Source organism: Pyxicephalus adspersus, chromosome 5 (assembly GCF_032062135.1).
Source record: "Pyxicephalus adspersus chromosome 5, UCB_Pads_2.0, whole genome shotgun sequence".
Classification (NCBI taxonomy): domain Eukaryota; kingdom Metazoa; phylum Chordata; class Amphibia; order Anura; family Pyxicephalidae; genus Pyxicephalus; species Pyxicephalus adspersus.
The window spans coordinates 36,052,244-36,164,465 of NC_092862.1; the positions used below are offsets into that span (position 1 = coordinate 36,052,244).

The 112,222-nt window shown below is 37.8% G+C and overlaps 1 protein-coding gene across 1 annotated transcript; it reads right to left on the minus strand.

The window, feature by feature from the left end:
• Positions 1–26,185: 26,185 nt before the first annotated feature.
• Positions 26,186–76,964, minus strand: RAB2A (RAB2A, member RAS oncogene family). Its single transcript, XM_072411147.1, has 8 exons — positions 76,812–76,964; positions 68,822–68,893; positions 63,883–63,950; positions 57,737–57,819; positions 57,189–57,281; positions 54,683–54,794; positions 37,646–37,714; positions 26,186–32,390 (listed from the first exon to the last, which is right to left on the minus strand). The coding sequence occupies exons 1-8, from the start codon at positions 76,855–76,857 to the stop codon at positions 32,298–32,300; spliced, it is 636 nt and encodes a 211-aa protein (XP_072267248.1). The 5' UTR covers positions 76,858–76,964; the 3' UTR covers positions 26,186–32,297.
• Positions 76,965–112,222: the final 35,258 nt, after the last annotated feature.

Genomic DNA, 112,222 nt, shown 5'->3' on the forward strand with positions numbered 1-112,222 from the left:
TACAGAAGTCTTTTTCCAATTTTCCAGATTCTACATCATAATTTGTGAGAATTTCACGATCACAAAGACATTCTCTCTTTATCTGTGCATGCACATCTTCCCGGGGGAAGCAATGAAAAATAGTAGGGAGCACCAAATGCACCAATATTAATGCCAGTCACCAAGCCTTTTAACCGTTGGGGAAGCCACCAAAGTTCCGTATTTAATATGGTTTTTCACTTGTTTTTTTGCGGTACAAGCAGAATTCTCCTGTCTCGTGCAGAATTATGAGGAAAATCAGCATTTGCTTGACAAGGAATGACCCAGAAGTAAAAAGCATAATCATTGCTCAATGTCAAAATTTTCCTGTGGAAAAAGGAAAAGTGAGCGTGGTGGAAACAGTGTTTTGGGGATGAAGCTTCTCACTTGTTTAGTAAGTACAGGTTAAGTTGTCAGTTACTGTATGAAATCCTCACTGTAAGCTAATCACAAACAAAGCAAAAAAAAAAAAAAACTTTATGGAGCCTAGACATTCATTAACTTCTGGAGCAAGCTGTGCTTTGATATGCAAAAATAACTGCAGAGTTTGTCTTGGTCATTAAATAGTTAAAAAAGGCTGCAGAAAGAGCTCAGTCCCCTAAAATCACCCACAACCTCACTGTGTTTAGCAAAAGATTTCTTCTGCAAGTCATGCAAACCGCCCTCCCCCTGTCAAGCCTCTGTCCTGCACAGAAACAAGCAGGGAAGCCCCGTTCGTATCTAGGAGTCGTCCGTATGTTGGATGTCCTTAACCCGGGAACTACCTATATACCAATAGCAGCAATACCAAAGATGATAAAACCATACAGTAGAGGGCAGAGAACATTGCATGCTGAAAAGCATATTGTACATACATACTGTATATGGCCGATTATTGGGTAGCTTGACTTTTGAATATTTATTTCAGGAACAAAATAAATTAATCTTTGAAGGTTTTTAATAGGAAACCTAAATTGACACATTATCAAACTCAGGGATCAGGCACATTACAGTTTTCTGCTGTGAAATTACTCTACCACAGTCACTGCCTCTGCCACTTCACTGAGAAAGTAAAGAGTGTTACAATTGCTGACCTCCCCACCTATAAATGCTAATTACCAGGATTCAATGTTGATTTAATGGCTCAGAACCTTCTGAGTCAATACCTAAACAAGTATACAGATTAGGAGATCTGACTTCAAATTTACTGATTTGCATTCTTCAAGTCAGTGTTAACAAACATAGAATACAATTGTAGGCTGCAAAAAGGAAGGATGGTGACAATTTATCTGGACCACCTAGTTGTCTAAGCAAATATAACCAATGAAGTCCTGGATTAATAGATACACACCATACCTGCAGCCCAGTTCTCAGAATTTCTACATAGAAGGTGAGATTGTGATAGAGCAGCACACAGAATTATTTCCATCCATAAGAAACAGGTTCATTTTAATTTTTCAGATCTGGGTTAGCAAATATTGTGTGATACTTCCCCTACCTCTTGGAGTGTAAGCTCTTCTGGGCCGGGTCCTTTCCTCCTGTGTCACGGTCTGTATCTATCTGTCATTTGCAACTCCAACACTTAACAATAAACAGCTTGGGCAGCACGATGGCTCAGGGGTTAGCACTCTAGACCTTTGCAGTGCTGGGTCTTAGGTTCAAATCCCAGCCAGGACACTATCTGCATGGAGTTTGCAGGTTCTCCTCGTGTCTGCGTGGGTTTCCTCCCAAAAATGTGCAGTTAAGGTAATTATCTTCCCCCTAAATTGACCTTAGACTGCATTAATGACATATGACTATAGTAGGGACATTAGATTGTGAGCTCCTTTGAGGGACAGTTAGTGACATGACTATGGACTTTGTACAGCACTCTGTAATATGATGGTACTCTATAAATACTGTATAATATAATCCACTGCATTTACCAGGACCGTCCCATATAACTGCCCTTCTTACTCCCTACCTTTGTCATGCAGCCTGCCACAAGAGTCAGTATATAACTATGTATGAACAAAATACATACGTGTAGCAAACATAAATACTGTTTGTCTCTGTGTGCACTGCTATTTGCTGCCAATGCAGCCTATAATTAAAGAGTATGGACAAAAATATGCAGTACATTTATGCAATACATATAAAATTCACTATGTGCTATCCTTATTAAGACCCACACAAGTACAGAAAATTTGTTAATATGCCAGAAATACACTCATCACAAATTTCCTGTGTGCCCTAATCTCCACAATATAGGGCTGAATAATTGAATGCCTGGAGATAGTAGAAGGAGAAGTAAAGGAGATAATAGGGCTTCTTAAAGTGGAAGTTCCACTTTGCATGTTTGTGATAAGCAGGTGGTTTTTGCAGACGGCCCCTGCATTGGAACAGGGATAGGCGAGTAGCACAGGTTTAGTTCTGCATTAGGATAATGCAGGACATAGAACAATTCTAAGTTTTTGACTTGATCAACAGGTATATCTGGGCTTCGGGGACTAAAGCTTTGTACGTACAAAAGATTATTGACTTCTGAGATAAAACAAATCTAGCATGTATACAGTAATCCTTCAACATCATTCATCAATAGGGATGAGCGATTTTTTAAAACTCCATCTCGTGGCGAATTCAGCCGTTCTCACTTACTGAAATTGTAAGCAAGAATGGCTGGTGTAAATTCGCCGATCGAGCTCAAGAGCTCGAAAACCTCTAGTGCTCTCTGATTGGCTGAGGAAAGCTTTCTCAAAACTCAAAAGAGGTTTTGAATGGGGATACTTGTCCCCATTTAACCTCTAATGCCGGGGTTCGCAAACAGGATTCCCAGGGCTGTAAGAATGATTGCAGCTCTGAGAATCCACTGCGATCAAATAATTAACCTCTAGTGCCCCTGGGATCACAAACAAGAGGATTTCCATTGAATCCTGTGAAACCTCCTGTTATAATTTCCTCGATCCTCTGATGGTTTCGCAAAATGGGTTCACCGAAATTTTGCGGAACCATTGGAAGTTTGAGGAAATTTTCGCGAGAATGCCATAGGCATTCTTTTTCATCCCTATTTATCAATCCACCAAGGCAAATCCATAAGCGAGGAGAACCACTGTACTTTCTATTAGATGAAGGTTGCTTTTCCTTTAACTCCCTTCTCCATTACTGCAAATGATCATGAAAGATCATTTCCAGCAACAGAAATCTGACCTCTGACATCTGTACTGAAATTTAAGGTACATATACATGCTAGATAATTGTTGACTTCCAAAATTATTGTGATAGTCTCAAGTGAAAATCCAGTGTGCGTACATCGGATTAGCAATCCCTCGACCACTGGAGAATAATTTCTGTAATCTGCTATTGAGGAGGGTGCAGTGGGGTGCCTCCTGCCTGTCCTGGCCCCCTCCTTTGACCATAGAACTAAACAGCACAGTGTGTACAGTGCTCATTCATTCTAGTGTTGTTGAAAATTAACCTAAGCATGTGTGGATATTACAAGACATTATAAATGATCTGTTAAATCACAAATATCTGACATTTGAAGTAAACATTCCCTGGCAGATTCTCTACTTTGGTATTGCTTTCTGTATGGTGTTACCCCAAAGACAAAATAAAACAATTTGTACTTACACATTTCAAAATTTCAAATTAATAATTAAGATTTCCTATCATTTTTCTATCCTTGTTCATACACATCAGAAGTGGAAAAATGGATCAATCACTATTTGTAATCCTATTTAATACATGTGCTGATTAATAATGAAAATAAAATATATTGATGGATTATACTGAAACCAGCAGACCAACAACAGTGCAGCTGTAACAAGGGAAGCTTATGCAAGCTGTCTTTATTATTCTGTAAAATCAAACATTTCCATGGCATTCAGACTCCTGTGACTCTGTCTGTGGTTAAGTCTACTTTGTCATTGTTAGACATCTTCTAAATATATTTCCAACTTTCCGTGCTGTACAAAAATGATTATCCTTGTAATGGTACTATTCCTAAGCACTTGGCAAGTTTGCAAAAGAGATATGAAATTAGCAGAAGCCAAAGCTATGTCCAGACTTCTAAATTGGGATTTCGGGTGTGTTCACATGGAGTAGACATCTAAATATAATAATTCATGGGCAGGATTTGTGGTCTAGTCTAGGCTGAGGTCCAGGGACAGATCAGCTGTCTAGTAAGCTCTTTGCTATTACATTCAGTGGGATTTCTCTTGAAGTGTCTTTTTATATCTTTACAAATATATACTCTAATTGCTGTGACTTTTAAACTATGAACACTATTTTTAAAGGCTAAATTAAGTTAATACTGTTCTTTTCTAAATTATGTTGATAAATCTTATACGTTTTTTCATTTGAAAGGCTGTATTTTTGCATGTTGCATTTGATTCAATACATTGATTTAAAGTCGGACCTTGCAGCTACAGTGTACTGTAACGCACAGTATTGGTAAATCCACAGGTAAGTCATACCTACATGGACTGAAATACCTTGTAGCTTCCTGGTATTAAGTTGTGATGAGCATGACAAGGTGTAGGCCATCATAGATACAGGGATTGACATTGCCTATCAATTTTAATGGGGGAACCACTGTACCTGCAAATTAGGCTTTCCATGCAACAAACCTTTTAATGACAGGCATATATTTTGGCTGTTCAGCTGTCCTGGGTGAGTTCTGGTGTGTTTAGGAGGAGTTGGGAAACTAGGACTTCAGTTACCTTCAGACCATTTGGTGCATGACTGGGTCACCAAACCCACAGCATTTATCGCACAACCTCTAAAGGCTAAGTACACATGTCAGATGAGACATAGTTGTGCTCCTCTCAAATAAGAATCTGGCATTTGTACAGCGCTCGCCTGCTCGTTCATGGATCGATCAGGGCAGATCACAAACAAACGACAAACATACAAGTCAAGGAAATTTCCCTTTGCTTTCTGGAATGGCATTCCAACAAGATGAGAAGAATTTTCTTAGGTAGTGTTTTCTCAATGGTGTTGAATTCTTTAAACTGTATTTCTATAAATATCTGCATCCAGAACACTCTGGTTTTGGGTAAGCTGGTTGATTGATAGTGTAGATGTTAAGGACAGGAACTAGGGCACTCTCCTGTGCTAAACCTTTATGCTGGATGCACTGCTTGCCTTACTTTCTTTGTAGATCAAAATAGAAACATCTGCTTTCTAGTAGTGTTCGTGTCAGCTGCACAAGCTCTTATTCCTTTGTAGCTTATCAACATATTTTTTGTGGCTAGCAGTGTCATATGATGCTGTGAGGTCCATGAAGACTACTCCTGCTGCCAAGCATTTTTGTATGGTGAAGCTGAGAAGTTTGCCAATTCAGGACTCTTCTGGGTGGAAGCCAGCCTGTTCATCAGCTGAAGACGATATAGAGATGACACAATCACACATCCTAGAGATGACAAAGAAGCAAGATTACCCTAAAGTTCTTCTGTTGTTTTTTTGCCAAGCTTTAACAGTGAGACAACGTTTGCCTGTTCCCATACCTTTGCAACATAATATGTTTATTGACTATTGTTGAAGACTCTTGGTATCCAGAAGTTGACCTTTGGGCCAAAGTTGGACATCTGATCACTACAAATACATCTGGTAATCACTATATGCTTTTGTTATCTTGCCTGGAGCTTTGCTATTAATAGGGAATTGTCTTAGAACCCGATTAGTAGGGACTTTGTATTGCTTCTCTGTCTTTCTTGGGTCACTGAAGAGTTTGCGTACTGCTGCCCAGGCCTTCATGCTGTTGTGTATCATATTGTTTCAACATACCTATCATAGTTTTCCAATGTAGGCTCCATATTTTTAATCTCCATTTTCCAATTCATCTGCATATCTCTACCAATCTGCTTTCTTGAAGTTCAATTAATATCAGAAAGGAATCACTTTTGGTTCGACCGTGGCACAGGTCCTAACTCAGTGTTGACTGTGTGGTACAATAAAAGGACCGATTTATGTCATAGCACAAATATCAAAAATTACTTACTGGTAAAATAGGTTGGCAGTTTGTGTTGAGAATAAATTGCCGGACAAATCCTTCAGCCCACTGATCCACTAGTTTTCTGTTATCATGTGCCTTCATATAACTCCTTTGTATATGGTTGTTATTGAAATCTCAAACAACAGTTTTGACATTGATCTATATGAAATTAGCTGTTGAATGAGAAGCAACTGAAGCAAGTAAATGATAACTGGTTCAGTGGTTTATAAATAGAGTTAACGGAGCTATTACTTCAGAAAGTCATCTGATGACTTCATCTACCCCACACTGGATCTTCTCTGTATTAAAAAAAAAAAAACAGTGAAAGGTTAATTTTGTGTGTCAGCACTCCCTCGTGTTAGTTCTGTGAAACTTTTGTAAAAGAAGCAAATAAAATAGTAATATGTAGGAGAGTAGAAGAGTAGGGGCTACATTTTTTCCAAAACCATTAAAAAAAAGGCCGATAGGCTTAGTATCCAGGAGTGACAAGCCTAATTACCGGACTTTAAATTTTGGTACAGGGGACTCCAGTCAAAAAATGGTAAAGTCAGGTTGATTCTTTAACTTTGTAGCTTGATCACCTATTTCCAATTGTAATGTTTTGCTGTATTTTACACATCACTGTATTGTGTTACCTTCCTCAGTGCATCCATTAGGTAGCATTATCACCTTCATATCCTGCTTCACTTTAAGGCAATAAGAGTGGAAACATATATATATAGGTATTTCCGAGTTCACATGGTATGTCCTCATTCAGGTCATATCATTTCTTTCGTCCTTATGCAAAAGGTAACCTGCTTTGGGTGTGGCAATCATTATTAATATTAACTAGTATTTACAGTATATAGCGCTGACATATTATTTATCACTGTACAGAGTCCATGGTTATGTCACTAGCTGTCCTTTAAAAGGGCTCACAATCTAATGTCCCTACCTCAGTCATATGTCATTAACACAGTCTATGGACATTTTTTTGGGGAGGCCAACTAACCTAACTGCATGTTTTAGGAATGTGGGGGAAAACCAGAGTATCCGGAGGAAACCTACACAAACACGGGAAGAACATGCAAACTCCATGCAGATAGTTTCCTGGCCGAAATTTTGAATCTGGACCTAGCCCTGCAAAGGCCAAAGTGCCAACTTCTGAGCCACCATGCTGCCCAAGCCATCATGTACCCATATTTTCTGCACACATCTGCACCCCCAGATATTGGGTGCAGTTAAACTGACAGCAGTTACATGTATGCAAACATCTACCGTAATTAGAGTGGCGTTCTTAGAAGAAAATCATCACCAGTTTTCTTCTAGTGCTGTTGCATCTTGCTCATTCCTGCAGGATATTGGAGACCGTGAGCATTCACGTCGGTAGTGATGCTAGGCATGCCATCACTAATAGATTTAAATACAGTGATTCCAGGAGGAAATGCTAACATCTAAAACTCTAATGTCCCCAGAAGAGCTATCAGGGGACAGCAGAAGGAAATATAATTAGTTTGGTTGTATTAAAGGAGTTAAAGAATAAAGAGTGTGAAATGCTTGTTATATAAGGGTTGATCATTCACTGGAAATGAAATGTAGTAAGTGACCCGGTATGCTTGTTGGGATTGATTCAATTAACTAAGCCTATTTGCTTCAGCCAGCTTCACAATACAGTACACATGTAATTACTAGAAAATTCCCTTTCCTATGAAGCAAGGAAAACTATCAGTAAATGATTGCAGAGAATTTCCAACAAATCAGAACCTTTCTGCTAGAAAAAGAACACCTCCAACACTTTCAAGAATTCATCACTCCTAAAGATGTAACCCCCACACAGTTTGGTAAATTGGAATATCAGGTCAAAGTATTTATCTAAAAATTTTATATTTCTTTTAATCAGTTTAGATATTTATCCATCTGTCTGATCTGAATGTGTTCACATTGGACTGTGGCGTTATATAGAAGCTTTTCATCCTCCATAGAACAGCAAAGGGTTAATAATGCAATATATAATGCATGCAACAGCCTTCACAGCAAGCCACAAGGTGTTCCACTTAATCATGTCATCTCCTGTGTACGTGCTTCTCTATGTTCCTTCTTTCCATTTTACTGACATCTCATGTGATGTATTTATTTGTGGTCAAATTATGCAGCACCTCTCTGGCTGCCAACAAATTGCTGGAATGAAGAGTGTCAGGAAAGCTGCATGTATTAGAGATGACTCTGCCCCAGGCAGATTTGTATTGATAGCTCTACACAGGGACCTATTGATCATGGTGCGCAAAGTCATGAAAAGCCCAAATACGCTGCAATTTACTGAATTTTTACATTGAGAAACTTTGGCGTAATTTATCAAGCTGACTTGTAGAATTGTATTGTGGTTTGGGGGCCTCTATGGACTATAGTGTGAGACCATTTTAATGCAAAAAAACCCACTGATTTCCCAGAATAAAATCATACCTGCACAGAATTTGTATTTCAGTTTGGCCTTATCATAATCCCTTTCTGGGCAGGGCATAAAAGAGAATTAAACATGAGAATGCAGTGGGTAACTGTTTACAGATGATGTCAAAACTCATAATTTTGTTAGATAGTACCATCTTCATTGTTAGTATGCTAGACTCTTGTATTCCCAATAACTGTCTTCAACTTGCTTTGATAGAAACGACGCCCGAAAACCAAAGCAGTACTCAACTTTTCATCTGAGCCAATGTTATCCCCCACATTATATACTGCTTGGCTGTAGCTTCTTTTCTGGCCTTAAGTCTAATTTGAAAATATAAATGGTAAAATGAATCTGTATTATACCCAAGTCCCTGCAATATTGTTAGCTTGGCCTCACTTACCTTCCCCTGGCAGTCCATATGCTGAGACTAAACAAAAGATGGGCAGGTATTCTGACTGTATGTATGGTGCAGATATGGTTGTGCATATGTTTATATGTAATGTAGTGCTAAACATGCCAATGCTTTTTTTAATTCCTCTGAAGCAGGAGCTTTTTTACTTGAATGTATAACAGGTTATGGTCTACTGCCATCGAACACTGCCAATGCGGCACTTATTACTTATACTTATTAATGCTGGAGCGCTTTTACTTCTACTAACCACTAGCACAGACAGATTTATGACTTTCATTGACAACTAATTTTGAAGCATTTTACAGTGCTATGCACATAAGGGCATTTTTTTTACTCTAATGGTCTACAATCTTTTGCCCAAATCACCTAAAATCAGCAGTGATCCGGATGCTTGGTGATTGGCATAGTACTGTAAGCTGATAACATTCACACATAATAGAAACAAAAAAGAACCATAGATTACCTTTAATGCAGAACTTATCTTTTCAATCATAATAAACAACTGGTTTCACCACAATAATTTCTAGTTATATTGGGATGTGGTATTCTTTAGAAGTTTGAATTATGTACGGGAGGGTCTTAAGAAAGCATTAAGCATAAACAATGTAGAACACCTGTGTTGTAACAAAACCTTAAATGTGAACTCTATGCAGATACAAATTAATAATGCAAGCCTATAATTAATAATACATTTAAAATTATATTATGCATCACATTCAAGAAGAGTAAGTACCTGAATTTTACCTGGTATCAGTGGTGGACATAGCCAACAGTGGGCCCCTGTACAGGACTGACTAGGTGCCCCCCTCCAAATCTCACTTGGAGCCTCTGTGGGGCACTCTTTTGGTTGAGGAGGGCCTGGGGTCTTCGTACAGTGGCACACTTTGCTCCTTCCTATGTCCACCCCTGCCATCATACTCTTGCAGTTTCTGGATAGTAGAGCTGGAGTAGGAGAAAGAAGGACAAGAAGCCAGCAATCAGTTCACTGCCTGACAAGAGAAAAGCAAGAAGTAAAAGCAGGGTGATAGAGAGATAAGTGCAATTGTTCTGCCTTTACATTTACCATCCGGTCACAGGCTGGGTGGGCCTAGAATGGCCTCTATTCAGAGGAAGTGGGTTCAGACTGAGTACATCAAGCAGAAATACTGTGGGGCATCACTGGTCTTAAGTAGAATTTTGCAGCAAAAGCTGGTTTTTGGTATTTTATCTTTTAATATGCTGTTCATTTTGTACTTTTATTAATGGACATGGTTCAGCTATAACTGCTACCTCTGTTAGAATTACCTATCTCCAGGTTCATCCCAAATACCATTCCTAAAGCACTGTGGACAGTGACAGGTAGGTTCAGCATGTGACCGTGCCCATAAAAGAATCCTTCAGTTGCCAACGTACATAGGAGGGAGCCTCATAAGTACGTGTCAGTTCTGTAGGCGCATTGGGTTTATTGTAACATTTAGGCTTCTTTTAAGACTGTTATTAAATTCAAGTTCCAATTACTTCCCATCAGGTCTTTCTAAAATAATTTATAGTATTAGGTAAAAATATGTGATTTCAAATCATTTAAATATTGTAACAAAAGGAAGTTAAGGTAATTCATGTGCAATGACTAGACTACATTGGGCTTTTACACAAGTTATAATTATATGAAACAAACAAACATGCAAGTAAAACAGTGTAATAAATAAGGCAAGCAGTGTAAGTGAAACAATAACACCTCTGAACAGAAACAGGTAAAAAGTGACTAACGTGTCTCACTAATTAAATTAACGCATACAGAGACAAACCAAGGCCATCTAATTAAAAGAGTTATACTCAGATGGAATCATATGCACATACATAATTTGTCTTTTTTAATCAGTAAATCCATGTTATATTCATTTTTAAAACGCACACAAGCAAATCCAGCTGTTTGACCCAGACCTTCTCTTACCCCTTCCCTTAACATTTGGGTTCTTAGTGGTGATCTCCAAACAGATCACCGATTCTTTGTTCCCCATTTTGTAAATTGTGATTGCTATATTTATAAAAAGGAAACCAGATTCGGAACTATGACAATTAATGGTTTATTATGGCAAATGTCCTACATTTGCCATAAGAAGCTCTATCCACTTCAGTGGAGAACCCTTGTACAGAAGTGGCACACTTGGCCCATTCACTTTTATTGCATCCACATAAACTACCATGCTGATCACAACTTTATAAATGTGTCAGTAGCAGTAAAAATAATGGCATTTTATGGTGTTCAACAGGCCACATATTTATAAATCTAAAATTCTAATTAATGAACAAGTTGAACAAACTCCTAACCTGTCAGACTGTAGTTGGGCTCTTGAGGTATTGATCAGACTGGTTTAAAATGTGTGCCCGATTACTGTTCTACTCCTCAAGATGCCCCTGCTCCACTCCCATAAAAGTATTGCCACCACTGTGTGAGCCACCAGAACAAAGTAGCCATTTATATAAAATGTCTCACACTTGAAAGCAGTGCATTTATGGTTCATACTACCAATAAAACCACAACAGCTTCCCAATACTATGATAGGTCAGTCATTAGGAGGGCACAATCAAAAAGTTCTCTGTATCTAAAGAAACTTCCTCCAAACCCAACCAACACTTTCTTTCACTGCATTAAAAAAAATGTAATTCTCTATAAGTATTAAAATGTAAAAAAAAACACTCAAGGGTATTATTAAATTAAAATTTACATAAGGAGTTTTCAGCCCCCACTCCATACCCCCTAACCTACTCTAAGATAAAAGCTCACCACACAGGTGTCCACTTTCCTCTTAGCTCCAACTTGTGCAGTAAGTGCCTTTAAACTCTGTACAAATGTCAGATGGCTGTTGCCCAAGACAAACAGGCAAGCTTGCCTTGAAAATCTTGCATCAGTTTTCAATCCAGCCTGGTGGATTGATAAACAACCAATTGGAAATGACTGCTGTCCTTTCCTATATGGAGGAGAACACAGCGGGGTGCCGCTGAATAAGCCATACCAGTCCCTCTGGAGAAAACCCAGTTTGAGTCTATGGGAAGAGGATGTAAAGACCATAGAAGGCCGTTAAAATCGGAGGCGGATGAGTGAGTACTTGAATAGGTAGGTTTAGCGTAATGTAAGTAAGGGGGTAGGAAGTGGGAACTGCGACTTTTTACCAAAACCTTTACTGCTCTACTCCCATTAACCTATACACTTATGTGAACTGAGATGCTGTGATTTCATGTGCAATTTACACTTCCTTTCTTACCATTCTCCATAGGGAGGTGGAAGGGAAAAATTAGTGCCTACATGCACACATTTTCTAACATATTGACAAAAATCAGCGGAATGTAATAAATTCCAGTTCACTTGTAGGTCAGTGGCCTAAGGAGTGTTATATTTATATCCCAAGCCGGTGACTGCCCTGGAAATCATCTGAACAGAGACAGCAGGTAAAGAGTCATGATGGAAAAAAACTGAAACAAAAATTGGGCAGGTCAGGAGTCAAACAGGAAGAGGCACAGGAGCTGGCAATATGATCCAGAGGTCAATCTAGTTGTTGTACCAGCAGCACGCTCTTGCTAGTCTGGAAGTATTTATAGACGTGTTTGACCTTTACAGGACTAATAATCATGAGTAATTGGATGTGTGCAGACAATGTGTAGTCAGAGCTCTCTGTAATGCTGGGATGTAACCGGCTCTTACACATAATCGGCCTTGTGTAACCAGGCCCACATCCACGGAGCTTGTTGTGTACTCATCAGCGACGACATATGTCTGCAGATAACTATTACATCAGCACTGTCATTCACTAATTACTGATCCCAAGATTTTATTGTTTCTTTGACCCAAAAACAGAAAAACTAGGTTGCAGTTTGCCTTTCGGCTGTTGGAATAGAAAACTCACACTGAGACTATTTCCGTCATTGGTCCGCAAAACGAAAAATATGCATTGCAAAGAAAGCATATAAAGCTTTCTAGGATTGTAAAACAAAAAAAGTTACAGCTTTATTTAAAGAATTTGGATGGGAACAAAAATATTTCAATGGAAGAGCCAGCTTGACCCATAATAATAATAATATAACAACCCAGATCCTAAAAGTTGGAGGCCCATAAAATGCAAAATGCTGACCTTTCAAAGTGTGATTTTCTATTTGTGTGTGTGTAGGTTGGGGAAGGAGGTCCAGGGAAACTCCTCCGTTGCACTGTACATATTGCAAGGATTATAATAAACATAACTTCACACTCTTGATGTTTGTCTTACCATTTAGCGATAGTGTGGGAGGGTCCACTGTTATTATTCTCACCACTCGGCCATCTCTGTATTTTATTATTCTATAACCAGTACCTGTTTTTGTTTTTTAGATGATATTGTATTAAATAGATGTAGCTATTGCTTAGAAATATTTATAAATATGCTTTCTGTAAACTGGTATTAGTCAGTTTGCAAAAGCTATCATTCATATTTGGAAAAACACAGTGAATTTTTGAGTTGTAGTGGAAGGGTTGAAAGGGCTCATTGTTAACCTAGCAGCTGAATTAATAGTAATTCACAGGCTAACTGCTTTGTAGTAATATGATAGCCGGGAACACAGATATCCATTCATTCAGCCTTAGTGATTTTAAGCTTCTGGAATATAGCCAAATATGGTATGAATTTTGTAAACAGCAATACATATTACATCATGTGTATAAAGTATATCCAAAGCCAATTTTTTCTTTGGATAGTGAGACGATGGAACCCCTATTAAGATTTTAGTGCTATCACTGATTAAGGGCAGGTTCGGGCCTACCTTGGGATTGAGTGATCCTGCGCAACTCCTGGGAGCTAGCACCTGGCCAGCCACTGGGTCACGCACACCACAGCACTGGTTCTTAAAAAAACAGCGTCTGCACATTTGACTGTGGTACCATTCACTGCCACCCTGGCACCCCTATTCATTTTTATGGGGCTCACCTAAGGCAGTGGTTTACTGGCATGAGGAAGCAGCATATACACCACAACCTCATGGGCAACTTAAACATAGCTTTGCTCTTTTTCTTTGTTATGGTGAACATTGTCCCTTGGACAGAAAATAGTAGGTAATCCAAAATTTAACATTTTGCCCAATCGTCTTGGGCACAAATTATCTGATGTGAGTATGTACCTTTTTTTTAGAGGTAAATTAATGCAATGTTTTTAGTTTCATAGCTCTTTAAGTACCATGACTGTATTGCTAGTTAGTGTATCCATGAAAGATGCATCTGAGCATCAGTTCAGGGGTTATTAGTGCAAGACTTGCCTTCGGCTATGGGGCCCCCTTATATAAATAAACTTATGCTGAACTTTATTTGAATCTCTAAGTTTTGTAACTATCCATCATAAGATAATGAATGTAAAAGCCTAGTCCAGCCTTACCTATTTTAGACCCACTTTTGGAGTATCTTTAGCATTTATGGCCCAGTCCCAACTATAAGATGTGGGAACATGTATGGACTGCCTAATGCAGCACAATGTCCAAAAATAGGACTTTTAATGCATTGATTGACCTTCCAGAACAATGTACAGAAGAAGGTACATCGGGATGATATTCAGAATGATGGGCTCTGTATCACACCAATATATGGGATACATACTGCCTTCCCCTGGGGTAAGGTGCAATTCATAAATGGGAATGGGCCCTCAATCTTCCCTTCTTACACACTCTGCATTCCACAAATCTTGGAAACCCCATTTTTGGGCTGATGGATGAGAGGTGCCATCAGGCTCTTGATATCCTCCTGATCTGTGTTGTTCACGATCTGCCCCTTCCATCCATTTGCAGCCTGCAATGTCAGTCTCAGTGTCATGTCTGGCTTATATGCATGCTAATTTATATTCTTAAATTCTAGTAGTTTAAAAAAATACAGCATTTTTTGATTAGAATGGGTAATTCTAGTAGTTTAAATAAATACAGCATTTTTTGATTAGAATAGGGAAAGGGTGCTAAGGGTGCACAGAGAGCATGATTGTACACAGCTTGAAGTATTCCAATACTGGGAGTACTTCAGTTATTTGTCTCTGGGTTGTGTTATTACTTGGCATCAATAGGCAATAAAACCCACAAAATTTGTATCAGTAGTTCTGGCATAGTTGGATTGTAACCCCCAACAGACCAATAGTTTATATCAGAACAATAAATATATTAAATGCATAAGGTTTAGGCAGAAATAATATTAGTGTCTTATTGTTATCTTGTTCTTATTGTATTCTTATTGTAATTACATGAAAAAGAATATGTTATTTATTTTAAGAGAGAAAAGGGGCAAAAAGAAGAGAAAACTTGAAGACTTACGGCTCTGTATTCCAAGTCGGTGAACAACATTCAATATCTGCTCAGTATACATTTTTTTAGATTCACCTTATATGCTGTGGATTTTAAGAAAACCTTCATATCACTATCCTGGAAAGGGAGAATAGTGCCTTGTGGAGTAATTCCAGACATTAGGAGTATTTTGTCTCTGCTACATTACAGCACTTTATCATTGTCTCCCTGCAGGAAGTTCTGGCTCAGTTCCCAACAGCCTATCAACTGCTGCTCGTTCTGTGTGTCTTTGTATCACCACCAATACAAGGTATTGTATGGATATCATCCTTATGTTTATGGTTGGAATATGTTATATTAGATGGGATAATGTGCTGCAAAATATACAGGAAGTAAAAATCACTATGTTGTATTTGACTAGAGAATCATGGGACCAGAAGTTGATGGTTTTTAATCACCATTAGATATTGGCTTATTTTTTTTCTAACTGCCTCTTTGAATACTTTGATCAGTTTCAGTGTCTACCTTCACTAGAATCATGCAGTGTGTAATACAGTGTGGACAATGGCATGCCTTAACCCCAGCTAGCTTTGGCTGCAAGTGTTTAGCTTACCCTAGCACTTACCCAGAATTAACTTGACATTACCATCTTTACACAAATCTCCAGGTCTCCTTTAAACACTGCAGGGCTGCCTAGAAAACATATTGCTATTTTGAGTGATGCTCATTGGATTATTTTTAGCACTTCCTGCTCTTCTTCCACAATATTTAACATATTTGTGTAAAGGACAGTATTTATTTATTAATAGTCTATAACTGCATCCTGCACATTTTGGCAAGTTTGATGGTTACATTTTAATTCCCACATAATGTTTATAATTATGTTTAATAATATAATATTTATATTGATGTTAGTATGGAATTAAGCAACATACCATATATTTAATTTACTTTGAAAGTGTAACATTGAATCATTATCAAATAATCAACACAACACTATCAAACTAGTGACTATAATCTAATAACACCAATATTATACATAAAAGCCAGGCTAATAAGGATGGACCGGTAAACATGTGCAAAGGAAACTAGAGCTCCGCCTGCTGGATGCAAATGAAAACATATTTTTAAATTAGGCTTCATATTTGCTTGAATCTTGGTTTGCCTATTGTATGCACTTTATCTATATGCAGTAGACCAATATGAAACTTTGCCTCTGTGTATGATTATGTAAATGTTTCGTTTCTTCTTTAAAAAGAGATTTTAAAACAAGAATGCATATATTGAGCCTACATCTCCAGTCGAGCTGCATTGGGCTCATAGCCTTGTCAGGAACTGTCTCTCAGAGGAGCTCACAATCTAATGTTCCTATCATAGTCAAATGTCATTTTCACAGTCTAAGACCAATTCAAGGGAAAGCCTATTAACCTACAAGCTTGTTTTTGGGACGTGTGAGGAAACCAATGCAAACATGAAAACATACAAATTAGTGTGTCCTGGTCCTGAGCCATGGTGCCACCTCCAGTATATTTAATGTTAATTGTTTCTGGTCTTTAGAGGACTCTATTACTACTCCAGGATCAGTCTATGCCTGCACAGTTCACTTTGCTTGCTTTCATAAAGCTGTGTGTGGTCAGTTGTTTGGACAGTGACGATAGATGAAAAAATATGGAGCTTAAACACTGCTATAATTATTATTATACGATCTGTGTGCTTGCATTACTATTCCAGTCTTGATCTGCTTTTATCCCCCCCCCCCAATAAACCTACACTATGTGCCAAACTTCTACTATTTGTTGTGACAAGGGGTAATTTTTAATTGGTAACAGGAAGAGAAGGTCATATCGGGTTGCTTATGCATTATTAGTATCATTAGTATCATTAGTATATTAGTAAGTCATTATTAGTACCAGAAATGAGTGTTAGAGTTTACAATATACAATACCGAGTTTACAAGTGAGTGGTAGAAAATACCTATTAAAAGGTGTATTTACCTTGTAATAGACTTGTGTGGGTATGAAATCTTGTGATGACACCTAGGGGTATGACTATTTTCAGACAATGAAAAAAAATACATTAAAATGCACAAAAACCATATCCAAAAACATGCAAGTATATTTTTGGAATGTAAGACTGACTGCTTTAATATTATATATCCCCTGGAGTTGCTGGACTAAGGTCAGGCCACAAATACATTAAACCTTTCATGACATGCAGATAAAACAGATTATTTGTCAATTCAAATGCAAGGGATTATAAAAGTGTATTTTGCTGTTAGTCAAATTTTAGGTCAGCTGATATAACTTTTTTCATATAAAAACTAGTGTTATTTTAGCATGCCCCTGTTACTACAAGAATAATTAGGCCACTTTGTATCCAAGCCTTAATTATAGCACTCATATGTTTTTAGGAAGTGGGTCCTAGCGCAATAAACTGTGTACTGTAGTTATTTATTGCTGGGACAAAATATGTGTGTCCCACACAAATTAGAATTGTTTTTTATCTGGGAGCCAAGTACAATCTCCAAGTGAATATATATGTAATTTTATATTCAAGGTCAACAAAAAGTTTTGGCAGAATACATTTTTATTCCAAGGCTTTACAATAGGCAATGAGCTGCTTGTGGTGGAGAAATTACTTTACAATCAGTATAGAAATGATTTCTTTACAGTGAAAGTTGACAAGCTGTGAAAATGTCTTCCTGCATGAAGGAAAAGATAAATCTGGATCTGACTGACTGCCCTCGTGGGTTTCCAATGAGTTGAAATGGGTTACTGTTGATCAGGGGATTTTATTCTGCCTTCCTCTGGACGAAAACTGCTAAAAGTCTTTGGATGGTGAACTTGATGAATCTGTTTAGCTTTGTGATGAATATATTTAGCTTCTTTTTTTCTATTCTTAATGAATTGCTTTTCAAATCAGTAAAACTTTTAACTTGAAAAACTTTTATTTTCTTGTGTAATTTGTAGGTTTTGTAATTTTGTTTTTGTAGTTTAGTTGTAGTTTTTGTAGTTTGTTTTTCTTACATTGAACCAAAAGTCTTTGGATGGATGTTTTGCGTAAGAAACTGTACTTTTGCTGGCATTGAAAAACCTTCAATGTAAATTAGAAATGGTATACTGTTTATGCAGGTGTTTTAAAAGTAATATATACATATACTGTACATGTGATACCCTATACAATTTTTTAGGATGTTCATGGACCGTTGTCATGTACCACAAGTAACTATGCAAAATTTAATGAAAGGCAGATTAGAGAGGCTATAGCATCTACACCTAAATAAAACATAAAATATCAGACTTGTATCTTTTTTAATGTATAATGGTTTCATATACATTTTTTCTTTATCTATTATGGTCAGCATTGTATGATTCTCAGCTAGGGTCAAAAAAAGCCTTGTGACTAATCTGCTACTAGATGGCTTAAGCTGCGTACACACAGCAAATTTTTCTCGCCCGATAATCGGTATCGGCCAATTATCGGGCGAAAATCTGCCGTGTGTACAGTCGGTCGTCGTCCATCGTCCGACGACCGTCCTGGCGGATCCATGGACGATGGACGACGACCGATCCTAATGAAAAGGAAGGGGAGAGCGCGCAGCAGGGTGCCGCTCCGTCGCTCTCCCCCTCCCCTCTCCATAGAGCATGAACGGTGCTGTATGTACAGCATCGTTCATGCATCCTGCAGTCTTTTCTCGTTGGAAAGGATCGTGAAAGATCCTTTCCAACGAGAAAAATTGCAGGTGTGTATGCAGCTTAAGTTGGATGTTTCAAACAAAAGGGCACTTTAGATAACCAATAATGCTCCTTGGATTCCTTGAGATATATATATATATATATATATATATATATATATATATAACAGATATCAGATAATTAAAACAGATATAAAGCAATAGTTTAGGAACCTATGAACATAAAAACAAAATACAATTGACCCAAAATCATTATAGCCTACCTTTAAAGGGAAAGGAACAAATGTTTCCTCCCTAACCTTTAGTAGATTGAGGGGCAGCAGGCCCTTCTGTATTGCTGTACCTGCCACGCAATGTTTTTCTAAGCTCTTTTACCTTTTGTGAACCCAGTGGGCCAATCAGCAGGAGGTATCTGCAGCCAGGGAGAGAAGTGCTGGTTAATGTGGAGAGATTACACTTTCTGCCCTTGGTGCCAAATGACAACTGGGTACCGCAGCTTCCTACTCGCTCTGATGGATAAATATGACATTCTTCTGCATCAATCTTCTAGTGCAGGCATGAAGGAAAGTATTATGCCTGCTGTTAGAGATGGGGATACAATGAATACATTCAGACAAAGAATATTTTAGAATATATTTATGCAGAGGAATTCTCTCCCAGGTGTGGCAGCAATAGGTAGAAAAATGTGATTTATTCCGTTGCTAAAAGCCGATAACACTAATGCTTGCATTTTTACATCTCACTCTTCCCAAAGCCCTGTCAGGGAGTATTTGTGCCATCACTCAGCCTATTTGTGTTGTGCTCTGCAAAGCTGCATGCTGCCACAAACTGTCATAAACACAATTTAGACTAAATTACCATTGAATAATTTTACCTTTGCAATGGAAATTGGGCATGAAGTCTGGAATTCCACAGGCACCTCTTGGTTTGATTACAGCTGTTATCACACTGACAGCCGGGTTCCAGTCAGCAGAAAACAGATGTATAGGGTTTCCATGCCTCCTACAGTTAAGTTTCCATGAGAATGATGCGGTTCACACCTCACTTCTCAATCACTGCTGTGTTCATGCCACTTAACATAGTGCTTGTAAAATGAACAGAATACAGTTTCACGCGAGGTCTGTGACAATATGTTCCACTGGCTAGACCGAACAGTACAATTAAAGAGGAGCCCCCCATCAATCAAGAAACAGGTTATTTGGAACCATTCTAATAGTTACTGCACACAATGTTTTTTACACCATGCTGGTATTACCGATGAGGAATAAAAAGGTTAGGTGCACTGATAGCACATATGATCTGCTGCTGTGTCAAAGGTCAGTCAAGTGGTCAAAGTAAGTGGGACCATAGCAAATCCACTGCTTTGTAAACATGAAATTACTGGCTTTCCTCCATGTGATTCACATTGAAAGGAGTTACAGTGGTTAAAAATGTTACGCAGCGTCTTAGGTCAGTCATAGGGAACTCTTTCCAGAATTTTGAAAGCATTTTGGACAACAATTGATGTGTTTGGATATCCTCTACTTTTCCATTTCCTGTGCACAGCAAACACAAACCGTTCCTGTATTATTTTTAATGTGTATGCAGGAAACACCAATACAGCAGTTGCAACATGGTTATTGCTCCTGGCAGTTAAATGTGAGTGAATGGGGCACATTCATAGGAACATAGCCCAAGGGTAAGTACATTATGAGTGCAGTTAGTCTGCATTGAGCATATGATAAAAAAATCATATGTAGAGTTTACCTTCTGTAAAAACCGCACATCAAAACAACAGTGTAGGAAGCTGAAGTCACATTCACTGATCCTATAAAGTGATAGCTTGGTTCTTCTATCTCACAGGCCTAACTATTAGTCGGTGAGGTAGGCCATCTTTAGAGTGAGCTATGGGGAGGCTTGAGAGGCAGAAATAGGTAGAAGGGGGATGGGAACTAATACTTCAGCTGACTATATATCTCAATTTACTGATCACTGATGACTTGCAGAGATAAACTAAATATAGTCTGAAAGTGAACAATGTAGAACGTCATTGCATTCAAAACTCAGTGGTGGCACAATCACAAATACTGGTTTCTTATAAGCAATCATATAAATATTTCCATTGTTTCCATTGTACTTCTCAATCAGTAGTGCTTCACCCACTGCTTTATTAATAATATCCAGTATTTATACATAATTGACATATTACACAGAGCTTTACAAAGTCCACAGTCGTTAGCTGTCCCTCAAAGGGGCTCACAATCTAATGTCCCTACCATAGTCATATGTCATTACACAGTCTATGGTCAATTTCTGGGGAAGCCAATTAACCTCACTGCATGTTTTTGGGATGTGGGAGGAAACCCACACAGACACGGGGAGAACCTGCAAACTGTCCTGGCTAAGATTCGGACCTGGGACCTGCAAAGGCCAGAGTGCTAACCTCTGAGCTACCGGCTTCTTTTTTACTAGGTCCCCATTCTTTGCTACAATTCTGTTTTCTTTTTAGACCCTCATCATTAGCTCTTGGTTTCTTCCCTTTGTGTCTTGCTATGTTGTGCCCCTCAACCCCATCATCAGCTCCCAATGCATGTGTTCTCCTTTCCACCATCTTCTCCCTCTGTGTCCTCTGTCTCTTTTCCCACTGTTGGCTCCCACAGTGTTCCCCTTAACACTCTCAGGTATTACTGTGTCTTCTGACCTCTTTTTCACCTTCAACTTCCACTGCATTATCTCTCCCTCTTTCCACCACAGACTCCCACAATGTTCTTTGTATCCCTTCTTATTGATTCCCACTGTGCCCTCTGCTCCCATTTTTATCATTGGCTCCTACAGAGTCCTCTGTTCTTCGTATTATAATCTACTGCTGCTGTGTTCTCTGTCCCCCTCGTTGAACCATTGGTCCCAACTGTGTTTTAGAGCTTCCCCATCCTTTCCACTAGCATTATCTTCAGCTGCATTCTCTGTCCACCAATCCATCAGTATCTTCTACTGTAACATCTGCCACCCCTGTTCCACCCACCATTAGTTGCTGCCCTTGTCCTCTTTCCTTTACCACATCATACTACTCCATTGTACTATAAACACTGCGCTGTACATTTATTATTCCTTATTGCTCCTACATGCCCTATTGTCCCTCACTTTGCATTCATCATGCTAATCCCTGTGCCAGTCCAAATTGGCACACTTTTGCTATTTTTTTACAGCAAAAACAATAAAATGACTATAATTTCTTTTTAATGATGAACTAAATGGATGGTTTTGCAACTAGCACAAAGAGAACGAGCTGCATGTGTATTTGTTTAGGTCAGAAATGACCAGCTGTCAACAGAACTGAGCAGCATTGACATTCTCTGTGCCACATTAGCTCCTTAATTTAAAGATTTGTTTCCATGATAGATGATCCCATATAAGACAGCTTCTAAGAACGGCATCGACTGACAGCACAATACGCACTAAAAGAGCCGTCCTAATTAGACTCTAAATGACAATTTTTTTTTTATACGTGCCATTAGCGTGACTGTTGACTTTAAGATAAATAGCCATTTTCCCTATTAATATTAAAGAGGAACAGCAGTGCGCCATCCTGGCATGAAAGATCCACTGATTACAGATCGTTACATTTAATAATTAGCTCCTAGGACATCCGATATTTATAATCTGTTAGTTCTAGTGATTAACTCAAGCATGCTAGGCTGGTATTTAATTTTATCTGAGTGGTCTCTATTATGGCATACCTTGTTTCCATTAAATAGCACAACTGATTTGTTTCTTTTTGGCTAATTTTAGGAGTGTGGATTATTTAATAAATGTTCATTTTAGATTTAACCAGCTGGCAAATCTTTTACTTGAAAAAAATAATGTGATAATTTAAGTGGACAATACACAAACAAAAAATATGTACCTGCAAAAAAGCAAGGGATTACCTGGATTGCTGTTGGTACTCCTGACCCCCATAGCATCACTGGATACACCCTGGTAAACTTCAATTCAGAAGGACAATATGGGACAGCCATAGTTGCTCCTTTTATATGCAAGGCATTGGACCTGATTTATTAAAACTCTCTGGACCAGAGAAGAAACTATCATGGGTTACCCTGGGTAATCCAGCAACCTGGAATGGATCTGGTCCAGGACTGAAAACATGCCAACTAATATCATGATTTTAAGAAATCTTTTCCAGGTTTGATGAATCACAAAGATCATCTCATGATAGTTTATCTTCTCTATTCTTGGAGATAAATCAGGCCTTTTGTGTGTGGCATAGTGATTGAGCCCTGCTTTGCACTCATTCTAATGTAGGTCTAGCAGATAAGGTTCTACCAATTTTAAACAATAGAATGTCATTTATAATGCATTTACCTCCAATGAGAAACTAGGGTCATCAAAAATCAGTTATGGCAAATTATTTTTTTGAGGTTTGTTCTGGCTTAGCCTTTGTTGTGTTTTTCTGCCCGTTAAATGAAGTATGGGGTGAAGATAACGTAAAGTGGATGAAATAAGTAGCATTAGCTGGGGCATTACAAAAGAATTACATAGCGGTGATGGCTAGGTAACAAGTAGATGATGGAGTCTCTTCAGCAAAATGTTATTTGTATACATGCCATACATGAATATTCTTCATGTACAGATTACTGAGAACAGTCCTAATGGATGAGATTTAATTTTTCCCCCAAATTGTTTGTTTTATTGGCAACCTAATCAGTACAGTGTAATACAGTACCGGTATAGGACAGCGGTATACAGAACATATGAAGACGGAAATGTCCTTATATAAACAGTAAAGTATAATGTATAAGCAGACATTTACATATAGAATATAAATAGAATGGGATATAAAAACAAAGAGATGGCAAAAGCTTTGGGGGTAAGAGCTGATTTATTTTTGTTTCAATCAGCATCAAACAAGCAGCCTTTCTAAACCTTTTTTGTAACCCTGAGGAGCCCAAAAAATTTTTTCAGGTGTCAGGGAATCCCTGCTATAATCAGTCAGTGGGGAATATGCTATTTGCATTGGTTGCCGGTGGGAAGATAGTCTCCCATACATTAATCAAAATACCACCTTTGCTGGCTTCTACAAAGATCATTGGTTTCCTACAGTTGGTACTGTCAAGTGGTGTTGGCCCTGGAACTATGCTCAAGAATTGGGATTAGTAGGGCTGTACTGTTAGTGGAGGGGCTATATAAAGAACCATGAAGCAGAGGCATCCTGGTTATAATAGTTATTACCCTTCAGATTTTCAATATGTAGCTAAATAGTCTTTTGTGACAGATCCTAGATTACTGAAATTTTAAACTGGGTAAGAAGCAGTTTGAGGTTCTATCTGAACACAAGCAATGTGGGAATGTGTGTACCTACTTTTAATGACAATCACTACAGCTGTAAAACAGAAAGTTGCTTTCAAACCCTGCCATCCTAAAACTTTTTAAATAAAGAACCAATTTAACTATCAGACTGTTGGCGTGCTGTGGCCAGTAGCAGTGGATGACATCAGCGGGAGTACACACATTCCCACTGATAGGCCTGGTACCCCATCGTTGATATAATAGTGTTCATGGTTGGTATCAATAGGGGTTTGTCATCATTTCTCATCATTAGTGTCAATTATATTTACACACCTCTCCAGCATTGGTGTTCAGGGCTTACATTCCTACAATTTATTTCCTATGCTGCTTCTGTACTGGCCAAGTGATGTCATGGCCAGATCATCACTTTGCCCCAGTGTCTAAAATCTATTCCTAAGTGCTGGAGCTCTTTGCATTCTATTGCCACACACCCACTGCCACTTGCATTCAACATCTCCCTGCTATATATATAGTGGGAAGACCCTGTATGTGCTGCTGTACAGCAAGCAGCGAGCCCAGGATGGAGGATTGATGACCGTCCCCGATCCTATGTGATATTCCATTCATATAAAGGCTTCACCAAACACTTGAAACAGAAGGTTTGTGTATGGTTTTCCTGAATGCCCAAGTGAATTGTTTAAAGTGTGAATTTACAAAACTGAACAATGGCAGGGAGAGAATGGTGGATCCCAATTTCACAGGAAAAGTCAAGATTTGCATATAAATGTAACTGCCTATATCACTGGATCTGTTAATTGTTTTAACATACAGTTTTCAAAGCAAGTAACCTCTATTCCTGCATTTCATCAATAGCTTTTACAGCAACAGACTGTGTTGTAAAACCCCAAGGATTACAATGTACACAGTGAACCACAATGCAAATGCATACTCCATAATGTATGTATACATTAATGTATATATATTTACATATAGCAAGTTAAAAAAAGATGTGTGAATTATAGTTACATGCATATAGCTTCAGTGCAAACATTTTTGGCTCTTACCGCAGATCCATAGACCTCACCAATCACATGACTGCCTTTTAACTAAACTCGCCACCATTGTCTTCTTTGACCCAGGCCGCAATTGGGAATGAATGCTATCTGACAGCAGATTTTATTAAAAATAATCTCCCTTGATGTCCAACGTTCTTCAGTCTTGGTGGTGCCTCCTGGAGTCTTTGCATTGTATCTAGCAAGAGGAGAGGTGTAGAGGTCCTAGGAAGGCAACATTGTTCATACATACAGTGCAATAAGTAAGTGTTGTTATCCCAGATTAGGAGGTAGGTAAGACCAAGTAAAAATTGAATAAAAAATGCTGGAGATAAAAAAACAAACAAATACAGTCACCACATACGAGAATTGGTAAGTAGCAATATATTAAACCTTTGTTCTTGGCTACACATTAAAGATGTAAACCATTAAAAATACAGATTACATACATAAAAGGGAGACATTAACCACAAAAGGATCTGGATTTCAGTCTATCAAGTCCTGGGAGTTACACAGCTCTGCAAGTTCTCTCACACTGAGCTCGGCTGTACACCAAATCCCATTCAGGTACTTACACTGCTTACCAAACTTTCTCGACCTTTCTAACATGGAGGGACCTTAAAAGTATCGTTCTGGTCTTAAGAAACCCCATCTATAATCACTATATCCACAGCTTACAGTATGTTGGCCTGGCAGTCAGTGGAAAGAATGCCTCATATTGCTGGCCAGTGAGAAGTGTATCGCCAATACAGATATCCAAAAACACAATTTGTGTCACTTAATTTGATCTGAGAAGCACAAACTGCTCATTGTTTAAGGAATCCCCAGCATGTTCTGGTGCAACCCTGATTGAGAAACACTGCTGCTTACATATACAAATATAAATGTGTTATTGATTATAGAGCTGCGCTCATTTATGTTTTTTCCATCAGGGGTTCAGCGATATATTACACACAATGCATATCGGTACCAATTTGAAACATTTAATAATATTTATTATACCTTATTAGTAGCTAGCTACTAAAACCCATGTGCACAAAACCACCAAAACTGATCCAGTCTTGATGCAAATATAATTTGGAACAAAATGTCACAGCTGCTAGAGATATAGTTTACAATATTAAGAAAAAGTAATTTTATTTAGTTTTTGTTTTACATTTATGACATCATTCTGACACAATGCAAAGTCCACCTGAACAAAGATTTAGATGAAAAACTCATTGTGCTGAACACAAACAAAAATAAAATAGATATAGTTTTCTATATGAAAAGCTTGCAGCAATCATGCTTGAACAGATGAATAGCAATGACTTGTTTGAAGTGACTTAACCTGTCCTCAAACTGGCATAGGTATCCCAAACCATTGGAACGGAAAAGGGGAACCAGAAGGAGTATGTTAAACCAACATACTGTACATTAAAGAAGGGCTGGGATGAACATGCCAACAGAAAGGTCCAATGGAAAATGTCGGAGACTAAAACAATGCTCTTGATGAGCTCTAGCTAGCATAGGATGAATGGTAATTCCCAACAACTTTAGCTTGGTGTATATACCAAGGCACGTCATAGCATATATACAAAACATTAAAGATAAATACAGCATTGTTTAGAATTTAGCTTTTTTTCTTTTTTTTTTATTTGGTAAAGAAGAGACTCTTTTAAATAGTTATTTAAAAAGGGACACATATTTACTCATGAAGGTGTCTCTATTGGTAAGGAACAAGCCAGCATAATGGCTGAAACCACCATTTTTGTACCTTCTGCCACCACCGATAAAAAGAAGTTTAACTGTCAGCTCATATTGTGTCAGAAACCACAGGACCAAGACAGACCAAGTTCAGGGCTATACAGGACTTAGTTCTGACACTACACAGGTTTAGATGTGACATGTCAATTGTTGGGCAGAATGATGGCCCCAACCACAAAATAGTTGCGTGTACCCTTTGGATCTAATGGAAATACAATTTGTCCACCAATTAATGTTTTACATTTATTGTAAACATTTAGGCAATGGTTTGATTATGAGTACTCCACAGATTACAGAAAAGAAAAACATTTCATGAGAAAGTTACATTTCACTGGAAAGAGCCAAGCGGACACTAGGTAGCAGATCTAAAAGGATTGCAAAGTAGGGTAAACTTTTTTTAATTAAAAAATCCTGGTAAGTTAATTAAAGGTTGCTAAACGGATTCAATAAAACAGATTTAAAATGGCAAAAAGCTTTGCAAATGTTTTGTAAAAGCTTGCTGGCCACCTTATACACTATTATTATGAAAAAGTAAATGTGGAAGGCCTTAATGTACATGATTTCACTTCTTACCTATCTTAGGTAACATTTGTATGTTTTCAGTTCCAACAAAACATGCGTTACATTGAGATCAATGTTAAAGGGAAAGATTTTCTAAACGCATGTTCAAGGCTGTTGTAATCCAGCTCCTGGAATCTATAAAATGTGAACCTTCATGCATAGTAATTTGCAAGCCTTAGATGCCTGATAAGGGCAGTTTTATATGTAAGTTAGGGACCCAAGGAGATTGGTAAGAAGGGAAGTGGCCCATTCTGTTCACACTGTACCAGCATTAAACCGCTTTCTATAGAAATACATCTGGTTCCCAATAGCTCACCACTACCTGGGTGGTAGGATGAAATTATTTCCATAGTAGTTAAACCAAGACAATGTGTAGATATAAGAATGGTAAACTATAGGTGAAAGTGCAATCTGGAGTTTTAGTTACAATAAACCTGCATTCTATATGATACGAGATATGAGTCGGAAAGCCTTTTATGGCAAGAACTGGGAACTGGCACCATATAGATCCCATACACGAGCAGGGATCAAAGCAAGTGCAAATGAATATATGATTTCTTACAAATAATGATGGTTTACAATGAAAATGTATGTTGTATGTAGGGGCAACATTTTTTCGAAAAAACTTACAGCACTCCTGAGTCAGCAAAAGCATTACAAATAAAGAACATACTAAATTTTTTGCTACATTTGTTATCTCTGGCCTGGTCCTTCATGTTTGTTAAAGTAAACCTCCTGGCTGTATGGCTTCAATACTTTGTAGTTACAGACCTAGAACAGGGATCCAACAAAATCAAGGTCAGACTTCCTTCTGCCACCGACTCAAAATACTAAAACATGACAAAGTATCAGCGTAAAAGCCAGGCAACTGGCCATCAATGTCAAGTCTATATATTTTATTCCTAAAGTATATTCTTTCACACAGAAATGAATCAGAAATACAAGATAACTTGTCACAAATATATAGTTTATATAAGTATATGGTTAAAAAAAAAACTAAACAATAAAGCCACAGAGCCTTGCAATTACTAGTAATATCTGAACACCTCTCCTGCTCTTCCCCTCAGAACAACCAATAAAGAATGCTGCCAGTATTTTAGAGGCTGGCGCTTCAGTCTTATTTTCATTCAGTTTTATTACATTTTCACTTTAAAGTTCACCTGTAGCCAACTTTTCTTCATTGCTGTAGTGTATTCATTGCAGAAATGCTTATAGTAATGGAGAAGGCAAAATATGTTCTGCTAAATACACTTCAATACCCACAGTAATAGGAGCTCCAAACACTACTGGAATGCGCACACACCTTGTGAAGAACATTCACATAGGTCATTTCTAATAAGGCAAATTACAATCTGGTAACCCATATAAAAAAAAAACGATTTTGTTTTTATCCTTACAAATACCTGAACTCTTTCCTCTTGCTATCAAGTAGTGGGCTTTGCACATCATCAGTCCTCTGAAATTTTTTTAAGAGCTTGAGTTAATGCTTGACTATTTAGGGGCTTGTGTCAATGGCATCAGTCGGACACTAGAGATCATTCAGAATATATTGACAGTTGAATATGACCTGCTGCCGTTGCGATCTGCATTCCTGATTCGGTATTGGAAAATAATTCCTACTTCAAGTGAACAAAAAGCCTGTAAACATATTGTCATTCAGGCTAAATCTAGCCCTAAACGCTGGAAAGCAACAATGGCACATGACCCACGTGTCGTGTTGCCTATGATGGGAACACATTTAGAAATAGGGATAAATATAACCACATAACCTGACAGACACAAAGGAATCTGTGAAGAAAAATGGAGTTTGTTAATAACAATGTTCCTGGTCTGATTGCTTTAGTAGTCCCGATGCTATATTATTTGATTGTTTTGTACTCATGGCATTTTTCTGTAACTTCCAGTAGCTCTGCATTTTACAGAAAAAGGCTATAACAACATATACAAAGCAAATATTATGAATAGTGGTAATTTCAAAATGAGAAACTTGACCAGCCTAAGTTTTTCTATTGTAAAATTCTGGTACCTGGGACAGATACCACCCTTACATATTCTTACACATCGGGCACCAGGCTTTAGCTGAAGTTTGGGCTGTTTTCTTAATTTCTGATGAGCGTGGCTAAGTGTTGCTCTGGTTCAGCGTGAAACAGAATGAGCTGTTACAATTTGGTGAGGAATCAAACTAACAAATATCCTTTGAAAGCAGTTTAGTTAGGTCTGATCTTTAAATTATTGCCCCAAATTTTTAACCCAATTCTAAATGGTGACAACAACTTAAAGGACTGCTTAAATCACTAAAGTGGAACTAAACCCTTGGTACTCACCTGTTTGTATTCTCTTCTGTGCTCTCAGGTCATTGTGCACAGAAAACCTGATGTATGAACTTGCCACAATACTCCAAAAAGGACAGGTCAGTGTGAAACAATTAGGGCATTACACAAAGGTTATTTTTCTGCAGACAACTGTTTTCTGTGCCACAACTTATAATAAACACACATGTTTACATACGGTGTGTTTATCTCTATGGATCTCTGTATGTATGGTATCTTGTATAATGTAATATCACCCGATGCAGTACAAGGTAAAAACAGGCTTTATGAACACTCTAATGTGTCGACTGAGAGTCCAGGCACCAGGGACACATGAAATTACCTGTGTGCAAAGGGCCTAAGGAGCACTCCATGTAATCAGGGGCACCGGGGGAGAAGCAGGCAGGTGACTGCTGTTCCTGCAAAACATGTTCTAGTTGTAAAAGTGACTAACAGTTAACGTCCACAGTTTCTATATGATGCATTTGCAAAACCACAAAGTCCTTTTCAGGCCTGTAACAAAAATCAGTTTAATATCCCAACAAAATTCTAAAAGTTTACACTGTGAACAAAAGCCACTAAACGGTCACAATATGATGTGCAAAACTGAAAACAGTGCAATAAAAGCAACATAAGTCTGTATTAAAATGAAAACCAATGTTCTCACTAGGTCAGTTCATATCAAGATAAAAGCAGGACCAGAGCAGGTTTATGGTTATCGCCTCCAGTATTTAGTTCTAACATGAAACCGTCTTTTCTCCATCCAATGTTCCATACATATTGTAGCATCATATACACACTGTACATGAGTAAATATGGTACATTAACACTGATTATACACAATTTCCTATCTACCAATATTTGAAAATACAGTTTCTATTTCATTTTTTACCACTGCTCCTTTCAGTTATAGTCTATGCAAAACGAATACTCTGTGTGGGGTGAGCTATAAACCCCAATGAGCTGCTTCTGGTGTGTTCTGCATTCTCCAATGCAATAAAGGAGGAAATCTGTTACAGCTCAGCCTCACGACTCCCATGGCTTCCACAAACAACTAGTTTTGGGTGAAGCTCTGCTAGATATTCCTTTTCCAAATTAACCTCAATGCCAGACAATGAATCTTTGTCATACTATAGCTATAAGAAATTTATTTATGGCCCCGCACATATGTAATTCACTGCTGGCAGCTGAAACATTGCACATATCTACAAGGTGAAAAATCTGAAATGGGCCATCTTTTAAATCAAAGATTAACAATTACAATGATATATACATACACACACATAAATGTATATACATATATACACTCTGATAAGTAAACTTGTCAATGTGTACGGTAGTATATTGGAAAACCTTTGTCTTCATCGGGTTTATCTACACAGGGGCAGTCAGATTATATCAATGCTGTGCTTCTAGTAGAATAATACTGGCACAGGAACTGTGCCTTACTATCCTCCTCCATCAATGGCAGTTTATCAAATTACTCAGACTGATCAAAAACAGTATGTCTATGTGTTATCCCAGCAGACATTCACCGACTGCTGTATCTGACCAGGAGAGAGAATTTCACATCTGTAGTTTTATCATGAAAACATGACATGACAAGCATGTGGAAAGGAAATGACTTCAAATGTGCAATGTTTTATGGTGATATACTTATCTCCCCAAAAGGCAATGGCAAACAAGCTAAATACATTATATTATTTCATTTTTCTTTACAATGTAAGGCCCAAGTCACACAAACCAGTGACCATTTACCTTATTTCATGGCACCATCGCTCCCTTGCTGGATAACCCAGTGAGATCTTTTTTCTGCATTGTTCTCCCCTGCTAGTGAGTACAGTACTGTGGAATCCTGGGCTAGCGAAGGAGCGATGCCCAATAGATGAAGTGGTTTCTGAACCTCAGAGGTTCTGACATTGCTAATCTTACATCAGCCTCATAATTCCTCTAGTATAGATAACTGCAATCTAAAATGGAGGAACTGCAAACCTTTGTGTGGTCAAATGAAGGCTAAATGAGAATGCTGAGCTCTGCAGATTGCTCTCACTTGTAAATAAATTAGCAATTCAGTGGTCAAGCAGCTGAGCTTATGTCATCTGCCAATACCACCTGATCTAAGATGAGGATATTCACTGTGATCTGTTCCAGCCTGTGTTTTACAAAACATTTTCATCTAAATTCACTTCAAATTACCCATAGCACATCAATCTCCTTCATGTTTCCAGTTATTGGTAGACAGAAAATAGGTATAATCAATGGTTTTATTGTTTCATTGTATGTCTCTTTGCACAGGTCACCACAGATCCGTGAATCCTACCTACACAAACCATTTAAAATACTATGAAAACGTCTTAGTGTCAATTCATTTTTTTTTCATCTTTTTTTTTTTTACTTAGAGGGGAACAAGACAACATTTAACAACCACAATTAAACCTTTAAATCAAAAGCAAATGATACAGTATGAATACAATTTCAAAAATCTTTTTTTTTTTTTTTTTTTTAAAGTGAACATTGAAACTGGAGGAGGAGAGAAGGTAAAAGTACAATAGCCTATGGACAAGGAAACAGCCACTTCCGGCTCTTCACATGGAATGATGAGGCTCAACAGCACCCGCCTCCAGCTTGTTGTCCTCCCATATGAGATCCAGGTGATCCAGGCGTTGAATGTTGTGGTCCGATTTTAATGCCGTTTGCCTAAAACAAGAGATAGCAGTGAGAAAGTCTGTACTATGATGACAATTTTTTAACATAAACGGATAATTATTCATTAACACCAGAAACTAAATAGTTGGTCTGATTGCCAGGGAAAAAACTCATACCTTGCACATTGGGCAACTTGTATTCAGCTACAGTGAAATATTAAGGAAAACCTGTTACACAGTCCTGTGCCCTTTTATGCTTCCTCTTTTATTCTTATCCTAATACCCAGGATGCTTGCAATACAATACCAATTCCGCCAGTGAATGGTAATTATGACCTAGTTGGTTATCCTACTTCTGTATATGATTTTCTGTTATTATAAAGAATGCATCTTTAGTAAGCGGTGATAGTAACAGTTTCATTGCATGCAGCAAGATGCCATGCACCATGACTATCGGCAACACATATTTACTGTTCTATTCAGCCAAAGAGTGCATGCCCAGTACCTCCTCTGGGTGTAAAGAAACATACTCTTTCTCATGTAATGCATTGATTTTTGGTGACTGGCCCAGTGGGTTGGGGTTACACAGGTCTAAGCCTTAAGGAATCTTTGACTGAAGTGACCTGGGGCTTTCACAGAACTTCATGCTTCATTCCCAGAGGATGAATGTAACAGAAAAGAAAAAAAGTGTGTATGTGCTGCTGGGAAGAGGGGCATTAAGCTTGTTGTTCTGTTTTAACTAGTTGTCTTATGCATCAAAGCGTAAGGCAAACAAAGTTGCAACAACCAGGCAGATGCATGGATTTAATTTCTCTATTGGAAATCATCTGAAATGTATTTGGTGTCCTGGCCTCAACCTACCCCCTTTCCCACTTATATACATGTGTAGGGTCATTTGGAGATTTAGTGACCCTGCAGTGTGCTCACAGAACTTGATTCACATGTCCCTGCTTTCTATGTGTGTAACAAAGACGACTTGTGTATTACAGCACACAACATTTTGTGACTTCTCTACTCTTCTTTACACTGTAAATAAATAGGGAATTAGTGTAAAATGTACACTAGGGTTACTGGAGCTACAGGGTGGAGTCTATACTAAAATATTTATCTTTCTCTCAAAACAGAACGATTATTATACAGCTGGCCGCACTGCCTCGGACAATCCGTGTCCTGTAGTACCCAGATTGCTCCTTTCAATTTTCTGCACTGGGAGAATTTGAGTCTGGATACTGAAATTACCAGGAACATTTCAGTTGCCTGGGACTTTCATAACATAAGCCTAACATTGTATGGTGTATGATAAAACCTAGTCTTCAAGCAATTCACGGTGCAGGAGTACACAATACAGAATTGTTTATTTTATTATATACAGGCTTTTGTGCTCTTTGCCATTTCTTTCCCTCTCAGGCTTTGGATGTGTGCCAGTAAAAATAAACAAGGGCATTGTTTAAGAATTAATTAACCAATATACTACACTGGATAAAAAGCGCCTTCATACTCATGTCAAGCTACGGCAGAAGCAAATGCCTGAAAACCACCCTCCCAAATGGTGATATCAAACTCTGTGGAATGTAAACCAATAGAAAAACTTCCCCTCTCCAGCCTGCATTTTCCATGTTGAATCAGCTGTGGAGATGCATACAAGTGTTCAGTGTCATCAATAATTTCTATGATCCCCAAAGACATGGCAGCTCGCCAGCAACCCACACACAGAGCAGCTCCTTTCATTCATCAAGATCACACTTCTATCTTAACATTGGCTCCCTCAAGTGGGTTTCACCTAAGAACACAGCACTTTAGGAGGGAGGAGGGAAGTAATACAGTAGCTTTCAGAAATTAAGCTCTTAAGGAAACTTTGCGTCACACTAAATCTCAGATTTATAGTGCTTGGCAGTTGTTCTGCAACTGTAGTAGCCTTGGGGTTTCTGGCAAAGAGTCGCTATCGACAGCAGCTGATGTGGTTTCTGGGCTTTCTGCAACTCTGTTTTAATAAAAAGCATGCCCTATGGCTCATTGGTTTTGCCCCCTCTTGGCTGGTAGCAAGTTGTTGAGGACTCTAAGAGCCAGACTTGGCGCGAGGCCAGTAAAGTAGCACAGACGGCTGGCTCTTACAGCAGATTGCAATCAGAGCTCCATAAAGGCACAGTGAAGCAGTCAGGTGCTGTATTAAGCTGCACAAGAACAAGGAACTTCTACAACAAATGAACCACGACCTGCCCAACTTTCCTACAGCTTTTTATATTCGCGTTACTGGCTTAGAATAATACATGATCTCCCCTCCCCCGTGTGTCATATCCCCTCTCACTCAGAAAGACAAAGAGCATGAGATAATAGCTGAAAGACAGGGAGGGAGAGCTATGAGGAGTACAAAGACTGGAGGGGTGTGGTGGTGACGGCGCAGGATGCTGAGGGAGAGTGGACAAGTGGAGCAACACAAGGCCTCAGGGATTACCAGGCCTCATCTAAAGAGGGCATTGAGGTGCACATAGACAAAGGAGTGAATTGCCTGGAGTAGTACAAATACAAAACAGCACCCTTACACACTGACAAAATCTACGACATGACTGTTTACAGAAAAGAAGAGCTGAACAGCTGTGAAGGAGAAATAAGAAAGAGGCTATGAGAAAACAAGAATGCAAAAACAAAACAAAAAAACTAACATTAAAACAATGCACATACAAGAAAAAAAAAGGGTACACTAAAAATTAAAGATTGATATCAACTCAGAGTGGAACCAAATGGAAACACCTGAAAGAGAAAGAAAACCATGCCCAAAAGACACACAAGAAAGCAGCACACACCCAAAGACAAGGGGAAGGAAGGACGCCACCAGGTAAGTAATGACACGTTACAGACACAGGAAACTATTCAGAATCTATGACAACTAAAACTAGTATTTAGGTTAAGTTATACTTCACAGAGCTAACTCATGGGCATCCGATTATTTTTCAGACACCCCACTCTGATGTATGTTGCTCTGAGCTTTGTCCAGCCACCACTGCATATGTTGTATGATCCTGGACTTTTCTGTTACAATAAGGACCATATATAGTACTTCAAGGTGGGGGAAATTTCACCACCAGAATCTCCTAAGGTGAAAAGCCAACACTAACAGTGTCCAAATGTATCAAAGCGGAGACAATAGTCTTCTGGCCGACACTGCAAACAGGACTCCGAAGAGCCAGAACTCTGTGTAACCTTGCTTGTGTCTGTGAAACACTGGCGTCATAGAAAAATAAGATATTGGAGTGTCCAACATTTTCAAGAAAGACTGAAGTTTAAAAACTATTTCCTGGTCTCAATACAAGTGGAGCAGTACAACAACTGAAAGTCTAATGTGACAAATTTCAAAGACCGATGGCAATAATTCTAAAATTAAAGGTACCTCAGTTGATCAGAACAAGCAATATAATAATAATTTGGTTACTTTGAGCGGCTGAAAGGGATAAAAGGTATATAATAAAATATATTAGCACAGACGCTGAAATCAGACCAAGCAGACAATTCGGGGGAAGAAAATAGGTACGGACTTACAAAGAAACTTCCAAGGTCTAACTAGGAACAGTGATTTCTAGGGGGAAATGTATTTGGACAGACTGCAAACTGTTAATGATCCAAAACCAGCAGTCAGCCTTGTTTCAAATAACAGAAAACAAAAGGGAACAAGTCCTGTGGCAGTCAGAGCTGAGCCAGGTGGCGACCCCTGCAGTATCTGAGCTTTAGGAACAGCTAGTGCTTGAAATTTTAGTCCTCCATTTACACACAGGCCACATGTAGTGTAAGCAGCTGCAGGGCTGCTGGAACTTTCCCACAATGCTCTGCCAAAGTCTGCAACCCCGTGACCCATACAAACTTCTGAAACACGGGAACAAGGTGCCTCCACTGCACCCCCTTCTGGCCCTACTATAAACAGCTAAAATATAATAAGTAACTAATCTGTAAATGTGGGAAATGAAAGGCTACATGATCATTCACCATAGTGCGCACAAATGTACCACAATGGCTTATGTTTTCATCCATTCCTTTATACCACACATGAATATCCCATTTCTTGTCTAGGTATGAAGAAAATACAATAAAGGATTTTCTTTTTTTTTTTTTTAATCAAGATTCTTAATACATTATAAAAGACTTGCACAAATGGGACAAAAACATTTGTGTATAACTACTATTGCGCAGGAGACACTTTGGAATATAAGAACTCTGTTCTTAGCACTAGGAAGTTATTTGATGGGTACGACGACCCCCATGGCACTACACAAACCTAATTCTCCTCTTACTCTAACTGTGAATAAACGGAACCCCTCACAATATTTTAGGGCCATTTTTGAAGGTGTACATTCTGGGGCTGTCATCCTTATCTTGACTTCTCTACTCGGTTACTCGCGAACTGTATATAATGTCAAAACCCTTGATTTGCAAGGAGTTGTGCTGGGTCATTGTTTCTCAAAGTAGTCAAGCACGAATAAAGACATAAATAGCAGAACCTGCATATTCTGTTCAGACATGTTGCCTTGAAGATGGAGAATAGTGTGAGTTTAACAACAGTTGCCTAGATGTGTTAGTCTTCTCTATAGTGACTCATAGTTACAGTCATAGGTTGAAAAAAAGATATAAAAGTCCATCAAGTTCAACTACTTGGGAAATAAACATACCCCAGATAAAAATCTTATAGACATAGTTGATGCAGAAGAAGGCAAAAACTCTTCGAGAAGAGAGCTGCCATCTTTCAGATTTAATGTATGTAACATTACGTACAGAGCATGTTCATAAAAATACTAGCAAAGGCCAGCAACTTTCCAGCATTCACTAGAACTGTTCTGGCCAATTATTTAATATTAGTGATACTGGAAATGCTAAATAAATAAAAAAGGAATTTATAATCCTGAAAATTAATGGATTCAGAGATCTGATTCTGACTCTGGACTGTAATGGAACATTCAAAAATGCTGTATAAGAGGTTAGATAGATTAGGACTACGACCAGGTCATTGTATCTATGTGTAAGGACGGAAAGGAACTGAATGACCTCAGGACATTTCACTAGAGGTATATGATAAACTTCCTAGAATTATTTCTATTCCAAGTTTCAAAGAAAACAATTTAAACTTCTTCATTTAACATACAGTACATTGCTAACGCTTTCTAGGTATGGCCTTCACATGTCGGGTAAAGGTTAGCTTCTCACAATGTTGGATCAATCTCTCATGTGCAGCAACTGTCTGATAAACTTAAAGAGATCATCTAATTTCTTGTATTAAAATATTATAATATCCATTCAACATCTGGTTCAAAATAAATAAAATTACCTCATTGTTTATGTCGAAGACTCCTTCCTGGATTTTTTCATAAATTTCTTTTGCTGTGTTAATAAATGCCTAAAAAGAAAGCAGAGAGTAAATATGTTGTAACCAATAAAAGGGTCAAAAACATATACTGACTTAAGATTGGTGAGTAAAAGTGTTCTCTGCAAAACATGCTTTGCTTAATATCAACTCCTGTCTCAAAAATCCATTTAAACTAATTTTCTCACCACACTCTAGACCCAGTTTGGTGTCAAATTGGTCCTAGAGTGTGATAAATAATACTGTGGAATATAGAAATGATAAGTATAAGAGGTCATACACAAATTGTGGTTAAAAAAACAAAAACAGAATTAGGGTTTGATGACCTATATTTTGGCACAATGCAAATCTATATACAGGAAATGGAATGCATTAACCACATTTATTTTTGGCTTGGGCCTTTAGCCACTGGGCAGATCAAATCAATGCATTTACAATGGTCATCATAAGATGCCAAAGAACCTTCTGGTGGCCAGTCATGCATGGCACAATATGAGTGCAGAAAGATTGATCATGTGATGAATCAGATTCACAATCAGCAAGATGTGGTGGTGAACCAACTTGGGGGATGGTGAAAACAGCAATTGGCCAGAAATATCTATCCATGCCAAGTGTTTTTCTGTCAATACAGATTCTACCAGGGTACATAAAGACTCCTAGGAGCACACGTATTTGTTTAATGTGATCTGTTGTCAGTATAACATTAAGTAACAATAAGAATGTTTGGTCTCACTTTGGTACACGCTTGCTTTATGACAAAGTCATCTTGAATACAAATGTGTGGGAGACATGCACAAATGAGTCTATAGACAGCTTTCACCTCTATAGTAAAGTCAAGCTGTCTACACATGTGTATTCATGATTCTGAATATGCCGAACACAAAACCTAATAAATCTAAACAATTAACAGGATGCTTGACTTCAGATTTTATTATATTTGAAGCTTTGTATTAAGATACACAAGTCCTAACAGAAAGCAGGTGGTGTGAACCCTACCTCTCGGAGGACCTGTGGTCTGTTTGACATTTAGCCCTTCAGTATCAGGCCTTAGATACAACACACATCAAAATGATTGCAACTATGCAGGTATAAGAGGGATAAATGCAACATAATCGGTGAATAACGTTTCTGGGTTAACCTGAACAAAAGAGGTTTTCGCCTACTACGGTAGGTATAATAGAAGATTTAACCCCCACCCAAAAAAAAAAACATTGGGGGGGTGGGCGGGTGATGTCACAAGGAGAAGAAATGAATAGCAGCTGGATTTACACTTAGGCATCACACATCCTTTACGCCATGGCACGTACATGCTGCACTCCAGGCTACACAGTTAAAACATGGGAGCATGTGCCCAAGGAGCTTGTATATCTCTCCACTCACTCTTCAGACATACACAATATTACCATACAGCCCATCCAATACAGTACCTGAATTTATTCTCCTATACAAAATAACTGTATTTAATGCAATACATTGGCTTTGTATGTGAAAAAGCAGTACATTGTTTTCCTGAACATTTATTTTACAATATAATGTAATAGTTTGGGTAGAATATTTTTTTTTAAATTTTTTAACATAATATAATAATTTTTATTTTTACATGATTTTGTGTTTCAAACGTTAATATACTCATACTATTATACCGTAAAATAAATTTTCATGAAAAAAAATGTACCGCTTTTAAACATAAATCCAGACAGAAATGTACCACTAGGGAGGTTAAAGGGGATTATACAAATTTATTTCAGGTGCTTATAAAAACATTTGTTTAGTGTTACCTTAACAGAAAACAATGTCTTAAGCTTTATAATAACCAAAGCTATGTTTAACAATTTTACTGCAGAAATCTTGAAAATGGACATGGTAACTGAAAAACAAAAAGTCTAAATAATTCTGATTGTCAACACATACAGAAAGCACACATATGTCTACCATGAAAATCATTTAACAAGCTCTAAAGTAGAAAATATTCCATGCAGAATAAGAGCAGCATATGTTCCACTCTGCTTAACGTCTGTAAACCAGAGGCAGCATATGCAGTAAGCAATCAATTGTTCTTTACAACTGTGGTGCTTTTTAGCACACCAAGGACACAAAAAGGTTCTCGCAGGGAAAGCGTTAAATTGGGTTTGGAAGCATTGATTATCCAGTCCGGAAATGATAACTGAATTGTCAGGGCAGGTGGCTATATTAACCAATGGTGAAATTACAGAGCAGCTATGAAGTCACTGCAGTAACAGATAGCAGGAACACATTTACGAGCTGCCTGCTGCCGAACTAGAGCCATTAAATATTAATGGTGACCTTACTAACATTGGGCAGCAGACACTAGAGATGTTACGCTTCAACAGAGTGCACTAGAGGAAGATGACACTTGCAATGGTTTATGTTCCAGAGTAGGCAGCACCACTTAGTGGCAATATTTGCAGGGGAATAGATGTGTAGCTGAGCACTGTCCTCCCATTTTAGCTTAGGGAACAACACACAAATGTAATTACGTATTTACAAATTTTATATTCTAGGAAGCAAAATCTGAAAATGACTTTCATAAGCCTTCAAACCCAACTCTTTATACTACTAAAATTCTAACAGCTAACGTGTCACAAAAGTACAGATCTCAACTATGTAAAATGTACATTTTAGGTCCCATAAAAATTAGGGGTTTATCTAATATGTTCCAAAAGGGCTAAGCTGTTACTGAGAAGAAGTGCTGACATGTTTATTTTCCTTCAGCTCCAGAGATGATCTAAAACAATGTGATCCACTTTGCTCTAGCTGTAGAAAATGAAACAAGAGCCACAAACGCCTTGTTCCATAAAACCGTTCCTAGTTCCCATAGATTGTGAGCTCTTCGGGGCAGGATGCTCCCCTCCTCCTGTGTCACAGTCAGTATCTGTCTGTCATTTGCAACCTCTATTTAATGTACAGCGATGTGTAATATGTTGGCGCTATATAAATTCTGTGTAATAATAATGTTACATTTTACTCCTGTGAGGCTCCTTCTCCCCTGGTTTTAATACTCAGATTTGCACTCCACTCCCTTCTATCCCTCTTGACATCCACTATCTGCTTACCTGCCTCTCCCCTTGTATCTCTTCTTTCTGGCCATGGTCTGCTCTTGAGAATCCTCTCTATTACCTTCTCCAGCTTCCATCCCTATGTCCCTTTAGGTCTATGATTCAGTCTTGTCCACTTTCCTTGCTGCTCATCTGCTCTGCTGACATTCTGTCATATGTTTTCTATGACAAAGGCCCCCTTTCCGCATCTCATATGTCAGCAGTCATCCTTTATCAGAGCTTATCACAGATACATGATCTGCTCTACAGAATATAAGCCTGCTGTCCTTCAATTTTTGGATATTTTTCCTGTACATTTATTACACCTGACCCCTCTGTAGTGTCCAAGAGGAGATGCTGATGTGTGATATATCTGCCCCTTTACTCCATCAGCTCTTGTCCCCAATCAGTGTGTTACTCTCACCCCATCATCAGTGACCTACGTCTTGCTAGCTACACATGAAGGGTCTGTATTCATATTCTAGGAATGGAAATTTATTGTAAAAGTGCACACACACACACACACACACACACACACAATCTAACTTCAAGAACTGAACATATGTTCAAAAGCAACTGGTCAAACGGGCAGTGCTCAGGTATTTTCCATGTAGCTGTAAAATGCGCAGCATATACATTTGTTTTTCATTCCATCTTTTACAGCACAGAAAAATAAAAAAATAATCAAATGGAAAATGTTTATAAGTAGGAACATTCTAACAACATCAACAAACACCAATGTAAGCAGTTAGGAAAGAATATTCTGCTCAGCTAGGAAAAGATCACAATGTAAGAAAATGAAAAGGAAAAAAAAACATTGCTGGTACAAATATGGAAGTTTAAAAGTAGGGATAAAGAAGAACATGATTGATCTGTCCTAATTAGTTATAACCTAATCATATTTTTGCACCCCCACCCACTTATTCATTAAAAGGCACAGAGTCTAAAATCAAATGTTATAAACAAGAGCAAGTCAGAATAATCAAGACTTGGGGAATCCTAAATCAATGATATATTCTAAACCGGTAACAATGCATAAAGTTGTAAATTGTAATTTTTTTCCAACATAAAAATGGTAACACTTTCAGGAAGTGTGAATTAATTAAAAAAAAAAGGAGTAAATTCCTTCCTATTTCTAATTCTGGTCAGATAAGGGAGATGTAAATGATCTCGGACTGATAGTACACAAATGCTGACAGACAATATGCAGCCAGGCCAATCAATCAATCTATATACACCAAGACAGATGCTTTTCAGATTCTGAGAATTAGATGTCTTGCGGTTTGGTCTCTCATCTCTGAAGTTTAAGATGCCTCTTCAGCATAATCCTTAGCAAGCAGTCTAAAATTTGTAGTTATCACCAGCATTTCCATATACACCTGACTGGTCCAGTGCGAGCTGCACAGCATCCAGACACAATGGGCCTGATTTATTAAAGCTCTCCAAAGCTGGAGAGGATACACTTTCATCAGTAAAGCTGGGTGATCAAGCAAATAGCGATGCTAGCAAAGAGCAAATAGTTTTGAAGAAATCCATTGCAGAATTTGCTGGATCACCCAGCTTCACTGCCGCAAGTGTATCCTTTCCAGCATTGGAGAGCTTTAGTAAATCAGGCCCATTGTGTTTGTTACTCCCAGATTCTGGAAAGATTCAAAGTGAAAGATCCTTTCCAACGATAATTATTGCACGTGTTTATGCAGCCGAACTCCTGCAAGCAAGCAGTGATTATGTGTGGATTAATAATATTAAACAGTATTTATATCACGCCAACATATTACGCAGTGCTGTACAATAAATAAGGGATCTTGACTAGTCTTCTATATTGTGGCTATACTGAACTGCCCAGCTGTCTGTATGCCTTTGGGTCTGTTGATCCGTAGAGCCAATTTAACATGTATTGTGTGCTAATTCAATCCTTAGTCATCATACAAATTTCAAAGACCTGCAAATATAAAGGATGTGGAAGACTGGGCAGGAAGTGGCTATGAAAAATCTCTGATCTTCCTATCTGTCTGACATTTGCTGCCCTATTCTGAAGATCCCACAATGAATAAGGTATCACATACCAAATAGTTAGAAATCTTAGGAGATCAAATTATGGCAGCAAGAATGATCTGAACGCTGGTGGTCCGGTCCAAAACAATTCAAGTCACCTAAATGTATTAGTCCCAGGTTTTTAGTATACTATAGGCATAAGAGTTCTAAGGTAGCAGTAACATCTGTTCATGATCAAAACTTTAGTATTTCTTACAAATAATATACTTAAACATTGGAATTACTAATAAAATCATTTCATTTCAAAATCAGACATGTATAGTGCTGAAATCATGTGTAAAGTATCTGTCCACCCAGAAAAATAAATTAATGTAGTCATTTGATTTTATGGTGTCACGGCAATATAGATTCAGCTCCTGTTGTTACCACACCATTGGCCCACCAGGAATTCATTGGAGGTAGAAGTCGAGTGACTTCAGAAGGTTGCTGTATTACTCCTGACAAGGAAGGATAAGGATATTAAGGAACTCCCCTAAAGTCCAAAGCCCTGCAACTTAGCTCAGCAGAAAACATAACCTTACAAATTAATACTATTTTCCTCAAATCGCTCTTTCCACCTGGCCACAGGGACTTTCTGAAAGAAAACCCACAAAAGGTATTAGGACTGGAATTTTGATGTAGATTTCAGGTATTTGCATTAACTGGGTTCTCAATGGCTGAGTCCACAATTAAAATGATGACTGTGAATGGGGAGTTTTGCTTTAAGCTCTCCTGATTGATGTCTCAATTAAAGCAATGTTTGAAGGATTATTCCTTTTTTCTGTGGGTCAAAAATGTTTCATGCATTATACAAGTTTTAAAACAATAATTGAGAAATTGCTATCAATGACTGATCTGACATGAATCTGTGATGCACTAGAAGTAAAAATGTATGTGTATGGAGGGCTCCTAATCACATATATAAAAAAGTAAACATGGTCCATGAAGGAAAAGTTCATCATGGTCCTCCTCATTTTAACTGTGGGAGCATTTGACTGTTGAACTTGCCACCAGAGCTTTGTTTCCTAATTAACAGGACTGATATGTTTTCACCTTTAAAGGCCTTACAGCTCCCCAGAGCAATCAATCTACTGCAGCTCAATTACTGTGCTGAGCTCCGGCCGCAGCTAAATAAGGGAGCGTGGGGTGGGTGCAGCTATGGCAGGGCCAATATGAATATGCATGGGCTCTAAGTGGGTGATCGAATCATCATAGAGGGGTCAGGAGAATTTGCAGCAAAATAATGAGAGGAATTAATCATCACACATTCGTCAAGCACTTAGGGAAGCGAGTGTGTTCTTCTAGACGTGACGTTGGGTTGAAGAAAATCTGGCTCGGAGCCAGGTTTGGATTGATTCACAACCCTCAGAAATGGAAGTTTTTAATTTTCAAATAAGAGGAGAGGGGGAAAAAAAATTCATGCGCTTGTGATTAACATACCAATTATCGGTATGGCCTAACAAACCATGCTAATTGAAAACGGCGGTCAAAAGCTGCGCAAATCCAACCAGCTGGGATTCCTTATGGGGTGTTCAGTTGTTCACATTAAGTAAAACATTAAACAGAGCCATGAAATCCTGAAATGTGTTATGATAACTTCATGTAAACAAGCACTTAACAACTGGCACATGGAGGGAAGCATTAGAGCACTCTGGACGTCCTCCCTCCCCTGTTTCATTACAGGGGAAAATCAGTTAAATTAAGTCTAAGGGCTCAGTTTATTTTAGGTCAAGAGAAATTATTTGCTGATTTATGGGTCTATGGCTCTTGCACTGTAAGTACGACCATGCCAAGAAGGGATTACTGTAACTTTAGAGTAATATAGCGATGGGCCATAATTACCAGCAAATAAACATCAGACAGTTCTAATTTTCAATGACGGACATCAAAAATGACAAGAGGACTGTTTTTAGACCGCATTATGTTGTTGCTGGCTTAAACAAACCAGCTTTGTTAGAAGAACAAGTAACAGATGATTCCCAATGCTGCAGTGGATCCAGGGCTCCAGATGTTTAAAATCATATGCACCAGTTACTCTAACATACCTTAGTGTTTCCCTACTGTTCAGAGTTATATATTCAATTTTTCAACACGCATCAAGTTAAATTACAAAAATATACTTTTCCATGTGTGTGCTGTGTCTGGTTTTGTGCTCCTGCCTACTTTTCCTCTTGGCTAGTAAATTTCCAATTTGTTATGTGCTGCCTGGGCTGTACGTTTTGGCTCGAGCAAAAAGAACACCAAGCTGGCACGGTAGCGAGGCCTGGAGACCAGAGCTGCCAGGACACAGACAATTGTAAAGCACAATCAAATGGGAACATTCTGGGAAAAACAGATATCTTTTTCTCCCTCATACACCCTTATGTATGTATGACAGCTCAATGTTATCTAATGCTATGCCTCACTCACAGGCCGGCTGGGATGCATTGATAAATAGGATGGTTAAGGATACCACTGGCCCACATACAAACCAAGCATCGATTTTGTAAGCCATGTTTATTTATACAGAGATCTCATCTGTAATTATTATTTATTTTCCGGTTGATACAAATATATAAAGCCATCCCACTCCTTGCATACTCTGTGCAAGGGTATATTCTGGAGCTGCCAAATTTAGGTAGGTTAGTACAGACAAACAACAGGGGGGAATGATCAGTCTTGGAAGAAAAAAATCCAACTACCCTGCTGCATCTTTGTAGAAAACAAACTATTTATTGACAATTTCCAGTCTGTAATGTTAGCAAGGAGCTCACTGACATAGTTGTGGATTACAATGCAGTAATCCAATGCCAATGCATGTCACAAAATCTGCAGCAATGAACAGTGCCACAGACAAAAATAGATTTATATTTTCATTTTACACTTCTAAAGAAAGGATGCTATATATATATATAACACTGTTGCCAAGCAGCTGGAAAACATACGTGCATTGTACCACCTGCCAAATAGTTTTACAACTCAATCGACCTACGATTTACACTCCTCAACCATGCTATGTAGACAGGTGAATGACCCAACTCTTCTTTGTTACCATAAAGCAATACATCCTCAGGCCCCCCCTTCCTGATCTCAGCCTGCTGACCTGGTAGCTTTACCACACTAACAAGGTCTCTCCTCCATCTAATCTCCCCTTATGAAAGCAATTTTACGTTGCAGAAAAATATGGTAGATTAGCAGAAATGTAAACTTCCTGGTATCTCCCAACGCCAACACAGCAGGGTAATATAAAGACACATTTAAGATAGTTACACTGTTAATGTCTATAAACAAATATCCACAGAGTTAAGAGTTTTTTTCATACTTTCCTAGCTTTAAGAATACACAGAACAAAATAGTTACATCAAAGAACAGTGAATATAAAGCGTACAAGAAATATTATATTATGCTAAAGCTTTGCAACTAGTGTTGAAATTCTTAAAAGTTCTTCTGACACATAGCAGCACCTCCAGACAACAAGATGTTTTTACATTTAAAGAAATGAGTATGGTACGCTGGTGTGTGGGTGCTCCTGAGGCTGAAAGCTAGGACCTACCACCTCTGCCACACAACTAATTGCTGCCCATATGATGGCCTAATTATGTACCTATGGAAACTTTTGCAGCGTGGAATGCTGTTAGAAATTAAATGAACACACAAATACCTTTTTTTTTTTTTTTTTTTTTTATAATAACACTACAACTTATCCAATGCATTAAAAATGTGAAGCAACCAGGTTTCCTTAACAAGATCAAAGATTTGAATTGTTGTTTGGTTGCCTCTGGTTATTGCGGCACCCTAACTCCTTACACAATTTTTATTTGAAGCAGTGGAGTGGACTTTTAATTCCTTGACTTAATCACACTATAACTCCCACTCTCCATGGTTATTTTACATGCTTTGAAATACTTCTTACTTAGAATCATAAGATCCTAAGAAATAATGACATACTTGAGTCCTATTGCAAACTACACTGTTTATATCTATCACATTCTTACACATAAACTGACCAACTTCTTGTGCCTGCAATTAGGAGATAACCATGAAAGTATAAAAGAAAACTTAACAAAAACATAGAATTTAAAGAGACTGAGGCATTTAAGGCTCACTAGAGTAGAAAAAAAGCATCCTTAAACTCCTTGGCTTTTTGTACTTTGAACTATTTTCTCCTCAAAGATCAACAACTTAAACTACAGAGCTTGTTTCCACCATGGCTGTGGGCTGCATTACAAAAATGCATGCACATGTGGTGCACATTATCAAGTGCTGTGTTTGGCAGCCTTGTCATTTAAATGGACAGCCCAACACACCACATTGCAGCACAAATCAGGGTGCATGGGTAAGGTGTATTTGCTGTGCTATTAGGTTTGAAAAGAATCCCAGCCCACCAATTAAATTCATGCATTCATCTCTGCAGCTTTTTACATTGTGGAGAAACTAATCTTCACATTTTTTTTTTTTACAACAGAGTTACTGAAATCACATCCAAATGAAATCAGACTTTGTTCCCACTAGAATGTTACATTAACACTGTGCAGAAACGCATGCATTAATGTAACGTACCAGTAGGAATGAGCTCATAAACCGGTTTGATTGGTTGAGATTTCAGTGAAGATGAATGTTTCCACAATGTATATAGCTACATAGGTGAATATGTGCTTGTTAAAGCATGCTTTTTAATTCATGTTCAGACTGCAGATATTTTATTATGCATACCTTGGGCAGTGGTTTAAAAAGAATACAGTCGATCACCTCGGACACAAAGCAGCCACTGTTACACTATGATCTGATAGCTATGACACCAATCAATCCTCCTTCTACTCCATCCTTCTAGATATGAAGATAATCCTTTTAGGTAGGAAGTTCTATATTAAACTTTTCCTTAATGGCGAGCCCCTAAAGGAATCTTCCTTGTGCAGGCCATGAATCTCTGTCAGCGTAATGTTCCATCACATGTAAAGCTGTAACACTTTCCCCGCTGTAAAAATTGCTGCACCAACAACTATATTTAAGTAATGCAAATGTTTCACCCTGACTACATCTACACAATATTTTTCACCATACACGTCCTTGTATCCCATAGAATTACTCCCTCAAACTAAATTATACCATGGAACGTGACTGGAAATAATGAGACGTAGCACAAAACCCACTGGATAAACAGGATATGTTTAGCTTCTGCCCTAAAAGGAAGGCCAAAAAGACACCACAGACTATTTATTTCAACTAAGTTAACATAATAATCTAAAAACACAGGAAATGCAAAGATTAACCCTTTCTAAACCTGACTACATGTAAAAGTCAGTGGAGATTGTAACATAAAATATATAAGTAATAAGGGAGGCAGAAAATCGGAGGCTTAGCACAATCCCACATTTCAGGCTTCAACGAGGAAAGTCTGCCTAGGACTGTAGGGAATTGAATGCAGTTTATGAGTTAATAACAGCTTTGCGTGCAATAAACGCAGAAGCCCATAGAGGAGTTTATTAGCTCAGGGATCAGCCATTACGGAGTTAACCACAAACCTCCTAACTTATTTCTCCAAGAAATCAGGTTTATACAAGTTCTAAAACACATCTTTTCTGCCAAGAATAAAATGTCTGAAGTGAAAAGATGCACAGTATAGAACAATGTATTTCCCTAATGTGCAAAGCTTTTGTACATTGCAAACACACCATTTCCTCACATTTTGGTCATTTAATTCCCTTCAGTAATATGGGTAACCCTGATAATGTTTAGTTCAGAAGGAGCCTCTGGATGTTAAATGTACTGCCCACTAAGGCTACCATTTTTTATTAACATGGGTGAAAGCCATTGGGTGTTCTACCCCTACAATGGGTTCCAGATGTATGTTCCCCCAAAGAGAAGCTAAATTGACCACTGGAGCCTGTAGAATCCAAGCAGGTGTCTGTATAGGTTCCATAGAGGTTTTCAAGATGGCCAAATAAAACCATCATGCACACTGAAGTTTTAGAATTGAGAAGGCCATAATGCTCTGAAGCAGGAAGACTAACATAAGGAAACACATAGCAAATTCATGTAATAAAATACAAAATGAAAGATAAGAGAAGTATTTAACAAATATACAGTAATAAGTATACCTGACACACAAAAATCAAAGCATAACCAGTTTTCAGCATAAAAATCCATCCATAACTGTTCTTTGAATATATTGTGCAGTTTAGGAGACTGCCAAGTGTGTTACATCAAAGCACCAAGATTTTGTGCTATTTGATGATGAAGCATCACAGTGCAAAAGATTGCGTCTGTATGATTGGTGAGAAGTTGAAAGACTAGTGGGAAACTCAACATAGATGACAGCCACATTTATCACTGGCTTTCCCCAAGGTATTCTGTATATGAATCTCTTCTCCCTGGAAACTGTTCCTACCCACCACCATATCCCTCTATAGTGCATCCAAATGATTTCATTCTCTATATCCCTCCCTGTTAAACACAGCTACCCTGCAAAAGATGCATTTACAGTCTCATACAAGACAATGATTGGAATAGCTACTGTCCAATCAGATTACACTCTGCTGAGTTAGATCAGGAGAAGGTGAATTTTGATTGGTTACCTAAGAATGCTAATTCTTGAATGCAATGATTTTACTAAGAAGGGTATCCAACTATCAACACTACTATTATTATTAATATTATTATTATTATTAAACAGGATTTATATAGCTAGATGGGGAAACATGCAGAGGAATTCTAAGCAAGGCCTCCTAAAAAAGGATATGACTAATTATGCTTTGTCCAACTTCTGAAATTTTAATTTTGTTGATGGGCAAATGTATTCCTAAAAATTCCCTACAGGTAAACTGCATTAAATATTAACTTTATTTGTATAAAGATAGCAAAAATAAGTGTATAAATATGTGACCCCAAAGTTCAAACACCCCAATCCATACATTCAGACATGAACCATCCACCCCACTGTAGTACTAAAGCTACTTGTAAACAATCCTATGTCACGTCTGCATTTCGTGTACTTTACCGCCACCTTGTGGACAGGCAAGGTACATGCTCAAAGTTATAAATTATGGAAAGTGGATGCTGCATGTGAATATTCCTTTCAGTCCTGCTTTGCATAAAAAGAATTGTAGGTAAATTGTTAGAGATGTGATTTGAGAATGTGATTGTGAGATGTTCAATCAAAAGTTTAATTCAAGCCCAACTTTTTGGACAGAATGGGGAAAGGCTAAAACCTCAGGTGTCAAAATTCATCTGCCAGAGGTTCTAATTTTTTCCTTCTTTACTCGTTTCCAAAATAAAAGAACATTGGCAGGGATTTTCCTTTGTAAGTAAACGTTTTCTTTTTAAAGTTGTCCAGAATTAGAACCCAGGTAAAATTTTACTGGTATGTAGGGCTCTAGTAGGGGAGTAACTTTCACTTTCTGTCCCAGGGACAATGGTATCACCAGACACAATGCTCTTATTTATTAAACAGGATACACTGTCATCTTTGAAGGTGGTGGGTGATCCAGCAAACCTGGAATGGATCTGGTCCAGGATTGAACACATTTTCCAGCAAATGACTTTTATAGGAAATCCATTCCATGTTTGCTGGATCACCCAGCTTCACTGATAAAAGTGTATGCTCTCCAGCCTTGGAGAGCTTTATTAATCAGGCCCGAAGCGAGAATAAAAATCTACAGCCGCAGATAAAACAATCTTCCTGTTAGTAGAGTAGAAGACTAGTATTCCTAAATGCCTTTCATTGTGTTCTGTGTGCACTTTAGGTTTATTCCCATCTTTCTGTCTAGTGAAACTGTTGCTACTGTGACAGCAAACTCGGCAACAGAACCTCTGAGAGCTGCAAATAGGGACAAGACTTCTGAATGTCCCTATCAAAAAGATCCTCACCATTAGCAAAATATTGCCAAATATTTTAGAATTGTATTACATTCAGGAGAGTATTTACACCAAAACAAGGTTCAAGTTCATATTTAAACCCAGTTCAACCTCTACTTTAATCTGCTAAAAATATTCCAGGGACATCAGTGTCTTATATTCAGTTGCCTTTCTAAGGTAGATACATTCTGAGTAGGAAAGCTGGTCACTTCCTAGCAGATGCAGAGTGAGATCAATGTCCTTAGGTAATAAGCAGTGGTCTTACTGCATAGATCAGTAAGGTGTCAGACCTCCAGCTCAGCAAACAGCAAAGCTAATTATCATATTGGAGAGCTCTGGCTGTTACTGCAGAGGGTGCACATCAGACCTCTGCCATGGGACCACTGCTTCCCCATGGAAAACAAGTGTTCCACTCCGCAGCTGCTGGCAGGGAAGAGGAGTTTTTACTTTGACTGTGAAAGATTTATTCTAAACAGAAACTGTAAAACTTCAGATGGGTTTTATGGAGAATAAATGCAGATAATGAAAATTGCAATACTTTAAACCAGTGGTCACCAACCTTTTTTCGGTTCCGCGGACCACTAAAATCGCCAGCTCCTGAACACACATGCGCAGAGAGGCGGGTGTCATTTAAAGGGGGAGAAACCTCCCCCAGAGTGACGTCATTATGACATAACCCCGCCCACTCTCCCATCGCAGATCTGAGCCTAGGAGAGAGTGGGTGGGTTTGTGTGCTCTCCCAGCTCCCTGAGCCTGGGAACTGCTCGGGGGACGTGGTCGGCAGCTCTGGCAGGTGCGTCCTCCCCAGCGGGGTCCTTCTCCTGACTGGAGAACCCCTGGCTCGGGGTTGCACCGACCAGAGCCGCGGAACCCCCAAAATGTTCTCGCGAACCACCGGTTGGCGATTGCTGCTTTAAACCCCAATCAGGCATACAATATGGTTTTGTACCATTTTTTTTTGTTTTTAAATAAAGGAAAACACGTATACGCCCAACATCAATATTACCATCTACTAGGGAGAGAAGTGGGCACTGGGCAATGAAGATTTTTCCATGCGCCATTTTGAAAGTCCCAGTGACCCCTGCACATTTTCACATAAATGCTGTGATGACACCCTGCTGATTGTGTTCCAGTGATAAATCTGCTATTGAAAGCTAAAGCTTGGTGAGAAGATGTATCTCCATTATTACTGAACTGCTAATTAATCTTCGGCTGTCATGTTGATGGGGGATCCTGCTAAGCTGGCTGACTTTCCACATTCCCTCCCAAGCCTCCCTCGTAGCGAGAGAGCAAAAAAGAAGAAAAAAAAAAATTAAAAGGTAAGGAAGCGGAAAGTTTCTGAGTAGCTAATTAATGGGATGCCACTTGCAATTAAGCATAGCTCTTCTTAATTATTTCTGTAATTTTAAAATATATAAACCTATTTTTGTCAAGTACAATATATGTTCCCAATTTGAACTGGGCCACAGTACATCTTTATTTTAAAGGTGCTGCTGGAATACAAAACTAGCAATAAACCTGCACATGGCCGTGTTCTACCAGTAGAAACCTTTTTCCACAAATGATAATATTGAACAAATCATTGGGCTAAAGAACAAAAACAGTGAGGTTACCAGATTCTATAGTATGACCCAGTCTGAAAACAAAATGATTAGGAAAGAATGAACAATTCCATGTCCATAAGGTTTTATATCTGGGATTAGTTTATTTCCCTAGTGGTTGAACTTGATGGACATATATCTTTTTTTTAACCATACCTACTATGTAACTATATTGGTACATTCATAATGAAAGGGATGCATTACATTTGTTCATCTTTAAAGAGGAACTAACCTTTGGAATCTGTGGTAAAAACAGAGGGCAAAATATTCATCACCATTATTATCTGTGGTCTCCCTGTACCTGATCCTTTCCCCAGTACTGACTTACAATATCTGCACTGTGTGTTCAAGCGGGGACAGCCATCTTGGCAAAAGCAACAATTTACTTTCTCATATCACAGCCTCCAGTGAGCAGCTAAACACTACACTAAAGAGATAAAAGTGACTATATTACTGGTAATTACAGATTATAACAGAAAAAAAAAATAAAGCGGGTATAAATTGTATGTACCTTGTGGTGTCTGTAAATACATGAAGCATCTTATAATGCCCTTGTACACCTGTAAGCCAAGCTGTTACGGGTCATGCCAGAATTCTCCTACTCCCTGGTATCCACTACCATTTCCAATAGACCCGCTGATATGATGGACTGCCTCATTAGGTAACAGGAATGTGGAACCAGTGGGAAGGGCAAGGCAAGCTTTGTCACTACCAGTAAACAGCAGTGCTTTTTCTGATTGGCCTATTGGTGGGTGTAGAGGGGTAAGGAGTTCTGCTTTAGGTACTTCTAGGAGCCTATCCTTTTTATCTAATAGAAGCTGCATATTTTTTAAGGATGATGTCACTTTGGCAAAGGAATGTCCAGTGTATATATGTATTTTTCTTGTGATTACTTAAGAAAACAACTAAGATCACACAATTTTTTTTCTATTTTAAATAAATATTTGTGAAAAAAGTATCTTTAAAAAAAAAAAAAAAGTAGCCCTTTTAGATTTATACAAATAATTACAGTGTTCAACACAGACATTTTTTTGAGCCGGGTGGAAAAAAACTGTAGGTGGTTAGCAGCCCATTTATTGTGACCCAACTCTTCAGTAACCACCCAAAAACAGCCTGGTGGCTACTGAAAGGTGCTGGGTGGTGCGCCCAGATAAAAGGAGCTCAGGAGAACACTGAATTGGATGGCTGTTGACATGATAATGCAGGAATCCCCTTGACCTATAGGTCTTGTCCTAATGGATATTCAAAGCCGGGAACAATTTTTCTTGCATACTTCAAATTCATAAAGTAATGAGCAAAGTACATTTCATTTCAGTACATAACAGGATGATGAACCACTAATATAGTTTTCGCTATACCTTGGCTTTTAACATTTGTTTTGATTAGCTTATCTATAAAAATGTAAACCAGATCACAATACAGAAAGACAATGTGGAAAAACAAACTATTTTATGCAGAAACCACAAGCTGGAAAGTGAATTAGTATAACAGTAAGGAGGAAGACAATCCACGTAGAAAAGAGACAAACAGGCACAATTCTTCCAAACAGGTACACGCGATAAGAAGTCATGTGTACCAATATAATAGGTGCAGAATATCAAAGAGCTTCTCACTGTGGTTATTCATTCAGTCTTTGCTGGGAGTTCAAACAAAGCTGTACGTAAGAGTAACAGGTGTGTATGAGACACGTGGGTGGGGGATAACAACAAGTCGGCAAGTCTCAGTGTGTTCCAACCACTGATGTTACTGCCATCTAAGTCTCCGGCTCCTAGTCCTTCGTATATATAGAAAATACATTTTACTGCTAAATTACAATGCAAAGTGCTTGCTGTGTCAAGGCCTTGGTAATGGTTTGAACATGTTTTTTGTACTGTGGGTTTGTTTTGTTTTTTTATTTAAAGGGGTTTGCTTCAACGGTACTCTTTGATAAAACAGAATAAATAATAAAATAATTCTGTCTTACAAATAGGCTTCAATGATACTACCTGCAAAAATAAATACAGCCTCAGATGAACACGACAGGACAAATTCACTATGCTAATATTTAACATTAACTCAAAATACAAATGAAGTGTGAAAAAAAGTATACCCACCTATCATTACAGTGTAGTGTGTGTGTAACTGGAATATAAAAATAATATAATACCAAGTCCAACAAGAACATCCCTTTAGGATTAGGATATAAACATTTATCAGACACTACTATAGTAAGATTTTGAAAGAAAAAAAAAACAAAACAAAAAAACAAAAACTTGCTCCTTCTTTAACTGTTTTAGGTCCGCTTGAAAAATAGCTGTTGTATATTATTATGTGTATTGAGTGGAGACTAACAGATTCCAAAAAGGGTGCATTTAGTAATCGGCTCCACTGACCACAAAATAATATGTAGTAGTACATTCCACTACATATCCCTGTATTACATGACCAAGGGGCCCCATAGGAGAACAGAGTGTGCTAGATGAATGAGTGTGCGTTACCTCCTCCACATTTGAGGCTGTCTTTGCTGAAGTCTCCATAAAAATAAGGCCGTGTTCCCTGGCAAATGCTTCTCCTTCTTCTTTCTTTACTTCTCTTCTTGATTCCAAATCACTGCAGACAAAGCAAACATGTCAGACAGACCTCACTACAAGTGATCACACAGACATTTTTCCTAGAAAGAAATGTTCCAGTGAAAGAATAAATATAATCAGTCATTTTTTGGCATTTTTATTAATCAGGTTATAGCCTTACATGCAGAGATCTAAGTGTTCAGAAAAACTATTATCCCCCAACCACACTCTACTGATCCCAAAATCATTAAATTGTCTGGTAAATCTTGATTTTGGAATGTGAACTTGCTTTTAATACAGGGCATAACATAGTAGCATTGAGGATATATGTGTAGATATTATTACTGATGTGGTAATCTTGTTGATACCAAGAATGGGTCAGTATAGGATTTTTATATATTAGATTTATACTGAAATTTTAAACTGCAATAATACATTGTTGATCAATCAGTAATGTAACAAGTACTCTTTAGTGATGTTTAATGCCAAACCCCAGGAATCCCTTAAAACAACAAGATAGCACAGCAGTTTATGACAGTGGTCGCCAACCTTTTTGGACCCACGGACTGCTAAATTTAAGGACTTCGGACCGTGAATGCGCGGGGAGCAGGGAGTCACTAAAAGGGGAAGAAACTTCCCCTAGACTGACATCATGATGCCAGAACACGCCGAGGCACAGACTTGCGATGGGAGAGTGGGTGGGTTGTGTTCAGAGACACAACCCATCCACTTCCCTGACCCTGTGATCCGTACGGGGGGACATGGTCTACGGCTCTGGTCGGTCTGCCGTCCTAGCGGGGTTCTTCTCCTGACCCAGCTCAGGGGCACACAGGCCAAAGCCGCAGGGCACCAAAATTTTCTCATGGACCATCCGTTGGCGACCACTTAATTATGATACCCTGTTAAAGCACCCTTTCCATCCTGTAACTGGAGCTACCCTCAGATAAGCAAGTTCAAGTGTTAGAACTGCAGTGCAAAGCAATAGACTCCCGAGTGATGTTGTGTAGAGTATAAAAGATGCTGAAATCAAAAATGATTCATATACTTTTACTGGATGGATTGTAAATATAAATTGGTTAGTGATATTTTAATGAATAAAAAATATTCAAGATCACTCTTATGTACTCGTATTCCCCTGATAAGCTGGTTCTATCTGTACATATTATTGCAGAACCAGCATGGCCATTCTTATTATTTCCTATTCTACCATAAATACCCAAATAGTGTGGTAGAGTAGTTTTCCATTATGTGCATTCACATGACATTGGCCAAATCTCATCTTCTTGTTTATAAACAAACATAACTGCAAAAATGGGAACATTTTCAAACCGTATCTCATTTCATGCAAAACATGAAACAGCGTGAAGTCATTTACTCGCAATAGATAAAACAATACAAAGTGTGACAATACCAAGCTTTAGTTTTTGATGCACAAAGCTTAAGCTTGACACTACTGCATGCTGTCCAATGTTTTTTGGCTATATCATGCCTCTTCCAGTAAAATATAGCACAGTAATAAGTAACACAATATTGGTTTTAGTGGCTGAAAGAAAAAAAGTCTAGCTGGAATAACTAGTCAACGAGAAATAAAATACAGAATGCAAATCTTCAATAACCCAGGTTAGTTATAACTACAGAAATATCTTGATCACATCTCCATTTATTACATGGGGACCACCTGACACATTTGTGATCTAGATCCACATATTCGAAAAAAACAAACATAATATGCATCCAATGTTAAGAAAGTGGGAGTTAAGAGTTTATAAGGTTATGGTACAGTGGGTAAAAAAAAATCCGCTGTACAGCCAATGTATTACCACATACCTGGATGTACTCAAAGAATAAATAGGGCCATGAGATTAGGAGTATAAATCTTGTGCAGACAACATGGCTCAGCTGCTTTTGCAAAACTACAGACATGGAATATTACCTGCCTAGTGTCATGCAATCTTTCACACTAATACCTTTAATGAGATCAGATAAAGCACAATTAGCAACGACATTAGAAATACAGGAGCAATGAGCAGCAATGGTGGGGGCTGACAGTCTACTAAAGGCAGCGTCTTTTTCCGGCCCGCCAGATCAAGGTCCTGGCTAATTAGTAATAACAGCTATGAAAAGGACAGATCTTGCTTCCAATAAATACATATCATTACTCATTCGCAGAATGCAACCCAAATAAAAATGCTAATGATACTAGATGCACTTCTAAGCTTGTGTCTCTTACCTAGGACTAGATTTTTAACAAAGGCAAACACAGCCAACAGTATATTTATTTTTAGTAGGAAAATAAGTTTTTTTGTAAAAAGTAAATTGTAAAAAGATGTATTTGAACTGCACTTGTTAAAGCCTTCTATTAAACATGTATATAAATATGTGTGCACTCACTGACAGCAAGAGTAGCATTGAGAGAAAAGCAAAAGAAGTTTACCTTTTATTGGCAATTAACATAATCACCATATTTGAATTTGAATGCTGACGGGCATCTTCCAGCCAGGTTGTAAGGTGGTTAAATGTGTCTCTCCTAAATTCAGAAACAAAAGTTGCTATAAATATTATAGAAATATTTTGAATAAAAACATATTTTACTATTGTTACAATTGTAACAGATAAAATACATATCTGAATGAAAGGAGTTTATGTTGATTCATATTGGCCTGTGAATCCTTTCATATTTTATCTCTTTCTCCTCATCTAATATATATATATACATATATTTAATTACATAGATAGATAGATATTTGTGCGTTCTCACCGTTTACACAGAAAAACACTAAAAAAAAAAAAAAAATCGCATAAGCAAGGCAGTTTCAGAAGAACACTGCTGCTACCTGGCACACTGTAACAATCTTAGGTAATAGCTTTGCTGGTGTGTACTCTTTAATCAGAAATTGTAAGGGACAAAATAGAGATGCTGATCAGGCAGGAACATGTTTTTTTGTGCTGTCAGAAAATAAGGGAAAACCATCAAGAACTCACCTTGTGATATCATAAACTAATAATGCACCAGCTGCTCCTCTGTAATATGAACGTGTGATTGAACGAAATGATTCCTGACCAGCCTATAAAAAACAAAATAGGGATTAACCAAATTATAAATAAATACAAAAATGATATACAATGACCAGCCTACATTCTGAAGATAAACTGTCATTTTTCTTTACCAACTTTAACTCTTCAAAGAGAACAAATATGTGTTTTGCATAAAATGTTATTATATTTTATGTCTTTCTGCATATCAATATTTTATGTTAACATTTCCAGGTCAGGGATGGATCCATAAATTATGTTCATTTGGCTACTTTTCTTGATCAAAAAAACAAAACATTTTTAGATGGTTTAAAAGTTCAAACCAAAAGAAAATGGCACAATGAAATGACAAAAAGTGGCAATAAATTTCACCCTGTCCTATGTTCAAAATCCTAGGATTCTTATAGAGACCGTGAGTTTAAAAATAAATACTCAAAAACAAAAAATAGTCATCACCACTGGGTCCCCATAAATTAAATACTTTACAATAAAAATGTTCTACAAAAAGAAAAAAGGGAATAAACCACTTTACTTACATAGACCTAAACCCTAAATAAATTACGTTTATTTTGCAAATGTATCAAATACTTTTATCATGTCCTTCCCCCTCTCCCCCAATAAATGGAGTGCCATGCAATCCCACACAATGCAAGTATGTAAGGTTGTTGAATAAGAATTGGTATCCTTCTAGAGCACTTGCGAGTCTCTCTTTAGCTCTCTCTCGATGAGGGGACAGGTATCTCTATAACAGGGGGCCTCTCCTGTGTCACTGTCTGTCATTTGCAACCCCTATTTAATGTACAACGTTGCGTAATATGTTGGCACTATATAAATCATGTTTATTATTATTAATAATATTAATACCAGGAACTACCTGTATCTTCATGGAAATATCACTGGGTATTTAAAAGAAGATGTATATTAAAAAAAGACAAACAACTTTTGGAATTTTATAGACATGGTAAAACTAATATGAGGCTTGGGGTTGGGTTTAGGCATACAAGTATTTTATTTATATCAGCCTATTTTTGCCATCCCTGTCCCTTTGGGGAGATTTTCTTCACCTCTTAAAGCGGAACTTAACCCTACTATTCTCACCTGTCCCGTTCCATTGCAGAGTGGTGATATCTTGTTCTTTCTTTTCTTCTTAAACGTGATCTCTGGATTTCTTGAGCTCAACATTTCAGACAGTTCCATAGAGCAATCAAGCAGGTAAGAATTGCCTATCCCTAATATTGTGCAATATTGTTAAATCAACATTTTTAAAAGTCCTTTAAGACTTCCCATGGTATTTTTACCCTGAATGAAATGTCACCAAATAACTTTAAAATTACGGAGAAGTCTTTTTTTTTTTTTTTTTTTTTTTATATATATGCAGCGGCTAAAATACTGTATGGCAACCTTGGAATGACTGGTGTACAGGCACCATAGGCCAAATCAGTTGTCAATTCTTATATGACACTGGCAAAAGACGGAAAGTATAGAGAAGGAAAAGAACAGTAGGGGCGTTATGCCTCTCCTTTACAATTCCCCACCTTTCATAGTAAAGTTTAGTGTTGAATTTAATCACAATTTAAATGCATGTTCTACTTCAAATGTGAAGCGTTTGCAACTATAATATAATGTTGTGTTTCGGATGGTGATAAAAGCTGGTCTTTTCCCTCCCCAATAATATTAAAAGTGCCCAGAGGACATAGCAATACACATCAGCATTTAACATGTATGCAGTTTTAGAACAGTGAAAACAAGCTAATCTTAGAAACAGGTAACTACATATACATGGCTGTGTTTTTTTTTCTTCTTCTAGGAACAAGCAGCTCTCTAAAAACCTTTCTTGGCAATCCCTGACATCCCAATTTACTGAATGGCTTCACAATACATGAATCATTATTAGAACACAGAAAGGACTCCTAGCAACTGAGCACAGAAGACAGATCTGAAAGGAAGCAAATAACCCAGAGCTGCACATTTGAATTCAATAACCTGCTCCCTGAGGCAGCTGTTGACACTAGAATAAATAAAGCCCATTGTAAATAAATGATGAATGACATCTTTACGCCCACCATCTGCTGGTGTAAAGGTTGTTAGAAGGCCAAGGATGCAGATTTTATCCGTTATATCGGAAGCAGCAGCCAGCCTTTCAGCAGTCCATGGACCTAATGTTGTCAGCTCTTTCCATTTAATCTCTTTAGGCTAAAAACAGAATGCCAGAATTCAGAGACAGCCCAAATCATCCCACTGGATTCTAGTACGTCACCCAAATTGGTTTATGGACTTTTCAGTGCAAGAAAAAAAAATCTTTCAGAAAAGATAAATGAAGTCACTTCAATGCAATGCTCCAGTCCAGATGTTCTTAGCATTGATCATTCTAATCAGGGTGGAAATGCTATAAAGCACTGGGGGATGGGGGTTCTTTAAAGGAGTTGCTTGTAGCAACCAGATCACAAAAATGTACCCACATACATGTTTTTTTTTTCTACAAAGCATTGCCTTTTATAAATAGGAAAATTACAAAAGTCACACAGAGACACTGTCACCTCACCAATTCAGGGCAAACCCTAACCCAATGACACCCCTTGCCAGTAATCTCCTGCTGCTTCTTCCTCTGTCGAGGCCAACAACAGAAGGCTCTGTATTCCACTTATAAGGCCGGGCACGCTTCAGATATATATATATATATATATATATATATATATATATATATATATATATAGATATATGCTAGATGATACACTGCGTCTTGTGCGTTATTAAATTCAAATGACGAGCACTTAGCTTTGGCCTCTGATATTTGTCATTTAATTGTATCTGTAGCCTTGGTTTACAAGATTTAGCCACATAACCGTGGACATTGTTTCCAGATGTTGAACTGGTTGCACGATAAAGATATAGACTGGGTGGGCAGTGTTCTCCCCAGAAATTTTTTTCAGCCGGGTGGTAAAAAAGGGTGTGTGGCAAAACACAGGAAATTTAGTGCTCCCAGTTGTTTATGCCATGGGTATCCAGTAACCTCTTATTGTTTCAGTGTTCTACCTTCTCCCAATTATTTGTTACAACTTTGTAATGCCTGCCCCGTTAGTATATCCAATTTTTCTATTCTATGTATTTTGCCACAAGTGTCCTATGCCCTGTATCGTTACCCAACTTACTAGTGTTCTAAGTTTTAAGAGTGTAATCCTTTGTAGTAGTGTAATAGTATAATGAATGTGGTGTAACAAGTTAGGCTTAGCTCATATTAGCAGCAAAATACATTTACCCCTTCTGAGTGACTTCTGGCAATTGCTAGGCACCTAGGATTGGTGACAGGCGGTAAATTCTAGGCACTTAGGATTGGTAACAGGTGGTAAGTGCTGTACCTATATTTTTGGTTTCTTACACCTCCCCATTCCCCAATTGAAGTTCAGAATGTTAGATAAGTGGACAGGAATGTGTAACAGGGCAGGGAAGCCCATTTTAATGGGCAGAGTGTTTTATGTTCTAATGATGCTGTAGTAATGAGATTGGAGAATGTGACCGCCACTTGCACCTATATTTTCAGTTTTGTACCCCCACCCTCAGCTAAATTGGTGTACAAAGAGAAGCAGACAGTTTCACAGGTATAGATTTGAGACAGTACGTATATATTTAGGGGCCCCAACCCAATGCTCCTTGCTATGTTAGTGGCTCCGGGGTCCCCAATTTGCACTTTCAATTTAGGACTCCTAGTTGCACTTTCCTCTGAAACATCAACCCCAATGTTCAATTTTCATAACTTTTTACATTTGTGACCCCATATCTTGAAATTCTTTAAAACTGGGGGGCTGAAATTGTAGTAACTGGTATCTATGAGGGTCCCCTGTACACCCTGAAAATTACAGGTCATTGTGACAGTTTAGGAAATAGGGAGGTTTGTATACACAGAGCTGTGAGGATGCAGAATTCACACGCAGAGCTAGAGGTGGATACATTTCACAGGCAGAGCTCGTGCTATGAGATGGGGGCGGGGCTGCCTGTGTCTCCTTCACATGAAGGCTGAGCTGTGTGTGCTCACCTCTCATCGGTAGCAATACTCTGAACGAATGACACAGAGCAGCTCACTGAGATCTGTGCATCCAAGGATGAGAGCTGCCGAGAGCAGAGCGGGGTATTCAAATCAGTCGGGCGGAGCAACCGGCTAAAAACCTCTGGGGAGAACTATGACCTTATAGTGGGGGTGCAAAACTGCAATATCCAAGGTCACAAAAAAGTCAGATTTAGGTATAAAAAAGTATGGTAATTTAATGTATTGTCTAATGCTTTGTCAAACATTCCATACTTAATTTACTGCTATTAGGAATATACTAAAAATGTGTGTGGATACTGGCCGCTATGAAGTGTGCACCAGCCAGGAAGTGCATGGAAGCCTGGACTGCAGGTACAATGCGGCTGGATGGGCCTAAGACATACTGAGTTTGTGCTATGTGATAAAAAAAACAGTAAGTGCCATCCCCGAGTCTTTTCTTCCCTATGAAATGTAGGTAGATAACGGGTGGTGGAAGGGGGTAGTACATAGCTTCCTAAAAGCAGACTGCCTTAGGCAGTACACAGACATTATTGATGCACCTCTATGACTTAAAGAACTTAAATCCAATGATTGAAAGCTGGGTCAGAAAGCACTAGATAATGCTAGACATCATCCGGCCAGAATATAAGGTGTACAATGTGTACGGAAATCAGAGTAAGTGAGTTTAGTAAAGGAGAGGAGATGTACATAGTTATAAGACTGAAGGTCAGCTTTAGCTGTCAGTGAATAGTTTATGCAGCATGGTGTAGACATCATGTTAGTTCTAATATTTAGGAGGCTGTGTCCTATAAACCAGTTGTTGCCAACCTTTTGGACGTTACGTACCACTAACTTCAAAGACTTCGGACAGCGCATGCACAGGGAGCCGTGTGTCACTCAAAGAAACTTGCCCTATAGTGACGTCATGATGCCAGAACCCACGATGGGAGAGTGAGGGGGTTGTGTCCAGAGACATACCCTGCCCACTGCCCTCAGCCTGGGATCCGTATGGGGACATGGTCTGCGGCTCTTGCCGATGCATCAGTAGGACCGACTGTTCTTTCACTTTCCCTTTTATGACACTTACTGAGTCTGGAGAAGGACCCCGCAGGGGGGCGCACTGGCCAGAGCCACAGATCCCTGGTTGGCAACCGCTGCTTTAAACCACTCATTTATTTCTAATGGTGTGGTTCTGGGTATCCTTTTATCAATATGTATTTAATACATAGTTCAGGTGATTTCCTGACTGGATATACAAAAAAATAGGCTGATTTAGGTGGGTCTTTTTACTATCTAGATCAGCATTTCCCAAACTTTTTAACACGGGGGAACCCCTTAAAAGAAATTTCAGGTCTTCAGGGATCCCTTTCTATAATTACTATATCCACAACTCATAGTACATTGGCTTAGTGGTTATTAGGAATAATGCCTTCTACATTGCTGGCCAATACAAAGGCAGCCTCCATTACAGATAGCCAAAATTATCACGAGCCACAAACTGCTCATGTAACCCCTAGCAGCCTCTGGAGGAAACCTGGCTGAGAAACACTGATCAAGATAATGGTAAATGTAAGGTAATTGGGCTTCTCCCCAAACTGGTCCTAGACTATGTTAATGTCATATAAACATAATAGGGACATTAGACTGCAAGCTCCTTTGAGGAAGAGTTAGTAACAGGACTATGTAAACTGCTACTGCATGTTAAGATCTCAGGCAAATACACAAACTTGAACAGGACATTAACAGCATGACCTGCACCATCTCTGATTCACCAGCAGGTGGTGCTGCTGTCACAACATCTTAGCAATGTCCCATTGCAACTCCGTTAAGTGTCATAAAAAGGAAAGTGAATGAAAAGTCAGTCCTATTGACGGTGACAATCAAAGGTTACAATTCCTGTATATGCATGTTATAGCATACTAGCAAAACAGTATGTGGTTGTTTTCAGTTTGATCAGCTAGGCTGCCTATTCAGTATTAGATGGTAGTGTTCACCCTTCTCCATTACGTAATAAATTACATATTCTTTACAATAAAATACAATTCATACAGAGAAGTTTTAAATATATACTTACTGTGTCCCAAATCTGAAGCTTAATCTGCTTGCCGTCAATTGTGATCATCCGTGCACCAAATTCCACTCCTGGCAAAAAAAACAAAAAATAAAATAAAATAAATAATAAATACAAATTTCTCAGGAAAAAAACCCAAACCAAAAAATTAAAAACGAAAACCCAGCATTTTACAGCCAATATTAGTCTTTAAAATGGATTTTCAAGATGTCTTAACTTTTGTGGACACCTCCATATAGGCGATAGGATTCATTTCACAGTTCATTTCCATAAACCCAAGTTACACCTTCAGGTGGCATTACTGAGGAAATAATAGTCAAATATTCTGCAAGAAAAGGAATGCTTCAAGGACAAGGACAGCACAGCTCACTACAGGGTAACCTGCATAGCACATTTATACAACCTTTGGTAGTCACAGAGAAGAATTACACTCACCATCTACTACTCCACCAAACAATTATATTTAACCTGGATCCCAGAAGGTACCCCAGCTATACAAATTATTTTTTTTAGTATTTCTTTTTATTATTATTATTAAACAGGATTTATATAGCGCCAACATATTACACAGCGCTGTACATTAAATAGGGATTGCAAATGACAGACTAATACAGACAGTGATACAGGAGGAGAGGACCCTGTCCCGAAGAGCTTACAATCTAGTAGGTGGGGGAATGTCACACACAATAGGATGGGCGATATGTAGTGGTGGGAAGTAATGAGGGTTTAGCAGACAGAAGAAGATGGGTAGGCAAGTTTGAAAAAATGAGTTTTGAGCGCTCTTTTAAATGAGCAGAAAGTAGGAGCAAGCCGAATAGGGCGAGGAAGACCATTCCAGAGAGTTGGAGCAGCTCTAGAGAAGTCTTGTAACTGTGCGTGTGATGAGGTTATGAGTGAGGGAGTCATTAGTAGATCATTGGAGGAGCGGAGGGAGCGGCAGGGGGAGTATTTTTTAACCATGTCAGAAATGTAAGTGGGACAATAACTGTGGAGGGATTTGAAGGCAAAGCACAGGAGCTTAAATTTGATTCTAAGGTGAAATGGAAGCCAATGGAGAGAAATAAAAAGAATAAAAAGAAATAAAAAGAAATAAAGTATATACAAATACTATTTACAGATTAGCACGAAACAAAGAACAACTCTATCTTAGATTTTCTGTGGGAGAGCGGTTCCCCTGCTAATGGCACAGACACATCAGAGTCATCATTGAATTAAATAAATTACTCACACACTCCAAGGATAGCAGATAGGTAAAGGGACACAAAATTAGGAACATTGCTATTTCAAAATATCAAAATAGCTTTGTAGTTCCAATGAATGTTCCTTTTTGCATAGTATGTTATGCTTTTTGCACAGAGATACTGTCTATACGTATTTCTAAACAAACATGTGACAAACATGTAGCAGGGTTGTCATTCTCAAAGAAAAAGTGTTTCTTTTTCACATAAATATCATGCACATTTCTAACACAGGAAGTCTAAAAGCAGACTACTAAAAACACCAATTATTTCCTTGTAATTGCAGATAAGGTTACACTGCCATCTATCAGAAACACTAGAATTGCAGTCATATTAACAAAATGAAGGAGATAGATTAGACAAAAAATGAAGCTTACATTAGGTAAAGATACATTACATGGGTGACATGAGTACAGCATTCTGTTTCATGTAAGGATATGTTCACCCTATATACAGAAATCTTTTCTAGCAGCCCAATGCCAGAACCGCACTATATGTAACTGAAGTCCATGGTAGTAGCGGGCCTGCAAAATTGCAGTAATGACTAGGGACTATTTCCCCCCCAAAAAAGTAATTGCAAAAGTTATTTTGATAATAGCTCTACTACTCTCCTTAAGAATTTGCTCTTGGTCCTGCTGGTTTTAAGGTATATCCATGCAATGGAAAGAGAAAGGGTGAGGTTAAAGTTGACCTATTACTAAATATGACCTCTTTCAGTTATCCTGCTCCAATTACATCTCTGCTGAGGGTAAATCTGGGCTTTTGTATATGCACAACAAACAAGTTCACCGTAATGCTTTGGCCCTCCCTCTGTAAACACAGAAAATGTTTTCCATTAGCTGCCTCCACCCCACCAACTCATTTTGACCACCTGGAGCAATAAGAATGCCAAATTCCTGTATGAGAAGCATTGGGGACCTGAGAAGTCAAACACCATGCTCAAGTGTAGTCATGGAGGGGCAGGAGAGTACGTAGTCCTATTTAAGCTTTGACCACAGAATTTTATTCAGGGCTTCCTCCCCTCACTCCTTTGAAAAAACTTTAGTTTGGGAGCAAATGTAAGGCCAATATATGCATTTGGTGAATAGCATCCAAGATAACCTGTTACTTTGTTTTGAAGACTTAGTATTCATTCCAATATTCAGAGATCATGTGATAACTTCCCAAGCTTTGGTCATGACTGTCAATATTATATAACCTTCACTTATTCCTATAGTGAAGAAAGATTTAAAATATTTATAGTAGAACTACAGGCATTTTTTTTCTGAAAGTTCTGGTTAGTGTGATTTAAAATGGCTGTAAGGATTTTACTACAACTGCATCGCTGATGGAAAGTTTTATTATTACATCCAGGCCTCAGGACAACAGGAAGTAAGATATTTTCTAAAAAATTTTGAGTTTTTTAGTTTGGAATTTTGAGTGAGCTTTCTAGTAACATGTAAGAAGTTGTCCGAGTCTCCTAAAGGAAAACAATATGCAAATTGTGTTAGATAAAAGAAAAGGGACAGATATGAAACAATTCCACTTTTTATCAATATTTAGGCAGAATGTTGGCTGAAAACTGAACAGGGAAGGCCTAAAGTGATTGTAAAGAACATCAAAGAAAAAATGGCATAGCAAATGTTCTAAACTGGCCATACATAATCTAAAGTATGGTAAAAATAAAAATCTTAGAGATGAAAACTAGGACATCCTTGATTGATATTTGATCCTGATCAATCAATGATCAGAAATTCCTTGTGTATCAATTCACAGACGGAGCAGTGAGCGATAAACTGCTAAATAGCTCTTTAATGAATCAAGTGGTACAAAGCTGTCATCATCATTTCTGACAAAAACTTCAAACTAAAGTGGTACAAGGCAGTAATCTATGTAAATGGTCAATTTATGGAAGATATTTTTTACCTGATCACACAAAAATGAAAAGTGTATGACCAGATTTACACTCTTGGCAATGTGGCAGTTTTTGTTAGAACTGTGACTTAAGATCTCCTGTAAGAAGTTATACAGGGTAAACAAGCAGGCTGATAGACAATATACTTTTCCAAGTATTTTTTACTTTTCTGTTGAGACTGCTGTTGATGGTTTATATTTCTATCTGAACACTAGAGGGCAGCAGAGTGGCTGTTAAGTCAGATTCCTGTTTATAGGAAGACTACTGTACATGTCCCCCGATTTGTTGCATTGTTCAGAATGTCTTAATTTCCCCCCACCCCACTGTGCTGTAGAGAGCAGAGATTATAAATATTAATATCCACAGACATAATGCAAAAATCATGACTTGCAGCTACTGGCATTAAAGATATTCACTTCTTTGTTAAGAAAAAAGAGTTTTATGGAAACCAAATAAAAACATTGTAAAACAACACAAGGAGGAATGTATTATTAGTACCTAAAACAAACCTAAATGTGTTAACTTAGTGACACTACAGCTGTGACCTATGCAGGGTAAAGAAACCAAATCTATACCTTCTTGACTAAATCAAATTTTGTAACATTGTAATGGACTGCTGCATACAGTGTAATATCTTGACCAAATGGCACATTTTACTTTGTGTAAAGCAGTAACCTCACTGACAGATCATGGAAGCTGTTAGCGATCTTTAACAGGCATTAATCATAACACAAGGGGACTCTGTATACTCTGCAAAGTCCTAATAAACATAGCTTGTTGTTTACACCAAGTCATCCTCATTTCCACATGTAGACTCCAATTACTTAAGCTATGACTTTCTCTCCAGAACACATACAATGATTCATGTGACATTACTATTTGTAGCTGTGATGACACTTGTTTAAAAAGTTGTGCAATTTAGGCAGAGTTTCATTTTACATTTCACAGGTGAATATTTTACATGGAAACAAAATTGTCAGAAATCAAAAACATTTTTTTGCATCAGCATCACCTTGCTTTCTGGTTTATTTTCCACACACAAGGACATAGCTTATCTGACATGGAATGTGGAGAGTAGCTGGAGTGCCATCAAACTCATCCTTGTGATTTGTCAGGACAGGACATGTAAACGTCTACAGTGCTCAACCCAGAAATTTTTTTAAGCCGGGTGGGAAAAAATTGTAGGTGGGTGGCAGCCCCTGTATTGTGACCAAACTCTTTAGTAACCACCCAAAAACAGCCGGGTGTGTGCTGAAAAGTGTCGGGTGGTGCGCTCAGCTAAAAGGGCCTGGGGAGAACCCTGCGTCTATGAAAAATGATAGTAAGCCTACCAAAGTGTGACCCCCTACAAAACCTTTCATCAAGGCTTTATAGAAATATATGAATTGCAGAGCCAGCAAAGTGAAGTGTGCTTTTAAAACTGCACACTTTATTTAGAGATAACTTTGCATTTATAGAGGACTTGACCTACGTCAAGAACTCCCAGGCATAATAATAAAAGTGAAAAAGTCAGAAAGAGCACAGAAGAGATGGATAGGTAAAACTGCTCAAGGTTTAAATGAACCTCAGTGGAATCCATTAAGCCTTTTCACCAATTTCTCCAATTCTCTGCTAAATAATCACCTATTTACCTTCAGTGTTATAACAAAAGAAAATATTCATTGCGACAAGTCTTTAAAGTTGAGTTCAAATGATTACGTATGTATTATATAGTGTTTCTGCAGTAAACTTTAGGAAAGATCAGATGTCTACACCTAAAACTCTATGCAGGAGGATAAACAATGAACCAATTACATTAACATCAACTTACCAATTGTCAGGTCATGGACAGGCTGGAACCTCTTGTCTGTAAATTGTAGTAGTAGACAAGATTTACCAACACCTATAGAGAGAGAGAGAAAAAAACATAAATACCAGAACCCTTGAGCTAGACATACATGCTCCAATAAAAACAAGCGATGCAATGGATTTGAGCAACACGTCTGGCAAAAGAGTGGAAGTACGGTTATGAGTATCTCTTCACATCAAAAGTGATCTTTATAACTTGGGGATCAGAACAACTTTAACATTCTAGCTATGTGCATATTGATATGGCAATATTTTTGTCATTGTATATGCTAAGTTAGTGATGTGGCCCTTTTTTTTACCCATTCATATGTTGTTGTAGATAGAAAGTGTTTATTTAATTATGGAAGGGGTGAATTTTATGATAGCAAAATTACAGCATTGGTACAAAAAGTTCTTTACAAAATGTTTTTTTTCAAATTTGTATTTTTTTGTTTACTTTGAAATGTAATAAACAAAAATGAACAAAGAATCAAAAGTACAGACGACATTTTACACTAAAGAAAACAGCGAATGAGATGGGGAAAGGGCAGGTATATAGGCCAACGTAAAGTATAAATATATAGTCTATTTTTGTACACTTGTCATTATGTCTACAGTTTTTCTTGTGAATCAGTTGTGAATATTTTACCTGTTGATCCCTACTCTTTAAAACGCATGTCTAAGCATTACCCTCAAACCTCCTTCTTCAGATCTACACCAAAGCTGGACGTTTTTTTTTCTTTTGCCATGATCCTGTAGTTAAACTACAGGAAATCTTTCATTGTTTCCTGTGATACAGTAACTTCACCAGACTTATAGAATTATTGCAGGGGCAATTGCTGGGCACTTATTTCCTAAAGACGCCAACCCCCATCCAGTATTAGAATTAGGAATAGATCTATCCCTATACACAACGCATAGTCTTTGCCTAGACACAAGCAAGTTTTTCCTGGGAATCAGTTCACACACATGATCAGGACAAAGATGGTGTGGAATGAGTGAAGAGAGGATCACCAATGCTGGCTGGGTTTTATTGCAGAAAAGGCATTGTATTTTTACCCTTCACAGGAAGTTATAAGCACACTGGATTTCTGTCAAGTCTACAATTATTTGTTTTAAAGCAGTCCTTGCACCCCCAATCTGCTATTTTCTTTAAATGTACTAATCTTTTGTAAATTCAAGTTTTCAATAAACATACTTAAACCCATGCAAATCCCCTGCTGATGTGTTCTTTTTATCCATTTTGCAACCTCATATTTTGCCCTGCATGTAATCTCCTTTCTTGTCTTTTTTGGTTCTCCTGGTGACACTGTATCTGGTCATCAGAGGACCTTCCACGCAAGCAGAGGATCCGGCACCACATCTTGCTCTGTGCGCGAGACAGAAACCTGGGTCATATGCTTATGTGTAACTCCGGCTAATACCATATCTTCCAATGCTGCTATTACAACCATGGAGACAATCAGGGCAGAGGGCTCAATTCATGCAATAGCCTCAGCATTCGTCGCAAGTAATTAAGTGTGTATCTCCTTTAAAAGGATTCCAAAAAAAAAAGATGAGATTGCTACTTTTAGATAATTAAAAGCAAATTGTAGACATTTGGATCACAATGCATATATAGCTAAAAAGTGAACACGTTTAAGCCTGTGGTAAATTGTTACAGAATTATCAGAGTTGTCTGCTCAGCACTATTCCGTGGCAATACTTCACATCTGTAAACCCCATCTCTTTGCACATGACCTCTTGCACAGTTCTCATTTTTCACATGTGATACATTATCCTCACTACTTAGAGAAACCGCAACATTTAAGTAACATCTATTCCCATATTGCAGTTTCTGAGAAGAAACTGCTCACCAACCCAAACCATTTATTTGCTCCATCTAACCACTGAACCTAGAACATTATGTAACCTCATCAGGGTACATAGTTCCCCAGGGGCAGTCAACTCCAATCCACCAGACTGGCACAGCGAAGGTCTGAAGGACAGAGAGATGGCCCTTCAATAAAAAGTCTGGGGATCCCTAATACACCTCATATATTTCTTTCACTAGTCTGGTCTTCTGATTTTCAAGGCATGTTTGCTCTGGGATGTTTTGCACATTTGAGATTCACGAAATGCTCTTGCAGGACCAGCTAATGCTAGCAGTGTGATTGCCTATATCACCTTAGTATTAAGACATTTTGGTTCAAGCATTTCACTCATGCTGGGAATGTGAAGTGCACCATATTTGCGCAGTACAAGGTGCAAAAAGTTAAATTACCGGACACTGCTCTAAACAAAAATGAAAGACTCCACCCGTATATGTCAAATAATGTTTTATAAACTATTTTGTGGAAAAAGGGAAAAGTTCAGCACTGCACCAAAAAAAAAAAATGTACATTTACTGGTGCAGGGCTGCAATATGTTCCACAAAGAATTATGCTATGCCATTCAGTTATCTTTCAATGATACCACTGGAATTATGGGGTTATTTACACACAAAAAAACTAATGAATTAAAATGCAAATGTGTTCTAAGCATACACAATAGGAATTGTTCTAAGAATACCAAAGGTTTCTGCTAAAGCTGAAATACTTGATTTTAAAGTAAACCAGCTAGTTATTCTACTATAAGGAATGGTGTAGCCTGTAATGTTTGACCCTCCCGTCCTTCCCTGTGCCTACAGTAACAGACAATAAAAGCTAAGGATGCATTCCGTTTCATATACCAAAAAAAAAAAAAAAAAAAAAAAAAAAAAAAAACACATTATGTTCAGGCATTTCTTTCAAAAATGTTCTCTAAGGCATGTTCGGTTCACTCCACCTTGTACAAAGCAGAACCGCTACACCATAACTTTGTCAGTCCAAACTTAGTTATTTTATATATAGAATTTTGCTTTTAGTATAGTAACAGAAAATAACTGTCAGAACCAATAAAAATAAACGATAGTTGATAAAAAAAAAAAAACAATATATAAAATTGGAGCAAGATTATATTACAATGATAACATATACTTTTTTCATGGAAATATTCATATTCTAAATAAACATTTGAAAAATATCACATGCAACCAGCAGGCAGTGCGTTCCAATTTAGAGCTCTAGCTTTCTGCAGACTAGATTTAGCCGCGGTTTATTTAGTCTTGCAGGGAAAGCCAGGATATCCTTGCAAACCAGTGCTAAGCTACGCATGCACGAATATCATCCTTCAAGTACTGGCCATCTCCTTGTGCAATGCTTGTTTATTGTTTGCTGTTATTTAGATGGACCTAGAATCCATGTTGTGAACTTTGAAATGTAATCACCTTACAATTAAACCAACTGTTAGAAAATATGTAAACACTTTTATGTCCATAGCCTGGGCACAGGTGCACCTTAAAGTGGAACTAAACCCACACGACTCACCTGCTGTTTCCATCTTTCTTCTCTTCTTCCGCCTATAGCTCATCTTCGGCCATTTTGATGACCAGCTAGGTAAGATACATGATTGCAGAAGGGACATCGCCTGTCCTTTCTGCAACAATGACATACCTGATCATGGAAACTTAAAAGTGAAACTTTAGTTCCACATTAAAGCCATCCTTTGGCTGCCAAAGCTGACCTTTTCTGAAAATACTGATGGCCTGGCTGTCTCAAAAAAACTTTCTCCAATACCTTGCGGCACTAACTCAAAATAAAAATGTAGAGGTCAGCGTTTGAGCTGCAACTTTGGAAAAAGGAAAGGGCCACTCTAACCATACCAGATGATAAAATAACAAAATTAATATAAGGTTTACTGCTTCACCAGCCAAATGATTTGTAATTCTGTACTGCCAGTCTCATGATACATTAATTTCTACCACACTGAACAGCCAGGAAGACAACTCTACCTTCACTAAGCAAAACCACTTCTAATAATACCAAACTCTATTCTGTTTATAGGACAAAGCATTAGTAATACTAGTAAATCCACAGGAAACCAGAAGTTAGAACTGGGTCTAGGCATCCCTGGGATTCTTTTCAAACAAATGAGATTGCCAGTGGTCCCCCCAGCCACCCAGCACTTATCAGTAACCATCCAGCTGTTTTTGGGTGGTTATTGATGAGTTGGGTTACAATACAGGGGCTTCCACCTGCCTACAATTTCTTCCTCACAAAAAAGGCTTAAACAAAATGCTTGGGTTGAACACTGGATGCTGTTAAACTTTATAATATTATAACTAGTGCAAACTATAAAAACAGAGGAAGAGGGCCCTGCTCAATCAAGACTAAAGTTTAACTACATATGGCACAGAATGTCCACTTTGGTCTTAGTAGTTTGGTTTTTTTGTATCTCTTATTTTGTTATTATAATGTTGTTGTTTTTTTTATTTGTGATACATGTCATAATTTGTGCCGTCCATGAAGCTTTGATGAGATCACCACCATCCTGTAAGCACAAAGATGATCCAGGCAGCTGTAAAGCTGAATTGGACAGTTGTAGGAGGTAATTGTCTGAGTTGTGCAGCGTGGGGGAGGTATGTAAATCATACAAATAGCAGAACAAAAGCAGACATTCTCTTGTAAAACAGTTTGTGTGTATTTATATATTCCAACTGTGTATGTAGTTATTCCACTTTAATTCATATCCAGAATACTAGTCAATCACAAACACACAGTTCTATTTTAAACATTCTGACGACAAATTCTGTATCAGATACCATATTGTGTGTCATTTACAGTGTGTTTAAACGATTTAACTGTTGTGGTGTGCAAACATAAGCGGAAATCATAAATGACTTATGAATGTGCACACATGCATATATAGACTGGTACATTAGGACATAAACAATTATGTTGATAGCAGCACTATAGGATTATACTAATAGGATGTAATTTGTATATCTGGAGAGTGTGCTTTGTTATTGACGACATATACAGAGTGATGGAACAAAAGTACTAATTTACAATCCAATTCAAATTACAGTGTCCCACATCACTTTTTGGGGTAGACCTTAGTATTTGTGCCCTTACCTTCTATATTATGGTGCTAACAATTATTCACTATATTCTATCCATGAAGGATATGGATTGTTACCTAAAGCTGCTCCATTGATATGGGCCACAAAACCAACCACCCTTCACAATTTTTGGCAGGAGCAATATGTATTTATTTGTACTTGCAGAAAATGTACTTGGTCTGAAAACAGAAAACAAATTTAGGCTCCACATCTGAATAAAGGTAAGCAGTAACATAACTTTGTTCTGGGTTTCAGATATACAGTACTTTATTTTGGTATCAGACCCATTGGGCTATGTCCTACCTGTGTTTCACTGGAGAAATTTTCCTGGAGATAAAACAGGAAATCAGAGAAAATTACTCAAAACTAAACAAAATTACCATCTTGGAAGTTTCAATGGAACATCCCACTTGGAGAATTTTCTTCATTACTTGTTCGTGTGATTTTTTTGTCTCTGAGTCACAAGAACAAATAGAGGGGTGGCTCTCCTAGGATGTTTGCCTTTATGTATACTTCATTTGAGGCTGTATATCAGTTATCTGGAGTAAGTTTGTTGACCTTTATATGTATGTAAGGCAGTTTTTTTTCCCCATGAGGGTTAAATTTTTTTGTAAAACAAACAATATCTGAATTCTGAGTTACATATGAATATTTTACATTTTCAGATTTGGTTAGCAAATTATACTGTCAGTTACCTTTCTAGATTTTTTTTTTTTAAACTAAAAAAATTTTCCAAACCATTTTAATTTCCTTTAGAAAGCCAAAGAATTAGTCACCAGTATTGCCTAAGCTCTCCTTACAGTTAATCTTTTTTAATCTTGGTGGTGCTTTTTGTATTTTTTTAAAAAAAAGAGTGTTGCACTTAAAAATAAAAACAAAATTTTTACCTTAAATAAAAGTTGTCTATCCTTTTATGAAAAACAAAAATTCTGCTTTTAGGTCCGCTTTAGGAGTCTTCGCTCTGCTTACTGTCCCAATTCACACCGATAACAGACTAAACCCTGAGTAACCTTAGTATCCCATTGCTTAATAATGGTTATAGTTATATAGGACTGAAAAAAAGTGGATGTATTAAATGAGAAAATGCAGGTCACTTTGAAAAGTGAACGATAGTCAATTAACCGGTTTTTAATAACCAAATTAGGTGTAAGGGGAAAAAAATAAACCTTGGCTATTTTATGTACACATGGCTCCATTGTTTTATTAAATCTCAGTAAACAGTCTATTACTTTTGCGAATCAAGTTTTGGCTTAGGAAATATTCAGGAAGCATCTGTAAAAACCGGGGCTGTGGAGTAAGCGTCAGTTCAAGTTTTGTCTATTTACTCCAGGTACACAATAACTGCCTCTGACTCCACAGTACTGGGCAGAACTCAGGGGGCTCCTCATATCTGACTAAGCTAAAGCTGTCCTCTTTTAATAAATTAAATAAGGGGGTGATCATTAATAGGAATAGCAATGGAATTAAAGCTTAAGGTTAAATGTTTACATTCCTGCAACAACACCCCCAGGCTGGAAAATTATGCTTGACCTAATCAAAACCTGACGAATGCTGGGATGAAAGCCTTGATAAAAAAAAAAAAAAAAGCTACCCTGCTTTAGCGTGAATAGGGTGCAAATAGAAATAAATGGAAACCAAGTGCTCCTGCAAAGATATTGCAGCAAATCATGTGTTTCGTCATTTAAATCCAGCCTGATTTGTTATAAGGTGCTGGCCTTAACCCTACCAAAGGGTCACACATATCTCAGTGAATGTAATGCTATAGAAAGCAACTGAAGACTAGGAGATGAATAAAGAATACAGACAGGCTATTAGAAATTGGACGAAAATGCAGATATGTAACAAACAGACAGTCCAAGCACGGATATAAACTACAAGTGATGATCAGAGACTGCACATATGTAACAAGTGATGGCCCAAGAATATGCATGACACAACATGCTATGGGAATTGCTGGAGATATGCAGACTGGAAACATGTTACAGTAGACCACTAGAGATCATGGCTTTTGCAACCCCTGTAAATTCTTCCTACAACCCCCATAAAAAGTACCTGCATCATATATTACTATATATGATGCAGGTACTTTTTATGGGGGTTGTACCTTTTATTTAGGAGATCCATTATAAAGATGAGAAAATTGATAGCCTGCAAAGAAAACTAAGAACGATACCATGCCATTTATATAACTGGATGCAGTGTAAAATAATTTTTTCCTTTACTGGCTTGAAAATACACATAGGCAGAGAAATAGTGAAGGGTGCGAAGGGACCTTAAGGGTTACAAAAGAGTTTGGAGTGGCCCCTGACCATCACAATAGGCCACAGGTTGCTGGACAGTGCTGCTCCCTACACACCAAGTCATGTGACATCACACAACACAATGGCCTGAGGTTGGGGGAAGATCACTTTTTTCACCAGGGGCCTACTGGACAATGACTACATGGAGCTCAAAGCTCACTATACAAAGTATCACAAAGACAGGTATACCCCCATATTATTGGGATCGGGTAATGTAGCACAAAGTGACACTGGATCAAAACATTACATTATATGGCACACAGCCAGACTATACCCTGTGCAGAGCCAATCAGAATTTATCTACTGCTAACATAACAGTAAACAAAATTCTGAATGCTTGTTACTAGGATACAGAGCATTTCATGATCCGGCCTGTATGACTTCTCAGCTGGCATTGCATGCTGGGATTTGTAGTTTATTGCCGGCTTGAAGGCCGCACACCTCCACTACCTGACACACGGAAAAGCCACCCAGCATTAATGCTGGAAGGTAGTAGCCGAGCCTGAAGTACAGCCTTACATGTCCCCCCCACCCGGGCCTGGCACAGCTCGCACCCACCACGTCAACGACTCCAACACTGCGGAAATGAGGGACCGGCCGGCCCCGCCCGCACAGCTGCCAGCTCTGCCCCACCAAACCGGCTCCCTCAGTCACAGCGCCGCCTCACACAGAGCACCCCAAATCACACTAGATGGCACATATCATCCTCTTACCGGTATCACCGATGATAATGTATTTGAAGAGATATGCGTACGCCATGTCCAGATCACTGCCTGCTCGTCACTGCTTCTAGCGGACGCGCTGACGTAATCACGGGCTCGTGCACTGTCCACCTCGCAAGCAGGCAGGAGTGCGCATGCGCTCTATGGCTGACGAACAGGTTACTGTAACGCAAAGCCAGGTAATGCTGACCACGTCCCCCATTCAGTAAGGCTCTACCCAGAATGCAGTTGTGCTGGCTGTATTTACTCTCAGATTAGTGTTGTCACCACCATGCAAGTCAGGAAGTAAAAGCTCTATCCAAGGTTTAAGTAACTGGAGTGTGGAAGATTATTCATTTAAAGAGAGGATTTTGCAATGTTAAAGTAGAACTTAGCATTAAAAAAAAGTTGTATGACCAAGTTGTTTATTGCAGAAAGGTACAAGCGATCCCTTGCAATAAAATAAAAATACTTGCATGGTTTAACTAAACTAAACTTAGCTGACCCACCCATCTGCATTCCAGCCCCGGGTGCTGCCATCTTCCTGTTTCAGATGATTTTTGGCCATCTTGATTGGCCGTGCCGGGATGCGCAAGGGAACCTGGGATTGTTGGGTTTCCCTGGCAACCAAAGCTGACGCTGCGCATGTGCAGCTCCCCCAGGTGATCAGGGTAATCAGGCAGGTAATATGCATGATAGCAGAGGGGAGCTTGCCTGATCATACAGACCTAAAAGTGGAACTATAGTCCCGCTTTAAGTACACTCACCTTCTCCCATTTCGGCACTAGTGCCGCTATTCTTACCCTGTCTTGTTCTGCTGCGATCAAGATAGAAAGGCGAGGTGCTTCACCTTTTTTTATTAATAAAGAGGTGAAGCACCTTCACCCTGCGCAATTAAAAAAAAGTGTCATCAGTGTGACATCAGTATTAGGTGCTTCCTAGGTTATTTAGAATTTATTGAAAGGTGAATTCTGAGGTGACATTCAGTCGACCTGCATTTGTCCTGTTTCATTGGGGTTTTTGTAGCCCTATAGACATCTAAAAATGCAAATACCTTTCCTTCATGCATTGTGTTTAAGCCTTGTGATGATCCCACTATGACTATACCTTTTACTATTCTATCCAAAAAAGAAAAAGTTTTAGTTGAGTTTTTTATTTAAATCACCTCCTAGATTGTAAGCTTTTCGGGTCAGTGTCCTCTCCTCCTCCTTTGCCACTGTCTGTATTTGCCTGTCATTTGCAACCCCTATTTAATGTACAGTGCTATATAATATCTTTGCGCTATATAAATCCTGTTTATTAATAATAAAACCAGACAGGTATAGCACACAAATGCACCGTGCACTGATTCCAACATGCTACTTACACAGCTACACTGGTACCCCCATATAGTGTTCTCACTCTAAGCAGTGGTAGATACAGACAATTTCTGGTTTGAATGAGCCATGAGACAGCAACAGTAACACTGAGAAGCTGCTAACAGGGATGACAAAAGAGTCAGTCTCTCCCTGCAGATAAGAGCCTCAAGTCTCTATCTCAATACCAAACTGCCTGTAAAGGCTCTTGTATATTTGCAAAGCTCTGTCTTCTCCTATAACACATTCTTCCAAGAGGAAAAATCAGAATAAAACTCCCAGTCTGTTACTTATACAGGGAGGGAAGGTGGCTGTACGTTAAAAAACAGAGCCCTAGGTGAGTTTATATTACACAGTGGAATAAGCACCATTTTCATACAAATTTTGCAAAAATGAGAATACATTTGCCTACTAAGCCTCAAAGGTGAGGATGTATAATAACCCATAGCCGGACCAAGTCCATCTTTTACCAAAAGGTCTGGTTAATGTTATTGTGTGTCATAATACCAAAAACCTACTTCTGCAAGTTTTAAAAAGTGGTTATTTTATATGCATCTGTTTTTGTTAAAGTAAAAAGAACTCCGTGAGTAATTATTGGTCCGACTTGAGGGGAATGTCAGTGATGGGAAATTGTAAGGGCCAAGAAAACAATTGTTAAAATCTGTATCCAAGGTTCAACAGTAAAACACCATGCACATAGTAAAAGGACCTTCTTTCTTTAACATGAGTGTGCCTGGGTGATACCATGTAATTTGAAAAGTATTGTTTGAACATTTTCCTGGGGTAAATGGTTGAAAAAAGCTCCCCTATGTCAATTAGGAGAGTTTGCAAAAAAAAAAAAAAAAAAAGGACTGCAATGGATAGAAGAGCACATAACCCAGACAAAACCTTTATACTTACTTGATACATGAGTCCCTAGTCTAAGCGAAAGAATTGAAATTAAAACACCCCAAAACAATGTCAGTGATTTCCGATAGTAACAGATATTGCCTAAAGATGGTCTATTTTGCACCTCTGCCCTCCAAACATGTGGAAGTGTGCCAAGCTCAATTCTGATTATGTGGAGGACAGGGAATTATAATGTAGGCTCTGATTAGTAGCAAAAACTTTACCAGTTGATGTATATTGCTGTGGAAGGGTGTTCATTTGTTTAAATATTTTCATTAAAGAATGTAACTCACAAATACCATTCATACTTGCCTCCCACTGTCCATATAATAAACATAGCAAACTGCCTTTGCTTGTGGCTTTGATCTTCTCTGCAACCACAAAATTAAAGCACACCTCGGCACATACTAAATAAATTAAGATTTAAATATGTTAGGATTTACCAAGTTAATCACTTCACTGATTGTGGTTAGGAAAATTGGTTAGTTACAGTGAGCCAAAGTAGTGTATACCAACCTTTAGGAGTACATGTAAGGATATACACCTTAAAACACATTATGTTTCTGTAATCTCTTTTTTTACATTTTTTTTTTTACTTTGAGTAATGTTTGTGAGTATACTGTACAAAGGCAATATGCATGGCTCTCCATGAACATATGCAGTGTGTGTTTGGAGTAACAGTCAGTGGAAAATCATTATTCTTTTCAGTGGAGCATTATTTGTAGGCCTTATTATTAAAGCGTACCTAAACTAGAGTTTTCACTTTACATAAAAGGGTGCAGCACTGCCCTTTTTAATTCTCAATCGCTTAGGTGATCCAGAATTAATGGGAACGCAGAGCTTCCCGGGATACCAATGTCACACATGCCGAGAGGCTCTTGGGTGCTTCCTCTGCACATGCCCGAGAGGAAAAAAGTTTTTTTTCCCAAACTACTTTTCCCGATCTCGTGGCTGTGTCAGATGATGTAGGAAGAAGAACCCTGAAGAAGATGGTGGTGCCTAGCAGGATTGAAAGTAAGTGGATTTTTTTTTTTTTTTTTGTTTTGGGCAGTTTTGAGTTTACTTCCTCTTTAACAGCAAGGCCACATAATTTAGTGTTAAATGTATTGAACAATTATGATATTTGAAAATGTTTTATTCTATATGGTTACATGGCTTGTGGCGGGCAATACCTCAAATTATTCAGCAGAACATCACAGGGAAATACATTTTTTATCCAGAATCTTGTAGAGCTAGCCTCTGCAGGACCCTCTGCCCCCACCTGTAGTAAGGTCCAGCTTTATCTAATAAGGGATAGGAAAAATGCAAAATGAGTGTTGGCAAGGCCCAGTATTCTGAGAAACCAACCTCCATATCATGATTTAGAGATCATATCATGATTTTTGTTTTTACAGTAAAAATGTGTACAAAAACTTTGTGAGGACCCCATATAAAGAAAAAGGTCCTGCAGTATCCATTAGAAAAACGGGACAGTTTTGCAGGACAATTTTGAAAAAAGTGTTGGCAAGGTGCCATATGTATAACATGGCTACAAACTGCTGGTGCTGCTGTCACTTGCAGGCAGGTCTGAGGATAATGTGGAAAAGCTCATCCACTCCATAACTGTCTCAGGCTGCTATGAGGGCATTTGGTGGCAACTTTGGTGGGAACCAAAAAGTAATGGGTCAGGCAGAACCTGCTACATCTGTTCCTTTCCAGGTTCTCCAGATGCTGGTGTGAATATGACCCATACCTGCTGATACGCCAGTTAAGCTTTTCCCTCTGCCAAGTCCTGCACTGTTTCTGATCTCCATGGCTTCATAGTATTATTATATTTTTACTAAAAAAATCAAATAAAAAGGATGGGATGTGGGGAAACATAAAGCTTTAATTAGGCACATAGGAGAAAGAATGGGGGAAAATATGTGTTGTGCTTGTTATATCTCCTCTGACATTTCACACTATCTTTCTCACTTTACCTTTCACATTACTGCGGGAACATTTAGGGCCTCTGTTATTATTCAGGCCCACAATTTACATAATAGCTGGGATTCAAGGAGGTGGAAAATTTAGGGGACGCTAGTTTATTTTTTTGCCCTTTATTTTGTCTAAAACAATCCCCATGTGACATGGTGGGCCGCTTAATCATTGGTTGATAGTTGCTCTTAGGAGAAACAAGATTGCTGACGGATCAGGCAGCAAAGAGGCAGTTTATAAAACACTGCCTACAAAAAAAGAAAAAATCTATTGAAAGGTGTTAGTGCAAAATTCAACTGTTGTCCAAATCAAATTTCAGCCATATCATATGGTACTGCTTTTTCCTTTATGGGGATCATAATGCCACAGCCTCAGACAGCAAGGTTGATAAAGTACATGGACTAAGGAAGATATTTGGGAGTCGGATATAGTCAACAAAGTGGTAGTCTTAATGGATTCAAGAAAAACAAATAAAATGATGCAAGGCCAATGTGTGGCCTATATTTTAAAAGGAGTCTTTAACAAGTAACTACAGTCCTACAAGTGTAACTTCCAATCTGCACAGGAAGCAAGCACACTGAAGTCTAAATCACAAAGTTCCTTTATTGCACATTCAGGTAAAAAAAAACATATTCTTCCCTGATGCTTTTGGACCATACATGGACCAATCACGCTTAATCATAGCACTGCTATTTTACCATAAAACATGTATGGTAAATTCTATCAGTCAAGTTTATAGCCTTTTATCTGTGTGTACAAATAAAGGAACATTGTGGATTTGACTTGACTGTGGATAGCGTGCTTGCTTTCCTGTACAGATTGTTAGTTTGTTGCTAACTGAGCACTGACCACATACTTAACTGATCCTTGCTGGTAAACTGTCTATATCTGCATTTTTACTTTTAGAGTCAGAAAAATACTGATTGCATTTAGGACTAAAAATATGCATGCAGACCACTGTATTAGGTACACACTTCTAGTACCATATTGAACCCTCTTTTGCCCTCAGAGCTGCTGTAATTTTTCATGGTATAGATTCAATGAAGTTCTGAAACTATTCCCCAAGCATTTTGGTCTATATTGGCATGATAGCATCATACCGTTGCTGAAGATTGTGGGATATATATCCATAATGGGAATCTCCTGTTCCACTGTGGACCAAAGGTGCTCTATTAGATTGAAACCTTGTGGACAATCCAGGACAGTGGAGGACATTTTAGTACAGTGAGCTTTCTGACATAGTGTTATCCAGATGGAAGTAGCCATACGAAAATGGGTACTCTGTGTTCATAAAGTAATCAATATGGTCAAAAATAATACTAATGATACAAAACTAACAAAGGTAATGTTAGTAACTGCATACTGTAAAATTACCACTAGAGGTCGCCATATTTCAATATGTAACTTGGAAAACAATATAGAGCTTTGCATAGTGAAAAAAATCAAATATATTCCTTAAAGCGGAACTAAAGCTAACAGTAAATTTATTGGGAGCAGCCAGGTACTTTATTGCAGAAGGGATAGGCTTTGTCTCTTTTGCAATAAAAAATATACCTGGTAATAAACCTAACTTACATGCACACTTAGTTCACTAATTCCTGGCAGCCAGCTATGCTGGTATCACACTAAAGTTTGTGAGAACAGGTGAGAAAGTTTGTTTTATTGCAGAAAAGGCATAGCATGTCCTTTCTGCAATAAAGAACCTGCCCAGTCCCATTTTTTAAACATAGATTTAGTTCAGCTTTAAAATGACTATTGCTATATATATATATATATATATATATATATATATATATATATATATTTATATTTAAAGAATACAAGTCAACTTGGAAGTGAATAGGGATAAGGACATTTATTTGTGAGTCAAATGTTTCATTTTAAGGGAACTGTGTGTGTAATTTTTGTTACTTGTTGTTGGGAAATGAAAGAAGTAAAACTAAGCAATAGATTTTTTTTTTCAATTGGTGCATTGAAGTTAGAACACAACCATATCAGCTACTGACCAAGGTGCAAGGTGCAATTCCACTGCCAGCTTGTTGAATCTTGCTTCTGAACTGTATTGTGACTTAAACTGCAACGGGGAATCCAAGAGTAAATGCACTTGGGATTAACAACCTTCCACACTCCATATTGTGTCTTTTTTTCTCCTAATCCTCTGCAACTTCAAGTCCAATTCATAGCTTCATGTCTTGCAGTGGCCTACACTTCTGAGCTCCAGGCCAGCTGTGTGTTTACTTTACCCTTTTTGGATACCCTCTGTTATTCATGACCCTTTGGACCTGATTTATTAAAGCTCCCCAAGGCTGGAGAAGATACACTTTCTGCAGTGAACCTGGGCTATCCAGCAAACCTGAAATAGATCTTGTCCAGTATTGAAAACATTTGCTGACAAATAGCAAATGACTTTCAAGAGCTTTATTATATTAGGCACTCTGTGCCCAGACTGACCTTTTTTCTACCTCTTGGATTAATTGGAGAAAAGCGATGTTGTGATGACAGTAGAGTTGGTCTTTGCATCAGTATACAGTGAGTGCAGGGCACTGTTCTGAGAAGTTAGGATGTTGATGCCACAAATTAATTCCTTAGTCTTCCAGATTAAGTAATGTTGAGTTTCATTCAACCTAGAAAACTGAGGATGTCTACTGATAAAGAAGAGATATTGTGGTGGACAGCTCCAGATTAAACCTAAGTATTGCAACCAAAGCTACAAGCTACAAAAAAAAAACAATCACTCACCAATGATTTTTCAATATATTTAGTGTATTTCAAGTCTGCTGGTGATACAGGTGATACAGGAATCAGAATTTAATTTTTACCAACAACAAATATTAACACAGCATAATATTATTAATCTTTATTTACACCGATGTTTTGCATTTTATATATTAAATGAAACATTATTTTCATGAAACTTTCATTTGCCTTCTTTTTATTCATACGTTTTCTTTTTTTGTGTATTTAACTACATTTGTGGTGAATATTCTCAGCAAAAACAGAGAAGAAACATTACAGAATTTGTGAAACAAGCATATGGGGGACCAAGATAAGTATTGGGCTCTCCATATGGAATGCAAAACTTGTGTAGAGTGTCTACGTCAGTGGAAAAATGGAAAACTGAAAAGCTTGAAATTTGGTGTACCTATGGTATGCCGCATGGTGCTGATGTTCCCATATCAGTGTCCAGTACGCTCCCTGATATTCCTGTATCCAACATGGAGGATATACAGGGTTTGGAGTGTAATCCAGGAGTTAGCAGTGGGAATGAAAATGAAGGAAGTGTTTCATCAAACCAGCAGTACTCCCAAGAAAAGCTAAATGATTTATTACGTGACCTAAGTTTGTCAAAACAAGCATCTAAACTTTTAGCATCCAGGCTAAAAGAAAAGAACTGGCTTCGTTCTTTGCATGACTGGGCTGCCAATATTCCTGGGTATATTCTCTTTCGTAAAGACAGAGTCAAACAAAAGGGTGGTGGTGTCTGTCTGTATGTGAGAGGTGATTTAAAAGTGAATGTGAAGAAGAAATTGTGAATGGAACAAGAGGTGAGGTTGAGGCATTATGGGTGGAGTTGAATAACACACAATTGATGATTGAAGTCTGCTTTAGGCCCCCCAGTGTTAAGGAAGAAATAAAAATCAACTACTAGCACAGATAGAAAAAGCAGCAAAAACTGGAAGTGTTTTAATCATGGGTGATTTCAACTACCCTGACATTGATTGGAGTAATGGCACTACAGGAACAGCAAAAGGGAGGAAATTTGTGAAACTAATACAAGATAATTTTATGGTACAGTTTATAGATACCCCAACTAGAAATGATACTCTACTAGACCTAGTTCTTTCTAACAATGCAGAGCTTATAACACATGTGCAAATAAGAGAATCTGGGTAGCAGTGACCATAATATGGTTTCATTTAATGTAAGCTGTAAACAGGAAGCAAAAACAGGAAAGATAAAAACATTTCATTTGAAGAGAGCAAATGTTCCATTATTAGGGGCATCTCTCTGTGACTTGAACTGGGAGACAATATTGTCCTCAAAGAACACAGAACAGAAATGGGAATGTTTCAAGTCTGTTCTACAAAAGCACACTGAAAAATATATCCCAATGGGTAATAAGTTCAAGAGGCTAAAATTAAAACCTATGTGGCTCACAGCTGATGCTAAAAAAAACCATAAAGAGCAAGAAAAGGGCATTCCAAAAATATAAAAAAGAAGGATCACCTTTATCATTTGAAACCTATAAAGAATATAACAAAAGATGTAAAAATTAAATAAAATGTGCAAAACTTCAAAATGAAAGACAGATTGCAAAGGATAGTAAGGCAAACCCCCAACATTTTATATATGTTATATATAATATATTAATATTATAATATATATATAACATAATATAATTTTAGCAAAAAGATTTGAGCATATGGGCCCCTTAAAGGATGTCGCTTGGTTGGTAACTGGGGATAAAGATAAGGCAGATTTACTAAACATTTTTTTTAAGCTCTGTGTACACAAAGGAAAATAGCAGAGCTCAAGTCCAAATTCATAATAGCAATGTCACTGCCTTAAATTAGTCAAAATGGCTCAGAATTGATATGATAGAGACACAGCTGGGAAAAATTTATGTTGACAAAGTACCAGGACCTGATGGATTACATCCACGTGTCCTTAAAGAGCTGAGCTCAGTTTTTTCAAAGCCGATATTTTTAATTTTCAGAGGCTCTTTAGTCACTGGCAAGGTACCGACGGATTGGCGTAAGGCCAATGTGGTTCCTATCTTCAAAAAAGGGTGCAAAGTCATTACCAGGTAACTACAGACCCGTTAGTTTACTGTCCATAGTTGGAAAGGTCCTGGAGAGTTTGATAAAGAACCATATAGAGGAGTTTCTGCTAGAAAATATTAATATAAGGTATACTCAGCATGGCTTCAAGAAAGACAAAAATTGTCACACAAATTTACTCTCTTTTTATGAGGCAGTAAGTAAACAGGTAGACAGTGGAATTACAGTTGATATAGTGTACTTGGACTTTGCTAAAGCATTTGACACTGTACCCCACAGATGGTTAATATGCAAGTTAGGGTTGATAGGTTTAGAAAAGTCAATCTGTAAATGGATAGAGAACTGGCTTAAAGATCGCATCCGGAGAGTTGTAATTAATGATTCATACTCTGATTGGTCTAATGTTATTAGTGGTGTACCCCAAGGTTCAGTGTTGGGACCTTTACTGTTTAACATCCTTATAAATGTTATAGAGTTTGGGATTAAAAGTATAATTTCTGTGTTTGCAGATGACACCAAACTATGTAATGGAATAGTCCATATTGGATGTCTATAATTTACAAGCAGACCAGAATGTACTGTTTGATTGGGCAACCAAGTTGCAAATGACATTTAATATAGATAAATGTAAAGTTATGCACTTGGTAGCTAACAACATGCATGTTTCATACTGTCTAGGGGGAATACATTTGGGGGAGTCAGAAATGGAAAAGGATCTGGGGGTTCTGGTAGATCATAGACTTAATAACAGCATGCAATGCCAAGCTGCAATTTCTAAAGCTAGGAAAGTACTTCTATTGGATTGTAATAAAAGAGGAATAGACTGCAGAGATGGAGACATAATCCTGCCCCTGTACAAATCATTGGTCAGACCACATCTGGAATATGCACTCCAGTTTTGGGCACCAGCTCACAAAAATGACATGTTGAATTGGAGAGAGTGCAGAGAAGGGCAACTAAATTAATAAAAGGAATGGAGGAGCTCAGCTATGAGGAGAGATTAGCTGAACTGAATCTATTCTCCCTTGAGAAGAGACGTTTAAGGGGGGATATGATCACCCTGTATAAATATATAAATAGTCCATATAGAAAACTCTCTTGCCCATTATTCACTTTGAGATCATTACAAAGAACAAGAGGGCACTCTTTGCGTCCGGAGGAAAAGAAGTTTAAGCTTTGGATAAGGAAGGGATTCTTCACTGTAAGGTCTGTAAAAATGTGGAATCGGCTCCCTCAGGAAGTAGTTTCAGCAACTACTATAGATTGCTTTAAGAAAAAACTGGATGCCTTTCTAGAAGCACAGAATATAACTGGGTATTAGGGATTTAAAGTAAAAATAACAGTGACTGTTGATCCAGGGAACATCCAATTGCCTCATGGAATCAGGAAGAAATTTTTTTCCCGTTGAAGCAAATTGTACCAGGGTTTTTTTGCCTTCCTCTGGACCAACTATGTCTTATAGGGTTTTATATCTGAGATATGTTTATTTCCCTAGTGGTTGAACTTGATAGACTTATGTCTTTCTTCAACCTAACCTACTATGTAACTATGTCTGACACCGGAAGGCAAAATAACGGTTTATAGAACAAGAGAGGTGACACTCCTACCATATTTCAGTGAAGATGGAGACAGTGGCCCTAATTCATCAAGCAGAATCGGACGCTCGCGCATTCGTATTCGCGATCCGAAATCGTACGCCGTTGCGCAATTCAGCAACTGAAAAAGCTCGCGGCTGGAGCCGCGCATCTCCGGCAGCTTTACACTGGCGAGCTTGCATTAAAAGTCACACCCCTATTGCTCATTATTATGAAGGCAGGAATCCGGCTGGCAGTGAGGAGGCGAGTGTACGAGTGCACTCGGCTCCGGACCGCGGAAAACCGGCCGGCTGGAAGCGCGAAAATACGCGCGACCAGCGAGCGCGGATTTCATTGATGAATTAGGGCCTTTGTGTACTGTTGTAACATCCCTGGACTACTAGCCCATATGGGAGAGCCAGAATACCGCGCAGAAGACTGGCGACTTTTCATAGACAGTTCCACTCGAAGTTTGAAATCTGTTTTACTGTATAATGGCAACTGCTATGCATCAATTCCAATTGGTCACTTGAAAAAACTTAAAGCAGAATATGAAAATATCCAAATGATCTTACAAAAGCTTTGCTATCATGAACACCAATGGTTCATATGTGTTGATTTAAAAATGATGAACTTCCTACTTGGACAGCAAAGTGGATTCACAAAGTACCCATGTTTCATCTGCTTGTGTGATAGTAGAGGAAAGCAGAATCACTGGAAAAAAAAGTGACATGGCCTCCAAGGAAAACATGAAAAAAGGTGCAGCGAACATCATTAACAAGCCAATGATTGACAAAGAAAAAATCATTCTCCCTCCACTACACATAAAGTTGGTATTAATAAAGCAATTTGTTAGAACACTGAACAAGGACAGTGATTGCTTCAAATAAATTTGTAGATTCTTCCCTGGATTGAAAACCTAAAAAGTTAAAAGCAGAAATCTTTGATGGACCTCAGATTCGGAAACTGATAAATGATTCAGATTTCACAAGTTACATGACTGATACTGAAGCTTCTGCCTGGCACAGCTATGTCATGGTTGTCAAGAACTTCTTGGGTAACCATAAAGCACTGAATTATAAAGAACTGGTACAAAACTTGCTCTTAAACATTAAAAATTTGGGTTTTACTATGAGTATAAAGGTACACTATCTCCATAGCCATTTGCAAAAATTTTCAGAAAACCTTGGCAATTTAAGTGAGGAACAAGGGGAGAGGTTCCATCAAGATATAAAGGTGATGGAAGAAAGGTATCGGGGCAGATGGAATAGACACATGATGGCTGACTACTGCTGGAGCCTTCAATGTGATTGTCCTGATCATCAGCATAAAAGGAAATCAAACAAATAGAGTTTTTCAATGACTTCTTTGTGATTAATTCTGTAAAAACCCTGAATATAGAATAAATTGACATTAAGTATTTCAAAAATTGTATTTTGTATACGTAGGCATATCTTTTTATATTTGTGTAATTTTCATGTTTTATTAGTTTTTTATGAGGTTATTATTGAGGTCATTATTTCAAAAACTAGAGCCAATCTAGCAAAACAAATACCATATATAGAATCTGTGCATCAAACATAACCTAAAGTGACTTTAATCTGTTTGGCAAGAAAATGTTTGTTGACCAGTGTAATATTTTACTGTTTAAATAATGCAAGCCCCTTTATCCTAAGTTATTATAAAGTACCTTGGGATAAATCCAAATTATTTACTGCACAGTATTTTTCAGAGAAAAACTAGACACTGACTAAGGACACAAATGGCTTGGCCGATATAAAAGTGAAATCCTAGCTAAAACTTCTATTTTATTTATAGAATGGAATTAGGGTTTGAAACTGTATATTTGTATTGCTGTCCGGGTCTCCCTTTGTTCTCACTTGCTATTCATATGACCATAAAAGAGGATAGGAAACTTACCTTGTGGGATCTCAGAGTCTCGGATATGCTATACAAATACTGACTTTCTGATAGTGTTTGGTCATTATAGGAGGAAATGAATAAAAATCTTTGACTCAGTAAAAAAACAAAAAGAGTTTCCTCACTGAATAGCAAATAAACTAAAACATTTGGAACTAGTGGAAAGGTTTAGAAAAAAAGAAAGGCTTATTGTAGGATCAGTGCCTCTGAATTATTAAAGCTCTCCAAGGCTGGAGAGAGGATACACTTTCATCAGCAAACCTAGAATGGATGTGTTAGCAAATGTTTTCAATTCTGTACCTGATTCATTCCAGGTTTGCTGGATCACCCAGATTCACTGATGAAAATTCATCCTCTCCAGCCTTGGAGAGCATTATTAAATCATGCCCAGTGTATCAACAGTGATAGATTATTGCAGTATCAACAGTGTTACTGTTGGAGATATTCTTTTTTTATGTCAGTGTAAACTCACTGAAATTACATTGAATCATCCCAATCGGTTCGGTTAGCAGACAATTCAACTGAAATTATCCCGGGGTTAAGGCTGATTCTCTAATCAATTTAGAATACCAATAAAGTCAATGGGAGAAAGTTTCTTATTTTTATTCTTGTCTCTGAACTGCTTGTAGAATGGCCAAATGTAGAGGACTTTATTTAGCTTTGTGAGCTACATTGGAGAAATTTTAGTCCTTCAACAGCTTAGTGGGGTCCCTAAAATTTAAATTTAAATAAGAATCATGGCTGAATTAGGACTTGGAACCATAAAAACAAATATTACAGTAATGTACAACTCCTGCTGAATTTCATTTGTAGACTTTAACTGCTTCTGAGTGCAATTTTAAGTAAAATGAATTAGTAGAATTTTTATATTAGCAGTAAAAGATTCCACCAGCAGCAGAATTATTTTACTAGGGATAAGTTCTACTTGATTTTACTTGAATGTTAGACCTCCATACAGTTAAACCTCCATACACCAGGTACAGCTCACAGATGATTGCCCTAGATAATATATATACACACCCTGGTTCACATTTTAACTGCACGTCTAGGTAAAATCAGATGTATAGTTACTGGAATATGCCACGAAAATGACTAAGCTTATGTCCAAGACCCTAATTCTGCTGTCATGTGCAAAAACCTAGTAAAATAAGTTTTTTTATTGCAGTCTTGTACACCTGTATTTCCAGTAGGGGGCAGGCTTGGATCAGTAATGACACCCTACCTCCTAGAGCTGTGTAATGATAGAGTACCAACCACACAAAACATTCTCTAAACAACCATTGTTGTTTTGCTGATTACATTACAACATAATAAAAACTTAATCTGGCAGTTTGAATTTTATGAAGCTCCTAAACCAACTGTATAATTTAACAACAATTTTCCAGATGCATGAACAACACAATTTGCGTTCCATTGTGCATAAAATTGTAGATAAATAAAACCTTAAAAAGTATGCATTGTTAATGCAAAATCAAGCTAATACCAAAAAACAATGCACACGTTAGAAATATATAAAGTCCATATTTTGTATGCAAACATAACCATTACACAATTTACTGCTACTTCATTTATTTTACATTTTAATAGAATGTTCAATCAAATATGTTTTGAATTTTGTACTATAGCTATTAACAGGGTAAACTATTGAAAATGAAATCTTTTGTATTTAATATGTTTTTGTGGAGTGTCTTTTCATGTGCACTAATTGCTAAAGCTCAATAAATATAATGTGTAAAAGTGGACCTTCTATCTCAGAGAAAAGTTTCAGTGGGGGTAAATAGTTACCGTATGTACTCACATTTAGGCAGATTTGAATATAAACTGTCATAAAGGTAACCTGCTTTAATTCAAGTATAACCTAGGGCACAAAATGAGGGCATTACGGCTAACATTGAAAAACAAGTATCTTTAAAAATTAACATGAAGAAATACATCCAAGGGAACTACATTTATATCATATAAGGGCATTCTGGGTATATTTTTCCCCTTTAACAGAAAAATAAAAATAATTCATTTTGTTCTTTTTAGTTGGATATGATCAGTCACTTGCTTATTAGTGATCTTTTTTGCATGGTTGTTGGCCAACAATAGATAGTATTGTGTCCTCATGTAAATAAAGTATGTAACAAACTCTTTATTAGAATTTAAGGTGAGTTTGTTACACTGTTTACATAAGGAGCTCCATCTACTGGTGTTACAGAAGTATAAACTGAGAATATTTTTTTATTTTCAAGGCAGAAAATGTTCTGGTTTGTACTTATTTATCCAGGGTAGATATTAAACTTATCTTTCCCCGACTTCAGTAATGTAGAGGTTGACAACGTCATCCTGACAAAATTCCTAGGAATGCTGAGAGCCCAAATCACATGAGAAGACACTGGGTCTGATTTAGCAAAGCTCTCCAAGACTGGAGAAAATAGACTATCTTGGTCCAACAAACCCAGAATGGATTTCCTAAAAATAATTTGCTAATAAAAGGCAGATGTTTTCAATCCTGGACGTCGTCTAATCCGAATTTGCTGGATCACCCTGCTTTACCCATGATAATGTATCTTCTCCAGTCTTAAAGAGCTTTAGTAAATCATGCCCAATGTGCGTGAATTATTATTATCTCCAAGTCTGGAGAGGATACGCTTTCATGAGTGAAGCTGGGTGATGAGGCAAACCTGGAACATCTAGGCAAAAGTGATGTCACCCTTGCCTAGATGCAGGAAGAAGGAAGTGAAAATAATTTTATTACCTAACTTTCCACCCAGGACATAAAATATGTGAACCTTGACACCAGTCACTTGTATTGATGTGAATTCAAAGGCATGCTGTCCATAAAATCTGTTGCTATTGCTGTACTCTGCTTTGGAAAAATGGAGGTTGCCTGTCATGTTGACCCTGTATCTTCAATGGCAAGAACTTCTGACTGTTTACTTGTTTGAGTCAATGGACCTGATTTACTATTCTTTTCCAAGACTGAAGAAGATAGACTATCATGGGAAAACATACTGTAAGTGATTCATCAAACCTGGGATCGATTTGGTCCAGGATATTACTGGAGATTACTGGACTGGGAATCAGCACATTTCCACCTCCTGCATTGCAGTAGGGCCTACAGCTGGCATTTCCTCTTTCTGCGTAGTCTGGCATACAAGGTATTCTGGGAAGTTAATATGAAGTAAATACACTTGCAGATTTTTAAGACATATTTAGTCAATTTCATGCATAAAAATACCTGTTTTTAATGTAGCTTTAAAATGTATTACCTTGGAAATTCTCACCAAGCTTCTGTTTTTTTACACATACCAAGGTTGGTTCTGTGGAAGACAGTAAAATCTAAAAGTATGTTTTTAAGATGAGAGAGGAATCTGGAGGAAATTTTGCAAATTACTTGCACATAGCATCTTGGCTGGGATTTGAATTTGCTCTGCCAAGAATAGAGTGCTAGCCATTGAGCCAACCGTGCCACCCTGTGAATACTTGAATTTGAATGATAAAAGCCTCCTACATGCCCTCTACAGGAGCACTCAGATTGGGAGACTGATGGACAGTGCTGGGGGAGAATCAAATACCAACAGAAAAAACGGGCAACGGAAACAGAAAGATGACCACATCAGTATGTTACTGTTCTTTCATTGTCCAATTAGCAGGATGTAAATGGAGGGATGATACCATTCACTCATTGGGCCTGATTTTTTAAAGTTAACCAAGACTGGAGAGGATACACTTTAATCAGTGAAGCAGACTGATCCAGAAAACCTGGAATGGAAGAAAATCTTGAAGAAATCTATTGCAGGTTTGCTGGATCACCCAACTTCACTGATGAAAGTGTATCCTCTCTAGCCTTAGAGAGCTTTAATAAATCTGACCCATGAACTGTAACAGTAAAAGAGTGTCTTGTTAAACTGTCTTAATCTCAGTAATAGTTGAACAGAAATACAAATTTATTTGGCAGGTAAAAACTCCCTTATAAGTATCTATTTGTTTGCCTGTAATTCAACTTGGTACTGAACGAACACTTGTCTGGAAGGACCAGTTTTGCTATAATCTTGGTATATATTGGTTTAGTACAAGTTCTTGTAGCAGGCTTGCAACTGCAGGTTACATGATTCAGTCCTGTGCATAGACCTTTAAGACCTACAGGTAGCAAAACTCATGGGTTGTTATTTCACTTAAATGGCCCAGTATATGTAAGTCTCATATGCTGGGCCATTCAAAGAACCAGCTACAGATTTTTACCAGTGTTCTTCAAATCCTAAAAGAATACATTCAATGTCGGACACTTTTAAATGTTCTGTCTAGACATGTATACAGCCGCTGGACACCAGTCTACATTCTGATGCGCCAGTGGATTAAAGTAATTAATTTCGAAACAAATAGCCCTATTTAAATTATCATTTGTGCATTTTCCCAAAGGCTAACAACTAATTTGATTGAGAACTCAACAGTTATGGTCATGAAGACATAAAACTCCTTTTAATCCAATAATGAGGAAACTTTTCTGTTAGGACACATGTCTTCTGTAAATTGCTTGTTCTCAAGACTTCATCCCTAGAGATCAGGAGCTAATGAGTTATACTTCACTTATAGTGGCCTGTCACAGGCTGTAGGTCATGGCTGGACTGAAAAAGAAACATTATAATTTTAGTTTCAGGATAAATTAGGACACAATTCAGTATTGCTGGCAGGGATTAACTATATCATGAGTCTCATAATTATTATACCGTCACTAATGTGCTAAACACTGTTATATGCAAGGGCATCATTTGTATGGGGCCTGAGTTGGTAAAGATTGTGGGAAAGCTAATGTCTTGGTCATGTGCAAATTGTATCCTGATGGTATTACCTATGTGCTTGTAAAGTGCCCATATATAAGGACACAGGTTGTATACTGTGCATTTACTAAGAAGTGATTTTTTTAAATTAAATTATCACTGACTACATACTACGAATAATCAATAAGTAAACAAATTTTATATTACAAAAAGTAAAAATTTATGTACAATAATTTTCTGTATAAAACCTCAAATGCATACCTCTGTATGTATGATATGCACTGTGAACTATTAGGTTCTGTATAGCAAGAGGTGGGAAAAAGCTTGGAACATGTGAAAAGAAACTTAGGCTTCTGTGGATAGATAGAAGACTACATAGTATTCATATGTAGATATAAATATTTAACAGAAAGTATCAGGAATGTGCTTCAAATGTGGTGGATATACCCAAACCACCCATTAAAATTAGTTCTTTGTACTTTAAAATAACTTTCCTAATATGATAACAGCAGCTTTTAATTATATAGATTTGCTACTCAAATCGATTTTGCACAGAGGGTGTGACGTAAAGAAGCAGGTTCTTTAAAGTATTATTCAATAGGTTCCCAAGGCAGACACGTAAGCTCAATGAGCCTTCTAGAAACATTTGCATCTTGCTTTTTTAAATGAATCATGAACTAGACGATATTTCCATTGCCTGGCCAATACAGTTTATGGCACACATTATACTTTACCATTTTGGTGTGTGACCAACATATAAGTATCTGTTTTTGTATGCTTCTCTTGTTTAGTTTGCATTATTCATAAAGATAGCCAAAATAGCCAATGCAGCTGCTTTTGCACTTATGGCTGGAAAGAGACCTGTTTGGGGTGGCCAGTTAGATTAGTGTCATAAGGCAGTTAACACCTGCCTGTTCAATGCACAATTTCTTGTGGCTCCCTGCAGCTGGCACCTTACCAGTTGCTTGTACACTCACCTGGCAGTGCTGGTTCAAAAAGAACCAGCATCTGCACATGTGAAAGGTGGTGGCAGTGAGCGGTACTTGTAGCTCTTGGTGTAGATTTATTGGCCACAAAGTTTCTGGTTATCTGGTCAGCACTGACACTAATTCAGGCCCAATATATATACTTATACTGTAAACCAGACCCCATGTCTTTGAAGGAAGCCCATGTTGTTGCAAAGCAAGTAAAAATAACAGATTCACTTTAATGTTGTTCCCCTATACCAAACGGGAATGGGAAATAACAAGCTTGGTATTTGTGGATTCGGAAGGGTATTTTATTCATTAGGCATTCTCTCAAGTGACCGAGATTTGCTTTCTAAATAACATTAAGCAATTTTATTTGGCAGCTTGGAAACTTGAATATATAGATTTTTATAAGTATGCATACCATAAGGCTTCTGGGTCTTATTGGTGAATTCACAATACCCAGGTGCTCCAGCTATCCAGAGTTCTTCCATTTGGATGACTAATAAATCCATGTGGATGGGTTTGAGGGGAATTGGCTGGAAATTCTGCAATTACAGAAATGCAAGAACAACTTTACAAATGACAGCAATTCCATTGAAATGCGCTGTTCTTTAGTAAGCAATTGGGAACTTCCACGCACAGAATATTTCATATCCAGACAGATCAAGTGATCAAGTCCTTTGTTTATACCTAACTGAGACTGCCCCCCCCCACCATATCATTCAACTTCCTTGTTGAGTGCTTGCTGCTCAATAGCAGATGCAAAGGGTATGATCTCTCTGATATACGCAACCTTAGCTTCTCCGACCACGAAATTAGGTTATATGATTCAATGGGAAAAAGATCTAGGAAAAGTCTGGGAACAAGAAGAATGCAATGAAATTTCCATGGCACTGTCTAAGGTTTCCCTGAATTTGGCCATAGTTGAGGTCAATCTCAAAGTCATACTTAGAGGGTATCTAGTACCAGATTACATAGCTAGATACTAGTCTAATGTCTCCCTATTGTGCTTCAGGGTATGCAATGAATGAGGAACTATGGACCATATATGGTGGTTGTGTCCGACAGCTCAAAATTATTGGTCAGCAGTGTTTAGGCTAACATCAGAGATTGTTTGTTTAGATATTCCGCAATCTGCAGAAAGTGCTTTGTTTAGCAAATTTGACCAACCAATCCCCCCTATTCCAAAGAACTAATAACCCTTATTTTGATGGCAGCAAGAGTTGCATTAGCAAAGGCTTGGAAAAGGAGGGATATCCTTATAGAACCAATATCTATAAAATAAACTGGATAATGGTCAATGACAAACTCACGGGCATCTTGAGTGATAAAATGGATACGTTTGACCAAATTTAGGAACCCTGGAAATCGTACAAACTGGTGTAATACACTTTAAGGCTTACTACGGTACGAAAAAAAACATTTTTCTTGTTTTTGGTATTCCTATTTTTAAAAATCAATAAAAATATGGAAATACAAATGCGCTGTTCATCCCTATGGTGACACTAAACCAAGAAGGTATATATTTTACAGCCTAGACACACTAAAAGTGATACAGCATTATTTGAAACAGAATATCAGGTGGCAATAGATGGAGCAGAGTGTCTGCAAAGGCAGAGTGTCAACGTGATATTGCAACCAAAGATACTAAACATTTCTTCCCACTGGTGTTAAGAAAATGTCTCTTTTTATTTACTGAAGCTGACCCCTCAAGTTTGAATGATGCAGCTATGGAAGTTATTTTGGATAAGATATATTCATCACAAAAATACCATACCAATACTAGTACCATACAGTCAATCTGAATTCAACGCAAAGCAACTGAACCTGGCAGCAATTACCATAGGAGTACAACTGTGGTCTAAGAAATGAAGGATACAAAAATATGATTTGGACAACCAACTTATCAGTAGAAAGCACATAACCTAAGTATTTACTTCCTAAAAATGTCCTCATCCAATTCTGAGGATAAGGAAAAGGCTTAGTTCAACAACAGCTGTGTAAATTTGAACTCCTCACAGTTCCCTGTACAGCAAAGGCAGCAGGAACACATTTCAGATCTGCTAAGGAACAGTTTGCTCAGAATAAACATTGGACTCCAATCATGAGACTGCTCTGAATGAGCAATATAACATTGTAACCAAAACAATGAAGAACAACAGTGTTACAATGTACAATACTTCATATGCTCAGTAAAGGTTGTAAAGCAGTATAGTAATCCTAAAAGAATGAGTCATAAATGATAAAAAAGTAACCAAAACAATAAAAAAAGTAACCAAAAACAAAATTGATCTAAAGTAATAAAAATTAAGTATAAAGGTTATATAACTGAAACTAGAAATAGAAAAGGGCCCAGTTAAAAGCTTTAGGTCAACTGGTAACTGTATTATAGACATGTAAGGCCTGTGTCAGTACCAGTATTTCCCAGACACCAATCGCCCAATCTATCACCGCAGTCTTCCCCAATAGCAGGCCCTGCTCAGCCTCGGAAGACCTGCGTCTGCTGTCTAGTTGCGTCTCCCAGCACTCGGTTGCCCCCAGGACATAGTGCACAGAAGTTCAGAATATCAGGAAATCCAAAAACAAGCCAAGGTCAAAAACACAGAAAATCAGTCCATCCAGCGAAGTACTAGGGGAAAGGCACAAACTGAGTTGCGGTCACAAGCAGAGGTCGGTCCAGGCAGAGTTCAATGGATAGTCAGGAACAGGCACAGGTAAGTAATAGAGAATACTCAAAAATCATTCCAACATAGGTAAGCCCAGCAGACGCTATAACAGGCACACCTCATAGGGAGCAGAGAGGCTATAAAGCCCCAGCAGCCAATAACAGCCTGGGATTAATAGGTACCACTCAGCTAATCAACTGCACACGGCTCCAATTCCCTTCAGCTGTTCGGCCTAGTGCAGAGGATGGAAAAATCCCAGCTACTGTGAGCGAAACAGGCAGAGGGACTGGCGAGCGCCCCGCTGCGGTGAGGCATCGCTTGGGATCGTAAATCCAGAGGGCACCTCCTAACACCTCCTAACGAGAGTCAGTAAAAAAATGTTAATCTTGAGTGAATGTTGGGTAAAGACTATCAAATACAGACCCCCATTTTTACAATTATAAATTTCTGACCTTATCCAAACTATTGAAAACGTTAAAAAACCTTAGAGCTGAGCTTTACATCATAATTAAACCCTGTTGTACTCACCTGTCCTCATTCCATCGCAGGGTGCCATCATCTTCTTCCTTTTCTTCTTGTAATCTTCGACCATCATGATTGGCTGGGTCGAGATGATGTAAATCAGTTTATTCAATCCCAGGAAGATCATGGAAAGCAGGGATTGCCAAGTATTCTGGCAACCAGCTCTGAGCGATGTATGGGGAAGCGCAGCTCAGTGATTCTGACAGTTCCATGGAGCTATCAGGCAGGTAATAATGATTCTTGCAGAAGGGATCACCTGCCTTTCGCTTTAATAAAATAGGGAGGAGAGCTAAAGTTCATCTACTAGACACTGGTAGCCATTCATGACAACAGTAATATGTTTTAAATTAAGAGGTCACAGGCTGCACAAGTGAAATTCTAGGATGAAATCAGAGATTAGCAGGTAAACTGTGTTTTTATCAGTGAGTATAAATAAAATGTGTTTATTCCCTCTCTGTGATGTAATAAGTATACAAATTAGGCTTGGAATCTGCATCTAAATTTTATTGGACCACTGGCTTGAGCTTGCAAAGTATCCACTTGAGCCTCTGGATCAGCCTGCAGCAAGTGTGTTGTCTTAGAAGGCTTTTACCAAAATAGGAGGTGGCAAATCCACCAATGCCCTGACCATGTGAACCGCCTTTAGTTCATACAAATCTTGGATTACCTAAAAATCCCCTGTTCCTTGTGCCACAGATTTAAGCATTTAGTTTTACCCCCTGCCACCAGCATCTACTCATGTTCCCTGATGAAAAGATGGCACACAACTCTCTGCAGCTGAATCACAGCAACCAAATTTATATTGTCTGAAACAAGTTAAATCCTGAATTATGCCTCAGAGTTTACAACCTTCTCCTGTGCACTGGCAATGTAAAGGTTTCACATAATTATTCAACAGCTGGTCAGTAAATGCAGGATTTCCATTGATTCCAGAAAGGTAAAAGGATTAAAGGATTATGAGGCTGTTCACTTATTTTCGCTTTACAAGAGAATTTTCACTTAGCTTTGTGAATGAGTTAGGGCTGATTTGCTTTGCTCTGACCATAAGCTACAGATAACTTGCACAGTGCACAACAGCACATCCTGCGCTCAGGCAAACACAAAAACATTACACTGTACCTGAAACCCTAATGTTTGTTAAACTATTACTAATAGTAGCAGTAGTAGTTTTGTTTTCTATCTGTGACCCAATTAAGGATATTCCCCCATGTCCTGTCCCTTTGACACCATGGCATGAAATTTGGGTATATATAAGAAGGTACATATAACATTGTCAATAGCTCTTACCATTTCCCAATCCACTAAAACAGTGTTTATATTTTGATCTAGGGCTCCATTGGAGAGATTCCCTCATACGTCTTGTCTTTACAGGAGGCAAACTCTTTAAACCAAGGTCATTGACAGAAATGAAAACTAATTCTAATTCTAAGCTAGTTCTTTTAGTTCCTTGCCTAAGCGCCCTATGTCATTCTTCATATTTCAACACGCCATGCCAGTCCACTCTGTTTTTGAGGCTCTCCTCTACACTGTGGCTCCCCATGTGGACTATTTGGATGTCTTCTTTAAGTACAATGTTAATAAGTTACTCCCATATTGTACATTTGTTTATAGAATCATTTCTAGGAAACAAAGATGAATGATATCTACAACTAATATTTAAAGTACTCTTTGCTCTTTTTTCGAGAAAATGTGTTATGTTTAATATTAATATTTCACATTATGTTAAATAATAGATGCCTCATGCCATTAAAAAATTAGATATTCCATTACCAATATTAGTTGGCTGGAAAAAGGTAAATACATATTTTATTTTGGATTAGCAGTTTACTTATAATCTATCTCTATTTCTTAGTTAGGATTAAAATTGACACAAAAATTACGACCCATTATACCATAGGAGATAGTTAAGGCTTTCAATATCATTATTTGGCCTGTATAGTTTTATTAGAACATATTTTTTAACAAAAATCACAAAGGTTAGAGCAAACTTTCCAACAGAATGATTTTACTAATGGTGTTTATTAACTAACACATTTGAACTGTGTTATCCACCAATATATTAGCACAAACTTTACCACTATACTTATTATTTTAGCCCCTTTTGACAACATAATTTTAACACTTTTAAATCAGTTTATTCCAGGTTAGCAAAGCACTTCACTGTGGTTTTACATTTAAAATATTTTACTTACCAGGTGTCAAAGCACCCAAGACACAAAATAAGTGTCCAGTTACTCCAGCAGCTATTTCAATCACAGTTCAAATCCTGTACTTATTACACCTTATGTTATTACTTTACATGTGCTGTCCAAAAAGATGGCTCCTGTGTATAAACTGTGAAATAGACCAGGGGTCTGATTTTCTAGATTTAAAGAGCGTTGAGACTACTTGCGTAGCAAAGTAAATTATTCTGCTTTGGATAATTTACAATTTAGAGAATGTTATTAAAGTTTGCTTTGCAAAAAATATCCAGCCATGTGAATGAAACTGTTAAAAAAACACGCAATAGGATGGTTGAAGTCATCAAAGATTCCCTCCTGGTATAAAGAAGTATGAACAATCAGATTCAATGGGCCTGATTTAATAAAGCTGGAGAGAATACACTTTCAAAGCTGGATGATCCACCAATTCTTTAATGGATCTGGTCCAAAATTCAAAACATTTGCTAGTAAATACCAAATGATTTTGAAGAAATCCATTCAAGGTTTGCTGGATCACCCAGCTTCACTGATAAAACTGTATTCTTTCTAGCCTTGGAGAGCTTTAATAAATCAGGCCCTATGTCCATATTTTATTTCCTGTAACTGTAAATCTGTAAACTAGGCTCAAAATGGCGAACAAGAAAAACAACATAACCCACTTACTTTGGCTCATTTGGTAATGTGTTGAATGCCACTGTATTATTTTTTATATAGTTCTAAAACTGGCTTTAATAAAATAAACTAAGAATTCCTTTTCACTTTAACACACCACTTCTAAGGTCTAGATTTATCTAATCTCAATATGAGATAAATCTAATGTCAAAATGTTGAAAGGCCCCTTGTTTATTGGTATCCATGTGTATAATGCCTAGATTCTGTTGCCAGGGTGAATGTGTAAGGCAAGGTTTCAAGTCATCTTTCAACATCCCAGATACTTTGCTGTTTTTGGCCTCACATACACAAGGTTATTGTTAGATATACACTTTTGCCAGGAGAAGCTGACGATGGAATGTCTGGATTATGTAAAATTTCAGAAATCATACCCTTAAAAAATAAACCAGGTTTCACATGTACCGTATGGAAGGTGGAAAACAGCAATTTAACATGCTGTGTTTTTTCCAGTCTAATCTTAGTTAAATGTTTCATATTTTAGAGAACACAGGCTTTACAATGCTGCCATTGAACAATTTGTAAAAGTATTTTTGAATTAAGTGTAATCAATAATTCACGAAAACATGACATAAATGAGCACCCCTAATGGCTGGAGTAATTAGCAAGCCAAAAGTTTATTTACTAGTGCTGAAAACATTTTCTTTGGAATAGTGATACATTTGTATGTTTCTGGATTGTCAGCATTTACATTTAGCATTTCCAAAGCACAGTATGAGCTCTTAAACCAGGCAGTATCAGGATAAAACAAAGCAAAAATGATTGAACAAAGAATAGGCATTTCGATCAGCATATGAAGAATGCCCTAATTTTAAATAAATTACTATTAGATGCAAAGTTTTTATTAAATTTAAGGTCTAATGTGTTAAAATATCTTATAGTGTAAAGGCAACTTTACTGTTCAACCAGAACTGCTGGTGTATAACAATGTCATTTAGTTTTTGCAAATGAAGCAGACATCTGGAAATGTTGCAAACATGCATAGTTATATAGTTGTGCAGTGTTACTACAATAAATAATCTCATATCATGTACATTTTTCCCTTAGGTCAGCTACCTTTTGGCATAGCCTTTTCCCCAGAATACACAGAGCACAACAACTGTTCAACATAAAAAGTCCATCATAAAAATGTCTTACTTGTATTGAAAACAGCATTGCAAAACTAAACATAGTTGCAAAATTAAACTCAAGTTGGACACTAAAAGACACATGTCCTCAGAGACATAATCAATACTATACTGACAAAGCAAGAAACATGTCTGCTGAAATAGAATTTACATTGTACTGGCACAACCACCAACATGTCAATAGAGACAGGGTCAGTACTTTACTGCACAGAACCATGTATGTATAAAGAACCAGGAGCATATTGACACAACTAGAACCATTTCCATAGACAGAATCAATACTGTACAGATCACAATGTCCACAATGAGAATTTCACACACAGAAACAGAGACCATGACATGGGGAAGAGCTTTTTACTTCACTTTACCTCCAGAAGGTAAATAGAGTAGTGTGTAAAAACATAGAGGGTATCAGCTCGAGTGACGACTTACAGGTGATGCTTTTGATTTGTATCTGGTTGGAAAAGTACAGTTTCAAATTAACAGTGATTCTAAAAGAGGGGTGTCCAACAGGTGGATCGCAATCTACCGGTAGATCTCAAAGGCAAGGTGATCGCGGACTCCTGCTATTCAAAATAAACTCTACCACGCACAGCGGTTATTAACCCCTGGTCTAAAACATTCCCCCAGCTAAAGTTGCATGGGGAGTGGGGGAAAGAATGAGACTGAGAATATGATCATGGGTTGCATTTTTTTAATCTAACTCCTTTATTCTAAATCTGCGTCACTGATGTCATGGACCATGGACCAGTCGATATATTGGCTCTTCTCTTGCTCAAAACTTTGGGTATGACAGGGTGTCTTAGGGTTGACCCTTAAACAGGCAACCTGCAAATACTCCAAGCTGAGAATATAAATGTCTAGTTTCCTAAAGGTAATTTAAATACCTCTCAGGGGAGGAAACCCTATGTAATAAAACTGATAAGTATATTAAACACAAAAGATAACAAAATTCAATGTCCATCTTAGTTCCCCATTTCTCACCTCTGTGATTTAAACTTCTATCAATCACAAATTGCAAACCACCCACAATTTCTTCTCTGTCCCACTATTAATATTTTGTTTTTTTCACTCTTCCCTACCTTTTACAGGTTGTTATCTTACTTGCAAATGTTGTCTTGAGTACTCATTCAACCTAGTTAAACTTCTAAAAGTTTGTCTTGAAGAATGACTTCTAATGGGGATAAAATATTACATATGGTACTCAAGAAAAGAAACATCTAAATACAGTTTAAACACACTTTTGTGAACGTGCCTTAATAGTCAGATGGTTTGCACATTGGACACCATTTTCTCTTTTAATACAAGGCAGTAAAAATGTATCACAATGAGTGGGCAATCGGGATTCAATGTGGTTTGTCATTTGTTTTAAATTCCGCCTACCTTGTACCCCAGATCCATTGTGCTGGTGATGTACATATGTTTGAGATAAATTAAAAATCTACTTGTTTGCATCTCAGATTGAATTTTCTTTATTGGAGATTTACAACAAGAGCTGGTTCATCATCTTTAAATTCACACAAAGCCTTTATATTTTTTCCTTTTGATTATTGTCTTTTAGATAACTTAGAATTCCACTTGTACGTGTGTACAAATTACGGTAGGTTGTATTTGTTTCATGTAAAAAGGCTTATATGACTATTGTTATCTTTTTTTTGGGACTGGTTTATGTCCAATCTTGCAGCAATTTTAAAAGTGGATTTGTTTAGAATGATAGTCATGAAAAAGAATTTGACTTTAAGCCTTTCCTCAATGAACCAACAAATGTCCACTTGTTTCCTGTGACATAATTATTAATTTCTTGTTATTCTCTCTAGATATTTGTACTGTATGCAACATGTGCTTCCTAAGACACATCAGTCAAACAGCTGGTTCTTAATTGTTTCCTTTTCTGGAACTAAAACATCCATTACCGAAGAGAAGAACCCTCAGCAGGTCATATTCTGATTCTTTTCCTCAATGGCAAGTTGTTTGACTAAGCAGCACTAAAGGTCAAAAAGACTGGACACGTCTACCAATTGGTGTAAGTGAGCAGGCTTTCGGAGTGACCTAGAGACAATTGTAAACTACAAGAAAACCCTTACCTGCTTTCCAGCAGTAGATCTAAAGATAATTGAAGTGACAACTATTATATAAATCACTATGTATAACAAAAAGTTGCTGTGCTGTTTTAATAAACAGTTTCACCTTCTTCAATGTTTTTTTCTTTCAGATGTTTACTGTCTACTTTCATTTCACTCCTGTAGACAGGCTTTCTGATAGTTACAACAATGGAACTATACTAGGTCAATAGGCATGATTTATTAAATCTCCCCAAAGTTGGTGAAGATAGACCATCATGGGAGAATCTGATTGATCCAACAAGAATAAATTAAATATAATAAGAATAAATATAGATATAATGCACACCCATGACAAACATAAGTAATTAAATGTGTAATACATGTTTGGTTTCTTCACACATGCCACATTGAAGGCAACTATCTCAGGGCCAGAGTATCAAAGTTTGTCACTGTGACAAGTGTCATAAACCTAGGCAATTTAAATTGAGTATGTGATGAAATAATGGGCCTAAATGTATTTAAGCTCTCCAAGGTTGGAGAGGATACACTTTCATCAGTGAAGCTGGGTGATCCAGCAAACCTGGAAAAGTAATTTGCTAGCAAATGCTTTGAATCCTGGACCAGTCACTTTGTGACCGACCAACTGAGCAGGAATGACCGTTGTACTTTAGGGAGAATGTAGTGGGTTGCCACTTGCTCATTCTTCCCTCCCCATAGAACAGAACAGCACAGCTCTCCGTGTTTTCTTGTCACTGGAAATGATCACAAAAGATCGTCTGTAGTGATAATGTCACTGGATCTAATATTAGATGTAATGACATAAAGGTTTTATTTTGTAACTTCATTATCATCCTGATACAGGAAGATCCAGGGAAGACAAAATATTAGCAGACTAAACTTCAGCTTTAATTTCATTTTGTGTCATTGACATTTTTATACTGCCTGGATAAAAAAGTAAAGTACCGATCAGGTAGGCTGTGTTCCCAAAATGCATCTTAAAATGTAATTTTCATTTATGACTATCATAGAATGTACATATAATTTCATAGTTCCTGGCAAGATATAAAGTATCACCATACTGTTCATCTCACACTGTATTGATGAACATTTTATTAGTTACAACAAAAATTCCTCACCTTCAGTAAATGATATAGATAAAATTATTGCAAAGTATACCATAATATAAAGTTAGCCTGTTTTCCTTCCATTTTCATGTCACTTGTTAAACAATATTATTGCTCTGTTTTTCTATTTTAGGAGACAGATAACAGAACAACGTGACCCATTTTATCCTGACACATATGAGAATATTTCAGCCATTAATATCAGATCCTCTGTTTAACCTTGGATAAGACCTGTACACCATGTGATAATCAGTCAGATACAAATGCTTGTGATAAAGATTACCCTATGATAGCCTGATATTAAAACACAATCAATTGCTATTTGCTAACATAATGAGTTGATTTTTAGTATTGTGGCTGATTACTAAACTAATGGAGCAGCTGCTGAGATGTAGGCAAACATTTAATGAAAATATAATTAGTTACATATTTGTGACACATATGGGTCTATGAGTCTATAGGATGCATTCAGGGCAATGTTCTGATCTTCACGGGTCCTGTGCTGATTTAGTAGGTTTGGCAAAGTTATGAGGAAGGTCTGATTGAAGGAGATCTATTCACCCTTCAGTAGAGGAAAGAGGATATGAATACTATATGTAAACAAACAGTGCCATGCTGTTTAATTTAACGTAGCTGCAGAAGACACAGGCTCTTTGTTGTTGGAAGCAGAGTTTTCCTCTTTCTTTAAAAAGGAAATCTATTCCCAGCAGAACATGGAGTCTGCCACTGCTGACCTAATTCATAAAATGCTAGTTTACCGGCTATCATGCTGATCCTCTTTCTTCAATACTGACAGTCACTGACTGTGAAAGTTAATTTAAAACTCCTAATCAGCATACTTGTTATGGTCAGTGACTTAAATGGCTAAAACAATAATAAAACATCAGTATGGCAGACAGCTGGCATTTGCAAATGAAAGTTCCACTTCATATTTATCCTAACAGAGGATTCTTGTAATGAAGAAGTGTACTTTTAAAATACATTAGCCTTATACTGACACTTTTAAAATATATTACCTTTAATAGTTTTCTGGGAACACCAAAAACCATTGTAATTATATAATTTTACTCTTGCCTTTTTCATTCTGTGGTTTAAGAGTAGTCATCACAATCCCAGGGTAGTCAAACATTACTTTGTGTACAAAGGAAATCAGAATGCATCAATGATCCCTCTTTATGAATTCTTTTTTATTTATTTTTTTACAAATGTGTCTGTTTGAAATCTTATGGGATGGGCGTGGATAACCTCACAAGGCACTTTATTCATTCAGAGCTGCCATCATTTTGGTGCACAGATTTAAAAAACATGTATTGCTGCAAACATTTCTCAGGGAATTTGGTCCATATTGGCATAATAGCCTCACACAGTTACTGCAGATTCGTTGGATGCACATCCATGACTATGGTATGAATGAGCCTATTGTGAAACACACATATAATTCACATACACTTAAACCGTTAAGTTTATATACTACACAACACAGATATGCTAGAAAATGGCCATCCGGCCTTTTATTAACACATTTTGTTACACATATTTTACATTGATAACATAATATAAACATAAATATCAACCATAACTAAAACCAGACATCCCCATCGTCAGGTCCTCTACCAACTTTGTTAACCCTTTCCAAACCATTAATCAGGGATCTGCGTTCCGATTGATATATACATATATATATACCACTGTTCCCAGACGCCCCTACCCGCCTCAGGAACTATATCAACCACGCATACCTCCCGATATTAACCCCACAACAACCATATCACATAAACTTGGAGACCCCATACCACCAATGGTTCTCCACACTCCATCACTTTTTCCCACATACCTGCACAACACCCTTCCCTTCAAGGACCTCACACCGCCAACCCTTATGCCCTTCCAAAAGTAACAAAATTAATAACTTCAGGGAGCGAGGGTTGGAATCTCTTTAATTTGATGCAATTAAACTGCCTCTTACTACTCCCCACTCTTCTTTTATTGACTTATTTGACCCCACCCATTGCACCATTTCGTAACCAATCAATTTAAATCAAAACTGACACCTACTCCTCCCCCATGCACCTTTTTTTGACCAATCAATTTAAATCAAATTAAAACATCCCTCTCACCACTTTAACTGACCTCTGCCCCTTCCCCCACAGTCATGTTGGCCCACGCCTAGCTCCCCTCTCGCAGGCTCTAGGGCCTCCCTTGATGTGAATCTCCCATTCTACCATGTCCCAAAGGTGCTCTATTGGTTTGCGACCTGGTGACTGTGGAGGCAATTTGAATACAGTAAACTCATTGCCATGTTCATAAAAACAGTTTTAGAGATCTGAGCTTTGAGACGTGGCACATTGTTATGCTGGAAGTAGACATCAAAACATGGGTAGACTGTAACATTTAAATGATACTCAGTAGGTACTAAGGGGCCCAAGGTGTCAAAATATCTGCCACACCATAACAACACCACCACCAGCCTGGACTGTTGATACAGAGCAGTATAGTACCACACTTTCATGTTGTTGACTTGTTTTTTTGGCCCCCAAAACAGCTCTAAATATATATTGCAGCTGGCCCGCCCTACTGCAATCTATAGTAACAGCGGGTCAGCTGCAAATCATATTAAGTTCTATAGACTCGAGTACAATGCCGCTACTACAATGCCCGGCATCACTTGCGTCTCTAGACCAGCGGCCTCTCTGCCTATGCATGGCCCATGCGTGGCTCTGCATTTTATAGACGCAAGAAATTCCGGGAATTGTAGTAGAATCACTCGTGTCTATTGAACAGCAGCCTATGCATGGACCCCGCAGAGTTTATACTGACAGGTAAACTCAATAATCAGGAATTATCAGGATGAATATTATCAGGAATTATCATAGAGCTATATTAATTGTTTTACTGTGCCAGAGAATGCAGCAATTCATTCGGGTTCACATTGCATTACATTCTGTTACAGTAAAACAATTAGGAAGAAACAAGAACACATGAGAAGAGCATGCAGTAATATGCAGTGGATTGATTTTATAATTTAGATAAATACCTTGCATATTACTGCATGCTCTTCTCATGTGTTCTTGTTTCTTCTTATTGAGAATAATTGTTTTTTCAATAAATTTAAAGTTTGGCCTGCGACTTGGTCTAAGAATTTGATTTCGTCCCTCAGATCAATTTTACCAATATTCTCATTTTGTTTTTTTGATAAGTCCAGGCTAATTGTTGCTTCAGGTGCTTGTTCTTAGCTGATAAGAGTGGCCTCCTGCTGCTGTAGTCCATCTTCTTCAAAGTCCTTCTGCGCCTCAGTTGTAACAAGTTGTCATTTGAGTTAGTTTTGACTTTCTATAAGCTCAAACTAGTTTGGCCATTTTTCTCTTACCTCTGTCATAAACCAGGCATTTTTGTCCAGATCAATGTCACTCGCTGGATATTTGACTTTTTCACACCATTCTCTGTAAACTCTAGAGGTGGTTCTGTGTGAAAATCCAAGCAGATCAGCAGTTTCTGAAATACTCAGATCAGCCCACTTGACACCAACAAGCATGCCATGTTCAAAGTCAGCTAAATCTTCCTTGTTCTGATGCTCAGGTTACATCTTGGCAATGTGTACATTGTGTCATCTTGGCAATGTGTCTAAATGCACTGAGATTCTGCCTTGTGATTAGATATTTGTGTTACCAAGCAGTTGAACACGTGTACCTAATAAAGTGGCTAGTGAGTGTAAATGCTGCCTTTCTGTTTCAGCTCTTGATCAGCTCTTGATCTGTTTCTCCAGTGACCACAGGAATGAAGTGCTGTCTAAAATCTTTATTTATGTATCGTAGCACTGAAGACCTTGAATTAAAATGGCATCAAGAATTGGAAACAAGTCCCCCCCCCCCACCTTCCCCAGATAAGATAATGTTTTTTCAAGGATAAACAACATTATAACTATGATAGACGGTTGCCTTTAAAACTCTTTGGAAAACTTCACAAACAGATGATTTTATTGTAAATAATTCAAGTACACATAGGAATACTCCTTGTCTTTCCTAGATGGGTCTTTAGACTCTTCTTGAAACAACCTTAACTGTCTATACCCCTCACCCCTCTGCAGTACATCTGATGTACTCTCTCCCTTTTTACTCATTCCTTAACCACATATTTAGTCTGTAAACACAACACAGTTTGTAGATAGATGCTGCCTAGTTCAAGCTTTAATATATGACATACAAACCTTCATCAGCTCATTTAGCCTGGCAAAAGTCACTACAACAGATTGTCATTTTACAATAATATAGAATTTACAAAAATATGTCTGATTGTCTTAAATGTTACCAATTCTGCAATATTATGTAAATATTCAACCTTCTGAGCCGTATCTCCGGGTGTGGCTCGGGGTAAAAAAAAAAACAGCTGATAGCGGTAACCCAGTACCACGCTCAGGGTAGCAAAAAAAAAATGAGGACATGGTCCCACCGGCGTCCTCCAGTGTCCTGCCCATGTGATCCCATCCTCTGGCAGTGTCCCCTTCGTCCGATCTGTCCCCGGCGAGTGCGGTGATGTTCCCCAGGAGTTCCCGGTGACATTGGTGCGTGCAAAGGAGCTACTGTATATGCTACTGTTCAGTTATATTACAGGTTTTAGTATTTTTTATTTATTTATGCACCCTTGTTTTAACTGAATTTTGTGTTTTTTATTTAAAGTTTATTATTACATATATTAAATATTGGACATATTTCGGTGAGTTATGCCTAAGAATTACAGGCCTACAATGTAAAATAAATTTTCATTAAAGACAATTTACCACTTTTAGACATTGAAATCTGGACAGAAATGAACTGCCCAGGAGGTTAAATAAAGAATAAAAGGCATCTAGAACAGATGTCTTTTTTATTATACTTTTTCTGAGCTATTCTACAGATATGTTTGTCCAAATGAGTACAAAATGCAGATATCCTGGATGTATACAAAGTGAAGTTTAAACGTTTGGGTCTGTCATACCTGGGACTAGAACAGTGGGTAAGAAAAGTTAGTTTTTGTACCTGGTGTTATTAAAATAGTTTTTTTGTGGATTCTGGCAAAACATTGCTTTTGATTTATTACTAAAGGTTCATTCAACCTAATAAGGTAAGTTATATTTACCATTCTTTAAAAACTGTGGGGAGTGTGATCAGTCTTGTAAGCTTGGATATTGCCTGATCCTATTAACTAGTCTATTGAAATGTCTTTACTGTTTTGTAAGCTCAATTCTATGAATCCTTGTAAGGCCAGTATAATATGTTATATTCCAAAAATATTATGAGCTTTAAATGTCATAATTTTAAAAAGTTTTATTTGTATTCATGTACATATGAAAATAAAAATGTTGATCGCAGTGTATTGTATATACTGAAACAGTTTCATTACTACAGTAACAAATTATTTATCTTTATTTTATGGGAAATTTCAAAGAAAAAAAAGCAATTTGAACTATAAATGGCTGTATTTAAAGACAAAGAGAACTGTGATTTAAGAGAAATACAGAATTTGCAGGGCATTTCTAAAATTGCATATGATTCTACCCTGTTTTTATTTGATACAATCTGCTATACCCCATCAACGCTTGGATTCATTTTAAAGACCTTTGCTATTATAAAGCTAATAGTTTACTACTCATGCTCTGCAAGGAGACATTTTTATTGTTACAAAACACCCTATTAAATAGATTCAGAACATAAAATGTAGGTCGGCATTTAATGAGACTGTCACGCAAATTGATGAATGAGGAAGCCATACATATAATTATTTTTATGCTACCCAATAGGAATGACTTGGGGAATTTTTTTCCTTTTTTTTTGAAGAGCTAACATTTGAGTTGCAGTTTCTATATAAAGAGCAATTGTAAAGGATTCATAAAGAAAATCATGGACAACAAGCAAATATCTCTGTAAATGATAATATGTATTTGAGGTATGCAAAGTTAGTAAATTCTGTTTACTTTTCCTTTGTGGATTTTTATGTTGTTTTTTTCGAAAATATTTTTCCTCTATAAAGTATTTTCATTAGTTCATTCAGAGTTCACCAAGAGTGTCTAGTGCACTGTTCTTGATGTTTTCAAGTAGGTTTATACCTTGGTTACAAGCCTTTATAGGTATTGCTTTCCAGAGGTGGTACACACAAATGTTCTTACCAAATGTCTAGGCCCACCAACTCCTATTTACTTCAGTAACAAGTTGAACGATAGAAAGATGATGAGCAATTAGCTTCTCTGTTTTCTGCAAGTATCCTGGAGCCTATGGGTCATTCCTGGAAATTTGGACACTCCTGTAGTTCTATTGTGTTCCACAGGATCCAAAACAGTTGGCATTAGGCAGACTGAGAACCAAATGCAGTGAAATTTTGCACTATAGTACTCAGTACTGCAGTTTTGATTGGTGAGCAAAGAAGCATGAGTTTATGCGGGTAACAACTGCACGCTATTGTTATATTATTGTTATTATTTTATCACACCAACAATATTAGGACCTATTGTGCACTAAAACCATTAGTAGGGGTCATGTTATTGCAATAACACCATCAATATGGATATCTTGAATTGGAATCCCACTTATCCCACCCATAGCAAACATGGGGCTTATTTTGGTGTCCCACTGACACCAACAATTGGGTTTATATTATCCCACTGACACCAGAGTAGTATCTCACTTACACTAATGATAGGGCTTATTTCACTCCCACTTACTTATTACTTCCAGGCCCTAATTAGGATAAAAGAAGCAGGCCAAACATATGGTCCTTGGGCCATTGATAAGTTTTCCTTATAAATCTTTGCTCTTCTTCCTGCCACTAGTGAGTATGTAATGCAAACCTTGCAGAGTGTTGTTAGGCCCCCTC

Coding starts and splice junctions, on each gene's coding strand:
- RAB2A (XM_072411147.1), bottom strand. CDS start 76,857: ATGGCGTACGCATATCTCTTCAAATACATTATCATCGGTGATACCG. Junction 57,282..57,736: donor TTAGTTTATGATATCACAAG/GTGAGTTCTTGA, acceptor TTCTGAATTTAG/GAGAGACACATTTAACCACC. Junction 32,391..37,645: donor TCTTCGACATAAACAATGAG/GTAATTTTATTT, acceptor CTCTTGTTTTAG/GCAAACGGCATTAAAATCGG.